This window comes from Amblyomma mixtum, chromosome 4 (genome assembly GCF_055824585.1).
Source record: "Amblyomma mixtum isolate Tamu chromosome 4, ASM5582458v1, whole genome shotgun sequence".
NCBI classification, from domain to species: domain Eukaryota; kingdom Metazoa; phylum Arthropoda; class Arachnida; order Ixodida; family Ixodidae; genus Amblyomma; species Amblyomma mixtum.
This window is the reverse complement of record NC_143015.1, coordinates 22560270-22683737: the sequence shown is the minus strand read 5'-3', so window position 1 is coordinate 22683737 and position 123468 is coordinate 22560270. Positions and strand designations below refer to the sequence as shown.

Sequence of the window (123468 nt, the reverse complement as noted above, 5' to 3'; positions counted from 1 at the left end):
GCACTACTGACCGATAGATGTGCAATAGGCACATCCTATCAGAACCCCAGCGTTTTCGTGACAGCACTTTAAGTATATTCAGGGATTGGGTTGCTTTCTTTTTTAGGGTGTTTATGTGCGGTAGGAACGTGAGCTTTTTGTCGAAAGTTAGGCCTAAAAATTTGTGTTCTTGTTTTACTGGAAGTACGGCTCCATTTAAGCGGAGGGTGGGATCAATCTGCAGTCCTCTTTGGAGTGAGAAAAGAACGGCAACTGTTTTTTGCGGGGAAAACCTAAAACCATTTCTGTCAGCCCAGATTGCTAATTTGTTTATGGTAAGCTGTATTTGTCTTTCACAAGTTGATAAACTAGATGATGTGCACGAAATCTGGAGGTCATCGACGTAGACTGAGTACATAATGGACTGTGGAATTATTTTGGATAAAGAATTCATCTTTACTATGAACAATGTAGTACTTAAAATGCATCCCTGAGGCACTCCATTCTCCTGGATGAAATTCTTCGAGAGGGTAGAACCGAGACGAACTTGGAATGAACGGTTCGACACAAAGTCGCTTAAACATTTTAGCATTCTCCCGCGGATGCCAAGCTCTGCCAAGTCACGAAGAATCCCGAACCTCCATGTTGTGTCATATGCCTTCTCCATATCGAAGAAGACAGCAAGGCAGTGTTGTCTGTGTATAAACGCCTCTCGGACCGTGTTTTCAAGGCGGACGAGATGATCAACTGTGGAGCAAGCTTTTCTAAAACCGCACTGGTGGACATCAAGAAGCTCACGAGATTCTAAAATAAACATTAACCTAATATTGAGAACACTTTCAAAAGATTTGGCTAGACAGCTTGTAAGAGTTATAGGCCTGTAGCTGCCAGGGGAGGTTGGTGGTTTTCCTGATTTTAGGAATGGAACAACAATTGCTTTTTTCCAAGCTGCTGGTATTTTTCCTTCCACCCATATTTTGTTAAAAAATTGTAGCAGAACTTCTACAGAGGGTCCAGATAGATGAGACAGCATTTCATAATGAATTTCATCGGGACCTGGTGCAGTTTGTTTACCTATAGACAGTACTCTCTGAATTTCGTGAAGTGTAATAAAATTATTGTAGGGTTCCTTTGTGCTGCCTGCCGTAGGGAGCCTTTGTTTTTCGATTGCGTTTTTGTATGCTAAGAATGACTGTGTGTAATGTGACGAACTAGAAACTGTTGAAAAATGTTGGCCCATAATGTCTGCTTGTTCTTTAATGCTCGTCTGTACAGAGGGGTCTGTTAGAAGAGGAACTGTGAATGGGGAGTAGGTGCCATTTATTTTTCTAACCTGCTCCCACATTTTTTTAGATGTTATTGTGCTGTTTATGGAGGACACGTAACTTTGCCAAGAAGTTTTTTCAGCGTTACGACGTATGTATCGGGCTTTAGCTTTTGCCTTTTTGAAACTGACGAGATTCTCGTGACTTGGATACCTTCGAAAAACACCCCAGGCTTTATTTTGATGTTTTTTCGCTATCCTACATTCTTGTGTCCACCAAGCCTTGTGGTTCTGGCGCACCATTCCTGTGGACTGGGGAATAGCTAGGCGTGCAGCATCGATGATACACTTCGTGAGAATTTCATTCAGTTCGTCTACGCTAAGTGTCTCTGCGAAAATGCTTTGTAAACTGGCTTTTTCGCTGAATAATGCCCAGTCAGCTAAATGGAGCTTCCATCGTCGTGGTTTAGATGGGAGGATGGCAGGTGAGGATGATAGGCTAATAAAAACTGGTAGGTGATCACTCCCATACGGGTTGTCTAAAACATCCCATTTAAAATCGTTAAAAACAGATGGTGAACTAAAAGACAAGTCTAAACAGCTCATTCTTCCAGACGTTGGGGAATAGTACGTAGCCTTTTCTGTATTTAAAAGACATATATTATTTGTGAGAATAAAATCTTCGATCATCTGACCCCTAGCGTCACAGCGTTCGCTGCCCCAAAAAGGGGAGTGAGCGTTAAAATCCCCGACTACAAGATATGGTTCTGGCAGTTCATTGATGAGTTCCTGTAGGTCACGGACTGTTAATGTTATATGTGGAGGAAGATATACAGAACAGATAGTTATAGTTTTGTAGCTGACAATGCTGACCGCAACTGCCTCCAGTTTTGTTTTGAGTCTGATCTCTTGAGCAGGGACGCCGCGTTGAACGACAATCGCGACGCCTCCTGAGAGTCTATTTGCCAGCTCGCGATCTCGTCTAAATGTTTTATAATGTTTCAGGATATTCATGTGTTGTGGACCAAGATTTGTTTCCTGTAGACATAGAGCTACCGGCAACATTGAAGCTAAAATATCTGTTATATCATTGTAATTCTTCAACAGTCCTCTACAGTTCCATTGAACTAGAAAAGCCATGTTTATGTTTGGGGTTTACTTATTTTCTGGACCCGTTATAAGGGCCCTGTCTTTTTTTCGCTCAAGAGAGCTGTTCCGCCGCTGTAAAGCAGGCGGGCTGGGGGTTAAATCCATCACCTCGTCAGAGGCGCTGGAAGACCGCGGTGAAGCCGCGGGCGTGTGGGTTTCAGGCCTCCCCCGACGGGGGGAAGTCCTGCGGGATGCTGGCCCATGGGCCGGCATTCCCTGCTTTGGGGTTGGCAGAACAGCCTTCGCTGTCCCTGCCTGGGGCGTGGATGGCCCTGCCACAGGCGCGGTGGAAGTGGCCGCGGCAGGTGCCGGAGTGCTGCGTGGTGCACCGCCCCTGCGCACCACATCAGCGAAGTTGGATTTTGCTGTGAAAGAGAAAGTGTTCGTGAGTGCGAACCGCTTTCTTGCTTCTCGAAATGATATATTTTCCTTTGTCTTTATGGTGATTATTTCTTTTTCCTTCTTCCAGGACGGACACGCCCTGGAGTATGCAGCGTGGTCTCCTTCACAATTAGCGCAGCGTAGAGCTGCATCGCATTCCTCAGAATGGTGGTCCTTTGAAGCGCATTTCGCGCAAGTTTTGCGGCCGCGGCAACTCTGTGATCCGTGGCCAAATCGTTGACAATTAAAGCACCTTCGGGGGTTAGGGATGTAGTGTCTTACATTTACTTTGAGGTATCCAACGTCGATGGTTTCGGGCAATGTGCATGTGTTAAAAGTCAGGACTAGGTGTTTGGTTTCTATTTCTTTGTTGTCCTTGCGGATTTTGATGCGGTACACATCTATGACACTTTGATCAGAGAGTCCTTCCAGCATTTCTTTTTCTGTGAGATGTAGAAAATCATTTTCTGAGATGACGCCACGGACAGTGTTGAGGGATCGGTGTGCAGTGATGGAGACAGGTGTGTCCCCAATAGACACTATGTTACAGAGTTTGGTGGTTTGGACATTGTCTCGTAGTTCCAGTAATAAATCGCCACTGGTCATTTTTGATACTTTGTAGCCGGGGCCCAAAGCTTCTGTTAAGCATTTCGATACCATGAATGGAGAAAGAATTCTGGCCTGTTTATCTTGAACTTCACTGTGGATGACATGGAATTTGGCAAATGTTGCTTTCTTTTTCGAAAAAAAGTTCTCTGCTTCGTTCCGCACTCTTTTTAGAGAGCGATCAGGTTTTGAAAGGGGGGGAGCCATAAAAAATTCAGGTTTTTCGGTCATGGTGCCAGCCACCCACCATGGAGCCCAACAAGGGGACGGGACAGGAACTTGCAAGCAAGTCCTGCCCACGCCAGCTGTACACCTTAACTATAACCAAATATGACTCAACTCAGGGTAGTTGGTCACACAAGGTTAACCCTAGCCGCCTATGAAAAGTAAAGAAAAACGAAGAAAAGAGGAGGAGACAGGAGAGTGGTGAGAAAGAGATAGGAAAGTGAAAGATGGAGAGGAGAACAGGAAAAGGCGACTGCCGATTTCCCCCGGTCGGGTCAGGCCGGAGGTGCCGTCTACAGGAAGCTGGGGCCAAAGTGGTGTGTTGCCTCCGCCGAGGGGCCTTAAGGGTCCAAACGCTCGGCATTGGCTCAACCACCAGGATCCCCTTTTCCCCGGACACGGCGATGCCACGCACGACTAAGCGCGGGTGCTCGGGTCCGTGGTGGCACACTGCTCACCATCATCCCCCTGCGGGGATGTCCCTGCGGATGCTCAGGTACCCGTGGTGTCGCAACTCACCATCGTCTGCATGAATCAGACGCCCCTGCGGGGCGTACGTTCAAACTTGATTCTTCTCTACTCAGGAAAGGGATGTAAGACATAATGTCTGTCAGTATTGTCACATTTTTGGTCGCAAAAAGACTACAAAGGAAAAGGAACACAAGTGAATGAAAGTCAATGAGAATCAAGCTAGGGGCGACAGTTTTTACTTCACCTAAAAGTATCCCGCAAATGAGTACTGCTGTTCAAACTGCCAATACTGAGAAGGCAGCGAAGAAAAACCGTCCAATGGAAACCATAGCCGCAAATGTGACGGAAGGAGAGGGGGAGCTTTTCATAAATACGTCAAAGGATGCCGACATTTGGTCAATGGATTGCTCACAGAACAGGAAACAGTTGAGGATTAAAGCTCATCCACGCTCTCCCCCAGAGTACAAAATAATTTTTTTTAGGGTCATGAAAAGGCTCCTGCCTGCACCATGTACGCACTCTCAAGAAAAATGCGTACAAGCCTTCTCTGCAAGTGTGCAAGACGTGTTTTTGATTGGTGGGGCCAAATATTCGGCACTGGGCAAGTAAATTGGGAATGTGAAATGAGATTCTGTTTTATCTCGGAGTTTTCAATATTGTAAGTTGAATAACTTCTGTTTGCGCGCTCCAATGTCAGCAATTCTACCCCCACTGATATCTTGACAGCATGGGGAATCCTTTGAACCAGATGGTATACGATTTCCTTCAAAAACTTCTGGACATGGTTTTTTTTTATTGGTAACATCTATTTCAGAAAGGCATGCACTGCAATATGGCTCACAAGTTAGCTGCATAGGTATTCTTCCATGAACGACATTTCCTCGACCAACAACGCAGCGCACTACAGGAGAATAATTTGGTGAAGTGTTAGTGCACTCCTGTGCCTATGCAGATGCACTCGTGGTCTCTGCATGCACCGTCCTCAAGCAAGGACACTGCACTGATTTCTCAAGCCTCCTTCAGACGGGGATTATGTGCATCACAGACAACATACCGCAATGCAGGTGTGTCCACATATTGATCATGCATACATGCTCTGGCCAGACGAAGCCAGCCCTGCTCTCGACTCTGACACAAAGTAAGCTCAAGATGCTGTCGTAGAGGGATTAAAAACAGCCGCTCCCCTCTGGATCCTTCTTCTGCAGAGCAAATATACATTTGGGGCCCATTCCAGCCATCTTCCTTTGCGTGAGGAACTTGCTCGACGTTTTCAAAAACACTCAATTTCCCATGCTTCGAAAAGTATGCATAGTCGCCACTTGCCTCCAAGGTTTTCATGCATCCTCATGGACACGTCATCATCGAGGCAAACTTATTATTGTTGCTTAGACACAGTTCAAGCACGTGTCTAAGCATATGAGCTGACGCTCAACAGGCACTTATCGTCTCAGCAATTGGCCGAAGAAACCAACTGAGCACCGGGGGCTCACTACATCTGTGCGACCCAGGCTATGCTAGAGGTGAGTGAACGTTAGTCTAGTGAGCGGACATGACGAGTGGACATGAGTGAATGTGAGTCAGTGGCTGTGAGTGCAAATGGTCATGAGACTGAGTGTGAGTGGTTGTGAGAGGACAAGAGTACAAGCGTGAGCGAGTAGTTGTGAGTGTGAGTGGAGGTGAGTGCGAGTGGCCACGAGTGTGAGTGCAATTCAGCCACCCCTCATGGCACCGAGGTATGCCGCAGCAGAAGTCTGAAATGTTCAGTGTGACAACGACAAGGCATGACTGCATGCTATACAGCATGGTGCAATAAAATCTAATTTCAAGAGATACTCTGTTATAAGAGACATCTGAAAATGGTTTGGTTGGTTTTCATGTCTGCCGTGTTGACAACTTTGCACACAAGACACATAATTACAAGAGACACCCGGTTACTAAGGATAAGGTTCTAAGGAGCTCAAGTATGGTTTGCCGCTGCGGTGGCTCAGTGGTTATGGTGCTCGGCTGCTGACCCGAAAGACGCGGGTTCGATCCCGGCCGCGGCGGCTGGAATTTCTTTGGAGGAGAACTTCTAGAGGCCCGTGTACTGTGCAATGTCAGTGCACGTTAAAAAACCCCAGGCGGTCGAAATTTCCGGAGCCCTCCACTACGGCGTCTCTCATAGCCTTAGTCGCTTTGGGACGTTAAACACCATAAACCAAACCAAACCATCAAGTATGGTTTGTCAAGTTATGTGTTGTTCGAAATGTGTATTTAAGAATCACTTAGTCAATGCCAGTTCATTGCCATGCACAACTTTACCTTGTAGTTGTAGAACTTGCTCCCGGAGTTGGGAGGGCAGACGATGGCCACATGCTTGCCATCGACTGCCCCCAGGCAGTTTGGAAACTGCCATCGCAGGGCAAAATCCCTGGCAATTTCTTCCCATTGGGCCTTTGTAGGTGCCTGGAAGCAGTAAGCAGCACTTCAGTGAGGTAGACAGTGGCAATCTTGCAAAGTGCTACATCACTGAAAGCCAACATCAAATGAGACATGTGGAATGCGATTTTTTTCGTAATATTTCCCCCGTTAAATTTCTTTCAGTGCAAGGGCACTAACTACTTCACAAGGAATCCTGACATTACCGAGGGGACTATAAAGCCTGTTGAAAAGCCGCTATGAAGCTGAGAACATCAAAAACTGCAACATGAAAGGGTACATCTCTGAGAGGCAACAAGCACTGACTCTCATAGCAGAGTGGAAGCACATTGCAAAGGCCTACCTCACCTGCATGAAATGATCTTTCAGTCGTTCCCAAATGGCCCGACACGTTTCATGGATGCACCGCCGTGCAGTCTCGAAGCCCACGCAGTATGCGAGTGCGATGCTGCATATATCTTGCCCTGAAGCCAGGTAGCTAGAAGACAGAGCAAGAGGATCAACACATGACGTAACCTGGCTTTGGACCTCTGTTTTCATATCTTTTTTACTATTCTGTCAGTGTCTCAGTTTTATATGCAGCTTTTGTAGAGATATGAGAGGCCAAGGAATTTCATGATGTGAGGCTCCAACATTCTGGCAATGCTAGATTACAGGTTTAGCACTTCCATGCACTCAAATTTTGCCCATGTCTCATTTTTTTTTGCTGCACTGCTTCTGTTACCCTACTGTTTAGGTGTAGTAACGCTCTTTACTAGCTTTATTTTGTTTCCTTCGTCACTATACTTTCTTTGCTTTCATCATATTCAGAATGTTCTTGGCTGCGTTTGCTTTTCTTTTCTCCTCAAGTCCTTGGTTGCTACGTCCCAGCCTTCCTGTGTCATGTACCTACGTTGCTAGGGGTTCCCTGCTCCTTTTGCCGTGTCTTAACCATTTCCCTTCTGTTCTAGTTTCTACAATTGTGACTTATCGCTTTCGTCCGACTTCACTTTTTTTTTCTTCAAATTTTTCAGAATGTCTTTTTGAGCATTTAGCACTGTTTTGTTTGTCTTAATTAATTTCAGCTTTGCAAGCAACAGCTGGTCTTCATGTTTTTATTCTTTGAGGGTAGCATATCCATTTAGCCAAACTATCACACCACTATGTACCATAATGCTTCTTACAATGTAGAACTCAAGCTTTACAAACCTCAATCCAATTGCCAGCCGCTCGCCTGGCTCCAGGGGCTCTCTCACAACATGCTGCCGTGTGAGGTCTGGCAAAACAAAACTGAGCACTTCGTCGAACAGTTGTGGGGTCATCCGAAAAAACTTTAGGAAAAGTTCATGGTCTCCTTCACGCATGCGACGCATCTGTTGAGGAAAAATATGTGGTTTGTAATGGCAACAAGCAAAAAAACGGGCAGCATGATTGCAATACTCTGTGATGCGCTATTACAGCACAACTATTGTGGGTGGTTTCTGTGACTGAACGAAGCAATCTTGTTGTGTACAGCATCTGTGAAAAGTCTTCAGGGTCAAGAATTTTCGTTTGAGCCGCACAATGGAGTTATCACGGTGCCATTAATGTCCAAAGGGCCTTGAAATGCTGGAAAGTTTATTCTCATGGGAAAGAAGCTTCCTGCTTGATGTGCGTTTGGAAAGCTTCACTACACACAGCATTCAAGGGACACTGATTGCACAACAAGTGAACGCTGTGGCCTGACGATTTGACGGGGTTTACATATATATGCCAGCCGATGTATCGAAGCGGTTTTCAGAGCTGCATTTTGTCAATGTCAATTCTGTGCTTCTGCTTCACTACCTTCATTATTTCACAATTGCATCTCTGCAATGCAGGCACTGCACTTCTGCACCAGCAGTGCAGAACCACTTAATTTTTCACGCCCTTGATTCTCCTTACACTGTTCCACAATAATGATGTGCCCCTGAGCCCACAGGGTAAGCCCCAACTTTGAAGACTATGCTTATTCGGCAGTTGCGAATGATGGAATATTGTGAAGCGATATTCCTTTGCCTTTTACGTGATCTTTGTTGGCACTGGAGAAATTTGGAGTGTACTTCATCCGTGTTGCTTCACATTGCCAAGAGCAAAACAAGTGAATGATATTTGACATGCAGTGGAACTCTAGGCTTTCAAGGTATTACACACACACACACACACACACACACACGCACACACACACACACAATGAGTGTCTAGCATTCTGTTCAGATGGAACATGACTGCTGCTCGAGTTCCATCAAACACAGCAATTGCCGGCAGCGCAGTTACACCTATACTAAAGTCCCCATTCCTTTTTGGCACCAGCTCCCCCTCCCACCCACTCCTGAGCTGAATGTCACTTCATGTGCTAATGTTATGTGCAGACAACACTACATAACATTAAAGCATGTATGATGGTGTTATTGCTATGTGGCTTTGTTTTCATGACCATTACACCTCAAATCTCAAACGGTTATATTTGTTTCATTGCGGGTTCGTTGTCACAGAGTGGCACTTCCTGTTCATTTTGGACATAGCTACAACAGCGGCGAACTTGTCACAGTGTGCAGCGTTGCGTACACACCCGACAATGTACTACCTGCTGCTACAATTCCGCCCTCACGTACCACTGCACGTACCACTGCACGCATCACAAAATGCACTATTCGCTGTTGCGTAAACTTACTTTGTCAGCTAGATTACGTCCACTGTTGTTAGGGAACCTACAAGAGTGTACCGTGTACACGCAACTCAACCATTGGCGGAATAGCCCCATGGGACAAAGCGCTTTTCTTTGCACAAGGTGCAGTCAAAGGCACATTTTCAAAGCATATTAATGCAGAGAAGCAGACCACCAGGCCAGAGGGAAAGCACCTCTCTAGGCATCGTATTAGTAGTGGGTACCCGGCGACACTGACGACCGAACCCCGCGCCTACGGCACACGGATCGGATGTTGTAATCAATAGGCCCCCGCTGCGGTCAGAACACGGAAGAAGACTTGCGCTAAATGTCTTTCCAATACTCTAAACTGACATTTTACGATGTCAGGAAACGAAGACACTCACCGCTGTGTGATAGAGACCTTCTTGCTTGCGCGCCGCAAACACGGGCCGAACCCACCAGCGGGGCTGTCTCCGCTGGCGACGCTCCTGCTTCCTCTTCATAATGAGCAGAAGCGCTCTTCTTATCATGAGCAGTAAAACTCGTCTTCGTGCGGACACTGCTAGCATGATTGCTAATAATGATGCACGGGGACGAGCAACACCGACGTGCGAAAGGAAACCTATTATAGGATACAAGCGATGTTATGTCAATGGTGCTGCAGGTTACAATAAACACAAAAAAAAATGCAAGAAGATGCGTGTTGGGCATAAACACGTATTGCACAAATTACTATTCAGTTTATAAATAAATTTAATTGTCTTACCGCTTTCAAAAGCAAAACGCTTCAAGTGGCACTCGAACAGTTTCGGCCGGTTTCATCCTATGCAGTCTAGCAACGTAACTTCAGCGCGAGCAATGCGCGAGCACGAGCGCGGGCCAGCAACTGGCCATCGAGGAGCGCACCTCTTTCGACGTCCGTCGCAGCGCGGCGCTAGGTGCGTGGGCGCTTGGCGTGTACGCCTGGGAAGTGTCCATCGAGGTGGGGCTTAAGAGTAGCATGGGGTGTAATGGGATGCTTTCCCTGTAAAATGTTGTGAAATATTTCTTTCTTAGTTCTTCTAGTTTTATGCATGAAATTAAAATATGGTTCACTGTGAGTTCAGCACCACATATTTCACAGAGAGGTTTGTTTTGTTTGGCTAGCAGAAAGTTGTGCGTGAGGTGGGTGTGTCCAATGCGGAGCCGACATAAAATAACTTCGGCAAAACGTTCTTGATGCCTACATGATTGCCATTCCCCTAAAATTGGTTTCACAGAATGTAGTTTGTTGTTTACGTGCTCTTGCCATGCAGCCTGCCACTTATTTTTGAGTTTACTGTATATAAACTTTAAACAATTCCTGTGCGGTATGTTCACTTGCTTTATTTGGCCATTCCGGGCTTGTGCAGCGCACACATCTGCTTTCTCATTACCTACAATTCCAACATGGCTAGGAACCCAGCAGAATTTAATGTTATGCTTTTCTTTTGTGATTTTAACTATGTTATATATGATGTTTCCTATTATGGGTTCAGTAGCATTCCTGGACTGCAGTGCTTTGAGCATACTGAGGGAATCGGTGTAAATGATGCTATTTTTGATGTTCTCTCTTACTATTTTTTCCACAGCTACAAAGATGGCATAACACTCAGCAGTAAAAACCGATGCGCATTCTGGTAGTCGCATTATCTGTTTGTTTTTTCCTTGGATTACTGCACTTCCAACGTGACTTTGTTTTTGAGCCATCGGTATAAAATTCAACGTAAGTGTCATACTTTTCCTGTAGTGCAAAGAATTCCTGTAATATGTACTCATTTGGCGTTTGCTTTTTATCTAAATGTGTCATTGTGAGGTCACATACTGAAGGCAGGCTGTACCATGGTGGTAAATATTCATTCCTTTGTGCAATATTCGGTAGGGCATCTAGTACTGTTAGCTCTTCACATTTATCTTCAAAGCGCAGCAGTAATGGTCTGATAGAATGTGGTTTGTTGATGAATAATCTTTTAGATGGGCACTTGGTTACAACTGGATGGCAGAGATGTTTCGGAAGAGAACGGATTTTTAAGACATATGAGCATGTAAGGGCAATTCTTCGATCCTCAAGAGCGGCTTCATTAGTTTCAACATAAAGGCTAACTACTGGTGATGTTCTGTATGCTCCGGATGATAGGCGCAGACCAAGATTATGAATGGGGTCTAATCTTTTTAAGTAGGATGCTCTTGCCGAACCATATACTATGCACCCGTAGTCCAGCTTGGAGCGCACCAGAGAGCGATATATTTGTAAAAGGCTTGCTCTATCGGACCCCCACCGCTTCCGTGAGAGAACTTTTAAGATATTGAGGGCTTGAGAAGCTTTCTTTTTAAGGTTGTTAATATGTGGTAGAAATGTGAGTTTCTTGTCGAAAGTTACGCCTAAAAATTTGTGTTCTAGTTTAATTGGTAGCGCAGTGTGATTCAAGTATAGATTGGGATCGACCTGTAGGCCTCGTCGCAATGAAAAAAGAACAGCTACTGTTTTTTGAGGAGAAAATTTAAACCCATTTATGTCTGCCCAAGCACCTAGTTTATTTAGTGTGATTTGTATTTGTCTCTCACGCGTTGATATGCTGGAGGATGTGCATGCTATTTGTAGGTCATCTACATAGACTGAATACATTATGGACTTGGGTATTACTTTAGCTAAGGAATTCATTTTTACTATGAAGAGTGTCGTGCTTAGAATGCACCCCTGGGGTACGCCGTTCTCTTGGGTGAAAGTCATGACGAGAGTTGCTCCTAGGCGGACTCGGAATGTGCGGTTAGCCAGGAAGTCGTTCAAGCAGTTCAACATCCTGCCGCGGATACCTAGCTCTGCTAGGTCACGGAGGATGCCGAACTTCCACGTAGTATCGTAGGCCTTCTCCAAGTCGAAGAAGACCCCAATACAGTGCTGCTTGTGGATGAACGCCTCCCGGATGGTGTTTTCTAGACGGACAAGGTGATCTGTGGTCGAGCATGCTTTTTTGAACCCACATTGGTGTGTATCTAATAGTTGCCGAGATTCAAGTATGAAGGTCAATCTAATGTTTATTACACTTTCGAAAGATTTAGCAATGCAGCTGGTGAGGGCTATTGGTCTGTAACTGCTAGGACTTGTTGGTGGTTTTCCGGGTTTGAGAAAAGGTATTATGACTGCTTTTTTCCACTCGTCAGGTATATTTCCAGTTATCCAGATTTTATTAAAGAATTTTAACAGTGCCTGTACAGCAGCCTCGGAGAGATGTGCAAGCATAGCGTAATGCACGTTGTCTGGTCCCTGTGCTGTCTTTTTGCCAGAAGATAGTACCTTATTTAATTCTTGTAGTGTGAGAGGCTGGTTATAATCCTCAAGAACACCTGCTCCAGATGGAAATTTTTGTTTTTCAGCTATTGCTTTGTGTTTCTGAAATGTGTTTGTGTAGTTGGATGAGCTTGAGATCTCAGCAAAATGCTCGCCCAGTATGCTGGCCTGTTCTTCTAAGGATGTTTGTGTCCCGGGTGCTGTCAAGAGAGGAAGTGTGAATGGGGTATGGTCACCAGTAAATTTACGAACTTTTTCCCACATTTTCTTTGATGTTATTGAACTATTTATTGAGGAGACATATTTCTGCCAAGTGGTTTTCTCTGCATTTGTTCGCACATACCGCGCTCTGGCTTTTGCCTTCTTAAAGGTGAGTAGGTTCTCTGCAGTGGGATATCGACGCAGAGCGCTCCAGGCTTTTTTTTGTTGTTTTTTTGCTAATGTGCATTCTTTTGTCCACCACACTTTGTGTTTCTTTTGTGCAAGTCCTGTTGTTTGTGGTATAACGAGTGTTGCGGCCGATATTATGTATTCAGTAAACTTCTCATTAATTTCATCTGTGCTAAGGTCGTCACAAAATTCCTTTTCCAGAGTGGCACTTTTTGTAAAAAGTGACCAGTCGGCGAGCTGAATTTTCCAGCGCCGTGGCCTTGTGGGGATGATTGGAGTGGACGATGAGAGCCTGATGACGGTAGGTAAGTGATCGCTGCCCATGGGGTCATTTAAAACATCCCATTTAAAATCGTTAAAAAGTAATGGTGATGCGAAAGCTAAATCGAGAGAGCTTATTTTGGCTGAGCTTGGACAGCAATATGCGGCTTTTCCCGTATTTAAAAGACAGACATTATTCGAAAGTATAAAATCTTCGATTGTTTGGCCTCTAGAGTCACAGCGTTCGCTTCCCCAAAACGGAGAGTGAGCGTTAAAATCGCCAACTACCAGAAATGGCTCCGGCAGTTCATCGATCAGGCCTTCTAGATCTTGGCATGTTAATGTGATGTGTGGGGGAAGATATACAGAACATATTGTTATGGTTTTGTAGCTGATGACGCTAACCGCAACCGCCTCAAGTTTTGTTTTCAGTTTGATTTCTTGAGCCGGGACGCCGCTTTGGATGATGATTGCGACGCCTCCCGAGAGTCTACTTGCATGTTCGCGATCACGCCTAAAAGTTGTATAATGTGTTGTGTTGTGTTGGGTTTATTGGCGCATAAGCAGCTAAGGCTATCATGCGCCAAGAACAAGGTATGGAAAAAATATGTTTGAGCAGAGTTTGAAAACAAAGTGGATAAAAACGGTGGTGTAAAGGGCCTAAAAGTTATTTTTACTAAGTAGCTGATGAAAGACAAGAATTAAAAAAAAATGTCTGATAGCAGAAACCTTTAAAGGTTGGGTTACCTCCGCAGACATCCTTGGCTCGGCAAGGATTTCGAGGCTCCCAACAGCTCAGATAAAGACCTCAGCCTCCTTCTCGTGATTGAGAAAGTGGCTTAGGTGTATAATTGTATGTAGCGAAGCACAGGGTGAGTAGATTAGAGTTGATGAAGAATACTGGCTTCCCTTAAAAAGCTAAAAACACACGGTATACTGACAAGTGCATCTTTGCCTAAAATCAATGCTGGATGAAAAGGAATGTGTTCTTTGTAAAAGGTAGTAAAATGTTTTTTCCTTAGTGATTCAAGTTCTGTACATGAGAATATTATGTGGTTTACTGTTAGTTCATCTCCGCACTTTTCACAAACAGGTTTGTCTTCTTTTGTAAGTAGGAAGTTGTGTGTGAGATATGTGTGTCCAATACGGAGACGGCATAAAATAACTTCGATGAAACGTTCTTGGTGGGAGCATGACTTCCATTCTTCTATAAATGGTTTTACTAAGTGGAGCTTATTATTTCGTTCAATATTCCATTGCGACTGCCATTTATTTCTTAGCTTGCACTGTACCAACTTCATACAGTCATTGTAGGGGATGTTCACTTTCTTTATTTCTTTGTTGCGAGCTGTATAATGTTTTAAGATATTTGAATGTTGTGGACCAAGATTGGTCTCCTGGAGACATAGGGCTAGAGGCATCACTGACCCTAGAATATGAGTTATATCACTGTAGTTCAACATTCCTCTACAGTTCCATTGTATTATGAATGCCATCTTAGTTTTGTGTTTGTACTGATTGAAAAGCTAGATCAAGTTGTTTATGGCCCCGTGACTTGGGGCCTGTCTTTTTTTGACCGATCCAGGGAGCTCCGCCGACCATCCGACGTGGACGGTGAGGGGCTGCCCGGGGTCGTGTCCATCGCCTCTGCAGAGGCACTGGACGACCGTGCAGGAGGCACATTGATTTTTGAGTTAGACCTCGACCTGTGGGAAGAGGTCTTTGGGCCCGCCGACCCGGGGGTCTGCGTCCCCTCCTTTGGGGTAGGCGGAGTAGCGTGAGCTACTCCACCAGACGGCGCGGATGGCCCCGCCCCAGGCTCACTACGTGTGACCTGGACAGGTGCCGAAGCCTGGTGTGGTGCGTCGCGCCCACGCACCACATCGGCGAAGTTTCTTTTTGCAGTGAAGGCGAATTTGTTTGTCTGAGCGTATTGCCTTCGTGCTTCTTTGCAAGAAATGTTTTGTGTTGTCTTGAGAGTAATAATTTCTTTTTCTTTTTTCCATGAAGGACAAGCTCTGGAGTAGGCAGCATGGTCTCCTTCACAGTTTGCACACCGTGGGTTAGCAACACATTCTTCGGATTGGTGGTCCTTCGAAGAGCATTTTGCGCAAGTTTTGCGGCCGCGACAACTCTGTGAGCCGTGGCCAAATCTCTGGCAGTTGAAACATCTGCGTGGGTTGGGAATATACGGTCTTACATTTATTTTCAGGTAGCCTACTTCAATGGATTCGGGCAATGTGCTCATGTTGAATGTCAAGATCAGGTGTTTGGTGTCCACTTCTTTGCCATCCTTCCGGATCTTGATCCGGAAATTCTAAAGCTAACAACCCTCATTGAAGGACTGCAAGAGGCCATAATAAACATGAAAAGTGAAGTTAAGGTACCAATCAGGTGCACTTCCAGGGGGAAATTTTTTTCCAATGCTTGGGTGAAATGCACTTTTTAATCATTCTCAGTGGGGACTGTTGTCCTAAATGATGAGTGGACAACAGCCTTTTGAACCTCAAGCATGTGAACAGAATGCGTGTTCTAGAAAAACAACTATGTCTCGAATTGGTGCGTTGTGTTGTGTTGTGTTGGGTTTTATGGCACATAGGCAGCTAAGGCCATCATGCGCCAAGCTCAAGGTATAGAATGAGTTTTATGTATAATTTTCAAAAATGTTAAAAATCATCGCTGGTGTAGATGGCCTAATAATACTGTACTACCTAGTAATAATGGAAGAAACGAAATTTAGACATGGCTAATGTTAAAAACATCAAGGTCAGGTAGTCTCAGCGCCTATCCTTGCCTGGGCAAGGATCCCGAGGCTCCCAACCAGACAAATAAAAACCTCAGCCTTCTTCTCATGAATGAGAAAGTAGCTGAAGTGTATCACCTAATAAAGTGAACTACCGGATCGAAATTTACAGTTTTTCAAGCACGCCTGCTTCTTTTAAAAAGCTAAAAAGAGAAGGTATGTTAACAATGGCATTATCATCTAAAAGCAGTGCTGGGTGAAAAGGAATGCATTCATTATAAAATTCAGTGAAGTATTTTTTCCTTAGTTTTTCCAGTTTCGCACAAGAGAATAAAATGTGGTTAACGGTAAGTTCATCTCCGCATTCTTCGCAAACAGGTTTGTTTTGTTTTGTTAGCAGGAAGTTATGTGTAAGGTGAGTGTGGCCTATTCGGAGACGGCAGAGAATCCCTTCCTTGAAGCGTTCCTGGTGGTCACACGACCTCCATTCCCCTAAAACCGGCTTTACTAAGTGTAGTTTATTATTGACTTCACTGTTCCAAGCCGACTGCCATTTCTTCCTTAATTTCCGTTGTACTAATTTTATGCAATCGTTAAAAGGTATGTTTACTTTTTTTGTTTCCATCCTACGAGCAGTGATGGAAGTGCTGCGCCAATTGCGCCAAACTGCGCCAAAAGAAAAATGCTGCTACATGTTGCGCCAAACAGGCATTTTTATTAGTAATTGCGCCGCATCTGCGCCGAAACGGCGCTGCGAAAACGAAGGCAAAAAAACGTCAAGCGTCAAGCCACACAGAAACCGAAAACATGTCTAATATCATCATTATTGAAAATCCAGGGAAGCCTGTTGTAGCCTTGGCCGTAGCCGGGTCAAGCCGCGCCCGCCTCCATGTTTACACGGCGCACGTTGGCAAGCTGTTCGTCGTGTTTCCAGTGTTAGAACACTGTAGTCGTGTTCTTTGTGGGCTGCCTTCAGGTTCGCTACCGGGTACATGGCGCTTTCAACGATCAGAGGTAAGTTTCGAATATTTTTCAGGGTGATTTATGTACCCTTTTGTAAGATCGACACCGCGTTTAAACGTTCTTGAGTTCCTGGCGCAAGTCAGATGGCGATATGACTGAAATTGCGTCACCTTTTCCCGGGCGCGCGTCTCGCCAGTTCTTTCAGTCACGGTAGCGGTGTTTATCGTTATGCGGCTGGAGTCGGCACTGTGCACGCGGAAACGTCCTCAGTCACAACGTTGTTGCGCGACGTCGAAGGCTCGGTACTTCGCTGTTGTTGTCCATCGCGTACTGTGGCAACGCGGTGTTGGCAGCATGAACAGCATAACGAGCACGCTTTGCACCCTGACTCATTTTCCGTTTCTGACCGAAATAACGCAGAGACCTAGACTTTTTCGCACCAGTGGGCACGGAGAACTACTCGACGACATTAGGGTTAGCACGCTTCAGGTGGCAGGCGCGGGCCTTTATTTTAGCCGATCGAAAACAACCGCATTGGTCACTTGGTTTAAATCGCAATAGAATCGCACGTTGCGTATAATTTTTGTACAATTTTTCATGTTGCGTGTTGCTCGCGGTTGCTTAAAAGAATGTAAAAATAAAAGCGCGGGCTTTCAAACGAGGCCAAATAGGCGCTGACGGAGCGCGTAGTTCGCTAGTAGCAGGCGGCCGAAACAGTGTGACTTCAGATTCAGACATCAGTTTAAAGGTCTTTGGCGCGTATTGGATTGACATGAAGTATGCTTATATGTGTATATCTATTTGTATTTTACAATCCGAGCCAGCAGTTGTCAATTGTCAGTAGTCTGAAAAAAAAAATTTCAGGGCGGAAAAGCAAGTTTAAGGCCCAGGTGCTAAATGAAGAGGATGCCAATGGTGACTGTATTGCTGTGTGGTGCAGAGCAGGACCAAAAGAGGAGGAGGCCACTTGCATTATCTGCAACAAAGTTATAAACTGCTCACAACATGGCGTAAATGCTGTGAAACGGCATGCTTCTAATAAGCAACACGTTGAAGCTTGCAAGCAACACAGAAATGAGCTGGGAGTTTTGAAGAAGCCTGCTGCTGCTCAAGCTCTGTTGACATCATGCCTTCTCGCAAGACCGGATGTATCTGAAGCAGATCGTGTCACATTGGCAGAGACTTACTTTGTTCTTGGTGTGGCTGTTTCTGGGATACCATATTCATGGGGGGACACCGCAACCTCGCTCTTCCCTCTGATGTTTCCAGATTCAAAGGTTGCAAAAGAATTTCAGTGTGGCAGAAAAAAAGTCTCGTATATAGTGTCGGATGGCCTTGGGCCATATTTTAAGAGAGCAGTTGTTGATGAACTTAACAAGGCGGGTGTGTACTACACCATCCAAATCGACGAAACTCCTCTTCCGGAACAACGGTGCCAACAGCTGGACATTGTAGTTAGGTACTTTTCTGAAGTTTGCAAGCAGGTTGTGGTGGAGCACTTGTGTTCATTTCACTTAGGGAGTGCAACCTCAGATGTTTTACTTGCACACGTGAAGGAAGGCATCCAAGACCTTCCTCAAAGGAATATGTTGAGCTTCTACAGTGATGGCCCAAATGTTATGAAGAGTTTGAAAAGAAAGCTTAAGGAAGATGTAAATCCTGCACTGCTAGACACAGGAGAGTGTAGTTTGCACAAAGTTCACAACAGTTTTGCAAAAGGAATTGAAGCGTTTGGCAGTGAAGTGGAATCAACTTTGTTAGATGTGTACTACTACCTGAAAAACTCTGCTGTTCAAAGTGCTGTGCTCAAAACACACCAAAAGTGTCTTGGCCTGCCAGAAAGTGTCTTCCTTCGGCATGTAAATTCACGTTGGCTCACCCTAGGTCCTGCCCTTGAGCGCTTCATTGAGCAGTATCCGGCACTTAAGTCCATGCTATTAGACGTGAAGCAAACGGCTCACTCTTCTGGCACAATGTACAAGCACCTCCGACAAAGTCTCAGCAGGAAAGACCTCTTCCCAAAGGCAGTTTTTCTGAGGAATGTCGCAGATCTTTTTGTTGGATTCTTGAAACTTTTCCAGCGCTCTGAACCTCTACTCCACATTCTGTACGAAGAAATGGTACAGCTGACCAAGAAAGTTCTCAGCCGTTTTGTGCGAAGTGATGCGTACCGTGACCTGACAGGGGAACAGCTGAAATCTCTTGACGTTGAATGTCCAGGAAACTGGAAGGAAGTTGTTGAGATAGGTGTGGACACAGAGGGCTCCATCACGAACTGGTCAGCAGAAGAAAAAAAATTGTTTAGGCTGGGGGCACGTACTTTCTTTATGAAGTCTGCGGGTTACCTACTTTCAAGGTTGCCCTTTGACAATGGTGTGTTAAAAGATCTTAGGTGTCTTGACCTAAGCAGTGCACAAGAAGAAAGCTCAGCTGTGGCATTTCGAAACTTGGCCCAGCAAGTTCCAGAGGTGATTGCTCCCAAGGAAGTCTCAGCCCTGATGGATGAATTTTCACTGATTTCATCTGAAGCGCTGTGCGTTGATTCATGTGAACGACTTGACAGCACATGGCAACATGTCTTCAGCCTACAGAACAAAAATGGTGGCATTAAATATCCTCTGGTAGGAAAGCTTGTAAAAGCCCTGCTTTCTCTTTCACATGGCAACGCTGATGTGGAGAGGGGTTCTAGTGAAAATCGCCGGATCCTACAGGAGCGCAGCAAACTGTCTATTGAAAGCGTGAATGGATTGCGAGCCATACAGTCATTTGCGAAAAGGTATGACAAGAACGTCTCTACCATTCCAGTCAAACGTGACATGCTCACTGCTGTGAAACAGTCATATAAACGCTACCAAGAAAGACTGACTGCTGAGTGTGAGCCAGCTGCCAAAAGAAGCAAACTTGACCATGGCCAAAATTCAACAAAAGGATGTCAAAAGCAGGACCTGCAAATGGAGATTCAGTCAGCAAAAAAGATGCTTTGCAATGCAGAAGCATTGATTGCAAAAGGAATGAAGGCAAAAACTTTTGATGACATTGAAAGTGGCCAGGAACTACTTAAGAAAGGACAGGAAAGGCTTGCGGGTGCTCTCTGCAAGCTTGAAGCTTCAAAAGAAAAAGTGCGGGCTCGTAGAGTGTAACGTGCAGACTATTGTGAAATGTGTTGAGTGACTGACTACTTCAGGCTCGGATTGATTCTGAACTTCTACTTCTTTTGTGGCAAGTGTCATTAGTGACTGTGGTTTCTTCTAGTTCACATCATGTTGCTCCCCTTTTTTGGCTTTGATCTATTTCTGCCACAAGAACTGGTGCTTTAAATATTTAACTTGTTTTATCACACCATCTGTAACTATTCACATTCTTAATTGTCGATTTCTTGTCATTCGTGTTGACTGTTGTGTGAAATGTACAGTGTTTCATAATAAATAGCTGTAATTGTCAGTCGCTTCAGTGATGCTTTCAACACGGGAGGTACACTGGCGTAATTTATTCGCCATCTGCTCCAAAAACAACAATGGTTGCTCCAAACTGGTATTTTTTCTGCTCCGAAAACACCAATGGCTGCTCCAAACTGGTATTTTTTCTGCTCCGAAAACACCAATGGCTGCTCCAAACTGGCATTTTTACTGCTCCGAAATCTGCTCCAAAAAGTAAAATGCTGCTTCCATCACTGTACGAGCTTGAGGAGCGCACAAGTCTGCTTTCTCGTTCCCTTTTATTCCGATAAGACTCGGGACCCAGCAGAGTTTTATATTTTGTCTTTTAGCTGCGGCTGTTACTATGCTGTGTATAATGTCACCAAGAATAGGAGTGGTAGCGTTTCTAGCGTGGAGAGCTGTAAGCACACTTAAGGAATCTGTGTAGATTATACTGTTTGTGAGGTGCTCCTTTAATATTTTGTCGATGGCCAGCCAGACTGCGTAACATTCTGCAGTGAAGATGGATGCGCAATTTGGAAGTCTTACTGTTTTCTCCGAATTACCTCGCACCACTGCACTTCCTACGTAAAAATCTGTTTTTGAGCCATCTGTATAAAAATCTGTGAACTTACTGTATTTTTGCTCGAGTGCAAGAAATTCTTGTAGTATATGTTGTCGTGGAGTTTGTTTTTTATGAAATTGAGTAAGGGTGAAATCATAGATTTTAGGAAAATTGTACCATGGAGGCAGTGGGTCTTGTCTTCGAGCAATGTCGGGTAATGCATCTTGTAGGCCGAGGTTTTGGCACATCTCTTCAAAACGCAGGAGGAGTGGTCTGATAGCTAGTGGTTTGCTATTAACAGTGTTCTCGATGGGCAATTTGTAACAATAGGGTAACAGATATGTTTTGGTAGGGAACGGATTTTTAGAACGTATGAGCATGTAAGTATGCTTCTTCTATCTGTAAGAGATGGTTCATTTGTTTCAACGTAAAGACTATTTATGGGTGATGTCCTGTAAGCACCAGTTGCAAGACGTAAACCTAAATTGTGCACTGGGTCCAGTCGTTTCAGGTAGGATGGCCTTGCTGAACCATATACTATACTACCATAGTCTAATGAGGATCGTACCACAGAGCGATAAATTTTTAGAAGGCCTGCCCTGTCAGAACCCCAGTGTTTATGTGAAAGGACTTTGAGTATGTTCAGTGATCGGGAAGTTTTCTTTTTTAACGTGTTAATATGAGGCAGGAAAGTGAGTTTTCTGTCAAATGTTATGCCTAGAAATTTATGTTCATTTTCTACTGGTAAATCTATTTCGTTAAGGTGTAGGGTGGGGTCTGCCTGTAAGCCTCGTTTGAGTGAAAACAGAATGGCCACTGTTTTCTGTGGGGAAAATCGGAAACCATTTTTGTCTGCCCATGTTGTCAGTTTATTTATTGTTAGCTATATTTGTCTTTCACATGTTGATATGTTCGAGGATGTGTAAGCTATCTGGAGGTCGTCTACATAAAGTGAATACATAACAGACTGTTTCCTTGTCTGGGGCTCTACTACTCAAACTAACCTGCACAAGATGTACATGCTGCAAAAGAAAGCAGTACGTCATATAGCAAATGTTGACTACCTCGCACATACCGAAGAACTGTTTAAGAGATTCAAAATCATACCCGTTCATAAGCTATACGAATTTTCCTTAGCCATAAGATATAAAAAATCCATTTCTCACTGTGACAACTTCTTGACAGCATTGTCATCCCTCGAAACAAACTCAACGCCATACTCGTTTCGAAAACATGAACGTTGGACCATTCCCTTTTGCCGTACAGAACACGGTCGACAGATGATGCGTCATGCAGTTCCAAGGTTACTAAACAAATTCATCTTTGAACGTTTTTCTCTTGAAACATCTAGTACACAAACTCTAAGAAATCATTTTTTGTAAGCCGCTGTATTTCCTTTGTGTGAAAAGTGTGACACGAATGACTTTTGCATCTATGTTAACGCCAATGTATTGCGTATTAATGAGCATGTACCAAGAGTTTATATCGATTGTTTTGAAATTCCTGTATTATATTCTGTTAGGTAGCGTGTGTGGATTTTGTACTTTTTTTTAATTTTTTGCCCTTGCTGTACGCCATGTAGGGGGGCTCGGGCGCCCTCAAGCGAAAATCGTTCGCTTTTTGCCTGAGCCTGCCCACATCATAATGATGTAAATAAAACTGACTTGACTTGACTTGGTATTATTTTGTTAAGAGAATTCATTTTTACAATAAAAAGAGTTGTGCTTAAAATACACCCTTGAGGTACTCCATTTTCCTGAATAAAATCCCTCGAAAGGGTTGAGCCTAGACGGACATTAAATGAACGGTTAGATAAAAAGTATTTAATGGAGTTCAGTATTCTTCCACAGATGCCAAGATCAGCTAAGTCCTGGAGAATCCCGAACCTCCAGGTAGTATCATATGCTTTTTCTACACCAAAAAAGACGCTAAGACAGTGTTGCTTGTGTATAAAAGCTTCTCTGACAGTATTTTCAAGGCGGACTAGGTGGTCTGTAGTGCAGCATCCCTTTTTAAATCCACAGTGATGGATATCAAGAAGTTCACAAGATTGAAGAACAAAGGTTAGTCTTATATTTAGGACACTTTCGAAGGATTTGGCGAGGCAACTGGTCAGGGCTATGGGTCTATAACTGCTAGGAGAGGTTGGGGGTTTACTAGCTTTAAGAAGCGGTACAATAATAGCTGTTTTCCAGGCTTCCGGTATTTTCCCAGATATGAAAATTGTGTTGAAGAATCTTAAAAGTGCGTCCACGGCTGGCTCGGAAAGATGTGCAAGCATTTCATAATGTATTTCGTCGGGTCCTGGAGCAGTTTTTTTGCCGGCAGATAGTACTTTATTGATTTCTTGGAGGGTAATTAGACTATTGTATTTTTCATTTGCGCCTCCACTTGTTGGGAGCCTCTGTTTTTCAGCTGTGTTTTTGTATTTTAAAAAAGACTGTGTATAGTGAGATGAACTTGAAACTGCAGCGAAATGTTCCCCCAATATGTCTGCCTGTTCCTCTATGCTTGTTTGTGTGCCGGGTGTTGTTAAAAAAGGAATTGTGAATGGTGAAAGGGTGCCATTTATTTTTCGAACCTGCTCCCACATTTTTTTAGATGGGATCTGACTGTTGATAGATGAAACATAATTCTGCCATGAAGCTTTCTCGGCACTGCGACGGACGTACCGAGCTTTAGCTTTTGCCTTTTTAAAATTCAAGAGATTCTCATAGGTCGGATACCTACGGAATTTACCCTAGCTCTATTTTGTTGTTTTTTAGCCTCCTTACAGTCTTTTGTCCACCATACCTTATGGTTTTGTCGCGCTACTCCTGACGACTGAGGAATAGCTGTGAGTGCGGCAGTTATGATACAATTAGTGAACTTTTCGTTTATCTGGTCGATGGTGAGATTATCTAAAAGAATATTTTCTAAATTTGCCTTTGCTCTAAAAAGTGACCAGTCAGCGAGGTGAAGCTTCCAGCGCCGTGGCCTTGTGGGGATTATTTCCGGTGGGGATGTTAAAGTGATTAGTATAGGGAGGTGATCGCTGCCATATGGGTTGTCAATGACGTCCTAGTTAAAATCGTTAAAAACAGAAGGTGAACTAAAAGACAAATCTAAACAGGTCATTTTCCCTGAGGCAGGGGAGCAGTATGTGGCTTTTTCTGTATTTAAAAGCCGTACACTATTTGTGAGGATAAAATCTTCGATTATTTGACCCCTAGAGTCACAGCGCTCACTTCCCCAAAAAAGGGAGTGAGCGTTAAAATCCCCGACTACTACATATGGTTCTGGAAGTTCATCAATGAGGCCTTGTAGATCGTGGACTGTTAGTGTGAGATGTAGAGGAATATATACAGAGAAGATTGTAATTGTTTTGCAGCTGACAATGCTGACTGCAACTGCCTCAAGTTTTGTTTTGAGTCGGATCTCTTGAGCAGGGACGCCGCTTTGTACGACAATGAAAACAGCGGCGGGGATTGGGTATGTAGTGCCTGACGTTGACTTTCAAGTATCCAACATCCATTGTTTCGGGCAAGCTGCTGGTGTTAAATGTGAGCACCATGTGCTTGGTGTCTATTTCCTTGTTATCTTTGCGGATTTTGATCCTGTGGACATCAGTTACATTTTGTTCGGATAGTCCTTGAAGCATTTCAGTTTCTGTTAGGTGGATAAAGTCAGCCTCTGAGATCACGCCTTTGACTGTGTTGAGGGATCGGTGGGGAGTTACGGAGACAGAGATGTCCCCTATGGAATCGATGTTTGAGAGTTTTGAGCACTGGATGCTCTCGCATAGTTCAAGAAGTAGGTCGCCGCTGGCCATTTTTGATACCTTGTAGCCAGGCCCTAAGGTATCTGTTAAACATTTGGTTACAAGAAATTGAGATATTATTCGAGCTTGCTTTTCGTCACTGTTGCTATGTATCATATGAAACTTTGTGAATGTATGTTTCTTTTTCGCGAAGAAGTCTGTTGCCTCGTTCCGCCCTCTTTTGAGAGAGCGATCAGGTTTGGAAAGGGGGGAGCCATAAAAAATGTAGTTTCTTCGGTCATGGCGCCAGCCACCCACCATGGAGTCCAACAAGGGGACGCGACAGGAACTTGAAAGAAAGTCCTGCCCACGCCAGCTGTACACCTTCACTATAACCTAATATGACTCAACTCAGGGTAGTTGGTCACACACGGTTAACCCTCGCCGCCTGGAAAAAGAGGAAAAAAACGAAGAAAAGAGGAGGAGACAGGAGAGTTATAAGAAAGAGATAGGAAAGTGAAAGATAGAGGGGAGGACAGGAAAAGGCGACTGCCGATTTCCCCCGGTTGGGCCAGGCCGGAGGTGCTGTATACAGGAAGCTGGGGCCAAAGTGGTGTGTTGCCTCCGCCGAGGGGCCTTAAGGGTCCAAACGCTCGGCATCGGCTCAACCACCAGGATCCCCTTTTCCCCGGACACGGCGATGCCACGCACGGCTAGGCGCGGATGATCGGGTCCGTGGTGACGGATTGTTCACCATCATCCCCCTGCGGGGATGTCCCTGCGGATGCTCGGGTTAACCCCGTGGTGTCGCCACTCACCAACGTCTGCATGCTGCAGACGCCCCCCTGCGGGGAGCACGGGTAAGTGTGGTTCAGACCTTGCCGTATGAGGCGAGGCCTTGGGGCTCGCTGACCTGGAAATCCGCGCAGCCTGTTTCATGGGTAGTGGCGCGGCACTAGCTGCTGCCACCTGGGGCATGGGTGGCCCTGCTTCAGGCTCACTGTGTGTGCCCTGAGCAGAAGCCAGAAGCTGCTGTGATGCCGTGCCCTGTTGCACCACATCGGGGTGTTGAACCATAAAGAAACACTTTCGCGCTTCTCAGAAAATGATGTTTTCTGTAACTTTGAGTGTGATTATTTCCGCTCTTGTTTCCAAGTTGGACAAGCATGCGAGTAGGCAGGGTGACTGCCCTCACAATTTACACAAAGATGCGCTTCAACTTTGCACTTGTGACTTGGCCATGGCAGCTCTGGGAGCTGTGGCCGTACCTTTGGCATTTGAAGCAACGTCTTGGGTTTGGGATGTACGGTCATAGTTTGATTTTAGAGCACCCTACCTCCACAGAGTCGGGTGAAACCCGCTGGCGGTAATAGTGCATTGTTTTATATGCCACGAATCGACACGAGCGTACGCTACGTAGACTGCTTACGTGAAGGTTCTATGTACGTAAAACTAAAACTGTCTATTGTCACTTGCCTGTGACGTGTTGTGCAATTTTTTAATTCTCCTTTTTCTTTTAGTCTGATGGCTCAATAGCCGTTGTGTACTTTTGTAAGTTGTCCTTTGAAGTTACGCGCTAGCTCATCCAGGTTCACAAAATGTCCTGCCTTCTGCTTTTCACACTGAGCAAGTCATGTGCAATTTGTAGTTTCACAAAGCAAAGTGCTGCGCCGGCTGTTCTCCTCGAGCAGCTCGGAAAAATAGGGTGAGGCCAAAGAAGAAAAGAGCACCGAACAAATGCACCAACAATTTCGCCCACCCGGCCCTCAATGGGCTGTACCCTTTCTCTGCACATGCTCGAAGATTATTTTTCCTTCCAATATGTTAAGTGTCCGTTGAAAAGGGCTGCGGGAAAAGAGCTGCCGTTAATCTATATAACCTCATTGTAAGAAACGCACAGCAGTAAAAGTTTACTGTACTTGCTGACGATTATTTTAGTTTACCACAGTGCCACCAAAACTATTCATTATATTTATTTTGAGTTATTGCAAGGCCTCCTCCAAAGGACCGCAGCTTCCTTTTCAGTGTTCTTCATATTAATGTTTTCTCGTTTGAAGCACTAACGCTGCTTAACCATACACCTTACAACCTATCGCCACGGTGCGGATTACAGCTTCGGTATGGGGGCTAAGGGTGGCGCCAAGCACCATCACCTTGAGACTCAAGGTGCCCTTGTGGGGAAAGCGAAGTTTCGTCCGACCTAAGCGATGACAGCTCAGCCAGTGACACTCCCAGAGGACTGCAACTTGTTTGATGGATGGCAAGCAGCTTGAAAAAGGACACTTCCCAATTCTACTCTTACAGTCGCTGAAGCATTGCTGGGAATCTTGAGCTACAGCATCCCATCGGGTCTGAACTGGGTGCAAATAGAAGGCCATGCCAGGCTGGTAACTGGCCATGCCAGGCTGGTGGTAACTTCCTGCTTGGCAGCCATGTCATTCCAAGCTCACAGTATGCACTTCGAAAGCTGTGGGCAAGCTCAGTCACGGACACAGTGCGACGCCATTTTTTTTTTTCCCATCCTGTAACACAGCCGATCAGCTTGCCTCCTGCACCAAACGCAGCTGCAGCGTCTCCACATCCAGCTTTAAGCATAGAAATTTTTTTTTCTACCTTGGACATCAAGCTGCAACTTGAAGAACTTCTCCAAGATAATGCTGTGGCAGACGCCTTGTTTCAAAATCTGCAGAACTGAACACATCTGAGAGCATTGAGGATATCAGTGATGGCTCACTTATCAGGAAGATCAGAGAGAATTCCAGCTGGTGTGATATCACACTCACATTGAACAGGGATGGCGCAAGGGTGTTCAACTGCAGCAAAGACTCCTTATGGCCGATCCAACTGGTGGTTAACGAACTGCCCATTTTCATGAGATGGACCTATGTGCTCCTGGGTGGCTTGTGGCTTGGCAGTGGCCACCATGACATGCCAATGTTTTTGGGAACATTTCTGAATGAACTCACAAGTGCAACTTCTGTTATATGGAAGCACAGTGGCAGGACATTCAAGTCTACACTAGGGTGGTAAGTGTCTGCGTGGATGCACCTGCCCGGGCGATGGTGCTTCACATGAAGAACTTCAATGGCCATCATGGTTGTGGCATCTGCCTGCTGCGTGGAAAATTTGCTCATGGCGAGTTCCATTATCCCAACTCTCACTATGCGCATAGTTTCATGTGGCGTCTTGCAGCCCTTATAAAGTACAAATGGTGTTATAGACGGTAATGTGTTGGTGTTATTTCTTCTTGTTTTTTTACTCAGGGGCTCAGAGGTACATTCTTTCTGATCACGGGGGAGCTGCCACGGAAAGGACCTCCAGCAGAATGAAAGAAGACGGGAAAAAAGCACAACGCACAAATGTTGTTGTGAATGGCATAAAGCGCAGAACAGTGCTGTCAAAACTGCTCGGTCACGATTTAATTTGGGGAACAAGTCCAGACTATATCCATGTTGTTCTTGAAGGCGTGGCTAAGCAGTTTTGTTCCTTGTGTCTACATTCACGAGGTGCCGATTATTACATTGGATCTCCACAAGCTGTAGCCTCTTTAAACAGGAGGCTATCGGCAATTAAGCCGCCTAATTGGTTCATAGGTACAACATGCAAATTATCAGACTTCACAATCTGGAAAGCTAGTGAATGGAAGTGGTGGGCTCTTCATTATTCGTTACCGTGCCTTCATGGCTCTTTGCCGGATAAGTATGTCAAATATTTCAGTTTGCTTGTGGAAGGAATCTACCTACTTCTACAGGACACCATTACTTCAGATGACATTCTCAGATCTGCTCTCAGTTTGTTGTACTCATACAGTCCTTGTATGGATTAGGTGCAATGACTTTCAATGTGCACCAAATTCTGCACCTTCCTAAAAGTGTGGCTAAACAAGGAGCTCTTTGGTCACATTCTTCATTTGCATTTCAAGGTGGAAATGGACTTCTTGTGAGACTAGTCAGTGGAGCTAATGGCGTTCCTTTGCAAATACTAGAACTTTGTGTACTTGCTCGAAAGTTGCAGGCAGCTAAAGCTAGTTTAAACCTTTCATCAGAAGCAGTAAATTCTCTGGATGTACAGAGGAGAGGTGGTCAGCAAGCAGTTTAGTTAGGCACTGGAAAGTGTAGAGGGCGCTGGTTCAGCTCTATAAATAGAGACGCCGGCGTCAATAAAGGGTCTTTGGCTTCCGGTCTTGAGAGCGTTCACTGCTGCGGCTCCGTCCGCTAGCATGGGTCCAGGCTAGGCCTAGTAGCCGGCCCAACTCTGCAACCCTGCCATCTCGGCAATCTCTACATGGTGTCAGAAGTGTTTAGATTCTGATTTTTCTTTTTTTTTTTTTAAATCTTTAGGCTATCTCAAGACCATCTCAAGACCAAGACCATCTGCAGCGCCATGGACGCGTCGTCTTCGACTGAGACGCAACCTCGATTCGCGGGTTTGTCTGGCCTAGCGCCGCCACCAGCGTTCGACTTCGATGACCCGGCCTCCTGGTCATCGTGGGTGGAGCAATTTGAAGATTTTGCTGTCGCCACGGGTGCGTCTTCAGCAACGGACGAAGTAAGGATTCGCACACTTCTTTATTGCATGGGTGTTCAAGCGCGCCGCATCCTCTCTTCTCTTGGGCTCACCGAGCTGGAAAGCGCATCGTATGCGTGTCGAGACACGCTGTCTCGCACTCCAGTAGCTTCACCTCCCCAACAAGTGGATATGGTCGAAAAATTCTTACAGCTGCATATTTCAACAATCACTGAGACTCGTCTAATCAGTCCTGATGATGTTCGCAGCCATCAACAGCAGGATGGAGAATGTACCCTTTTAACTCAATACTGTACTCAGGGTTGGCCGCGTAAGGAAAGGCTTCCACAATATATGAAAAAGTATTGGCAGTATAGAGGTGATTTGTCCCTCATAGATAATATTCTCTTTGGACTATAGACTTGTCATCCCTGCTTCGCTCCAAAAGGTGACATTAGAACTTCTCCACGAGGGCCACCAGGGTATCAATAGAACACGTCAACGGGCGCAAGAAGCTGTTTGGTGGTTTGGCATGTCTCAACAGATCCGTGACAAGGTACTCATGTGCCGACAATGTGCTTCAACACGAATCCCTCGTCAGGAGCCACTTATGGTTACAAAAACTCCATTGATGCCATGGGAGGAGGTTGACATAGATTTGTTCAAACACATGGGTCATGATTATCTGTTGGTAGTCGACTATTACTCGAGATATCCAGATGTCATTCACCTGAAGAATACAACTTCTTTTGATGTTATAAATGCCATCAAAAGCATCTTTGCTCGATTTGGCATACCAAAGCTAGTAAGAAGCGACAATGGACCTCAGTTCTCTTCAAAGCTCTTTTCCTCCTTTGCGGGTCAGTATGGTTTCGAACATAGAACGTCAAGCCCTAATTACCCGCAATCGAACGGTGAAGTTGAGCGAATGGTTCGCACCATCAAAGACATCTTCACCAAGTCTTCAGATCCATTTCTGGGATTGTTGGCCTATCGTAATACTCCGGGTGTCACTGGTTACAGCTCAGCGCAGCTATTGTTAGGTAGAAGATTGAGAACAAGGTTGCCAATGGCTAAATGCCAGTTGAGACTCAAATGGCCGTCATCTACGACTTTCCACTCCAGGGATCGGCAGGCTCGCCAGCTTCAGAAGAAGCATTACGACAAAAGGCATGCAGCCAGTCGTCAGAGACATCTCGAAGCTGGGGATCGTGTTTGGGTCCGAGACGTAAAAACTCCTGCGGTGGTACTTAGTCCAGCAGCCCGACCGCGCTGCTATGTGGTGGAGACGCCGACTAAGGTTCTAGTCCGCAACAGGATTCATTTGATGCCTTTTGTCAATGACATTTCTGTTCCGCAGTCGACAGAGCTTGTGTGGAATGAGAACGGGCACTCGACCTTGCCTACTCAAACTCAAGCAGCATCAGAGGAGTCCTCGGGCGCAAGCACTGAACCTCAGGGTTCAAGCACGCTGTCGTCTCCGACAAATGCACTTGACAGCAGCCCTATTTCTACACCACCTCGAGGGTTGCACGGTCCCTCACCTCATCGTGAGATGCTTGTCTTCGCCAGAAGAAGTCCTGGACGCTCTCCCCTCTTCGTCACCACCTGGGCGCACTACAAGATCCGGCCGACGTGTGAGGACACCGAGCAGACAACCTGTGTGACTGAACCTCGCAGACTGTGTGTGACAGTGAGCTGTGTCGTGTGCGTGATGGGGGTCAATGTGTCGGGAAGGGGAGATGTAGAGGGCGCTGGTTCAGCTCTATAAATAGAGACGCTGGCGTCAATAAAGGGTCTTTGGCTTCCGGTCTTGTAAGCGTTCACTGCTGCAGCTCTGTCCACTAGCATGGGTCCAGGCTAGGCCTAGTAGCCGGCCCAACTCTGCAACCCTGCCATCTCGGCAATCTCTACAGAAAGCTCTGCCTGAACTTAGATTCGAGTGAAAAACAGGCTATGCTGACGACCTTGGCTGCGACTCTACAAGTATTATTGAATATAACTGAATGATCATCAGTCAAAAAACATTTCACTCTCTTCAGTACACAAGGCCTACAAAGAATAACAACAGTGCATTTGTCAGCTTCCCAAATGACAGCCGAGCAAAAGTGATTTGTCGGGCAAGATGCCCCTGAAGGATTAAGAATTAAGAGAGACGAAATGAAAATGAAACATGGAGGGGTCCAGCGTGCCCAGATTCTTCAGACAGGCTCGCAGGCAGCCAGGAGGAGGGAAGGTGCGGGGATCTGTAGGAAGGAACAAGAGACAGGAAAGGAAAGCAAGGAGAAAAGAAAAAAAACCAGGAGACAATAAGCTAAAGAAAGCAGAAGGGGTACATAAACAGGGTAAATAGAAAAGTGAATCAAGATAAATGACAGAACGGCAGGTAAAGAAGCAAAGAAAAAGAACGAGCAAAATTAAAAATAACAAAACAAGTAAAAATCAAAATTTAGCATCTAAAGAAAGAAAAAAATGTAAAAAGACAAATTGGAAACAAACGAAAAATAATATGAAGAGGTAAAAAACTAAAACCAAACAAAACAAAACAAAGACTGCATGTGCACGCAAGGCGAGCAAATAGCAAGATCCACATGCCATCCACATGCCTGTGCGGCAGGGGCAGGGCCACGGCCCACCAAAATTGGCCATATGGTGCCCCCGACCACATGAGACATGGCGAAGCGCAGAAATAGCAGGGAGGTCTACGAGCCATCCGGGAGGGAATAAACACAGGACAGGTGAAAGAAAATAAGAAACGCGAACGGCGACGCGAATAAGCAACGCACGAGACCGAGGGCAACCTAACAAAGAGGGGAAGTCATGAGGGGAAAAAAGTGCGGATAGCCGGGAAGCCGTGCTGCTATGTCCGCGGTGAGAGGGCAGGCACATAGGTAGTGGACAACATCCCCCACAGCTGCCCCGCATGGACTAGCCCCAGTTGTCACATTGTTAGCTTGGATATCTCCTCGGGCGTCAAAGGCATCACCATGTGTGATGTATGCGCACAAAAAATAAAACCCGCATTCTTGATCTGCGACCCTGGGCACCTTCAAGTACATGATAGAAACAAGAATCCCCTGGCATTACCGAAAAGCGCACTTGGTTTCTGTGTCGTTTCGGGGCTTGAGTCGGGGTGCAGTTCAAGAGCTGGGCCAAGTAGGCCAGGTTTTCGCATGGGTCTGGCTCAATCAACAAATTATGGCCAGAGCAGTGCTCTGCAATGCGCACACCTGGGCACAGAAAAAAACCTGTCCACTGCAGCACTCAAGATCCCATCTTACGGTAGTTATTGCCGAGAAGCGGACAGTCATTTCAGCGATAAGCATTGTAACTCTTGTGTACACGAGATCAAGCGGGGAGTGTGGCAAGAGACATTTATCTATATTTTCAGGACTAGCAATGTGAAATTCGATAAAGGATCTCACAAAACTCATAGCGGCTCATTGCATCCGCGAAGGGCCTGTGCCCGTGCCAATGGTGAACTACAAAAGCAACGAATGATTGCCGTTCCCGTGCCAGTGGAACCCTCTGTTTCGGTTGTCCAAAGACACCAGCATGATGCCTTATGCTGCCTCGAGCGCCCTCAGTAATGAACAGTTGCTCCCCTCAGCTGTCGACAACATAAAAATACGCGACCGACTTCGCTGTCGCGTCTATCTGCCACTCACATCCACTCATTGCCACTCACATCCCCTCGCAACCACTCATGTCCCCTCACCTCTACTCATGCTCACATTCACTCACTCGCACTCATCTCCACTTACACTCCCATCCACTCACTTGCACTCACACTCATGACCACCCACACTCGTAACCACTCACTCGCACTCACACCACTCATGACCATCGACACTCCAATCCACTCATTCACACTCATGACTACCCACACTCACATCCACTCACTTGCACTCATACTTGCGACCACTCACTCAAACTCACAGACGTGAGTGTGAGTGAGGTGATATGAGTGCACTCATGAGTGAGTGTGCAGACCTATGTGGGAACACTGGCTGTTATGTTTCAGTAAAAGTTTATTGACGTTACATACGACAAGCCAGAGCGGCCATGGTGTGCTCCCGCGCTTTTGTCTCTGCCCGGTTTCCCCAGAGTCCAAGCCCTGGACACCCACACAGACACTACACAGCACACGTAGGGGGCGCTAGCTGCTGGTATAAAAATGTTATACATAACAACTAGCAACATCGCAGTATCACATGATGGCGCTTGGATGACATGCGGCCATACATCAAACATAGGTGTGGGCACCGTCATCGAACTGCTTACCGTGTTATGATGCACTATGTTGAATTGTGCAACTTCTGTGCAGGCTGTAAGCAAGGCCCGAAAGAAGGTGACCCATCTGAGCAATCTTGAAGGGCCGGGTACCTGTTCTAAACAAAGCTTCGAAGAACAGGCTGGAGCCTTTATTCTTTTTGAAAGGTCATTGAAGAAGTATGGCCTTCGCTAAACCACAATGCTTTATGATGGTAATAGTCAGGCTTTTCTAGCTGTGCAAGAGGCAGATATTTATGGATACATGAAAGTAAAAAAGAAAGACTGTATAAATCATATACAGAAACGAATGGGAACAGCTGTGCGGACTTTGTAGTCCAAACACAAAAGTACTTAAAACCTTGGAGCAAGGGCAAACTGACAGGCAATCTGATAACAAAATTAAGCTCGTGTTACGCCTGGGCTTTAAAATTCCATAATGGGGATGTGGAGGCAACCCAGAAAGCAGTGATGGCCATCTATCATCACATTAATCGTAGTAATGAGGTATCAAATCACAGCCTCTGCCCACTGGGACGAGACTCTTGGTGCCGGAAAAACGCGGCAGCAGCCCGAGGGGGAATCTCCTCCAAAGCAGTGAATCAATATTCCATCCCGTCTCTAAAGCGCTGCTTCCTGTGTATGGCGGCTGTCAGAAAGGAAGCTCTTGAAACAGTTCCATAGGGGTAAAACCCAAAACAGCAATGACAGTCTGCACTCTTTGATATGGGCCTTGACTCCCAAGGAGCACCACACATCATTTTTTACTGTTAAAGTTGCCGTGGCTGAAGCTGTGATGCAGTTCAATGCAGGTAGCAAAAGAACATCCGCAGCAATATTAAAAGAACTAGAACTGCAACAATATTAAAGGAGCAAAGAGTCGGTCCCCAACACAAGCCACCCCTCCTGCAGCCCAAGGTGCACATGCTCCCCCAGCATGGCCTGCGACCCGAGTTTTTTCCTGTGCTATCTCCGCCTGCGGGTAGGGGCCCTAATGGAGGAGTTCAACAAGGGCCAGCGCGTCCTCGAAACGCCGGACGTCCCGGGCCCCTTCAAGGCGCCTCTTCCCTCTCCAGCAACATTGTACTGCGTCCACCAGCACCAGTGCTGCCACCCCACCAGAGCTCTACCATGAGGATTCTCCTCTCCTCTTCTGGCCATGGCTCTGCAGAGCTAAGTAATGAGCCTTCTCATTCTCCCCCCCCCCCTTTCCTGACGCAGGCAGCCGGGACCACCGTGGTACGTGAAGCTGGATCCAGGTTCTGCACAAAGCCAGGTGCCCAGCGGCTCGCAGACGCTCCCAGCTCACCACGGTCCTATTCCGGCCCCTCTTGAGGCCCCTCTCTCTCCAGGACGTCATGAAGGAGGACTACAGCTCCTTCCTCTACGCCCAGCCTAGAGTCATGGAGGTCTGCATCAACTGGAAGCAGATCATCGCCATAGATGTCTCCAGCGAGGAGTCCCGGGCTGCTTTCCTGGGTTTCGACTGCCTGCTGTCCACCCCAGTTCGGGCTTTCGAGGCTTCCCGTCCTGAGGGCTGCATCGAGACCATCTTTGGCGTTAACCCAGAGGTGTCTGACAGGAACATCGCAGCCACCATTGAGGCCACGGTCGACATCGTGAGCATTCGGCGCCGAGGCCATGCTGTCACTGTTCGCTTTGCGGCAGCCCCCCGGACCAAGTCCAGATTGTAGGCATGCAGTTCTGGGTTCGCCCCCTCATGGCCCGGCCCCTGCTGTGTCCCAGTGTGGAGGCTACAACCATGTAGCGGCCTCCTGTATGAGGCCTCAGCACAGCACTTTCTGCAGCGGTCCTCACCACTGCAGAGACTGCAAGGCTGAAGTCCCTAGATGCCTCCACTGTGGAGGGCGCCACTATGTTGCAGATCATACTTGTCCCCGCTGGAAGGAGCAGAGACAGATTACCACTGTTCTTCGCAGGACTGCCAACCCTGGAGCCCGATGTGCAGTTATGGCCCAGCTCCGCCAACAGCAGCCCACCAGGGAAGCAGGGTCTGGGCAGCAAGGGTCTCTGGAGGGCTCAGCTACGCTAAGGCCCTTCAGTCAAGGAGCTCCAAGACCTTTCGCCCTGCTGTCAAGGTACCAGCCCGGATGCCTGCCCAGGACACTAAACACAGGGTGACTGCTGCCTTGTGGCTCGCCGTCCAATCCCTCCTGGCACAGCTCCCCCCTACTTCAGGTCACCAGCCGAGGGACAGCATATAATGTTGGGTCAAGTTGCTTCAGTGTGATGGAGAAGTGATAAGCGGCAATTGCTCATGTATTCCTGGGAAAGGTGGAGTATGTAAAACGTGTGCTGTTTTGTATGGGCTGATGCACATTGCACAGCATGATCTTGCTAATGTACCAGATGCCGCGGCATGTACTGAAGGCGAGCGTCAGTGGTACAATCCATGAGACCCTAAGAAAGTAACTGAGAAATTCCAGCACATTGTTTTTTCTAAGGACACCACTGAAAAACTCAGTGGTGCACCAAGGCATCACAAAAGAAGAGCAGTGTACTCATCACTGCAAAGTGAGGACATGGATTTGCCCACATAGCACCTTACAAACCTGCATGGCAAGTTGAGAGCAAGCAACCTGGACTGCTTTGCAGATGTCCTGGAAACCAATGACTTCATGCCAGCAAAGCGAAAGAAAGCTGAAAGTTCAGACTCTGAAGATGTGCCTGGACTACCTGCAAGGTGGCTGGAGCGAGCTAAACAGGGGGACGCTTTGATAAAAAAATGGTTGCCTCCTTTGGCATAGATACAGGGAGGGCATCATTACAGTATCACTCGCACATAGAGTGTACACTTGGGTCAAAAAACGCCAAACAAAAATGGGATCACATGATCCCCGAAGTCTCACTGCTGCAGCAATGGGAGGGAAAAAAGCTAGCTATGAAGCAGGGATTATTGTGCGAGCCCAAAGCCCGACAAGCCTTTCAGGACTAAAATGACGGACATGTGGAGCTGGAAGTTGGTGAGACTGGTCTCTTTCTCTCTAGGGAGCACAGCTTCCTAGGAGCAGGCCTAGATGGTCTTGTGAAGTGCAAATACTACGCACTGCAGCTACTAGAAATCAAAATTCCTGTCAAAGTTGAAGACTTTGCCAAAATGCAGTTGCGTGATGGACAACTAAAGAAAAGCAGCAAATGACTGTCTACTAACTTATGTGCTTGAAAGCTGAACTTAGTCTACATATACTTCCAAGTCAAAGTATGATACCCACTGTGCTCGAGCATTGTCAACATGCTGATGACAAATAGCTACCTTTTTCCACAGTTTTATGAGGGCATTGGATTGCAGAACATGTTGAAACAGACTGACTGTGATAGTAACAATTATGCAGGCCTGTGCATACATCAGTAATTTTCTTTTTTATCCGGTGGCACTATCAAAGTTGAGTCTATTGAAAGGAAATGAAGACAATGCGCTAGGAAAGCTTGTCACGCTCTGTACGCAATGGATGACAACCTCGAACATGCTGGAATCTTTGGGCAATGCTAGCACCGTAAAAGATGGGGATGTAAACACCTTGAAGAATTGGACTGTTCAACTTACTGTCTGTTCTGTATACAACATGTATAAATGACTATCACCAACGTACTTGGAGTAACCAAAGGATCAGGCTGGCTTCCAGAAAGCCTACTTTGCAATGGACCATTCTCACATCAATGAGTTGATAAAAAAAGAGCACATAATGTAACCAACTTCTGTGTACAGCCTTCATAAATTATAAAACTTTTGACTCGGTTAAAAAGACATTCTGCAACAAGTGTGTAGAAGAGGCACCTAATAATGTAGTGAAAAATATCTTATACCTGTGCTACATGGATATGTTGGAATGGCATTCGAGTTGAACGACATTCGAAACTTCGAATGGCATTCGGAATGGATGGACCCGCGCAGTGCTACACGACTGTTTCGAAACGCATTCGAAAGCTTCAGTATTCTGTTGCCATGCTTCAGGGGCGCTGCTACCAGCATGTTTTGTTTTGAAAAGTATAGCAGCAACATTTAATTTGTATAGTTCCAATCCGTTAGAAAGCTGCACCTTTCAGCAATAACACGTCTTTTCCAAGAAAATTTTGTATTTATCTATTACTAAACACCTCTGGGTTAGAAAAGAGGCAAGGGCCCACAGGCGTGACGTCGTATATATATAATTTTTTTTGCGGTCTGTTGGCTACACTGGTCCTCAACTACTGCGTTGCTCGAGCGGGTCGCTGTGTTCTGCAACCTTGTGAAAATGAGTGACAACGAAGATTTTCAGATAGCTTTAGGGGTGGTTAACATCATGCAGCTGGGCTTTGAAACAGAAGTGGCAAAAGCGGAAGTTGACGAAACTGAGGAGCGGCTACATTTCCTTAACGGCATGATCATTGGAGCTGCCATGGCATGTGCATGAGTGGAAAGGAGAGTGTGGATGCTCCCTCGCAACGAAGGATGGTTCGAGCGAATTGTGCCCCGCTTAGCGAACTGGAGTTTAAAAGGCACTTCCATGTTACATGCGCTACGTTTCGATATATAGTTGACAAGTGCCGACGGATGCTGCAGCGCACGGACACTAATATGCGCAAGGCTATATCTGCCGAGAAGCGGGTTGCCATCAAACATTTCAAGTTATGCTCCTCGGCGGAAGACAGGACTGTCGCCCTCGTTTTTGGTGTCGGACAGTCGTTGAAGAATTCAGTGTTCCACGAGTTTTGTTTGGTCGTCGTTAAAAGTTCTGGATGCCGACTGGACCCAGACGCCGACTGAGCAAGGCATGGAGGAGCACATGCAAGTTTTTAGCTGTGTCTGCATTCCCGCACGCAGTGGGCGCCTCGAACGGGTGTCACTTCCCTGTGTCACCACCGGAAGAACACACTAGCGACTACATGAACTACAAGGTAAGCCGTTTCCATAATTTCATCAATGTTAAAATGTGTGACATTTGTGAGGCTGTGATTGGATATGAAGAGGCTGTGATTGGATATGTAGCAGAGGAAAACTTCTACGCAGCGTGGCTTCCTACTGAGTACCTGAATTAAAAGTTGTGTTTTATCCGCTAATTTGTGTGGTGCCGTATGTGAGCAGCCCTGTTGAGTGCTCTTCCGCAGGGGAAGGTGTGGTCAGTGCTCGTGAAGCAACTGCGCCAAAGGTTGTCTGCAATTCTCGCAAGTGGGTGGGTGGTTGTCATCTCCAGGAAGAAGTGGAAGGCTGCGGCACAGTGTGGGCAAGGAAATGTATCAGCCGAGCCACTAGCAGGGGTGCCGAGTACTTGCCAAGACAGCTGCCAAGCCCTTGAAGCAATCCACACCTTTGTCTGTAGCAGCAAGGCAGGTGCAGAATTATTTACACAGGAGTGCTTGTCAGCCTCTTTCTGTTGCAGCCATTGGTGTGGACGACGAAGGGCAAGCTAGCGACCTGCGCAGCACTGCTCGTTATAGTTGTGTGGACAACCAGCACCAGAACAGTGGTGAGCTGGTCGGCAAAACAGACTTTGCAGCTGTCTTCTGTGGCATTGTTCTAGAGGTCACAGGCTGCAAAAGCTGCACACCATCGACAGCTAGAGAAGGCCAGGGAGCATGCAAACTAACCAAACATCAGTTGGGTGCTGCCAAGCGGCTAAGGCATCGTTTGGCTGCTTTGATGCCGTGCAGAGAGGCTGGCAACTTTGATGACCCAATCAACTTTCAGGTTCGAACTTGTGTGTGTACAAGGGTGGCACAGCAGGTTGTGCCTTGAGCACTGCATGACCCACTGCTACCAGGCGACACAGACATTATCAGGTAGCATCAGCTTCGGGCTACAAGTATAACTAAAGTGACGTTCTAGGCAATCAAAATGTCCAAAAAGTGGTGTCTTATACAGAGAGGGGAGACAAGAGTTGATAGCCCCGCTGACGCCCGGTGAAACAATACTCAGTGAGGGCATCATGAACACTTTCAGTGCTAGGCTGTAGTGGCAACATCTTTAAAGCTGGTAATTTGGCCATGTGCATGCAAATGAGGCTGCAAACACATTATCTGGTGGGGGTGGCAGCAAGATTTGTCTGAATGGAACATTTGATAATTTTACTACTTTTAAGGAATGCATATATGCCTGGTGTAAGGAAGGAAAACATGTCCTTTAAGTTAGGTCTAACAAAAACCCATTCGATGCAGAATCTAAAGAGTACGAGTTGTTGAGAATTACTTATCACTGCACTCATGGTGGTACTGCTATGATACGCGGCACTGGAAAGCGCCCGAAGCAGCCATGCAATGGTAGGGGATGTGAAATGTTTCTTTCATTAGCTTTGTGCAAGACACCATCTCTACTCTAAAAATTACTCAGCTGAAAACTGAGCACAATCATGACCTTGGTCATTAGAATCTTTATCCAAGCCAAAGACTTCTGAACAGTACTGAAAAAGTAGAACCCGTTGATTTAATTAAATGTAAAATTTCTCCAAAAGAGTTCAAGAAAATGGTACAACAGAAAACAGGCGAAACTGTAATTACAAAAGATGTGTACAATTTCAAAATATGTATTGCACCACTTCAGAACCAGGAGGCTTACGGGCAAATAGACAGAAAACTTAACTGAGAGAAATCCACATTGGGTCATTAGTTATGAAAAAGATCAGAACCACGAATTGCAGTTCATCTTCCAAATAAATGAGATGCATGAAATGCTTGAAAAATATCCTAAAATTATATTTGTAGATGGGACATATAAAGTTAATAATGAAGGTTACGTTCTGCACTCAGTCCTCATTGAAGATGGCCGTGGGCGGTGTGTCCGCTATACATTTGCACAAAATGAAACTGCTCGAATCATCCAGGGCTTGTTCGAAAAGTTTGCAGATTTTAATCCAGCAGCCTGTTAGGTGGTGATGATAGATAAAGACCTGAATGAGTAGTGTATCCTTAGCAGCCTTCTCCCAAAGAATAAAATTTTACTGTGCACATGGCACATGCTTAATTGCTTCCATAGAAACATTGATGAGAATGCAAAGGGGCAAAGAAAATTACTAATTCCACTTGTAAAAACATTAGTTCATTCTCAAACTGATCAGGAGTACTCCGACAGGCTGAATTCTCTGTATAATGCCGCTCCTGCTGGATTCCTTTTCTATAACATGCAGCAGTGAAACACGTGGAGAGAGATGTGGGTGCACGCTTGCAGCAAAAATCTTCCAACCCTAGAAAATAATACCACCAACCGAATTGAGATCCATAATCAAAAGCTGAAAAGTTTCCTTTGTCCTGATGTGCATTTAGTGTAGACAGTGGAAAGATGTTCATAGAGTATATTAATAGTGACACGACCTCTCTGCAGTTCACTAAGCTGAGAGAAATGAAGATGAACGTCAATGTAAATTAATACTTGAACAGTATGAAAAATTTAAAGCTGCAAGTTACCTGGTCAACTCACTGCTTACCTCATATTCTGTGACTTCAGGAAGTAAGGACTACAATGTAAGCCAAAAACTTTGCAGTTGTAAGTGTACTTTCTACAACCAGTATGGCTTGCCATGTGCACATATTATGGCAGCCCACTCATTTGCAGGACAAGGACTGCTCGATGTAGCATGGCTTCAAACATTAGCTCGGTAGTTAACGAACAGCATTCAGGCACCTCCTTGTGCTAAGCTAGACACCCCGCAAAAGACATTCTGTTGGGTGTATGAAGAACTTGAAACTATGGCTAAGACTGTTGCAAATATTGCATCTATGGGTAGCAAGAAAGAGGCATGGGAAAACGTTTCAACCATTAAGGGAACTAAAATGGTTACTGAATTGAAAGGACGCTCGCTCATTAAAATAATCTTCTGGACAATATGAGCTTTTTGTGACAATGTATGCTGTCTGCGTAATGTTTCTCGGCCCCAATCGTGGATAATCAGTTGTCGGAAATGAAATCGGCTCTGGCCATGGCTTGAAACAATCTTCTCCTTCCTTCTGGACAATATGTAACCCTGGAATTCTTCCCGCGATGCAATTCTAGATTAAATATTGGCCGTTGCCCTGCCCCTGCACGTGACACCGGCGGGAGGAGCAAGGACAAAGAAAAAAAAGAAGCGAAGCGGAAACGATGTCAACTTCTGTATGCAGGGCCCACTTTTCACTTCCGTTCAATCATTTTGCCGTGTTTCACTGCTGCTGTGATCCTTTTCGCTGTTTGTTTCCACGTTTTTGTGCACACTTTTTCAGCTATAACTGCACAGAAGCTGCAGAGTAGTTTTTGTACATGCTTTGAGTATCTTGCAGTCCTTCTGTTCGGCGTACGCAATGATGTTATTTTCCATCGGTTCCCCAAAGAGAGGAAGCTTGCAGCTCAGTGGGTGGCTGCTGTGAAGCGAAAAGACTTCAAGTTGTCGAGCAGCAGTATGGTCTGTTCAGACCACTTTCGCAACACGGACTATTTCCAGAGTTTATCACTCATGCGCAACATGGGCATATCAGTGAAGTCCGCACAGCTCAAGCCTGGCGCAGTCCCTTCTGTCTTTGCACACAAACCCAACAAAACACCCCCACCACGACATGCTTACGCCAAAAGAAGAAGACTAGAGGTAGGTGTCTAAATACACGTAAACATGCGAAAAGGGGGGGGGGATTGTTGCGTCCACATGCCCATGCGAAGTGAGAAAACGTGCAAGGGTGTGCGCGCTGTGCGGAGCCCACAAATGCGAGTGGTGATCCTATGTGCTGGGCAGTTGCTGTGGGATACCCGAGTTGCTTTCGGTGGAATTCAAAGGGACAGAGAAAAGTACAGAGAGAAGCGTTAGTAAGAAAGGAAACGAGAGAGCTATGCGAGTAGGAAAAGTAAACAAGTATGCGCTGCTCGAGCGCGAGTGACCAGGCACTATTGGAAATATAACTGCGCGCATGCAATAACTGCGCATATATACACAGAATAAGAATACAGCGTGCAAGTAGTGTCCTGTCACTAATTAATCGTGTACACGGCATGCTGCACAAACGGCCGAGTTATTGAGGGGGATGCTGGTGTTACCGTTACATTTTCTTTGTAGCGCTGACTGATAATGACGCGGCACTATAAGATTCAACTTCGGCGGCCACCACTGCTCATCCATACGCGGTGTAGGGTGCAATCTCTACTGAATTGTGCTTTCAGCCGCAAGCTTAACTGGAACACAAAAGCTGCTTGCGTGAAATCATGACTGCCCTAGCCTAGCTCACGTACCATTTTCACTCTGCACCGTTAGGCTGTTCTAAAAAAAAAAAATCCTCCTTGTTATGAGCACCATTGCTCCTGGCTCACCGCTGCGTTAATTCTTTAGAGGCAAAATGCTGATATTCACAACTTATGTCTGTACCAATCGCTTTGACAGCAGGACTAGGATCAGTTTTGTGGAGTCGTGTGAAAAGACACGGAATGAAATCTCAACCCGTTCTTATCTCTTGCGCTACAATTCAAGTCATGAACCCTGTGTCATGTTCCTGCAGACATCGGCTGAGCTGCTAAATGACAGTGCTGAAATGCCAACTGAAGCAGCACTAGAAGAGGACAACCAAGGGCCTAATCCAGGGCCTTTCATCTTCGGCGACTCGCCACCACCAGCGGCATGTGAAGACGGTTCTCTGGTTGATGCTGTACAGCCAGACATACCGGACACAGAGATGGTTATTGTACAAGCTGCAGAGGCCCACAGCAAGGCAATAGAAACAGCCACACAAACCCCGTTATGAGCAGAAACATGCAGCCAATCTTCACAGACTCATTTGAAAAACACTGATGTCAACGAAGAAAATCCAGGGTCTCGTGGTGTTTCTGTTGGTGAGTTACGATTGCTGCATACTCATTCCACAGTTCTTCAAACAGGATGCCTACCAAAGATTTAAATACAGTGTGCTGCAAAGCATGTGCTTTTGTGCCCATTAAAAATAGCTAATTGCAGTGAGAGCTGCGTTTATGCACACTATTCCGCTTATATCTTTTGTACACCTTCTTTCAAGTATCCAGAAAATACTTGCATCCAGAAACACTTGGCAGCTGTACTGCTGACGTGGGAACGCAAGTAACCATGCCACCGCCCCCCGTGTTGAAGCTCAAGCTGATGATTAAATTGATGAGCCTGTGCCCGATGAGAACAGCTCCAACGATTACAGCCCTTTGCACGAGCTGGAATCAGAATACATAAATTTTTCACAGCATTGATTCCCGATGAACTGTCTCTCGAGAGCCAAAACAACTTAGCTGTGCAGAAATGCACAAACTGGTGAGCTTCTCAAGTGCTGACTGCCAGTGAAGATTAAAAATTTGCATTCATGTTGCATGGACGTCCGCTGTTACTTCAATTTTATATTGGGCTTTTTTGCAGGTTCGAAGCTGGTCGTGTGTCACAGGAGCAAAGTCCCAAACAACAGACGAAAAGCCGCATCTTTTTAGTAAAAGAATTCTTGAAGCAGCTTTACACAATCTGCAATGTTTGCCTTGCACCTTGTGGTGTGTATTTATGAATTGTGAGGGGACTCTGCTGCAGGTGCAGAGTCAATGTGGGGCTGACCACTATTTTTCATGGACAAACCAAGAAATGGTGCGCCAGCAACCTGTTCTCAACCTCCAGCTGTGTGCAGCTACCACTTTGCAGCTACCACTTTAAAGATGCTGTCCTCATTTAATGTGTGAGTGGTCAGCAACCAGACGTTTTTTTTTTTAATATTCAGCGTTGTTACGTGTGGCCTGCAGTCAAAAAAGTAAGTAGACAATGTGGAATGCTACAAGATACTGCACTTTGAAGTTGTGCAGGTATGTTGAAATTTCTGCTGTCATTTTACTTGCTGCCAGTGCTTGGCACTATTCCTTACCATTAATTGTGTTAATAATGCTACCCTTCTATGACGTGCCCTGAAACCCAGCACAACACTTTTGTTATATGTAACATTGCAGTAACATAATCGTACCTTTCAGTCCAATGAAACTGGTGGAAGTTGCCAAACGGAACGAAGGGGCCTTGAACTGGCTTTGACATATCTTGAAAGTCATGGCATCACAGATCCTGCCACCACAGACATGACATCACTATTCCTCCTCACCATTAATTGTATTGCAAGATGGGCACTGGGATGGTCAGAGGTGCTGGGCGCCGGCGGTAGACACAGAGACACAGGCCTCGTAGACACAGAGGTCGAGCACCGAGAGCACACTCACAAAGCGATGGCAATGCCGCTCAACACAACGGTCAGAAGTTCGTTGTCGTCTTCGCCTGAACAGGAACTTCTCCGTCGTTACAGTATTAATAATGCTACCCTTCCATGACGTGACATGAAACCCACCACAATACTTTTGTTACATGTAACAATGCAGTAACATAATCGTACCTTTCAGTCCAATGAAACTGGTGGAAGTTGCTGAACTGGCTTTGACATATCTCGAAAGTCATGGCATTGCAAACATGGCATCACTATTCTTCACCATTAATTGTTAATAATGATACCCTTCCATGATGTGCCACGAAACCATGAAGTACCATGAAAATTTTGGAATGCAGGACATACTTCTGTGCTGTGAGAGTAATTAGAAGTTTTCTGTGCCAACAGATAAAAAACAAACTGGCTTTTTTTCTTATTTCAGATGGTACAAACAGATATCACCAGCTGTAAAGCGGAAGTAGGATTGCCAACAACTCGCAAAGCAAAGGTAAAGGCATACTGCACCATTTTGTTCATATTTTCTTGAGTCTTATAATGGTAGTTCAGCATTCATGGCCGAAATACATTTTCAGGCTACACAGACAGTGGGTGCTGCTGACTTCAATGTCACAAAAAGACCTCAAGTACAGTGTACAAGTAGTGTGGGTGAAACATCACTTCCCACATTTATCTGGCATCAACAAGAAAATATAGTGCCTTCACATCCGTTTGCTATTACACTTTAACACTTTTTTAACAGTAGTGTGGTGCGCAACAGCACGTACAACTTTTGCCAAAAGTTGCTGTAACATTAGCGCACCATTTTTATTTGCGCTTAGCAATGAGTTGAAAATTTGCAAGTTGTGGGATTGACTGCTTAAAAAGATTGAAGAGGAGAAACAAACCAAAATACACCACATGTGTTCAGCCATTTCAACAATCGATTTACTCCGGGTCATAGTATGAGCTACCACATAAAGTGTAAACATCAGCTGGCTTGGTGCACAAGTGCATGTGTTTCAAAAAAGCAACAATTTGATATCTAGAAAAATGCTAATCACTTGGACCCAGCTGTTCAGAGCATGGTTCAGCTGCAGCTCAAAACACCAAGCTTGGTGGCTTGGTGCCTTGATTCTGACATCCTGCCTTTTTTTTTTCAGGTTCTAAAACACAGCAAGTCGACACAGTGGGAGAATGTGAGCTATGAGGACCATTGCTATGCAAAACTACCCATGATTGGGTTTCACAGGCCATCATTTGTGCAGAGGCTTTCTGCTGAAGACATTTTTGTTTTATACAGGACTTTCACACACAGCATTCAACAACCTTGTGAAAGCAGTGTCGGCATTGGCAAAGACGAGCACATTGCCACGTGCTGACCAGCTTATGAGGCTTCGTCTCGGCTTCCTGTATGGGCACTTGGGACGAATCTTCCAGACCTCAGTTTCTGCTTTGGGGAACAATGCCCCCTACATGCTTCAAGTGCTGTGCAGAGTGATGAAGTGGATTGTCACCTGGTTGCCAAAAGATGATATCACGGATAGCATGCCAGCATCCTTTGTGGAGAGTGGATATGGTTCCACAACATGCATTCTTGATTGCACTTAAGTCATGTTGCAGCGCCCAAAGAAATTAATGGCCAGAGCACAGACATTCAGTAGCTATAAAGCACAAAACACTATAAAGTTCCTCGTGGCTATTGCCCCTAATGGGCACATAATGTTTGTTTCAAAGGCTTATGGCAGACGTGCTTCGGACAAGCTAATCAAAAGGGAGAGTGGCATTGGAGATTACTTCATGAAAGGAGATGAAATCATGGAGGACAGAGGTTTCTCCCTTGATGACGAGCTACTTGTGCAAGGAGTCCAGCTAAACACGCCAGCCTTCACAAAAGGTACGTACGTGTTCATGCAACTGGTAGAGTTTTCAGCAAATACAATGCCACATTTTGTTTGTTTTGCAGGAAAAAAACAGGTGAGCAAAAAGGAAGTCACTGCCACAAGACGCATTGCATCTGTCCACATTCATGTGGAGCGCGCAATCAACAAGATCAAGACCTACAGAATCTTCAAACAGGCGCTCAATCACATAAAAAAAAACGATTACTGATATGGTTTTTGTTTGTGCAGGGCTGTGCAATCTTGAGCCTGCTCTCATTAAACAGGGTGTCTAGCGACCTGTAGACCTAAAACTGACACGGATTTGGTGGACACCCTCTGATAATTATGTGTTTGTAAGTGTGAGTATGCTTGATTTCACCTTTCACCCTTTATTTTTTTTCCATTTTCCTCTCTTTTTCACCCTCACCTGGAGTAGCATACTAGACTAACAACCAAGCAGACCTCTCCTGTATTGATTAGTCTCTCTTCCGCAAAACAAGGGCCCCATGCAGCACATAAAATACTGTGTCATTTCTAATGGATCAGTAGGTATTTGATTTCAGAGAAAAAGAAGTAAATATTATTTAATGTGATGAGGCTGGTCATGACATTTCTACAAGCATAATCTCACAGTTCCTTTTGTGATAGAGCAGTGCTAGGAGTTGTGGATGAAGAGCACAAGTAGTGATTGGTGGGACAACATTGCTTGCTCAAATTTTGATGATGGTGACTGGAAAGAAAACTTCAGAATGTCACGGGCAAATTTCTGCGAATTGGTTGCGGCCCTTGCTCCGTTTGTGCCACTGGAATGCAATTATGAGCCAGTGCCAGTTGACAAAAGAATTGTTATTGCACTGTACAAACTGGCTAGCTGCTGCAAGTACAGAGTAGTACCAAACCAGTTTGGCATCCACAAAAGCACTGTGCAGAAATATGTGGTGTACCTTTTCTGCAATACTGTAAGGAAGCACCTTGCAACCAAATTTATCTACCTGCCATCAACTGAAGAGGCCACATTGATTGCCAGGAAGTTCTGCAAGAAGTGCCACATCCCACAGATATGTGGTGCCATTGATGGCACCCATATTCCCATCACTGCACCAAAAAAAGGGTACAGAGATTTCATCAATCGTAAAATGTGGGCATCCTACAACATGCAGGCAGTTGTGGACGACCGTGGACTGTAACTGCATTTGTTTATTCATTACTGAAACAAAGCTGTTTTGCTGTTTGTATGCAACAATAATTCAAGACTTCTGGAAAACAGTAATGAAGCATGCTGATTAAGTGCTCCACACAAATAACTCTTAGATTGGAAGCTAGATAATTATTTTGGCGGTTGTGTTCATGTGCAAGGACAGGCATGACAAATTTTCAAACTTGACATTCTTATGTGCTAGGACCTCTCCCAAGACATGTTTGTCATGATCAACTAGCATGGCATCCATTTGCTGGTACTGTAGTGCATGTATCTTATTCTGTTTAGACTGTGCAACATCCATAAGTAATCTATTTCCCTTTAAAATCTCGAAACAGACTTTTAGCACACTTCCTACCTGGCAGTCTAGCAGAGTTATATAGTTTGCTTGTGAACTATAATGTTTAAACAAGTACTAGTTTTTTCGCACCAAAATAGAAACAAGCTACATGAATGCAACACATGTATAATTTGCAGTTAGCATTATAGCCGTAGCAAAAAAATATATATAAACATGGCAGAAAGGAGCTCAGCACAGCTTCTGTGGATGTTCCCAGTGACACTTTTCATGGCAGTGATGTGGCAAAGTTTATAGAATGCAAATCAGCATGGCTTGTAGTTTTCGCTTTTTTCAAGATATTTTGTAATTGCATCTATTTCCTTTTTTTATATTGTTCTGCCAGATAATTTTGCTTCCCTCTGGTGCAATTAACATACGAACTTATTTCTGTTATTTTGCAGCAGTGCTCCAGCACCTAATTCGCACTTTTCAGCGCCTATAGGTGGCGCGGCGGCACCGGCGTCATGGAGAACGGAGCGGTGATGGAGGTGCCACGGAAGCGCTCGCGTATGAAGGAGCATGCAGCTCTCGGCCTTGTTGTGTTTGTCGGAACGGTTATGTCGCTCGCTAAACCAACGCAGAGGTGCGTCGTAGAGGATGAGACACCTTTTAATGCCAGCCATATGATCCACTAACCGCTTGAAACCATAAAACGCAAAGAAAGGCAGGAGACGAAATAAGCACTTCAAGCGCCTCTTTTCGGTCCTCTGTTGCATTACTTTGCGCTGCAACTTTTTAGCATGAAACGCTAAGTAATTGGCTTCAATGTACCGTAATTTCAGGTATGCAATCCACGGGCTGTAATGCCCAAAAGCTGAAATTTCGCACTTTGCGCACTAACTATAGGCGCGGACAGTACAGCATCTTTCAATATCGGCGGATATGCAATGACATTCCGTACGCTTACTTTATTACAATGTTATCGTTCTGGAGTGTGTGCAGATAAATTTTATGCGCCTGTCGCACACGTTGCTCCTCTGGGCTACATGTATTGGACGCAGACAATTTAGTGAACAAATTTTTTTTCTGAAGAAATTGAGCCTGCTGACAGGTGTGGACTGCATATTGTAAATTACAGTAATCCGCCAATTCCGCCACTAATGTATTGCTTTAACCTCGCCCTAACTACAGAACCCGTGAACACAACAACGAGCGGAAAATACAGAACGTTTCGCAAAACATTACTGTGCACAGGGGTCCGCTACATTTAGATGTTTCATGAGCACCACGGTCAAAACATTAACAGTCAACATTCAAACCACACCTTCAAAACACGTATATGCAAACTCTCTAACCGGCTTGTGCTTTTTTTTTTATTCTTGACGCCATGTCGCGAGAGTACTCTGTAATCTGTAGCGGCGACACGATGCCGGCTTTCAGCCGTGGTCGCAGAGGGTCAAGATCCTTGATTGAAGTCATAAAACTTCGGACCGAGGAGCGCCGTAACCAGTCACGCTGTGGCGCCCAACTCACCGAGATAACGCAAGAACAAATCTTTCTAGACGGGCTCACAGTACACGACCATTGAATTTGAATCAGTCACTTTATTCCCGATCCACAGCAGGAAGCTACAAAGTGCTTTCAATTTTTTGTACCTAGAGGAACTGTGCAGGCTCAATTCATGTCACGCTGCACGATTTATGCCCTGGGGGACACTGGACAAACGATTGCATCGCACTTTTCGCGTCGGCACATCCACTGCGCGAAGCGTAGCTGCTTGCACTGCGAACGCTGATCACCGGGCGAGCGCTTCGGAAAATAACCGCGTGGGGGCGCCACCGTTGCTGAAAAGTGCGAATACATGGTGTAAACGATAGCATGCAAAATATTCATCTCGAAGTGTATCCCATTTTTTATGCATTCAGGTTTTGCAGCATTCCCTGCCTTGCGCCGGGCAGTACACATGACTCTACAGCATTGAAGACGTCAAAGCTGTACAAAAACAGTGACCAGTTGTTGCCAAAGGGGAGCTGTCTCTTTGAGAGGAAGATTCTTCCCTTCGTGCTTCTCGCCGACCCTGCGTATTCGACCCTGCGTATTCCCCCCCTGCCCTGTACCTTAAGGGGACAGGGTAAGCAAAAAATCTGAAAAATGTCAATTTTTAGTTTTTTGCTAAATATGAAATTACATTCTTTTCTGCATGGTTTGATGTATCACACTTCCTCCTGGGTAATTTATGTCAACCTGGAAAAGCTATCTGAAAGCAAAGCGGTCAGCGACACACCCCTTTACCAGCGACGTGTTTTTTCCGTTTTAGTAAAAACTAAAAAAAAACTCGAAATGTTACGGAATTTAGCTGCAAGAGACAGCTCTCTGGCAACCATCCAAGCTCTCTGGCTACCATTCAAGCTCTCTGGCAACCATCCAGAACCCGAACGAGTCCTTCAACAACGTCGTATGGGAGTGTGCTAAAAAAAATGTCTTTGCGGGCCTACAGACAATGAAGATTGCTACATTAGATGCTGTTCTGACCTTCAATGATGGCGCCATCACAAGAACTAAAGTTCTTGAGGCATGTGGACTAAGTCCGGGCAGCAACACTGTCCGCTGGCTGAAGCAAATCGATCGGCGTCGAGTTTACTTTGCTGATCGAGCTACGCAGCAAGTGACAAAACAGGCACGAGAAGCTAAACGGCAGGAAAAGAAGCACCAAGCTGACCTAGATGATAACTATGCAGCTTGTGCCTACTGAATAAGATGGTCAAAATGCGTTGGCTAAGTCGAAATCTTGGGATTGAAGGTTTAGTTTACTTGAAACTGAGTTTTCTCAAAACAAGATTTTTTGTTACGTCGGTACCATTATTTTCTGAATGACAATAGATATCAAGCGGATTTTTTCTGTGTATACAGCAAATATATGTGGAAATTTACTGTACCAAAATTATCAGCGTGCAAATAATATTGTTTGTTTTAAAAATAAATATATATACAAAATTTGGTCAAAATTAGGGTGTAGAAAGTAAAAAAATCACTAATAATTTTATTTCTTGTATACTAAAATAATTTTGGTACAGCGACTAGAACATAAAACTCTGAACAAAATGACATAAATATCTTGCTGCTATCTTTGTTAGTTGCTGAGAAAAGTGTTCCACAATATGCCCCAAAATACATGGGAAAGATGGGGCTTACCCTGTCCCCTTAAAAGGCTACACGGGGAGGCTATCAAAAGAAGCAGAGTCCTTCAACATCGACCACAGCACTGGGAGGAAAGTTGTGGAACAGGCATTTGGCAGGTTGAAGGGGCGTTGCAGCATTTCATTGAAGCGCACAGACATAAACTACAAGTCTGTGCCTACCGTTGCCTTCACAGCATGCGTGCTGCACAACTTTTGCGAGCAGCATTCAGAACTGTATAAGGACTCCTGGGGTGCCATTGTTTCAGTTACTGAATCAGAAGACTTTCTGCAGCCCGTCAGCAGGCCTTATGAAAGCACCCAACAGTCGGACATAATGGACTGCCTGAGCAATTATTTAGGCCACAACTTCCCGATTCGCACAAGCAGCTTTCGATATAGTGCATTTTGCACAACATTTTTAGCTCAGAAGACATGAATGCTGAGCACAGCAACAGAGGATAGGCATGGGGTATCAATGGAATGGTAGTGAGGTACTGGAAGTAGTAAGGGAATATGAATACTTAGGGCAGGCAGTGACCGCTGATCTGGATCATGAAAGGGAAATAACTAGAAAAATAAGAATGGGGTGGAGCGCATATGGCAGGTTTTCTCAGATCATGAATGGCAATTTACCAATATCCCTCAAGAGAAAAGTATAACAACTGTATCTTACCGGTACTCACCTATGGGGTAGAAACGTGGAGGCTAACGAAGAGGGTTCACCTAAAGGGTGTACAATAATAACTGCTTTCTTGGTCTTGATGACAAGGCTACAGTGGCTGTGGACCGAATGGGCTTGAGATATGCTCTGCTTCGGACAGGCAGACTTTCATGATAGTCTTCATATATGCAACTGTGCATGCCACATGGTTGCTTCTGATACGCCATGTGGGATCTTGTGTACTTCGTAGTTCCTTAAGCCATAGATTGTATCTGGCAATGTTTGGTTGTCACAAAGAGCATGGCTCGACCATAATCTTCACTTCGCGGTTCGTGTCTGACCTGTGTTGTGTGTTCTCTGTCATCTTTTGTACTGAAAACAACTTTGCTTTTGTAGCATGCATCACCCACTTGAAACCAAAGTGTTATGGCAGTTTGCACTTTGTGCAGAGATACTAGTACTGCCAGCATCTTTTCCACTCGTGTATTGAACAGCCTTACTATGCATGCATACACTGAGGAATACATTACACAGCCAAGTTTGGAATGTAGGTCTTCTTTTTCATTTGTCTCAAAAACCCCATACAAGAAATTTAAATGCGTTTTAGAACAACAAGAAGTGCTGTCCAGAAGTCAAAAACTGTGAGGACGACCTCTGATTATTAATGCAATTGCTATTGTCTTCATACCAGATAAACACACCAAAGTTTGTACCTCTCCGGTCAAGCAAAATTAATGCCGTTTGCAAGTAATGGAACGAAAGCAAGCATAATTACAGCTTATTAAAAGACACCAACAAAAAGCAGGTGTCATTAAAACTTGGGATTATCACATATCAGAAAATCAAATTAGGAAATCAGAAACACACCACACAGTTTGTACTATCACGCTCAGTATGACCTACACCGTGCGAGCGCATGGCCAAGCGCTTGGCATGGTTGTACAGTGCCGCCAATCGGGCCGTGTTTTCAAACTATCTGGAGAGGGTGTAGCTGTTCCAGCAAGCTCACATCACCTCGACTTGGTCACTTTCCCCTTCAACGTCGTTTAGTCTTGTTTTGATATCGGTTTCAAAAATGATAACTGTAGCCATACGTCGACGCCGAAACTTCGTGATCGGGCCCGTCTTGGTCCACCCAGTCGCTCTTATCTGGCACGCTAATTTGCGCTTCATCATTTCATTGAACAGGGAATGGTGGACGGAAGCGCCGCAGACTAATATGCGGGAAAACGGCTGTTTGTAGAGCCGAGAATAAACAGCAAGACTTTCTTCAGCTCGCATGATGTCCCGGGTGCCCAACAGTGAGCGATTGCAGATAGTTGAATTGTTGCTAAAACAGTATACCCAACGCGAAATAGCTGAAATTACTGGGAGGTCAAATAAGACTGTGAACCGCATCATCCAGGCATACAGGGATGAAGGCCGCATCGGCGATGCTCCCCAGAAACGGCACCCACGAACAACGACTGCAGCTCAGGACACGAGTATTCTTGAAGCCATGCGGGTGAGCCCCTTCAGCACCACCAAGGAGATAGGTGCTGCAGCTGGTGTGTCTGCGGATGTGTCCAAAGTCAAACGCAGGCTGGCGGAAGGAGGTCCAAAGAGCCATGTGGCAGCTCAGAACCCGCTCCTGACAGACGTGAACAAGACGGCCCGACTTAAATTCACAAGTGAACACACCGACTGGACCACCGACAACTAGAAAATAGTAATATATTTTCTGATGAGTCAATGTTCACAACGTGCTGGGATCAAAAACAAAGAGTTTGGCGCCTTGTCAATACCCGCCATGACCCCCATTACGTGCAGGAAGTGGCATCAAGTGGCCGCACTGCCGTCAGTGTGTGGGGAGCTGTGTCCCGAGATGGAATTGAGGTCTTGTATTGTACTGACGGACACCTGACATTGGCAAGCTATTCTGACATACTTGATTATGTCACGATTCCCTACATGTTAAACGGCCCTTTTCCTGAAGGAGATTTCCTCTTCCAGCATGATCTCTCCCCTGTGCACAGCACAAAAATTGTTGAGAAACTCCTTGACGAGCGAGGAGTGCAATGTCTACAGTGGGTGCCCAAAGGAGCCGACCTCAACATCATTGAAAACGTATGGGGAAGGCAGAAAGTCGGGCTCTGCAAAAGAGGACTGCACCGATTATCTGCTGACTGCACCAATTATCCACTGGGGCAGGGGAGATACTCCACGGCCGGGCAGGATGAGATGCCGGAGAACATTCCTCCCCACAAGGCTTTGCCCCGCCGGTGAAGAGCGGAGCCTCGCGCCGAACAGTCCGTATGCGCTGAACTTCCGAGCCGAAGGGACCAGTCTCCCCCGCCTGCACGAGGAGCAGCAATCACGCCATCTGTGCCGTCCCTGTCGCTGCGATGCCAGCGCCCTCAATTGTTAGCTAAGGTAACTAAGCTCGGGAGAGTCCATCATGGGGAAGTCAACCACAGGGTATGAAGAGAGGCTCGTTCCCACATACTTCAGAAGAAACTATGCTCGCCTCCTGGATACGTGGGCATACAGTTTTTGAACTGGGCTTGGCATCAACACAAACATGCATCTTGAAAGGATGCACAGGACATTAAAGCATTGTTTACTGGGATGTAAGAACTATCATGTTGATTGGCTCATCTTTGCACTGATGGACATGACATATGCCTCTTTAATGAAGAGGGTAGGCCACGTGAAAGGGAAGAGAACAAGCAAGATGAGCCAGATTGAGAAGAACCATCGACCTGCCATGGCAATGACTGTGTCTGCCAAAAGGAATTAAGACGAAACATAGACCGTGCAATCCCAGTCCAGAAATGGCCTCGTATACAGGCTCTCAAAAGTGATAGGTGGTGCCTGCTGCCCTCTGAAGTGGAGTGAGTGCATGTTGTGTGTGCATGGCTATTTACGCACTTGCCAAGAGCATCGAATCTGCTTGATGGTCTGCAAACGCATACGCGGTGTGGTCATCGCTGGCACACCTGGAAGAAGAAATTAGAAGACCCTGGAAACTGCTTGATCAGTGTCATCAAATTCAAAGACAAGCAATGCTTCCCGCACCTTGGAAAGTGTTCAAACAGCAGAAGCCTAGACAAGCATGACACACTTGGACTTGGTCTTGGGAAAGACGGGAAGTGCTCAAGGAGTATGTCGAAGAAATGAAATTGCTCAAGAAGTGCACAACAAGGCCAGCAAGTTTTCGGAACCTGTACTGAAGATTTATGAAGGCACTAAGAAAGAAAGAAATACCGATCGTGTGCGGCGTCAGATCGAAAAATTGGCAAAGCTGCCACTGATACACATGGCATATCCAGAGGCTCAGAGGCAAACGTGTACAAGAGATAACTCGTTGGAGCCAACCGGATAGAGGGAAGCCAAAGTTTATGGCACAAAAGCAATACCAGTGCTACGGGATCTATCGCCACAAGACTGCAACATGTTGGTCGAACACACACCAATATTTAAAATGCAGACAATACGGTTATCTCGCAAGGATGTGTTCATCCTCTGAAAGCGGTAACAGAACCTTAACGATTGAAGCACAAAATGAGCAAGAAACAGACAACAGTGACAGGAGTACACCGCAGATTTGGTCTTCGCATGCAACGCAGTCAGTGGTATTGTCCATTCAGAAAACCTTCACACGGAAAAGTGTTGATTTAAGAATGGACACTGATACCGGATCCCCCGTCTGCATCAATGCAACCTGATAGCATTAAACTATGTGATTTATTGCAGAGACTGGACACAGGGATGACTGTGCTGCACATGAAAGCACAACGCAACGTGGCCGACACTGTTCCGCCAGCTGCCCTTCAACCTGCGTTGGCACAACTGAACAGCAACAAAGAACTTTTCACCGAGGGCGCCGGACTCGTCAAAGGTCCGCAAGCATGAATTCACCTCAAGAGCGGAGCAACAGCCAAGTTTCGCAAAGCAAGGCAAGTTCCTTTAGCGTTTAAGGAAAAAGTGTCGCAGGAATTGGATAGACAACAAGGAATCAGAAATTCCGGTCTTAAAGAACGTCTCAAGGCGCATTCGCATAGATTTTAAAGCTACACTAAATTCAGTAAAAGAGACTGAGCAATACCCACTACCAGTCATTGACAACATGTTTGCCAATTTAGCGAAGGGGGAGCTGTTTGGCACTTTAGGCCTTCAGAACACCCATAACCAAGCCATGCTGAACGAGGATTCCAAAAACTGACAGTCATTAACGTGCAAAAGCGACCCGTATGCTATAGTCAGATACCACACTGTAATGGGTCTTGTGAAGAATTCATCTTATTTTTTTCGCTTGGCCTTGAAACTCAGATTGCCAACATTCTGAAAGCAACAACCACCAGAAAAGTAGAGCATTACAGATATTACAGATAGCATTGTGTAGAAAACTGCCGATGGAACAAGATGGCATAAGCATGACTTTCAACACAGATGGTGTGCCTCTCTTTGAAAGTAGTAGTTTCAGAATTTGGCTGCTCCTTACGCAAATTAATGAACTGCCATTCAAAGACAGAATCAAAAAACTACGCCTAGCCAGATTGTGGTTTGGCCCGAGGAAGCCCATGTGAACACATTTTTGCTCCCGTTTGTTGAAACACTCAACAGACTTTCTACAACAGGTGCTGTGTGAGAAGGCCGTCAAGGGCAGCAAATAACGACATCGAAACTCTGGGCAGTGCATGCTTTGTAATAATAGAGAGCCATCTGCAAATGAGGATAGCTACAGCACTACTATTTTACGGGAAAACAGAAAATCTGAGCCAGTAATGGACCCATTCAAGGTCGTCCTTGTAGTGATCGCAGCTCTGGCCACGAGGGCCGGAGCAAGCGACAACTGAGAACTGTCAACAAAGCCGACAACTTCACGACAGCTGAAGACCTGGTGCCATTTGTCTTGAAAAAAAAAAGAAAGGGTTCCCTCTATCGCACCTGCTGGCCACATGACAGGGCGCTGGAAGACTGAGCCCTGCGCGACTGCAGCGGACTCTCCCACGGACTTCCAAGGAGTACCGGGATGCGCTGCAGGGTTCAGTCATCATATTTTGACATCGGCAATCGTCTCCAAAGGGGACGCTGACACGACACACCCTACTGCATAGCCTCGCTGCATCGATGAGAAACACGTGCGACCAGCTGCACATCATGGGAGCGTCACTCGTGGAGATTCCTGTGTCTGCACGACAAAAATGGCACCCTCCTCACAAGCTCAACACGTGACAGGGGTGTGTTCCCTGAGGAGAGAGTGCATGATGATCTGCCAAAGTGAACTTGGACACGCCTTCCTCGGCAAACACGGCCTCCATCTTGAAATTTTAGGGAAGAAAACCCCATAAAACTCGGCACAGAAGACAGTCAGGAGGCCCACCACATCCAGTGGCTTCCTCCCAATGAGTCTCTTCAACTGAGGAGCACTCTCAGTTGCTGTACGTGTACATAATGTAAATAGTTGTAAGAAGTTTTCCTTGCCGTCCTTGTAACCCAGACTCCGTTCATCTTCATCCCATCACCGGTCCGGCCATGCTACCCGAGTTGCAACAATTGGTTGGCAGCGGTGAGGTCGTCTGTGTGGGGTCCTGGCTCCGGTTTTGGCAAGTGCATCGCCTTCTCTCCTTGCGTATTACCAGAATTAGCATTTGTGCTGCTCTTCCTGGTGGTGTACGTTGGTTGTAGTAGCCTGTTCGGATTTGAACCTTGCTTTGCACCAACATCCTTGAGAGACTAGCGATCACATTACTAGCGAGCACTTAAAGGGGCCCTGCAATGCTTTTTCGATATGCTTTAGATGAATTCTTCATGCCCCGCAGATACCAAAACAAAAAGAATTACTGGAATCGATGCACTAGAACGGGAGTTATTAAGGAATGAATTTTAAAAATATAAGCAAACAAAAAATTGCCGTTCACTCAATTTTCCCTGTCTTCGCTTTACTGTTTCACTCGCACAATGACGACACACAGCGGGACCAATCGAAACAGCCTACACGAGTACGTCACTACAACGCCGTGGAAGATACACAGCGGGACCAATCGAAACAGCCTACACGAGTACGTCACTACAACGCCGTGGAAGATAGCTTCTCATGGTTTCCTGGTCGCTGCAACACGTTTTCGCTGATGTTGACGGCATCGTTTCCATGGTTACAAGCACATGGGCGCTCGACTTTTGTCGACAAACAACAGCAACACGGAACAAGTTGTGACGCGCCGAAGAATGGTCCTTTCTCGATTTGTCAGAGTTGGAGCGTGCAATACTGAGACGGAGCAAAGGTTTGCGCCTTACGAGGATGCACCCAGAAACAACCTAGACTACTCTAGCCCACCTTCGAGCCCTCCGTGTAACAGCGGCGATCGTCCGACCACGTTGCCACCGCCGCCGCCCGGGGATCCTTCGCAAGCTGACGATGTTCACTAATAAAAGTGAAACTGCTGCTTTTGCATTCTTCCTTTGCCACGAAATGAACGCTTGGTGAATACATAATCGCTTTATTATATCGATTTCATATCGGACCACAGTACAGACGGATGGAATTAGCGCTTGAAACGGTGCTGTATGCCTTGCTGGACATGCCAGTTCCCGCACCCAGAAATGTACCGATGGAACCATTGCACCTATATGAAGTTTGTTCTTAAATCTGAACATTAACATGAGTGGAGGAATATTGCATACAGGTGTCTGTGCGGACACTGTCGACCCATGCCAACGGTAACGGAGCGGCTCTGCTGTCGGGACCTTTGTGCAGTGCGTAGCCCGGATGAATGACTGCATCTGTGAAGACGATAATTTTTTTCTCCTCTGCTTGGATGCTGAGGCATTGTGTGTTGCATACGCTGACCTCACTGAGAGGGAACAAGAGCCAGATATGGAAATCCACGTTATCTGTCCTATTGACACTAGTGGTGCTTCACGAGTTGCGTTCAGCATATTTCGAATTTTTTAGTTCATAATGACGCCTCGTAACGGTGAAAGTATGCCGTTATCTCATTCGCTAAAAACGAGTCTCGCGGTGCGCACCACAAGCAGACATGTTTTGCTGTATACCTTTCCAATACCTAGTTGTTGCTAGGACAAACATCATTTTCCCTTAGCTAGCTTTTTGGAGCGCGCATCAAGCTGTATAGTTAAAGAAAGTTTTGGCAATTTCTGCAACTTCCTGGGACAACAACGAATGCATGGTGCATTAGTTTTATTGCTTCCACTAATGCAGTTATTTATATATGTGCAAAGAGTAATATCAATATTTAATGATGAATTTCATAGTCTAGAACATTCCAACATTTTAACAGGCTCTGCAGAATTCAGAGAATTTACGGTGGCACATTTGTGAATAGATTGCATGCTGGCCGTTTTATTAAAACTCTATGCAATGGAATTGAGGAAATCCAGAGATCACTATGTGGCCCATGTCTTTTCGTTCCAGGCAATATTGTTATATGGCCTACCGCCAATTTATAAGGTGGATGGGGGGGTGGCTAGGGATTAGCCAATGAAAAGTGATCCCCTCTGAAACATAAACAGGATTTATATACCCTGAACTGTAGGTTCTGAATCTGGAAACACACACAGTTGCAATAAATGCACAGTAAGCAGTGGTCAAGCTTTAGTCACTGTGCAAAACGGTCATCTGGATTACAGTGCATGGTAGAGTGAGACAAGAAGTAATCAGTATGCTAGGCACAGGCAGAACATAATGAATATAAGTATAGGGAGCTCCAACGTGAAGGAAACAAAGTTTACCAGTCAATTATTTCAGCAAACTTTTTCCAGCTTTGAGCTTTTGTGGTGAAATGACAAAACATTTGGCTTTTGTTCAAAATCTCTGTTGTAATAAGGGAGTAATTACTCATTGACATCCACCCAAGTGCAGCCATGCGGCTACAAAGGAAAGCTCTACAGCTTTCTCAGAAAGTTCGAAGTTAAAGAAAAATTTGCTCTGGTAATTGGTAGAGCGACTGCTCCGGTGTAGCAGTGGTCCCGGGTTCGAACCCCAGACCAGGACGAATTTTTCTTTAACTGCGAAGTTCCTGAGAAAGCCGTGTAGCTTTCCTTTGTATCCGTATGGCTGCGCTCGGGTGGATGCCAATGAGTAATTACTCCCTTATTACAAATCTACTCCACCTTGGGGGATTCCCCTAAACATTTTACCAAAATCCCTGTTGCAAGGTGGGATTATGCTAATGGCTGTACTGTCAGGCCAGAGTGGCCCAAGTAAGGAGAGCCAAGAGAAACTTATAGACTAAATGGACGCGAGCTAGTATGGCGATGACGACAGGAGAGATAGCCAGGCAACCGGAGCTCTGGCAAGTCTCCTCTGCTCTCGGGGTGGTTCTCTGTTCCTGCTGCTCCAAGATGCTGCCCTCATCCGAAACGCACAGTGGCACCATGGTCAGTGCGACCACAAAATTTTTGCGATTATTATCCTAACTATTACTTCAGGACTCGGTGAGAAATGCCTGCGTGACATGACATTGCGAGGCGTTAGTTATATCTGGCAAACATTTATTTTTTTTCCCGGATAGGCAGCTATGACAGTGGACCATCGGGTGACTATTCTCCCATCTGAGAACTTACCTAAGCAAGAACGATATTCGTAATTCCAGCGTGATTCCTTGCTTATTTTCTTTGCACTGTGGCAAAAAACACGTCACATATTTCAATTTCTGCCCTAAACATTGTCTATAGCAGAGGAAGGTTGCTGGCGGTATTGAATAAATAAATAAAAAAATAATAAAACAGGCACACAACTCCGTCTCTGTAAAGCCCCTCAAACTTCATAAAGTAATGCCGACCCTTGAAGAATGTCGCACCTCAATCCCCCTTCCACTTTGCCTTCTCCCAGACACGGCCGGGCACACTCCAGTGCGTCCCCATTGGGCGATCAGCGCGTCACGTGGGGTAAACTGGTCAGCGCGCGCTTTTTCCTTTCTTGCATTTTGCTGCTCCCAAAAAGCCCGCCAAAACTTGCGACCTCAACGCTCTCTAAAATGTTGCAAAAAGAAGCTGCAACTACGACTAACATACACGCCTTTCTAGGGTTGGCTGGCTATTATCAGCACTATATTCTAGGCTACTCGGAGATGGCAAGTCCGCTCACGGACAACTTGAGGAAGACAGAGCCGATTAAGGTGGACTGGAACAAGAAGGAACAAGCTTTTCTCGCGTTAAAGAGAGCGCTGACCAGCCGGCCCATACTGAAGGCTCCACCCTACGACCGCACCTTCATTATTCAGTGCGACAAGAGTGAACGGGGTATGGGGGTGGTTCTGAGCCAGCACGCTGAGAACGGAGAGGAACACCCCTTGCTGTTTGCGAGAAGGAAACTCACGACCCGTGAAGAAGCGTACAGCGCCTCGGAGAAGGAATGCGCATGTTTAGTGTGGGCTACCCAAACACTGCAGTGCTACTTGGCAGACTCACGATTCATGATTGAGACCGATTACTGTTTACTGACATGGCTCCGCAACATGTCTCCAAAAAATGGACATTTGCTGCGCCGGAGTCTCGCCCTACAGGAGCATAATTTTGAAGTGTGCGATCGAATGGAAAAGGAAAGTGGGAATGCTGATGGTCTCAGCAGGGGTTTTGTCCACTAGATAGCGTGAATATTTGGGACACTCTCTAGGCGTAACTCTCTCGAGGCAGTTAATTCTCTGTGAACAAACTTTTTTTAATGACAGCATTTGAGCGTTTCAGGTTTTGTAATGTATAGTTGCAGTATGTGGGTTATGTATGTTGTGCTATGTATAGTTTAGCGTTTGAGATTATATAATCTATAGCAGTTGTACTCTACTAAGCTCGCTCCTCATCTATCGGCCGTCTGTCTGTGGATCGCAATGGCACCTGTAGTTTCTTCCAACCTCAAACCTGATTCAAAATCGAAAGATTGCCACGCCCTCTCAAGCTGAGCTGAGCAGTAGGGCAGCACTTGGTTTTCCAGTTCTCCTGCCACAAGCCACACCAGACAAGGACAGTGTTAAGACGAGATGAGACGGTCCCTCTGTATAAGCGCCACAACTAGCATCCACAGCGCCGAGGCTCTGAGGCACTCCGAGAGCGCCCCCGTTGTTGGGTTACCAGTCCAGAGACCTCGCGCTTGGATGCAGCACAGGCCTTAACCAGAGGCAAGGAAACCATGAATGAATGGAACTAGCGTTAATTATTTGTGCATTTCAGTCGAGAGCCACTGGTTAGCAATGCAATCTGCTTACTTTTCATACACCCCCCTTCAGAGTGTGGCTTCTGATGTGCAGTTGCACGTCCTAGGATGAGGAGTTTTTATAGCAATAGTACAACCTCTTTGGGTGATGGCTATGGAGCTGGAAATGACTGCAGTGCGGCAAACTTGCAGAAGTGACCGTCTGTCAGAACAGACAGTTTGAATACATTTAAATGTTTGAAATTGCTCAAGGAAAGTCAGCGGCACTGCATTTTTCTTAATTCCAAGCATCGTGACTGAGTTTGGTGGCTGCCATCCTGCAACATCTCCGTTCTGGCAAACCTGCGAGAAGGCGACCACTCTGTTCTCAAATTTCAGAAGACACTGCCCTATATTTGTAATGAACAAACATGTTTGCAGAAATGTATGTTGAATGTGATTAAGATGATTCTCTGCACAAGATGGAGTTCTGATGATTTGGTTAGTGCCAGATATAGTGGAAGCCGCCACGCTGGCTCAGTGGTTCTTGACTCCTGACACGAAAGACATGGTCCGAGCCAGGCTTTGGCGGTTGCATTTCGTTAGAGGTGAAATGTTAAAGGCCCGCGCACCGTGCGATGTCAGTGCACTTAAAGAGCCCCACGTGGTTGAAATTATCCGGAGCCATCTGCTACTGCATCCCGCATAGCTGGAGTCAGTTTGGGACGCTGAAACCCCATGAACCGAACCATAACTAAACAGTTTTTCGGAACAAAAATAGCTGTCCACTCAAAGAGAATAGCTGTCCACTCAGAACCGCTACCTTCTTTTAGTGCATTAAAATGTCAAACAAAAAGCTACACTAGCATAGCCCAGTGTGGCTCACACGTTTCAGTAGCTTATAGCGCAATTACAAACAAAATGCTTAAAGCACATGCACATTTATACTCAGTGCATACGTGACAATTTTTTTCTTATTTGCAATTGGTGCAGAATAAGCAATCCAGTGAAGACTTCGGGGATACTGAAAAAACTGCACAGAAACACGAGGACAAAGCAGGCATAAGAGCCTGCATATCAATAAACTAGCCGTACTTTTTGTTCTTCTGGGACTTGATGAGCTTAATGCGTCTGCTCACTGCATAGATAGAGTGGCAAGCTTTACCTGGGTCAACAGACAACAAAAGATAGATGGCCTCGATGTCATCTTACCACCTTAACTAGGTGGGCCTAGATAACAGAAAAACCACTATTAAGGGAGATAAGGCCGTGCACTTTCAGTGACCATAGGGCCATTGACGGCAGTCAGAAGAGCAGAACATTGGACCCTTTCTGGCATGAAAGATGGGCCATCCCTGAAAAATGTAGCAATTTGCCCAAATGACAATGAAGTACCGATTTTGGCACCAATTTTTGGCACAAAAATGCCTTAAAAAGAGCACAACTGTTCCTTCGGAACAGCTGCCCTTCTTTCGGTCGCCAACCGTTACGCATCTCAGGCACAGTGCTGCTCATCGTAGCTGCAGCGGATGCTTCTTTCGTGGGGCTAGATGGCGGACCAGCAAGCTGACAACGGCACTCCTGAGGAGCGACGAATGGTTATCAGCCGGCACGGATGCCTGGTGCAGCTGCCGGGTGGCGTGCACCTGCTCCTGTGGCACGGCTGGAGCTGCAGCCTTCCGGGCAGCAGCTGCGCACCGCTGCGGTGGGCGAGCGCTCCGTGCTGCTGGCCACGGAGTCGAGGGTGTTCTGCGTGCCCGCCGGATGGAGCGTCAACTTGCAGGCCAACGAGACGGTCGAGGGCGTTGCGGTGGGCGCCGAATGGGCGGCCGTGCTGACCTCCAGCCAGATGCTGCACCTCTTCAGCGAGGGCGGCGCCCAGCAGGCAGTGCTGTGCGCACCCGGGGCTCCGGCAGCGTTGACAGGCGCGGCTGGCCAGCTGGCACTCTTCTTTCGTGCTGCAGCAGAGCGCTCACAGGAGACGCTGAGTGCCAAAGCATTCCGTGTCCAGTCTGGTGGTGCCACTGTTCGAGCGATCCTGACTACACCCGTGCCCCTACGTCGCCATCGCCGCTTCCAGTGCTCTGGGTTCACCAACAATGGCAACCTGCCCTATGCGGACTAAGCCGCAGCTGTGTTCATGCTAAGTAGCGGACCCTACTGGGTACAGGTGGCCGCTAGTGATAGATGGTGCCTGCTGCCCTCTGAAGTGCAGCGAGTGCATGTTGTGTGTGCATGGTTATTCATGCACTTGCGAAGCTCTGCGGGATGCAAAGAATATGCGACAGTCTGCAGACACACTATCATTGTGTGGTCATCGCTAGCAGACCTGAAAGAAGAAATCAGAAGATCATGGAAACTACTCGAGCAGTGTCATCAAACTGAATGACAAGCGAGGCTTTCCACATCTTGGAAAGAGTTCAAACAGCAGAAGCCTCTACAAGCATGACAAACTCGGACTTGGCCTTGGGGAAGACGGGAAGTGCTCAAGGAGTATGTCGCAGAAATGAAATTGCTCAAGAACTGCACAACAAGGCCAGGAAGTTTTTGGAACCTGTACTGAAGATTTATGAAGGCACTAAGAAGCAAAAAATGCCCCACATATCAAGGGAGCCAGAAAACGTATCACCGGGCTTAGCATTTGTGCTGCTCTTCCTGCTGGTGTACGTTGGTTGTAGTAGCCTGTTCGGATTTGAACCTTGCTTTGCACCAACATCCTTGAGAGACTAGCGATCACATTACTAGCGAGCACTTGAAGAGACCCAGCAACGCTTTTTTGATATGCTTTAGATGAATCCCTCATGCCACGCAGATACCAAATCAAAAAGAATTACTGGAATCGATGCACTAAAACGGGAGTTATTAAGGAATGAATTTTCAAAATATAAGCAAACAAAAAATTGCCCTTAACTCGTTTTCCCTGTCTTCGCTTTACTGTTTCACTCGCACAATGACGACACACAGCGGGACCAATCGAAACAGCCTACACGAGTATGTCAATACAACGCCGTGGAAGATAGCATCCCATGGTTTCCTGGTCGCTGCAACACATTTTCGCTGATGATGACGGCCTCGTTTCCACGGTTACAAGCATGTGGGTGCTCGACTCGCGTAAACAAACAACAGCAACACGGAAGAAGTTGTGAAGCGCCGAAGAATGACCTTCTCCAATTTTTCAGAGATGCAGCGTGCAATATTGAGACGGAGCGAAAGTCTCAGCCTTACTCCTTACGAGGATACACCCAGAAACAACCGAGACCGCTGCAGCCCACCTTTGAGGCCTCCGTGTGACAGCGGCGATCGTCCAACCACGTTGCTGCCACCGCCCGGGGTTCCTTCGCAAGACGATGATTTGAAACGATCTGCTGCTTATGCCTCCTTCCTTTGCAATGAAATGAACGCTTGGTGAATATGTAATAGGTTTATCATTTCGATTCCGTATCCAGGGTTCGTACAAGCTATACAGAAAAAAATTCAAGGATATTCAAGGACTTTCAAGGCCCTTCTAGGAGGTTTTCAAGGACTTGCTACGAAGCTGTATTTCGTAGTTTCGAAACACAAAAGTATTTTCAAAAAATAAATATCTTTATTGCACTCAATGTAAAATAACATATCTGTCAAGACACACCAAGGAAAGTTCAAGAGACCTCCTGAAGCTTTGTCTCAATCTCTTTGTTCAGGTTTAACAATTGCTCAGCCTTAGCCTTTGCTGCTTTTCTCATAGAATTTGATTTGATTATGTAAGTGAGGTCATTGGCTGCTACCGCCTTTTCAGCATAGTCGTCTGCTGATGCAGTCAGATCGCTAATAGGTGCTTCCAGTATCTTCCTTTTTTTATTGAGGCTGTCAAGCTGGTCCTCAGCACAGCACTTTTTTGACTGCTTGACACGTTCTTGTTCCAGCCTTTTCTGGGCTTCCAAGTAAGCACTATAATGATGCCTTGCAGCTGATACCGCCTTCCTCAAATCTTTTGTGATGACAATGTTAAAGATACCACCTGCTTTTTCCACTGCATCGCACACAATTCGTTGCGAGATGTAAGAGAGGCCTTTCAAGTTCTCTACAGAGATCTGTCGGTTTATGCTAAAGCCTCTCTCAACAGTTGCCTGACCATGGCTTAGCACAAGCGAAGATTTTACAACTTTCCACAGCTCTGCATAAGAAGCATTGAACTGCAGAAGTTCACTAAAAAAGGTGTCCAGACTGGTGGCTTTCTCGAAAAGTCGCAGTTGATGTTTTTCTTGCAACAGCTCCGTGTACTCTGCAAGTACAGAGTCTCGATGCTGATCTGTCAGCCTCCCTGCCGCAATGAGTGCTTCCAACTCTTTCTTGAGGCCTGCCAGGCACTCATTAGGACTGCAGCACATTTGTCGAGGGTCAAGCGAGGAAAGGCCTCTAACCACTGGGAACCTCAAGGGGCTCTTCTCAAGGACCTTCTTCGTCACTGCGACTAGGAACTGCTTACACTCCATCTTGAACTGAAATATATCCTTTGCACTTGCATTGCTCTTCTTCAGGATTTGTTCGACTGTGTGACCAACATCCACTTTTTCCAATGGTGTATGATTCTTTGGGTCCTCTATATCAATTTGCAGCATGCCAGTGATCCCCGTTGCTGAAGACAATGTAGAACACTTGATAATGAATTAACTTTCTGACTATCGTCTCCAAGTCTCTTGCCAGAAGAAATAACATCGGTTTGTCAGTTTGGAATTCCATTAGGAATGGCTTCAGTGTGGCAGCAACACTAAGAGCAAAATTCAGCTTTGCCACTACTAATGTGTCCTGAATGAATTCAACAATGTTCTGAAAAGACACACACTTTGGCAGACTCACTTGCTTCTTCCTTGCGGATTCCACAAACTTCTTCACATCACTCCAGAGTTCCAGAGCTCTTTCGATGACAGCCACATTCTCAACCCATCGATGGGCAACATATTTCAGAGGAAATACTGCCTTCCCAGTGAGTGCTGAAAAATCATGCCTCCTTGCAGGGGCATCCTCAAACAGTGCACTCAGACTGGACAAAAGGGTGTCGAGTCCCCACTTGCTCGCTATGACGCCTGCCTTGTAAGCATTGTGCACAGTGCGGAGGCTGCAAGTACCCAAGTCAAGACAGTGGACTTGAAAGTTCTCCTGCAGGTGAGATTGCAGCATCTTGAAGAACTTCAGGTTCACGTTGGGTCCGTCCATTGAGATTTGAAGAATCTTCGCCAGTGGCAACGGTTCTAGTGCACTCAAAAGTTGGTCTTTAATATCCTCAGCCGTTGCGTGCCCCATGAAAACAGATGTGTAGTACTTCGTTACCACCTTTCTGGACGCGTCCCAAAATCTTATGTGCACATCCATTTGCTTCTCTTGAAGGCATTCGTTAGCAGACTCATCAAAAAGTACGACATAGTTCTCGCACCGCTCTATATCTCGTTGCAGCGATGACAGAAAAAAAGGTCTGAGGCCGTGGCAGGTTATGTAAGCACATTTCTTCTCGCCACATGAGAAGCCTTTAGCGATCTCGCTATCAGGAAACATGCGTTTAAACAACTCGCCTATTTCCGATGACGATCTGTAGGAACAGTGGGATGTGACTAACTTCAGCGTCCATAAAATCCGCATCTGTCACCAGCTCGTTTACCTTGCACGCGATATTGACGTCAGACGACTGCGATGGAGTATCTACGGGTCGCGCGCTCGCGCTAGCGGAAAAATACTCGCGCACCGAACCTGCCGCTGCTCTCTTCATACAGGCGCTGTGCTTTGCACTCTTCATGTGGCTTTTCAGTGCGGACTCGCCCATAGTAACCAGGTCGAAGCACTTCCCGCAAGGCTTGCATTTTGCTCGATGTGGATTCGTAGCATCTGGTGCCACCCAATCCTTGTAGGCGCTGTTACTGAGCCACGCGCTCTGAAATTTGCACTTTCCGGGCATTTCTGCGGATCGCGGGATTGCTGCAGTCACACGCAGAGAACTGTCTGAACGCACGGCTGCACAGAGTAAACATCGGCGTACGCACGTGCAACGCAAAACCACGAGACGCCGTACCAACGGCCGGTGATGTCGATGGCGATACGGCCGTTCACTTTTGAACGGGCGATCACGCCACCTCAATGTGGCCAGCTGTCTAACGGGCTCCACCAAACTTGTTAAAATTTCAAGAAATTTCGTGTAACGGTCAGTAGAAAACTATGCGCTGAGAAAATAATCATTTTCCCACTTTATGCACGGGTTTCGCACCGTTTTTTCTTTGTGTATATCGCGATTTCCATCTCGCACAGGAAATTTCAAGGACTTTCAAGGGTTAAAAAAAAATTAAGCACTTTCAAGGGCCTTGAAAACGCAATTTTGAAATTCAAGGGTTTTCAAGGGTTTCAAGGACCTGTGCGCACCCTGCGTATCGGACCATAGTATGGACGGATGGAAGTAGCGCTTGAAACTATGCTGTATGCTTTGCTGGACATGCCAGTTCTCGTACTCAGAAATGTTCCAATAGAACCATTGTGCCTATATTATGTTTGTTCTTAAATCTGACCATTAACATGAGTGGAGGAATATTGCTTACAGGTGTCGGTGCGGACACTGACGGCCTATGCCTTCGGTAACGGAGCGGCTCTGCTGTCGGGACCTCGTGCAGTGCGGAGCTCGGACGAATGACTGCTCTGACTCTGACAGTCATCTTAACAATGAACTACTGAAAAAGATTCTGAAAGAACAAGCAAAAACAAACAAAACTTTGCAGGAGTTAGTTACAAACCTAAAACATGTCGAGAGAACGGTTGATAATATGAGGTTGAGAATTGAAACAATTGAAAACGACTTAGGTAGGTTGAAGAAATGCGAAGAAAGACTTGATGAAAGTGAAAGACTAACCAGAAGTACGAACAAACACATTCACGGTATAGCAGCAAAAATAGATGACTTGGAAAACCGAAGTCGACGCAACAACTTATTGATTTATGGTGTGACCGAGAAACCGGAGGAAGACGCTAAATCACTTGAGGAACACGTTAAGCAAGAAATCTTCAGAGACAAACTGGGCATGGAAGTGAAATCGGCCGAAAGAATTCACAGGATAGGTAATCCTAAAGGCAAAACACCACGTCCAGTCATAGTTCGGTTCTTCAATTCCGCAGAGAAAACAGATATTATGTCAAGCTGTTTCAAACTAAAGGGCTCTAACATTTCCATATCTGAAGATTTTTCAAAAAGGGTACGAGACTTACGCACTAAGCTATGGCGCTCATCGGAGCGAGAGAGGGCGGCTGGGGCAAAGGTGTCGCTTTCCTTTGATAAGCTAAAGGTCAATGGCAAGGTTTTCATTTGGGATGAAACACAACAAACCAGGGTCGAAATAACAAGAAGGGCCGATGATGCAAGGCACACCCAGCCTAACTCAACTCCAGGAGCAGCAAGCTCGAACAGTAATCATATCTGACCGGCCAAAACCAAAACACTAAGAATCCTGTCATTCAATGCTAGAAGTATAGTAAACAAGTTAGGTCACCTCGAGCAGCTAATTCTGGGACACCATCCTCACATCATAATTATAACAGAAACATGGTTACAAGCAGGGGTACGTGATTCGGAAGTTGTTCCATCAACATATAAGTTGCTACGTAAAGACAGGGGTTCGCGAGGGGGTGGTGTAGCTATAGCTATTAAAAACAACATAAAATATTCAGTCCTGAAGGGTATTGATGACCACGAAAGTGTGTGGTGCAAAATAACATATTCCGGTAAATGTATATTACTGGGAGGCGTGTATCGACCCCCAAACGCCCCGCCAGATTATCTTGAAAAAATGAACGATTATCTGTCCCAGCACACTAACTCAAGATCTAAGTTGATTTTATCGGGGGACTTTAACTTGCCAGGGATAAATTGGGCGGACTTTTCACACGACGGAAAAGATGCCCAAAGCGCGGAAACGCTTTTATTTACAGCATTTAGTTTTTCCTTAGATCAGCTGGTTACCGATAACACCCGAGTTCTGTCGTCTTCCTCTTCACTTCTTGATTTAATTTTTGTTAGCAGTACACTTCCAGGGTGTTCAGTGCGCATCGAAGACGGCATATCTGACCACAAACTGCTAGTATTGTCATGCCCCATAGTAGTCACTTGCAAAAAGAAGAAAACACTGCCAACCTTTGTCAAGGACTATGAGCGTGCAGATGACCCTGCAATTCTAAATGCACTTGAGAACAGCTTTGCCGAATTCAGCGCACTGACCGATGTTCGTGAACTATGGTCCTGTTTCAAAAACATTGTAAATACTTGCGAAAAGAGATACGTTCCGCTTCGAAAAAAACGCATAAACAGGGAGTACCCGTGGATAACGCGCGAGATAATTCAACTTAAAAGAAAAATAAAACGACGGCGTAAAAAAGGAAACAAGAATGACATTGCAAGTCTTGTTAACTGCTTACAGAGCAAAATCCGAGACGCAAAAACTCGCTTCTTTGATTTGACGCTGCCTTCCTTCATGGCTCACAACCCTCATAAGTTTTGGCGCTACTTATCTGAAGAACAGTCAACTGGTTCCATCATTACAGATTTCAGCGACACCATAAGTAAACCTGATGACATTGCAAATGAATTCAATAAGTTTTTCCAGTCCGTTTTCACCAGAACAGCCTCTCACGCTTCTCTACCCGCATACACAATCAAGAAACCCATGACAGAACTAATCATTAGTGAAGATGGAATCCTTTCTCTTTTACAAACACTTGACACAAAAAAATCTCCGGGTCCTGATTCCATCTCGAACACATTTTTGGTCCGATACGCTGACTGGGTGTCTAAATACCTGCATAAAATTTACACAACATCTTTACAAACACTCGTAATTCCAGATGACTGGCGCTGTGCCAAAATAATTCCTATACACAAATCGGGTCCTAAAACTGAACTGAATAATTATCGTCCGATATCGTTAACAAGCACTAGTTGTAAAATGATGGAACACATTATTTTTAAAGCCATAATCTCATATCTAGAAAATAATAATCTCATTTATGAAAAACAACATGGTTTTCAGAACAGGGCTTTCAACAGTAACGCAGCTTGCTGAAATTACTCACGACATCGCTAACACAATTAATGAAGGCTACCAGATAGATGCTATATTCTTAGACTTCTCTAAAGCGTTTGATGTTGTTCCTCACGATGACCTTGTAACAAAATTACTATCTTTTGGCATTGATCGCAACATTGTGTCATGGATTTCCTGCTATTTGCAGAACAGAAAACAATGCGTTAAAATAGGTGAATACGTTTCGCAAAACCTGGATGTGTATTCGGGTGTACCCCAGGGATCAGTACTTGCGCCTCTTTTGTTCCTCATTTATATAAATGATATTCATTCCTGTGTTAGTTCATCGATCCAGCTTCGCCTTTTTGCAGACGATTGTGTCGTATATAAAGCTGTAAAAAAATCTGACGATCAAATTCTCCTTAACAATTCCCTAGAATCAATCCACGCTTGGTGTATGACCTGGGGAATGAAACTTAACGCAGATAAAACCAAAAGTATCACATTCACTAATAAGAAGCATCCTCTAAGTTTTACATACACACTTGGTGACACACAGGTTAAAAAATATGATCAGGTGAAGTATCTGGGGCTCATCCTAACATCTAACCTGCGTTGGGAGCCCTACATCAAATCCATTTGCTCTAAAGCTGAAGGTAAATTACATTATTTAAGGAGAAAGCTCCGTAACACGCCGGCCCATATTAAACTCAGTGCCTATAAAACTCTTATAAGACCTACCCTAGAATATGCGGATATAGTCTGGAGCCCCCATCAAAAAAGCTTAATCAACAAATTAGAGCGCATCCAAAAACTAGCAGTGAGGTTCGTCTATTCAAAGTATTCACGTCAAACTAGCGCTACCAGTCTAATAGTTCAGTCAAATTTACAAAGCCTGTCACAGAGAAGAATCATTTCCAGATTAAAGTTTTTGTTCCAACTTCTTCACGGTCACTTCAAAATAGCCAATTCACAATACTTACACCCGCCATTCAAACACTCGTCTAGAACAAACCATAGTAAAACACTTCGCCAACCAGTCAGCCGTGTAAATATCCACAGGTACTCCCTGTTTCCAGATGCTATATCATATTGGAATAAATTGCCTGAAGATGCGGTGAAGTGTACGTCCGTGGAACTATTTCTTAATTATATCGAAAAAATTGACTTTTCTGTTTAATTCTCTCCTAATCTTTTTGTGTTTGGGTAAGAGAACATCTCTGTATTTTTGAATTTTTGTTTTTACTCTGTTTGATCAATGATGCATTGTAAACACTCCTGCATGGGCCCGAAAAGGGCCTGCAGTATGTTCAAATAAAAATAAATAAATCTGTGAAGACGATTATTTTTTTACCCTCTGCTTGGATGCTGAGGTATTGCGTGTTGCATACGCTGACCTCACTGAGAGGGAACAAGAGCCAGATATGGAAATCCAAAAGTAAGTATCTTCTTTGCCACATTATCTGTCGCATCGACACTAGCGGTGGTTCGCGAGTTGTGTTCAGTACATTTCGAATTTTCTAGTTTGTAATGAGGCCTCGTAACGGTCAAAGTATGCCGTTATCCTAAGGAGCGACAAAAGGTTGTCAACCGGCACGGATGCCTGGTGCAGCTGCCGGGCGGCGTGCACCTGCTCCTGTGGCACGGCTGGAGCTGCAGCCTTCCGGGCAGCAGCTGCGCACCGCTGCGCCGGGCGAGCGCTCCGTGCTGCTGGCCACGGAGTCGAGCGTGTTCTGCGTGCCCGCCGGATGGAGCGCCGACTTGCAGGGCGACGAGACGGTCGAGGGCTTTGCGCTGGGCGCCAACTGAGCGGCCGTGCTGACCTCCGGCCAGATGCTACACCTCTTCAGCGAGGGCGGCGCGCAGCAGGCAGTGCTGTGCGCACCCGGGGCTCCGGCAGCGTTGACAGGCGCGGCTGACCAGCTGGCACTCTTCTTTCGTGCTGCACCAGATCGCTCACAGGAGACGCTGAGTGCCCAAGCATTCCGTGTCCAGTCTGGCGGTGCCACTGTTAGAGCGATCCTGACTACACCGTGCCCCTACGTCGCCATCGCCGCTTCCAGTGCTCTGGGTTCACCGACAATGGCAACCTGGCCTATGCGGACTCAGCCGGAGCTGTGTTCATTCTAAGGAGCGGACCCTACTGGGTACAGGTGGCCGCTAGTGATAGATGGTGCCTGCTGCCCTCTGAAGTGCGGCGAGTGCATGTTGTGTGTGCATGGTTATTCATGCACTTGCGAAGCTCTGCGGGATGCAAAGAATATGCGACAGTCTGCAGCCATACTATCATTGTGTGGTCATCGCTAGCAGACCTGTAAGAAGAAATCACAAGATCATGGAAACTACTCGAGCAGTGTCATCAAACTGAATGACAAGCGAAGCTTTCCACATCTTGGAAAGAGTTCAAACAGCAGAAGCCTCTACAAGCATAACAAACTTGGACTTGGTCTTGGGGAAGACGGGAAGTGCTCAAGGAGTATGTCGCAGAAATGAAATTGCTCAAGAACCGCACAAGGCCAGCAAGTTTTTGGAACCTGTACTGAAGATTTATGAAGGCACTAAGAAGCAAAAAATGCCCCACATATCAAGGGAGCCAGAAAACGTAACACCGGGCTTAGCATTTATGCTGCTCTTCCTGGTGGTGTACGTTGGTTGTAGTAGCCTGTTCGGATTCGAACCTTGCTTTGCACCAACAACCTTGAGAGACTAGCGATCACATTACTAGCGAGCACTTGAAGGGACCCAGCAACACTTTTCTGATGCTTTAGATGAATTCTTCATGCCACGCAGATACCAAATCAAAAAGAATTACTGGAATCGATGCACTAGAACGGGAGTTATTAAGGAATGAATTTTCAAAATATAAGCAAACAAAAAATTACCCTTAACTCAATTTTCCCTGCCTTCGCTTTACTGTTTCACTCGCACAATCACGACACACAGCGGGACCAATCGAAACAGCCTACACGAGTACGTCACTACAACGCCGTGGAAGATAGCGTCCCATGGTTTCCTGGTCGCTGCAACACATTTTCGCTGAAGATGACGGCCTCGTTTCCACGGTTACAAGCATGTGGGTGCTCGACTCGCGTAAACAAACAACAGCAACATGGAAGAAGTTGTTAAGCGCCGAAGAATGACCTTCTCCGATTTGTCAGAGTTGGAGCGTGCAATACTGAGATGGAGCAAAGGTCTGAGCCTTACTCCTTACGAGGATACACCCAGAAACAACCGAGACCGCTGCAGCCCACGTTCGAGCCTTCCGTGTGACAGCGGCGATCGTCCAACCACGTTGCCGCCGCCGCCACCGCCCGGGGATCCTTCGCAAGACGATGATGTGAAACGATCTGCTGCTTATGCCTCCTTCCTTTGCAATGAAATGAACGCTTGGTGAATATGTAATAGGTTTATTATTTCGATTCCGTATCGGACCATAGTACGGACGGATGGAAGTAGCGCTTGAAACTGTGCTGTATGCTTTGCTGGACATGCTAGTTCTCGTACTCAGAAATGTTCCAATAGAACCATTGTGCCTATATTATGTTTGTTCTTAAATCTGACCATTAACATGAGTGGAGGAATATTGCTTACAGGTGTCGGTGCGGACACTGACGGCCTATGCCATCGGTAACGGAGCGGCTCTGCTGTCGGGACCTCGTGCAGTGCGGAGCTCGGACGAATGACTGCATCTGTGAAGACGATTATTTTTTTACCTTCTGCTTGGATGCTGAGGTATTGCGTGTTGCATACGCTGAACTCACTGAGAGGGAACAAGAGCCAGATATGGAAATCCACAAGTAAGTATCTTCTGTGCCACATTATCTGTCGTATCGACACTAGCGGTGGTTCGCAAGTTGTGTTCAGCACATTTCAAATTTTCTAGTTTGTAATGAGGCCTTGTAACGGTGAAAGTATGCCGTTATCCTGAGGAGCGACAAATGGTTGTCAACCGGCACGGATGCCTGGTGCAGCTGCCGGGCGGCGTGCACCTGCTCCTGTGGCACGGCTGGAGCTGCAGCCTTCCGGGCAGCAGCTAAGCTGGGCAAGCGCTCTGTGCTGCTGGCCACGGAGTCGAGCGTGTTCTGCGTGCCCGCCGGATGGAGCGCCGACTTGCATGGCGACGAGACGGTCGAGGGCTTTGCGCTGGGCGCCAACTGGGCGGCCGTGCTGACCTCCGGCCAGATGCTACACCTCTTCAGCGAGGGCGGCGCGCAGCAGGCAGTGCTGTGCGCACCCGGGGCTCCGGCAGCGTTGACAGGCGCGGCTGACCAGCTGGCACTCTTCTTTCGTGCTGCAGCCGAGCGCTCACAGGAGACGCTGAGTGCCCAAGCATTCCGTGTCCAGTCTGGCGGTGCCACTGTTCGAGCGATCCTGACTACACCCGTGCCCCTACGTCGCGATAGCCGCTTCCAGTGCTCTGGGTTCACCAACAATGGCAACCTGCCCTATGCGGACTAAGCCGCAGCTGTGTTCATGCTAAGTAGCGGACCCTACTGGGTACAGGTGGCCGCTAGTGATAGATGGTGCCTGCTGCCCTCTGAAGTGCAGCGAGTGCATGTTGTGTGTGCATGGTTATTCATGCACTTGCGAAGCTCTGCGGGATGCAAAGAATATGCGACAGTCTGCAGACACACTATCATTGTGTGGTCATCGCTAGCAGACCTGAAAGAAGAAATCAGAAGATCATGGAAACTACTCGAGCAGTGTCATCAAACTGAATGACAAACGAGGCTTTCCACATCTTGGAAAGAGTTCAAACAGCAGAAGCCTCTACAAGCATGACAAATTCGGACTTGGCCTTGGGGAAGACGGGAAGTGCTCAAGGAGTATGTCGCAGAAATGAAATTGCTCAAGAACTGCACAACAAGGCCAGGAAGTTTTTGGAACCTGTACTGAAGATTTATGAAGGCACTAAGAAGCAAAAAATGCCCCACATATCAAGGGAGCCAGAAAACGTATCACCGGGCTTAGCATTTGTGCTGCTCTTCCTGCTGGTGTACGTTGGTTGTAGTAGCCTGTTCGGATTTGAACCTTGCTTTGCACCAACATCCTTGAGAGACTAGCGATCACATTACTAGCGAGCACTTGAAGGGACCCAGCAACGCTTTTTTGATATGCTTTAGATGAATCCTTCATGCCACGCAGATACCAAATCAAAAAGAATTACTGGAATCGATGCACTAGAACGGGAGTTATTAAGGAATGAATTTTCAAAATATAAGCAAACAAAAAATTACCCTTAACTCAATTTTCCCTGCCTTCGCTTTAGTGTTTCACTCGCACAATCACGACACACAGCGGGACCAATCGAAACAGCCTACACGAGTACGTCACTACAACGCCGTGGAAGATAGCGTCCCATGGTTTCCTGGTCGCTGCAACACATTTTCGCTGAAGATGACGGCCTCGTTTCCACGGTTACAAGCATGTGGGTGCTCGACTCGTGTAAACAAACAATAGCAACACGGAAGAAGATGCGAAGCGCCGAAGAATGAACTTCTCCGATTTTTCAGAGATGCAGCGTGCAATTATTTATTTCCTCTATGGCTCCTTTGCATCAGTCCGATTCACCATATCCGCATCGCCACAAACCACAATGGGTTTTACCATTCACAAGAACTAGCTACGGTCGTCAAAGACTTAATTACCAACTACCGTATTTACAAAACCAGTTAATTGAAGCAGGCGTAAACCTCCGTGAAATCACCATCTCCTCTCTGCGTAGCATGATTGTTCATTTGGTTAAGTGCTAATACATCAACTCCTGTTTTATGAATTACTCTCCACCCTTTTTGTTATTTGATGACTGGTCGTCTACTGTGCTGATACCCCTTTTTCGTTGCTGATACCCCCTTTTGATTTCTGTGTGTTCTGTTCGGTTACAGACATTGCTTATATTGATGTTTTTGTTCATCTATGACGATGTTCAATTTAGTTCTTCGTTTTATGTTCTTAATGACTTGATGACTTGATGTTCAATTTAGTTCCTCGTTTTCTGTCACTGCCGTCTCAACAGGAGAGGAGAACTCCGTCAAGCGGATAGCCGCTTTTTTTCTCCCCTCCTCCATCAAATTGTATTTGATTCGGTGGAAATAAAGCATTATTATTATTATTATACTGAGACGGAGCAAAGGTCTGAGCCTTACTCCTTACGAGGATACACCCAGAAACAACCGAGACCGCTGCAGCCCACCTTCGAGCCCTCCGTGTGACAGCGGCGATCATCCAACCACGTTGCCGCTGCCACCGCCCGGGGATCCTTCGCAAGACGATGACGTCAAACGATCTGCTGCTTTTGCCTCCTTCCTTTGCAATGAAATGAACGCTTAGTGAATATGTAATAGGTTTATTATTTCGATTCCGTATCGGACCATAGTACGGACGGATGGAAGTAGCGCTTGAAACTGCGCTGTATGCCTTGCTGGACATGCCAGTTCTCGTACTCAGAAATGTTCCAATAGAACCATTGTGCCTATATTATGTTTGTTCTTAAATCTGACCATTAACATAAGTGGAAGAATATTGCTTACAGGTGTCGGTGCGGACACTGACGGCCTATGCCATCGGTAACGGAGCGGCTCTGCTGTCAGGACCTCGTGCAGTGCGGAGCTCGGACGAATGACTGCATCTGTGAAGACGATTATTTTTTTACCCTCTGCTTGGATGCTGAGGTATTGCGTGTTGCATACGCTGACCTCACTGAGAGGGAACAAGAGCCAGATATGGAAATCCACAAGTAAGTATCTTCTGTGCCACATTACCTGTCGTATCGACACTAGCGGTGGTTCGCGAGTTGTGTTCAGCACATTTCGAATTTTCTAGTTTGTAATGAGGCCTCGTAACGGTGAAAGTTTGCCGTTATCCTGAGGAGCGACAAATGGTTGTCAACCGGCACGGATGCCTGGTGCAGCTGCCGGGCAGCAGCTGCGCTGGGCGAGCGCTCTGTGCTGCTGACCACAGAGTCGAGCGTGTTCTGCGTGCCCACCGGATGGAGCGCCGACTTGCAGGGCGACTAGACGGTCGAGGGTTTTGCGCTGGGCGCCAACTGGGCGGCCGTGCTGACCTCCGGCCAGATGCTACACCTCTTTAGCGAGGGCGGCGCACAGCAGGCAGTGCTGTGCGCACCCGGGGCTCCGGCAGCGTTGACAGGCGCGGCTGACCAGCTGGCACTCTTCTTTCGTGCTGCAACAGAGCGCTCACAGGAGACGCTGAGTGCCCAAGCATTCCGTGTCCAGTCTGGCGGTGCCACTGTTTGAGCGATCCTGACTACACCCGTGCCCCTACGTCGCCATCACCGCTTCCAGTGCTCTGGGTTCACCAACAATGGCAACCTGCCCTATGCGGACTAAGCCGCAGCTGTGTTCATGCTAAGTAGCGGACCCTACTGGGTACAGGTGGCCGCTAGTGATAGATGGTGCCTGCTGCCCTCTGAAGTGCAGCGAGTGCATGTTGTGTGTGCATGGTTATTCATGCACTTGCGAAGCTCTGCGGGATGCAAAGAATATGCGACAGTCTGCAGACACACTATCATTGTGTGGTCATCGCTAGCAGACCTGAAAGAAGAAATCAGAAGATCATGGAAACTACTCGAGCAGTGTCATCAAACTGAATGACAAGCGAGGCTTTCCACATCTTGGAAAGAGTTCAAACAGCAGAAGCCTCTACAAGCATGACAAACTCGGACTTGGCCTTGGGGAAGACGGGAAGTGCTCAAGGAGTATGTCGCAGAAATGAAATTGCTCAAGAACTGCACAACAAGGCCAGCAAGTTTTTGGAACCTGTACTGAAGATTTATGAAGGCACTAGGAAACAAAAAATGCCCCACATATCAAGGGAGCCAGAAAACGTATCACCGGGCTTAGCATTTGTGCTGCTCTTCCTGCTGGTGTACGTTGGTTGTAGTAGCCTGTTCGGATTTGAACCTTGCTTTGCACCAACATCCTTGAGAGACTAGCGATCACATTACTAGCGAGCACTTGAAGGGACCCAGAAACGCTTTTTTGATATGCTTTAGATGAATCCTTCATGCCACGCATATACCAAGTCAAAAAGAATTACTGGAATCGATGCACTAGAACGGGAGTTATTAAGGAATGAATTTTCAAAATATAAGCAAACAAAAAATTGCCCTTAACTCAATTTTCCCTGCCTTCGCTTTACTGTTTCACTCGCACAATGACGACACACAGCGGGACCAATCGAAACAGCCTACACGAGTACGTCACTACAACGCCGTGGAAGATAGCGTCTCATGGTTTCCTGGTCGCTGCAACACATTTTCGCTGATGATGACGGCCTCGTTTCCACGGTTACAAGCATGTGGGTGCTCGACTCGTGTAAACAAACAACAGCAACACGGAAGAAGTTGTGAAGCGCCGAAGAATGACCTTCTCCGATTTGTCAGAGATGGAGCGTGCAATACTGAGACGGAGCAAAGGTCTGAGCCTTACTCCTTACGAGGATACACCCAGAAACAACCGAGACCGCTGCAGCCCACCTTCGAGCCCTCCGTGTGACACCGGCGATCGTCCAACCACGTTGCCGCCGCCGCCGCCGCCGCCCGGGGATCCTTCGCAAGACGATGATGTGAAACGATCTGCTGCTTATGCCTCCTTCCTTTGCAATGAAATGAACGCTTGGTGAATATGTAATAGGTTTATTATTTCGATTCCGTATCGGACCATAGTACGGACGGATGGAAGTAGCGCTTGAAACTGTGCTGTATGCTTTGCTGGACATGCCAGTTCTCGTACTCAGAAATGTTCCAATAGAACCATTGTGCCTATATTATGTTTGTTCTTAAATCTGACCATTAACATAAGTGGAAGAATATTGCTTACAGGTGTCGGTGCGGACACTGACGGCCTATGCCATCGGTAACGGAGCGGCTCTGCTGTCAGGACCTCGTGCAGTGCGGAGCTCGGACGAATGACTGCATCTGTGAAGACGATTATTTTTTTACCCTCTGCTTGGATGCTGAGGTATTGCGTGTTGCATACGCTGACCTCACTGAGAGGGAACAAGAGCCAGATATGGAAATCCACAAGTAAGTATCTTCTGTGCCACATTATCTGTCGTATCGACACTAGCGGTGGTTCGCGAGTTGTGTTCGGCACATTTCTAATTTCCTAGTTTGTAATGAGGCCTCGTAACAGTGAAAGTATGCCGTTATCCTGAGGAGCGACAAATGGTTGTCAACCGGCACGGATGCCTGGTGCAGCTGCCGGACAGCAGCTGCGCTGGGCGAGCGCTCTGTGCTGCTGACCACAGAGTCGAGCGTGTTCTGCGTGCCCACCGGATGGAGCGCCGACTTGCAGGGCGACTAGACGGTCGAGGGTTTTGCGCTGGGCGCCAACTGGGCGGCCGTGCTGACCTCCGGCCAGATGCTACACCTCTTCAGCGAGGGCGGCGCGCAGCAGGCAGTGCTGTGCGCACCCGGGGCTCCGGCAGCGTTGACAGGCGCGGCTGACCAGCTGGCACTCTTCTTTCGTGCTGCAGCAGAGCGCTCACAGGAGACGCTGAGTGCCAAAGCGTTCCGTGTCCAGTCTGGCGGTGCCACTGTTCGAGCGATCCTGACTACACCCGTGCCCCTACGTCGCCATCGCCGCTTCCAGTGCTCTGGGTTCACCAACAATGGCAACCTGCCCTATGCGGACTAAGCCGCAGCTGTGTTCATGCTAAGTAGCGGACCCTACTGGGTACAGGTGGCCGCTAGTGATAGATGGTGCCTGCTGCCCTCTGAAGTGCAGCGAGTGCATGTTGTGTGTGCATGGTTATTCATGCACTTGCGAAGCTCTGCGGGATGCAAAGAATATGCGACAGTCTGCAGACACACTATCATTGTGTGGTCATCGCTAGCAGACCTGAAAGAAGAAATCAGAAGATCATGGAAACTACTCGAGCAGTGTCATCAAACTGAATGACAAGCGAGGCTTTCCACATCTTGGAAAGAGTTCAAACAGCAGAAGCCTCTACAAGCATGACAAACTCGGACTTGGCCTTGGGGAAGACGGGAAGTGCTCAAGGAGTATGTCGCAGAAATGAAATTGCTCAAGAACCGCACAACAAGGCCAGCAAGTTTTTGGAACCTGTACTGAAGATTTATGAAGGCACTAAGAAGCAAAAAATGCCCCACATATCAAGGGAGCCAGAAAACGTAACACCGGGCGTAGCATTTATGCTGCTCTTCCTGGTGGTGTACGTTGGTTGTAGTAGCCTGTTCGGATTTGAACCTTGCTTTGCACCAACAACCTTGAGAGACTAGCGATCACATTACTAGCGAGCACTTGAAGGGACCCAGCAACGCTTTTCTGATATGCTTTAGATGAATTCTTCATGCCACGCAGATACCAAATCAAAAAGAGTTACTGGAATCGATGCACTAGAACGGGAGTTATTAAGGAATGAATTTTCAAAATATAAGCAAACAAAAAATTACCCTTAACTCAAATTTCCCTGCCTTCGCTTTACTGTTTCACTCGCACAATGACGACACACAGCGGGACCAATCGAAACAGCCTACACGAGTACGTCACTACAACGCCGTGGAAGATAGCGTCCCATGGTTTCCTGGTCGCTGCAACACATTTTCGCTGAAGATGACGGCCTCGTTTCCACGGTTACAAGCATGTGGGTGCTCGACTCGTGTAAACAAACAACAGCAACACGGAAGAAGATGCGAAGCGCCGAAGAATGAACTTCTCCAATTTTTCAGAGATGCAGCGTGCAATATTGAGACGGAGCGAAAGTCTCAGCCTTACTCCTTACGAGGATACACCCAGAAACAACCGAGACCGCTGCAGCCCACCTTCGAGGCCTCCGTGTGACAGCGGCGATCGTCCAACCACGTTGCCGCCACCGCCCGGGGATCCTTCGCAAGACGATGATGTGAAACGATCTGCTGCTTATGCCTCCTTCCTTTGCAATGAAATGAACGCTTGGTGAATATGTAATAGGTTTATCATTTCGATTCCGTATCGGACCATAGTACGGACGGATGGAAGTAGCGCTTGAAACTATGCTGTATGCTTTGCTGGACATGCCAGTTCTCGTACTCAGAAATGTTCCAATAGAACCATTGTGCCTATATTATGTTTGTTCTTAAATCTGACCATTAACATGAGTGGAGGAATATTGCTCACAGGTGTCGGTGCGGACACTGACGGCCTATGCCTTCGGTAACGGAGCGGCTCTGCTGTCGGGACCTCGTGCAGTGCGGAGCTCGGACGAATGACTGCATCTGTGAAGACGATTATTTTTTTACCCTCTGCTTGGATGCTGAGGTATTGCGTGTTGCATACGCTGACCTCACTGAGAGGGAACAAGAGCCAGATATGGAAATCCAAAAGTAAGTATCTTCTTTGCCACATTATCTGTCGCATCGACACTAGGGGTGGTTCGCGAGTTGTGTTCAGTACATTTCGAATTTTCTAGTTTGTAATGAGGCCTCGTAACGGTGAAAGTATGCCGTTATCCTAAGGAGCGACAAATGGTTGTCAACCGGCACGGATGCCTGGTGCAGCTGCCGGGCGGCGTGCACCTGCTCCTGTGGCACGGCTGGAGCTGCAGCCTTCCGGGCAGCAGCTGCGCACCGCTGCGCCGGGCGAGCGCTCCGTGCTGCTGGCCACGGAGTCGAGCGTGTTCTGCGTGCCCGCCGGATGGAGCGCCGACTTGCAGGGCGACGAGACGGTCGAGGGCTTTGCGCTGGGCGCCAACTGGGCGGCCGTGGTGACCTCCGGCCAGATGCTACACCTCTTCAGCGAGGGCGGCGCGTAGCAGGCAGTGCTGTGCGCACCCGGGGCTCCGGCAGCGTTGACAGGCGCGGCTGACCAGCTGGCACTCTTCTTTCGTGCTGCAGCAGATCGCTCACAGGAGACGCTGAGTGCCCAAGCATTCCGTGTCCAGTCTGGCGGTGCCACTGTTTGAGCGATCCTGACTACACCGTGCCCCTACGTCGCCATCGCCGCTTGCAGTGCTCTGGGTTCACCGACAATGGCAACCTGGCCTATGCGGACTCAGCCGGAGCTGTGTTCATTCTAAGGAGCGGACCCTACTGGGTACAGGTGGCCGCTAGTGATAGATGGTGCCTGCTGCCCTCTGAAGTGCGGCGAGTGCATGTTGTGTGTGCATGGTTATTCATGCACTTGAGAAGCTCTGCGGGATGCAAAGAATATGCGACAGTCTGCAGACATACTATCATTGTGTGGTCATCGCTAGCAGACCTGTAAGAAGAAATCACAAGATCATGGAAACTACTCGAGCAGTGTCATCAAACTGAATGACAAGCGAAGCTTTCCACATCTTGGAAAGAGTTCAAACAGCAGAAGCCTCTACAAGCATAACAAACTTGGACTTGGTCTTGGGGAAGACGGGAAGTGCTCAAGGAGTATGTCGCAGAAATGAAATTGCTCAAGAACCGCACAACAAGGCCAGCAAGTTTTTGGAACCTGTACTGAAGATTTATGAAGGCACTAAGAAGCAAAAAATGCCCCACATATTAAGGGAGCCAGAAAACGTAACACAGGGCTTAGCATTTATGCTGCTCTTCCTGGTGGTGTACGTTGGTTGTAGTAGCCTGTTCGGATTTGAACCTTGCTTTGCACCAACAACCTTGAGAGACTAGCGATCACATTACTAGCGAGCACTTGAAGGGACCCAGCCACGCTTTTCTGATATGCTTTAGATGAATTCTTCATGCCACGCAGATACCAAATCAAAAAGAATTACTGGAATCGATGCACTAGAACGGGAGTTATTAAGGAATGAATTTTCAAAATATAAGCAAACAAAAAATTACCCTTAACTCAATTTTCCCTGCCTTCGCTTTACTGTTTCACTCGCACAATGACGACACACAGCGGGACCAATCGAAACAGCCTACACGAGTACGTCACTACAACGCCGTGGAAGATAGCGTCCCATGGTTTCCTGGTCGCTGCAACACATTTTCGCTGAAGATGACGGCCTCGTTTCCACGGTTACAAGCATGTGGGTGCTCGACTCGTGTAAACAAACAATAGCAACACGGAAGAAGATGCGAAGCGCCGAAGAATGAACTTCTCCGATTTTTCAGAGATGCAGCGTGCAATTATTTATTTCCTCTATGGCTCCTTTGCATCAGTCCGATTCACCATATCCGCATCGCCACAAACCACAATGGGTTTTACCATTCACAAGAACTAGCTACGGTCGTCAAAGACTTAATTACCAACTACCGTATTTACAAAACCAGTTAATTGAAGCAGGCGTAAACCTCCGTGAAATCACCATCTCCTCTCTGCGTAGCATGATTGTTCATTTGGTTAAGTGCTAATACATCAACTCCTGTTTTATGAATTACTCTCCACCCTTTTTGTTATTTGATGACTCGTCTACTGTGCTGATACCCCTTTTTCGTTGCTGATACCCCCTTTTGATATCTGTGTGTTCTGTTCGGTTACAGACATTGCTTATATTGATGTTTTTGTTCATCTATGACGATGTTCAATTTAGTTCTTCGTTTTATGTTCTTAATGACTTGATGACTTGATGTTCAATTTAGTTCCTCGTTTTCTGTCACTGCCGTCTCAACAGGAGAGGAGAACTCCGTCAAGCGGATAGCCGCTTTTTTTCTCCCCTCCTCCATCAAATTGTATTTGATTCGGTGGAAATAAAGCATTATTATTATTATTATACTGAGACGGAGCAAAGGTCTGAGCCTTACTCGTTACGAGGATACACCCAGAAACAACCGAGACCGCTGCAGCCCACCTTCGAGCCCTCCGTGTGACAGCGGCGATCATCCAACCACGTTGCCGCTGCCACCGCCCGGGGATCCTTCGCAAGACGATGACGTCAAACGATCTGCTGCTTTTGCCTCCTTCCTTTGCAATGAAATGAACGCTTGGTGAATATGTAATAGGTTTATTATTTCGATTCCGTATCGGAGCATAGTACGGACGGATGGAAGTAGCGCTTGAAACTGCGCTGTATGCCTTGCTGGACATGCCAGTTCTCGTACCCAGAAATGTTCCAATAGAACCATTGTGCCTATATTATGTTTGTTCTTAAATCTGACCATTAACATAAGTGGAAGAATATTGCTTACAGGTGTCGGTGCGGACACTGACGGCCTATGCCATCAGTAACGGAGCGGCTCTGCTGTCAGGACCTCGTGCAGTGCGGAGCTCGGACGAATGACTGCATCTGTGAAGACGATTATTTTTTTACCCTCTGCTTGGATGCTGAGGTATTGCGTGTTGCATACGCTGACCTCACTGAGAGGGAACAAGAGCCAGATATGGAAATCCACAAGTAAGTATCTTCTGTGCCACATTACCTGTCGTATCGACACTAGCGGTGGTTCGCGAGTTGTGTTCAGCACATTTCGAATTTTCTAGTTTGTAATGAGGCCTCGTAACGGTGAAAGTTTGCCGTTATCCTGAGGAGCGACAAATGGTTGTCAACCGGCACAGATGCCTGGTGCAGCTGCCGGGCAGCAGCTGCGCTGGGCGAGCGCTCTGTGCTGCTGACCACAGAGTCGAGCGTGTTCTGCGTGCCCGCCGGATGGAGCGCCGACTTGCAGGGCGACGAGACGGTCGAGGGTTTTGCGCTGGGCGCCAACTGGGCGGCCGTGCTGACCTCCGGCCAGATGCTACACCTCTTTAGCGAGGGCGGCGCACAGCAGGCAGTGCTGTGCGCACCCGGGGCTCCGGCAGCGTTGACAGGCGCGGCTGACCAGCTGGCACTCTTCTTTCGTGCTGCAACAGAGCGCTCACAGGAGACGCTGAGTGCCCAAGCATTCCGTGTCCAGTCTGGCGGTGCCACTGTTTGAGCGATCCTGACTACACCCGTGCCCCTACGTCGCCATCACCGCTTCCAGTGCTCTGGGTTCACCAACAATGGCAACCTGCCCTATGCGGACTAAGCCGCAGCTGTGTTCATGCTAAGTAGCGGACCCTACTGGGTACAGGTGGCCGCTAGTGATAGATGGTGCCTGCTGCCCTCTGAAGTGCAGCGAGTGCATGTTGTGTGTGCATGGTTATTCATGCACTTGCGAAGCTCTGCGGGATGCAAAGAATATGCGACAGTCTGCAGACACACTATCATTGTGTGGTCATCGCTAGCAGACCTGAAAGAAGAAATCAGAAGATCATGGAAACTACTCGAGCAGTGTCATCAAACTGAATGACAAGCGAGGCTTTCCACATCTTGGAAAGAGTTCAAACAGCAGAAGCCTCTACAAGCATGACAAACTCGGACTTGGCCTTGGGGAAGACGGGAAGTGCTCAAGGAGTATGTCGCAGAAATGAAATTGCTCAAGAACTGCACAACAAGGCCAGCAAGTTTTTGGAACCTGTACTGAAGATTTATGAAGGCACTAGGAAACAAAAAATGCCCCACATATCAAGGGAGCCAGAAAACGTATCACCGGGCTTAGCATTTGTGCTGCTCTTCCTGCTGGTGTACGTTGGTTGTAGTAGCCTGTTCGGATTTGAACCTTGCTTTGCACCAACATCCTTGAGAGACTAGCGATCACATTACTAGCGAGCACTTGAAGGGACCCAGAAACGCTTTTTTGATATGCTTTAGATGAATCCTTCATGCCACGCATATACCAAGTCAAAAAGAATTACTGGAATCGATGCACTAGAACGGGAGTTATTAAGGAATGAATTTTCAAAATATAAGCAAACAAAAAATTGCCCTTAACTCAATTTTCCCTGCCTTCGCTTTACTGTTTCACTCGCACAATGACGACACACAGCGGGACCAATCGAAACAGCCTACACGAGTACGTCACTACAACGCCGTGGAAGATAGCGTCTCATGGTTTCCTGGTCGCTGCAACACATTTTCGCTGATGATGACGGCCTCGTTTCCACGGTTACAAGCATGTGGGTGCTCGACTCGTGTAAACAAACAACAGCAACACGGAAGAAGTTGTGAAGCGCCGAAGAATGACCTTCTCCGATTTGTCAGAGATGGAGCGTGCAATACTGAGACGGAGCAAAGGTCTGAGCCTTACTCCTTACGAGGATACACCCAGAAACAACCGAGACCGCTGCAGCCCACCTTCGAGCCCTCCGTGTGACACCGGCGATCGTCCAACCACGTTGCCGCCGCCGCCGCCGCCGCCCGGGGATCCTTCGCAAGACGATGATGTGAAACGATCTGCTGCTTATGCCTCCTTCCTTTGCAATGAAATGAACGCTTGGTGAATATGTAATAGGTTTATTATTTCGATTCCGTATCGGACCATAGTACGGACGGATGGAAGTAGCGCTTGAAACTGTGCTGTATGCTTTGCTGGACATGCCAGTTCTCGTACTCAGAAATGTTCCAATAGAACCATTGTGCCTATATTATGTTTGTTCTTAAATCTGACCATTAACATAAGTGGAAGAATATTGCTTACAGGTGTCGGTGCGGACACTGACGGCCTATGCCATCGGTAACGGAGCGGCTCTGCTGTCAGGACCTCGTGCAGTGCGGAGCTCGGACGAATGACTGCATCTGTGAAGACGATTATTTTTTTACCCTCTGCTTGGATGCTGAGGTATTGCGTGTTGCATACGCTGACCTCACTGAGAGGGAACAAGAGCCAGATATGGAAATCCACAAGTAAGTATCTTCTGTGCCACATTATCTGTCGTATCGACACTAGCGGTGGTTCGCGAGTTGTGTTCGGCACATTTCTAATTTCCTAGTTTGTAATGAGGCCTCGTAACAGTGAAAGTATGCCGTTATCCTGAGGAGCGACAAATGGTTGTCAACCGGCACGGATGCCTGGTGCAGCTGCCGGACAGCAGCTGCGCTGGGCGAGCGCTCTGTGCTGCTGACCACAGAGTCGAGCGTGTTCTGCGTGCCCACCGGATGGAGCGCCGACTTGCAGGGCGACTAGACGGTCGAGGGTTTTGCGCTGGGCGCCAACTGGGCGGCCGTGCTGACCTCCGGCCAGATGCTACACCTCTTCAGCGAGGGCGGCGCGCAGCAGGCAGTGCTGTGCGCACCCGGGGCTCCGGCAGCGTTGACAGGCGCGGCTGACCAGCTGGCACTCTTCTTTCGTGCTGCAGCAGAGCGCTCACAGGAGACGCTGAGTGCCAAAGCGTTCCGTGTCCAGTCTGGCGGTGCCACTGTTCGAGCGATCCTGACTACACCCGTGCCCCTACGTCGCCATCGCCGCTTCCAGTGCTCTGGGTTCACCAACAATGGCAACCTGCCCTATGCGGACTAAGCCGCAGCTGTGTTCATGCTAAGTAGCGGACCCTACTGGGTACAGGTGGCCGCTAGTGATAGATGGTGCCTGCTGCCCTCTGAAGTGCAGCGAGTGCATGTTGTGTGTGCATGGTTATTCATGCACTTGCGAAGCTCTGCGGGATGCAAAGAATATGCGACAGTCTGCAGACACACTATCATTGTGTGGTCATCGCTAGCAGACCTGAAAGAAGAAATCAGAAGATCATGGAAACTACTCGAGCAGTGTCATCAAACTGAATGACAAGCGAGGCTTTCCACATCTTGGAAAGAGTTCAAACAGCAGAAGCCTCTACAAGCATGACAAACTCGGACTTGGCCTTGGGGAAGACGGGAAGTGCTCAAGGAGTATGTCGCAGAAATGAAATTGCTCAAGAACCGCACAACAAGGCCAGCAAGTTTTTGGAACCTGTACTGAAGATTTATGAAGGCACTAAGAAGCAAAAAATGCCCCACATATCAAGGGAGCCAGAAAACGTAACACCGGGCGTAGCATTTATGCTGCTCTTCCTGGTGGTGTACGTTGGTTGTAGTAGCCTGTTCGGATTTGAACCTTGCTTTGCACCAACAACCTTGAGAGACTAGCGATCACATTACTAGCGAGCACTTGAAGGGACCCAGCAACGCTTTTCTGATATGCTTTAGATGAATTCTTCATGCCACGCAGATACCAAATCAAAAAGAGTTACTGGAATCGATGCACTAGAACGGGAGTTATTAAGGAATGAATTTTCAAAATATAAGCAAACAAAAAATTACCCTTAACTCAATTTTCCCTGCCTTCGCTTTACTGTTTCACTCGCACAATGACGACACACAGCGGGACCAATCGAAACAGCCTACACGAGTACGTCACTACAACGCCATGGAAGATAGCGTCCCATGGTTTCCTGGTCGCTGCAACACATTTTCGCTGAAGATGACGGCCTCGTTTCCACGGTTACAAGCATGTGGGTGCTCGACTCGTGTAAACAAACAATAGCAACACGGAAGAAGATGCGAAGCGCCGAAGAATGAACTTCTCCGATTTTTCAGAGATGCAGCATGCAATTATTTATTTCCTCTATGGCTCCTTTGCATCAGTCCGATTGACCATATCCACATCGCCACAAACCACAATGGGTTTTACCATTCACAAGAACTAGCTACGGTCGTCAAAGACTTAATTACCAACTACCGTATTTACAAAACCAGTTAATTGAAGCAGGCGTAAACCTCCGTGAAATCACCATCTCCTCTCTGCGTAGCATGATTGTTCATTTGGTTAAGTGCTAATACATCAACTCCTGTTTTATGAATTACTCTCCACCCTTTTTGTTATTTGATGACTGGTCGTCTACTGTGCTGATACCCCTTTTTCGTTGCTGATACCCCCTTTTGATTTCTGTGTATTCTGTTCGGTTACAGACATTGCTTATATTGATGTTTTTGTTCATCTATGACTTGATGTTCAATTTAGTTCTTCGTTTTATGTTCTTAATGACTTGATGACTTGATGTTCAATTTAGTTCCTCGTTTTCTGTCACTGCCGTCTCAACAGGAGAGGAGAACTCCGTCAAGCGGATAGCCGCTTTTTTCCTCCCCTCCTCCATCAAATTGTATTTGATTTGGTGGAAATAAAGCATTATTATTATTATTATTATACTGAGACGGAGCAAAGGTCTGAGCCTTACTCCTTACGAGGATACACCCAGAAACAACCGAGACCGCTGCAGCCCACCTTCGAGCCCTCCGTGTGACAGCAGCGATCATCCAACCACGTTGCCGCTGCCACCGCCCGGGGATCCTTCGCAAGACGATGACGTCAAACGATCTGCTGCTTTTGCCTCCTTCCTTTGCAATGAAATGAACGCTTGGTGAATATGTAATATGTTTATTATTTCGATTCCGTATCGGACCATAGTACGGACGGATGGAAGTAGCGCTTGAAACGCTGCTGTATGCCTTGCTGGACATGCCAGTTCTCGTACTCAGAAATGTTCCAATAGAACCATTGTGCCTATATTATGTTTGTTCTTAAATCTGACCATTAACATAAGTGGAAGAATATTGCTTACAGGTGTCGGTGCGGACACTGACGGCCTATGCCATCGGTAACGGAGCGGCTCTGCTGTCGGGACCTCGTGCAGTGCGGAGCTCGGACGAATGACTGCATCTGTGAAGACGATTATTTTTTTACCCTCTGCTTGGATGCTGAGGTATTGCGTGTTGCATACGCTGACCTCACTGAGAGGGAACAAGAGCCAGATATGGAAATCCACAAGTAAGTATCTTCTGTGCCACATTACCTGTCGTATCGACACTAGCGGTGGTTCGCGAGTTGTGTTCAGCACATTTCGAATTTTCTAGTTTGTAATGAGGCCTCGTAACGGTGAAAGTTTGCCGTTATCCTGAGGAGCGACAAATGGTTGTCAACCGGCACGGATGCCTGGTGCAGCTGCCGGGCAGCAGCTGCGCTGGGCGAGCGCTCTGTGCTGCTGACCACAGAGTCGAGCGTGTTCTGCGTGCCCGCCGGATGGAGCGCCGACTTGCAGGGCGACGAGACGGTCGAGGGTTTTGCGCTGGGCGCCAACTGGGCGGCCGTGCTGACCTCCGGCCAGATGCTACACCTCTTTAGCGAGGGCGGCGCGCAGCAGGCAGTGCTGTGCGCACCCGGGGCTCCGGCAGCGTTGACAGGCGCGGCTGACCAGCTGGCACTCTTTATTCGTGCTGCAGCAGATCGCTCACAGGAGACGCTGAGTGCCCAAGCATTCCGTGTCCAGTCTGGCGGTGCCACTGTTCGAGCGATCCTGACTACACCGTGCCCCTACGTCGCCATCGCCGCTTCCAGTGCTCTGGGTTCACCGACAATGGCAACCTGGCCTATGCGGACTCAGCCGGAGCTGTGTTCATTCTAAGGAGCGGACCCTACTGGGTACAGGTGGCCGCTAGTGATAGATGGTGCCTGCTGCCCTCTGAAGTGCAGCGAGTGCATGTTGTGTGTGCATGGTTATTCATGCACTTGCGAAGCTCTGCGGGATGCAAAGAATATGCGACAGTCTGCAGACAGACTATCATTGTGTGGTCATCGCTAGCAGACCTGTAAGAAGAAATCACAAGATCATGGAAACTACTCGAGCAGTGTCATCAAACTGAATGACAAGCGAAGCTTTCCACATCTTGGAAAGAGTTCAAACAGCAGAAGCCTCTACAAGCATGACAAACTCGGACTTGGCCTTGGGGAAGACGGGAAGTGCTCAAGGAGTATGTCGCAGAAATGAAATTGCTCAAGAACCGCACAACAAGGCCAGCAAGTTTTTGGAACCTGTACTGAAGATTTATGAAGGCACTAAGAAGCAAAAAATGCCCCACATATCAAGGGAGCCAGAAAACGTAACACCGGGCGCAGCATTTATGCTGCTCTTCCTGGTGGTGTACGTTGGTTGTAGTAGCCTGTTCGGATTTGAACCTTGCTTTGCACCAACAACCTTGAGAGACTAGCGATCACATTACTAGCGAGCACTTGAAGGGACCCAGCAACGCTTTTCTGATATGCTTTAGATGAATCCTTCATGCCACGCATATACCAAGTCAAAAAGAATTACTGGAATCGATGCACTAGAACGGGAGTTATTAAGGAATGAATTTTCAAAATATAAGCAAACAAAAAATTGCCCTTAACTCGTTTTCCCTGTCTTCGCTTTACTGTTTCACTCGCACAATGACGACACACAGCGGACCAATCGAAACAGCCTACACGAGTACGTCAATACAACGCCGTGGAAGATAGCGTCCCATGGTTTCCTGGTCGCTGCAACACATTTTAGCTGATGATGACGGCCTCGTTTCCACGGTTACAAGCATGTGGGTGCTCGACTCGCGTAAACAAACAACAGCCACACGGAAGAAGTTGTGAAGCGCCGAAAAATGACCTTCTCCAATTTTTCAGAGATGCAGCGTGCAATATTGAGACGGAGCGAAAGTCTCAGCCTTACTCCTTACGAGGATACACCCAGAAACAACCGAGACCGCTGCAGCCCACCTTCGAGGCCTCCGTGTGACAGCGGCGATCGTCCAACCACGTTGCCGCCACCGCCCGGGGATCCTTCGCAAGACGATGATGTGAAACTATCTGCTGCTTATGCCTCCTTCCTTTGCAATGAAATGAACGCTTGGTGAATATGTAATAGGTTTATTATTTCGATTCCGTATCGGACCATAGTACGGACGGATGGAAGTAGCGCTTGAAACTATGCTGTATGCTTTGCTGGACATGCCAGTTCTCGTACTCAGAAATGTTCCAATAGAACCATTGTGCCTATATTATGTTTGTTCTTAAATCTGGCCATTAACATGAGTGGAGGAATATTGCTTACAGGTGTCGGTGCGGACACTGACGGCCTATGCCTTCGGTAACGGAGCGGCTCTGCTGTCGGGACCTCGTGCAGTGCGGAGCTCGGACGAATGACTGCATCTGTGAAGATGATTATTTTTTTACCCTCTGCTTGGATGCTGAGGTATTGCGTGTTGCATACGCTTACCTCACTGAGAGGGAACAAGAGCCAGATATGGAAATCCAAAAGTAAGTATCTTCTTTGCCACATTATCTGTCGCATCGACACTAGCGGTGGTTCGCGAGTTGTGTTCAGTACATTTCGAATTTTCTAGTTTGTAATGAGGCCTCGTAACGGTGGAAGTATGCCGTTATCCTAAGGAGCGACAAATGGTTGTCAACCGGCACGGATGCCTGGTGCAGCTGCCGGGCGGCGTGCACCTGCTCCTGTGGCACGGCTGGAGCTGCAGCTTTCCGGGCAGCAGCTGCGCACCGCTGCGCCGGGCGAGCGCTCCGTGCTGCTGGCCACGGAGTCGAGCGTGTTCTGCGTGCCCGCCGGATGGAGCGCCGACTTGCAGGGCGATGAGACGGTCAAGGGCTTTGCGCTGGGCGCCAACTGAGCGGCCGTGCTGACCTCCGGCCAGATGCTACACCTCTTCAGCGAGGGCGGCGCGCAGCAGGCAGTGCTGTGCGCACCCGGGGCTCCGGCAGCGTTGACAGGCGCGGCTGACCAGCTGGCACTCTTTATTCGTGCTGCAGCAGATCGCTCACAGGAGACGCTGAGTGCCCAAGCATTCCGTGTCCAGTCTGGCGGTGCCACTGTTCGAGCGATCCTGACTACACCGTGCCCCTACGTCGCCATCGCCGCTTCCAGTGCTCTGGGTTCACCGACAATGGCAACCTGGCCTATGCGGACTCAGCCGGAGCTGTGTTCATTCTAAGGAGCGGACCCTACTGGGTACAGGTGGCCGCTAGTGATAGATGGTGCCTGCTGCCCTCTGAAGTGCAGCGAGCGCATGTTGTGTGTGCATGGTTATTCATGCACTTGCGAAGCTCTGCGGGATGCAAAGAATATGCGACAGTCTGCAGACAGACTATCATTGTGTGGTCATCGCTAGCAGACCTGTAAGAAGAAATCACAAGATCATGGAAACTACTCGAGCAGTGTCATCAAACTGAATGACAAGCGAAGCTTTCCACATCTTGGAAAGAGTTCAAACAGCAGAAGCCTCTACAAGCATGACAAACTCGGACTTTGTCTTGGGGAAGACGGGAAGTGCTAAAGGAGTATGTCGCAGAAATGAAATTGCTCAAGAACCGCACAACAAGGCCAGCAAGTTTTTGGAACCTGTACTGAAGATTTATGAAGGCACTAAGAAGCAAAAAATGCCCCACATATCAAGGGAGCCAGAAAACGTAACACCGGGCTTAGCATTTATGCTGCTCTTCCTGGTGGTGTACGTTGGTTGTAGTAGCCTGTTCGGATTTGAACCTTGCATTGCACCAACAACCTTGAGAGAGTAGCGATCACATTACTAGCGAGCACTTGAAGGGACCCAGCAACGCTTTTCTGATATGCTTTAGATGAATTCTTCATGCCACGCAGATACCAAATCAAAAAGAATTACAGGAATCGATGCACTAGAACGGGAGTTATTAAGGAATGAATTTTCAAAATATAAGCAAACAAAAAATTACCCTTAACTCAATTTTCCCTGCCTTCGCTTTACTGTTTCACTCGCACAATGACGACACACAGCGGGACCAATCGAAACAGCCTACACGACTACGTCACTACAACGCCGTGGAAGATTGCGTCTCATGGTTTCCTGGTCGCTGCAACACATTTTCGCTGATGATCACGGCCTCGTTTCCACGGTTACAAGCATGTGGGTGCTCGACTCGCGTAAACAAACAACAGCAACACGGAAGAATTTGTTAAGCGCCGAAGAATGACCTTCTCCGATTTGTCAGAGTTGGAGCTTGCAATACTGAGACGGAGCAAAGGTCTGAGCCTTACTCCTTACGAGGATACACCCAGAAACAACCGAGACCGCTGCAGCCCACCTTCGAGCCCTCCGTGTGACACCGGCGATCGTCCAACCACGTTGCCGCCGCCGCCGCCCGGGGATCCTTCGCAAGACGATGATGTGAAACGATCTGCTGCTTATGCCTCCTTCCTTTGCAATGAAATGAACGCTTGGTGAATATGTAATATGTTTATTATTTCGATTCCGTATCGGACCATAGTACGGTTGGATGGAAGTAGCGCTTGAAACTGTGCTGTATGCTTTGCTGGACATGCCAGTTCTCGTACTCAGAAATGTTCCAATAGAACTATTGTGCCTATATTATGTTTGTTCTTAAATCTGACCATTAACATGAGTGGAGAAATATTGCTTACAGGTGTCGGTGCGGACACTGACGGCCTATGCCATCGGTAACGGAGCGGCTCTGCTGTCGGGACCTCGTGCAGTGCGGAGCTCGGACGAATGACTGCATCTGTGAAGACGATTATTTTTTTACCTTCTGCTTGGATGCTGAGGTATTGCGTGTTGCATACGCTGACCTGACTGAGAGGGAACAAGAGCCAGATATGGAAATCCACAAGTAAGTATCTTCTGTGCCACATTATCTGTCGTATCGACACTAGCGGTGGTTCGCAAGTTGTGTTCAGCACATTTCAAATTTTCTAGTTTGTAATGAGGCCTTGTAACGGTGAAAGTATGCCGTTATCCTGAGGAGCGACAAATGGTTGTCAACCAGCACGGATGCCTGGTGCAGCTGCCGGGCGGCGTGCACCTGCTCCTGTGGCACAGCTGGAGCTGCAGCCTTCCGGGCAGCAGCTGCGCTGGGCGAGCGCTCTGTGCTGCTGGCCACGGAGTCGAGCGTGTTCTGCGTGCCCGCCGGATGGAGCGCCGACTTGCATGGCGACGAGACGGTCGAGGGTTTTGCGCTGGGCGCCAACTGGGCGGCCGTGCTGACCCCCGGCCAGATGCTACACCTCTTCAGCGAGGGCGGCGCGCAGCAGGCAGTGCTGTGCGCACCCGGGGCTCCGGAAGCGTTGACAGGCACGGCTGACCAGCTGGCACTCTTCTTTCGTGCTGCAGCCGAGCGCTCACAGGAGACGCTGAGTGCCCAAGCATTCCGTGTCCAGTCTGGCGGTGCCACTGTTCGAGCGATCCTGACTACACCCGTGCCCCTCGGTCGCCATCGCCGCTTCCAGTGCTCTGGGTTCACCAACAATGGCAACCTGCCCTATGCGGACTAAGCCGCAGCTGTGTTCATTCTAAGTAGCGGACCCTACTGGGTACAGGTGGCCGCTAGTGATAGATGGTGCCTGCTGCCCTCTGAAGTGCAGCGAGTGCATGTTGTATGTGCATGGTTATTCATGCACTTGCAAAGCTCTGCGGGATGCAAAGAATATGCGACAGTCTGCAGACACACTATCATTGTGTGGTCATCGCTAGCAGACCTGAAAGAAGAAATCAGAAGATCATGGAAACTACTCGAGCAGTGTCATCAAACTGAATGACAAGCGAGGCTTTCCACATCTTGGAAAGAGTTCAAACAGCAGAAGCCTCTACAAGCATGACAAACTCGGACTTGGCCTTGGGGAAGACGGGAAGTGCTCAAGGAGTATGTCGCAGAAATGAAATTGCTCAAGAACCGCACAACAAGGCCAGCAAGTTTTTGGAACCTGTACTGAAGATTTACGAAGGCACTAAGAAGCAAAAAATGCCCCACATATCAAGGGAGCCAGAAAACGTAACACCGGGCGTAGCATTTATGCTGCTCTTCCTGGTGGTGTACGTTGGTTGTAGTAGCCTGTTCGGATTTGAACCTTGCTTTGCACCAACAACCTTGAGAGACTAGCGATCACATTACTACCGAGCACTTGAAGGGACCCAGCAACGCTTTTCTGATATGCTTTAGATGAATTCTTCATGCCACGCAGATACCAAATCAAAAAGAGTTACTGGAATCGATGCACTAGAACGGGAGTTATTAAGGAATGAATTTTCAAAATATAAGCAAACAAAAAATTACCCTTAACTCAATTTTCCCTGCCTTCGCTTTACTGTTTCACTCGCACAATGACGACACACAGCGGGACCAATCGAAACAGCCTACACGAGTACGTCACTACAACGCCATGGAAGATAGCGTCCCATGGTTTCCTGGTCGCTGCAACACATTTTCACTGAAGATGACGGCCTCGTTTCCACGGTTACAAGCATGTGGGTGCTCGACTCGTGTAAACAAACAATAGCAACACGGAAGAAGATGCGAAGCGCCGAAGAATGAACTTCTCCGATTTTTCAGAGATGCAGCATGCAATTATTTATTTCCTCTATGGCTCCTTTGCATCAGTCCGATTGACCATATCCACATCGCCACAAACCACAATGGGTTTACCATTCACAAGAACTAGCTACGGTCGTCAAAGACTTAATTACCAACTACCGTATTTACAAAACCAGTTAATTGAAGCAGGCGTAAACCTCCGTGAAATCACCATCTCCTCTCTGCGTAGCATGATTGTTCATTTGGTTAAGTGCTAATACATCAACTCCTGTTTTATGAATTACTCTCCACCCTTTTTGTTATTTGATGACTGGTCGTCTACTGTGCTGATACCCCTTTTTCGTTGCTGATACCCCCTTTTGATTTCTGTGTATTCTGTTCGGTTACAGACATTGCTTATATTGATGTTTTTGTTCATCTATGACTTGATGTTCAATTTAGTTCTTCGTTTTATGTTCTTAATGACTTGATGACTTGATGTTCAATTTAGTTCCTCGTTTTCTGTCACTGCCGTCTCAACAGGAGAGGAGAACTCCGTCAAGCGGATAGCCGCTTTTTTCCTCCCCTCCTCCATCAAATTGTATTTGATTTGGTGGAAATAAAGCATTATTATTATTATTATTATACTGAGACGGAGCAAAGGTCTGAGCCTTACTCCTTACGAGGATACACCCAGAAACAACCGAGACCGCTGCAGCCCACCTTCGAGCCCTCCGTGTGACAGCGGCGATCATCCAACCACGTTGCCGCTGCCACCGCCCGGGGATCCTTCGCAAGACGATGACGTCAAACGATCTGCTGCTTTTGCCTCCTTCCTTTGCAATGAAATGAACGCTTGGTGAATATGTAATAGGTTTATTATTTCGATTCCATATCGGACCATAGTACGGACGGATGGAAGTAGCGCTTGAAACGCTGCTGTATGCCTTGCTGGACATGCCAGTTCTCGTACTCAGAAATGTTCCAATAGAACCATTGTGCCTATATTATGTTTGTTCTTAAATCTGACCATTAACATAAGTGGAAGAATATTGCTTACAGGTGTCGGTGCGGACACTGACGGCCTATGCCATCGGTAACGGAGCGGCTCTGCTGTCAGGACCTCGTGCAGTGCGGAGCTCGGACGAATGACTGCATCTGTGAAGACGATTATTTTTTTACCCTCTGCTTGGATGCTGAGGTATTGCGTGTTGCATACGCTGACCTCACTGAGAGGGAACAAGAGCCAGATATGGAAATCCACAAGTAAGTATCTTCTGTGCCACATTACCTGTCGTATCGACACTAGCGGTGGTTCGCGAATTGTGTTCAGCACATTTCGAATTTTCTAGTTTGTAATGAGGCCTCGTAACGGTGAAAGTTTGCCGTTATCCTGAGGAGCGACAAATGGTTGTCAACCGGCACGGATGCCTGGTGCAGCTGCCGGGCAGCAGCTGAGCTGGGCGAGCGCTCTGTGCTGCTGACCACAGAGTCGAGCGTGTTCTGCGTGCCCACCGGATGGAGCGCCGACTTGCAGGGCGACTAGACGGTCGAGGGTTTTGCGCTGGGCGCCAACTGGGCGGCCGTGCTGACCTCCGGCCAGATGCTACACCTCTTCACCGAGGGCGGCGCGCAGCAGGCAGTGCTGTGCGCACCCGGGGCTCCGGCAGCGTTGACAGGCGCGGCTGACCAGCTGGCACTCTTCTTTCGTGCTGCAGCAGAGCGCTCACAGGAGACGCTGAGTGCCAAAGCATTCCGTGTCCAGTCTGGCGGTGCCACTGTTCGAGCGATCCTGACTACACCCGTGCCCCTACGTCGCCATCGCCGCTTCCAGTGCTCTGGGTTCACCAACAATGGCAACCTGCCCTATGCGGACTAAGCCGCAGCTGTGTTCATGCTAAGTAGCGGACCCTACTGGGTACAGGTGGCCGCTAGTGATAGATGGTGCCTGCTGCCCTCTGAAGTGCAGCGAGTGCATGTTGTGTGTGCATGGTTATTCATGCACTTGCGAAGCTCTGCGGGATGCAAAGAATATGCGACAGTCTGCAGACACACTATCATTGTGTGGTCATCGCTAGCAGACCTGAAAGAAGAAATCAGAAGATCATGGAAACTACTCGAGCAGTGTCATCAAACTGAATGACAAGCGAGGCTTTCCACATCTTGGAAAGAGTTCAAACAGCAGAAGCCTCTACAAGCATGACAAACTCGGACTTGGCCTTGGGGAAGACGGGAAGTGCTCAAGGAGTATGTCGCAGAAATGAAATTGCTCAAGAACCGCACAACAAGGCCAGCAAGTTTTTGGAACCTGTACTGAAGATTTATGAAGGCACTAAGAAGCAAAAAATGCCCCACATATCAAGGGAGCCAGAAAACGTAACACCGGGCGTAGCATTTATGCTGCTCTTCCTGGTGGTGTACGTTGGTTGTAGTAGCCTGTTCGGATTTGAACCTTGCTTTGCACCAACAACCTTGAGAGACTAGCGATCACATTACTAGCGAGCACTTGAAGGGACCCAGCAACGCTTTTCTGATATGCTTTAGATGAATTCTTCATGCCACGCAGATACCAAATCAAAAAGAGTTACTGGAATCGATGCACTAGAACGGGAGTTATTAAGGAATGAATTTTCAAAATATAAGCAAACAAAAAATTACCCTTAACTCAATTTTCCCTGCCTTCGCTTTACTGTTTCACTCGCACAATGACGACACACAGCGGGACCAATCGAAACAGCCTACACGAGTACGTCACTACAACGCCATGGAAGATAGCGTCCCATGGTTTCCTGGTCGCTGCAACACATTTTCGCTGAAGATGACGGCCTCGTTTCCACGGTTACAAGCATGTGGGTGCTCGACTCGTGTAAACAAACAATAGCAACACGGAAGAAGATGCGAAGCGCCGAAGAATGAACTTCTCCGATTTTTCAGAGATGCAGCATGCAATTATTTATTTCCTCTATGGCTCCTTTGCATCAGTCCGATTGACCATATCCACATCGCCACAAACCACAATGGGTTTACCATTCACAAGAACTAGCTACGGTCGTCAAAGACTTAATTACCAACTACCGTATTTACAAAACCAGTTAATTGAAGCAGGCGTAAACCTCCGTGAAATCACCATCTCCTCTCTGCGTAGCATGATTGTTCATTTGGTTAAGTGCTAATACATCAACTCCTGTTTTATGAATTACTCTCCACCCTTTTTGTTATTTGATGACTGGTCGTCTACTGTGCTGATACCCCTTTTTCGTTGCTGATACCCCCTTTTGATTTCTGTGTATTCTGTTCGGTTACAGACATTGCTTATATTGATGTTTTTGTTCATCTATGACTTGATGTTCAATTTAGTTCTTCGTTTTATGTTCTTAATGACTTGATGACTTGATGTTCAATTTAGTTCCTCGTTTTCTGTCACTGCCGTCTCAACAGGAGAGGAGAACTCCGTCAAGCGGATAGCCGCTTTTTTCCTCCCCTCCTCCATCAAATTGTATTTGATTTGGTGGAAATAAAGCATTATTATTATTATTATTATACTGAGACGGAGCAAAGGTCTGAGCCTTACTCCTTACGAGGATACACCCAGAAACAACCGAGACCGCTGCAGCCCACCTTCGAGCCCTCCGTGTGACAGCGGCGATCATCCAACCACGTTGCCGCTGCCACCGCCCGGGGATCCTTCGCAAGACGATGACGTCAAACGATCTGCTGCTTTTGCCTCCTTCCTTTGCAATGAAATGAACGCTTGGTGAATATGTAATAGGTTTATTATTTCGATTCCGTATCGGACCATAGTACGGACGGATGGAAGTAGCGCTTGAAACGCTGCTGTATGCCTTGCTGGACATGCCAGTTCTCGTACTCAGAAATGTTCCAATAGAACCATTGTGCCTATATTATGTTTGTTCTTAAATCTGACCATTAACATAAGTGGAAGAATATTGCTTACAGGTGTCGGTGCGGACACTGACGGCCTATGCCATCGGTAACGGAGCGGCTCTGCTGTCAGGACCTCGTGCAGTGCGGAGCTCGGACGAATGACTGCATCTGTGAAGACGATTATTTTTTTACCCTCTGCTTGGATGCTGAGGTATTGCGTGTTGCATATGCTGACCTCACTGAGAGGGAACAAGAGCCAGATATGGAAATCCACAAGTAAGTATCTTCTGTGCCACATTACCTGTCGTATCGACACTAGCGGTGGTTCGCGAATTGTGTTCAGCACATTTCGAATTTTCTAGTTTGTAATGAGGCCTCGTAACGGTGAAAGTTTGCCGTTATCCTGAGGAGCGACAAATGGTTGTCAACCGGCACGGATGCCTGGTGCAGCTGCCGGGCAGCAGCTGCGCTGGGCGAGCGCTCTGTGCTGCTGACCACAGAGTCGAGCGTGTTCTGCGTGCCCGCCGGATGGAGCGCCGACTTGCAGGGCGACGAGACGGTCGAGGGTTTTGCGCTGGGCGCCAACTGGGCGGCCGTGCTGACCTCCGGCCAGATGCTACACCTCTTTAGCGAGGGCGGCGCGCAGCAGGCAGTGCTGTGCGCACCCGGGGCTCCGGCAGCGTTGACAGGCGCGGCTGACCAGCTGGCACTCTTCTTTCGTGCTGCAACAGAGCGCTCACAGGAGACGCTGAGTGCCCAAGCATTCCGTGTCCAGTCTGGCGGTGCCACTGTTTGAGCGATCCTGACTACACCCGTGCCCCTACGTCGCCATCAGCTACTGGCCTGTGGCCAGGAGCTCGGAGGTGACGCGGCTCGCAAAAGCTGAGGCCGAGCCAGCTCTCGGAGGGGAGTGGATGCGTTGCCCAGTGGTCGTCGTTACCACTTGCCATAAGTAGTCTTATTGCAGACATATTGATGGTAGCTTCATCAGCGATTGTAAAGGCCTCTTTGCTAGATTCTGTGAGTCTGCACCTCTGCATGGCTAAATTACGACTAAGAAGTCATGTTGATAGCCACCGCTTAGCCAGCTGTCAAAAAGAGGAGCAGAATGAACTGTTAGCTATTGCACTTGTAAGCTGATGAACTACTTCTGAAACTCATTAGTGCCTTGTTTTTGAAGACCTGTAGTTCCCAGAATTAGTGCTGCACTCAGTATGCTTAATAATATTTAGTACAGAAAGGTTTAGTATGGTAATTTTTTTTTTTGCATTATGAAACATTTTTTGGCACACAAAAAGCACAGACAAGGAAAGAGCACACAATACAAATGCCAGACATCAATTGATGCTTTGCGTTGTGTGCTCTTTCCTCATCCATGTTTGTTGTGCACTGAGACAGTGTTTCATAATGCAAATTCAGAACCAACTCATCCAGCTGTTTACATTTAGTTCAGTTTGAATTGTTAGCCTGTCGCAGTGGCTGAGTGGTCCATGCTGCTGAGCCGAGGGCCCAGGTTACATCCTGTCTGTGGTGAAATGGAGCAGTGCAGAATGCGCTTGTGCTGTGTAATATCAGTGCATGTTAAACAACCCCATGTGGTCTAAATTAATCTGGAGTCTTCCGCTACATCATTCTTCATAGCTTAAAGCTGTTAAATCCTAGAAACCAGAATCACACTTTTAATTGTAAATAAAACAATGCCTCTGCCACATGAGTGTTTCACAGGCTTTCAAACTGATAGTCTGTTGGCCTGAGTGTTGCTATACAGGCAGCTGAACGGGCATCAAGTCAGCAAAGCAGCCCTCGGACATATTTTGTAGTGACAATTCTGTTAAGTATGGATACGTGTTTAATTATGAGGAATTATGTGAGTTAGTTTTTGAAACCCATAGTTTGTACGAGATTTTGGTGCATGGTATTGAGGGTGCCTAAGACTGTATGCTGTTTGGGCAATTAAATATGTGCTCTCGAAAGTCTGCCAGTTTCCTTTCATAAGGTTTCTGATATAAACAGCAAGCTTCTTGTGGTAAGCGGCCGTGATGGTTAGCAGTCTATGGTTGAGGAAGGAAGGACCCGTGCTCTCACTGTAATGTAAGTTATCAATCGCTCGTACAGCTCTTTTTTGTAAAGTAAGTACTTTCACAAAATTGGTTGAGGTAGTCGTTCCCCAGATCAACAAACAATATTGTACATGCGAAAAGACTAGAGAGAAATAAATTTGTAGTTTGAATTTTCGAGGCAGTATTGTGCGAAATTTATTTAGGATACCAACAGAGCGAGCCATTTTAGTGCAAATGTAGTTTACACGATCTGTCCAGAGTAAATGTTCTTCAAAAATGACTCCAAGGAACATTGTAGAGCTGACACGAGTTATAGGAGCTTGCTCGAAGTGAATTTGGAAGTTGTTCGGAACTTCCTTATTTTTGGCTCTAAACAGTATGTACTTTGTTTTCCTGACATTAAGTTCTAACCTATTTGATTTTAACCAAACAGACAATTGGGATAACCAACTATTGGAGGCTGCTTGCAAAATATTACTATCTTGCCCTGAAAAAAATACGTTAGTATCGTCTGCATAGATTATAATGTTGTCTGCTGGATGAAGGTTGACGATATCATTAATATATAATAAGAACAACGTTGGTCCTAGAACGGAGCCCTGTGGCACACCAGACACAATCTGACCGATCCCAGATGAAATACCGTTAATGATAGTTGTTTGAGATCGGTTGTCAAGGTAGCTAGCAAATAAGGTTAAAGGAACGCCGCGTATTCCATAACACTGCATTTTTTCAAGCAATATCTTATGGTTAACCGAGTCAAACGCTTTCCTCATATCAAGGAATATGCCAACTGTTAGCAGTTTATTTTCTATGTTTTCAATTAGCTTTTCTTTGATTTCCAGTAAGGCGGCCTCAGTTGTTTTGTTTTTTTTTTAAATCCGTACTGTTGCTTGGAGATGACATGGTTTTTGTCGAGATATTGAGAATGTTTGCAGGATCCTACAAGAGCGCCGAAAAAAAGGTGCGGCGCTACGAGTTCACTTCAGCCCTAGAAAGCTCGGCAGTTTCTGGTAATTGAAATTCTCATATTTCTTTATTGATGAGAAATTATTTTGCATACTCAACAAGACGTTCATGTGCAATTCTTTTTTAGGAAATGAGGGCCACAACGATGTTGTACAGCTGCCGTCACCACGTAAGACATGAATTCTCATTTGTTAAGCCGCCGCGGTGGCTCAGTGGTTACGGCGCTCGGCTGCTGACCCGAAAGACGCGGGTTTGATCCCGGCCAAGGCGGTCGAATTTTGATGGAGGCGAAATTCTAGAGGCCCGTGTGCTGTGCGATGTCAGTGCACGTTGAAGAACCCCAGGTGGTCGAAATTTCCGGAGCCCTTCACTACGGCGTCCCTCATAGCCTGAGTCGCCTTTGGATGTTAACCGCCTTAAAACTAAAACACCATTTCTCATTTCTATTTAATGTAAGGTCGACATTGTGTTCGTTTTGATTGGGGATTTATGGTAGTATGCTTGCAAAATCTGGGAAAAAAACTCCACCGTAGCTAATTGCACTTGCAGAGAAATGGAACGTGCTCAGACTTGGCATCAGCTTTTTACATTTGCCATGCTCTCAGATCAGCAGTGAATCTGCCAGTAACCATTTCGTGGCAAACTCTCTTACCCACGTTAACAGTACTGCGAACAGGTTTCTATTCACATGACATATATTCCGCTCTCTGTTTTTGGTTTCGCCATGACAGTTTCTTTTGTGTCCTTAAATGAACCGCATTTTCCAGTGTATAAGACGCACCCGCCATATATGCAGGCTGTAATTGAAAAAGTTGCTATATAAGACGCACCCTTATATAAGACGCACCCCAGTTTTCCCAGTTGGGCTAGTGAGGATCAATTAAACACGCTTGCGCGACCATCACGAAATTCACCGTACTTGTGAGAAATTCTTAAGCAACGCTAAGTGGTCGAAAAAGGCAACACTCACGTCATTCCTGCCCACGTTTTGGAAAAAAAAGAAAGAAAAACGAAAAAACTCTCCCACATGTCCATAAGAACATTTTATTTCTACTTAAAACCTTCGAAGTCTTCACCTTCGGATGCGCTATCAAAAAGTTCGTCCATTTCTGGTGGCAACGCGACTGAAATATTCTCTTCGCACTACGTACATGGAGCAAACAAAGTGGCAAAGGGTGGCTGAAAAAAGAACGCCGGCTTGTCCTGGCTTGTCTTGACAATGGCGAGAAGCGTGATTGTCGTCATCTTTTGGCATTTCACATTACTTTTGCTTGGGGCCTCCGAAACGGTGGTGTGTTTGTGATCCTGGAAGTCGTCATCCCCGTCGTTTCATGATAAAGTTCACCTAAAAAAAGTTGCGCACGGTGGTCCCCGTATTGAAGTATTAACCGTGTTACAACCGCTTCATTGCTAGTGATATTTTTTCGGTAAAAAAGGCTTGAACATGAACCTGAGTAATTTCTGAACTCTCTAAAAAAAACGAAAAATTCGCATATAAGACGCACCCTTGTATAGGACGCACCAGCAAGATTTTTTAAAAAAGCCGCGTCTTATACACCGGAAAATACGGTACCAATGCACCATGCTGGTGCATGAGAAATGTAATTATTGAAGTACTATAGACACATATTTAAAAAATTGAAAACTGATTTTTCAGGAAAGAAAGTGGTGCAGTAATTCTCTCGCATTTCGGTGGACATTCATAAGAGAAGGGATAAAGGAGGGAGTGTGAGAAGAAAGGAAGAAGGAGGTGCCATAGCGCCCTGGGATAATTTCAGCCGACTGGGGATCTTCAACGTGCACTGACATCGCACAGCACACGGGCACCTCTTGCGTTTCGCCTCCATCGAAACGCGCCGCCGCAGTCGGATCACAACGTTCTTTTATGTGTCATAGGTATCTGCATGATGTGACATTGATTGTCACGTCAACTACTTGTCATGGAGGTGTCGGTTTTGATGGGTTTTGAATTATGAAGTCTTTGTACAGCCTGTGATTGAAACCAAATTAAAATATCTTTTCGGCCAAAGGAAGTGTTACTATTGCCTGGGGGGCATCTCTATATAACCAGGAATTTGTTTCTGAACTTCGTAATTTTGTGTCTATTGTGTTTTAAAAAGATCACCTGTATGCAAAACAGCCTGGCCATGCAACTGTTCTGTCCCTTCTCCAAAAATATCCTGAAGTAGCATTTCTGCATTCAATTAGGATAGAAATGTGACATTGTGGTTGTACACAGTAGTGTGTTCTGTACTTCCTGGATTGCCATCAATGACGCATGTTCATCTCCAGCCCCACTGAATCACGCTGGGGAGAGCGTGAACGAAAACAGTGCGCCACCCAGCAAGCTGGAGGGGTCGACAGCTGGGACTGTTGATGGTGAGATTTTCACTTTGTTTACTTTTGTGCAAAAAGAGAAATGCAAGCCAAACATGGGGACACAGTGAGAGGACAGAACAAATGCTGCTTGTCCCGTCTTTTCACTGTGTTCCTTTCTTTTAAATACACTCCTATTTTGTCTAGTATCAAGTGACACAACAAAATATAGAAGCTAGATCTGCTTTGCCTTAAAGAAAAACAGCAAATTTTAAATTTCTCATTGTACCTGCTGCTGCCGAGCAGCAGTCAACGGGCCCAGAAAGACCTAGAGAATATACTTATTCAGGAAGATATTTGCACGGAGTTCTCCTCAGTGGCTCTTGAAACGGTGCTAGGAGCACATTTCTAGTTTCAAACTATGTGCTTTGAAAGGGGTCACTCTGAAAATCATCACATGTATTTCTCAAAACCGATTGTATTGAACTGAAGTGGTACTGGAATTTACAACCTAGTACTTCCATTGCTTTCTCCTCTTGTGATTCATAGTGGAGTGGTTGTTGTGTGCCCTTCCCAAGAGCTGTATGTTGTGCTTTTGTTGGGTTCTTTTGGATCCTGGCATTTCTGTTGCCTCTCTCGGCCTACATCACCACCAGGAAGCCACTCCTACGAATTGCACTCTACACAGTAGTCCCATGTTCTGTGCATTTGTTTCCTTACCAGCATAATTTGGTCGCTTGGTTGCGGTTGGTCAGCAAGGCCCATATTGTAATTTTTCATTGTCTTTCAAAGTATTTTAAAAGTTTACTGGTTGGAAGTCAATGCAGTGCCTTGGATGCAGCGAAATGTGCTGAAAAAAAATTAATTGCGCTATCACAAAGCTCCCATAAAGGGTGCTGAAGGAGATAAGCAGCCAATAATAGTGGCATGCTCTGAAGGAGGACCTCTTGCTTAGGAAAGAACTGAACAGCCTAACTGCCTTGTGGAGCACATCAGCTGGCTCCTAGTCTTGTCTTGCCTGCAGCAAAATGGATGCGTGGTAAGAGATAAATGTGACCTTGTTTTATGTCTCAACGGTTTGGCACCTCCTGTGCCTAGCAAGAAACATTTGGTCCATCTCTTTGTTGCATTTCGCCTGTCAGCTAAGGGCTATAATTCCATAAGGGCTATCTTTGTTGCAGTTTTAATGCATTGATCCCTGCCAGCACTTGCAGTTAGAACAGATGTCTACCTCCAGCATTTTGGCCAATGTGGGTTTTGCCGTGAGCAATACTTTCCAAATGGTGCAATGCTATATTAAGGGCACAGGCCTGCTCTGCTTTCTCGCTTCTATTAGCACATGCTTCTCATGACACTGGAAGAATCCATTTGCGACTAACTGCTGCCATCTCTGCCATGGTGCAATAGCAGTGGAAATGCCCATGAAGCAATGTAAAAATTGGCGAAGCTCATAGACTGAGAAGTCCTTTACACAACAAGGCTGCAGGTTCTGTGCTAGCTATCACACATAGAGCAGCTCCATTTCACCTAGGGGTTTGTCAGTTCATGGTGACATTTATGGCATTTAAATTAGGCTAGCAAGGAATAGAACATGAATTAGAAGTGTCCTGGAGGATAAAAACTGGTGGAAGTTTAGGAGCATAGTACAGAGTGTGTTGCTGCCTACTGTTAGCCTCATACTGTTCTTTATTGTACCTCAGTGCGCAAATGATATTATTGCGCCCAGGTTAACCCTGCTCTCACTGAAATTGTTGATTGCTTCAGTTTCAGCTACCCTGCTGAAGCTGATGTGCCTGGTGCTGGAGGTCCGACAGCAGCAGCGCGACTTAATGCAGCGGTTACAAAGGCTGGAGGATCATGTGCTGCTGCGGTCGGACCGGCAGCTGGAGCAGAGGACTCGGCCAGTGTCCCCCTCGCCACCGCCTCCCACCCTTGCACTGCCCGCATTCTCCCCCGAGGAGTTGGACACTGTGGAAGCTGCCGTCCAGGACGACAGCGTGGCTGCTGGACTGGTGATTTAATGTTTCTGATAATTCGTGTCTGGAAAAAATGAATGCCTACTAACGATTTGCATGCATAATGTAATTGCGAGGTTTGTGAAGAAATCTTGAGCTCCAAGAGTGTTTGCATGCCGTGCTCTGTGAATAACATGCTCTTCATAGATATAATTCCTACTGTTGTGCTGGAGTGTGCTGTCACAGTGTGTTTTGTTAATGTTAATGTTCATGAAAGTTGCTTGCTGATATACACACTGGCTGTTTCAGTGAACATTTTCAGGAATTCCTAAGAATAGGGAGTTCAAAATAGAAGAAATATTTGCAGGTACACACGCACAGTTATGCAGTAAATTATGTCCACCACTGCTGAGAGATCGTTCCTCCAAAAAAAAAAATTGTTTTCCCATATCGAACTTGCGCTTCTTTAGGAATTTTTGAGAGTGTTCACTGGAACGCCCTGTCGATTCCTTGTGTGGTGAGATTTACTGTTGGAAGCAAAAGTGGTACGCAATGCCCAGCCGGTAGCAGAGCTTGCAAAAACTGCATCACGTGTCGGGACAGCTGTTAGGGGACTCTCTTTATCTGCTCTTTGGCTCCTATCAATTTGTTGGGCTCAGTAGCAGTGCTGAACATGTGGCGCTCGCAATATTGCTTACGGCAAGTGCCAGTTGTCACATCATGTTTCAGCCACGCAATGCAAAGAAAATGCCACCTGCGAGACTGCTGTCGCATCAGAGCGTTTAGGCGAGAAGGAGCGCTAAACAGCAAACCAAGCTACTGATGCTGGTTCTGTGCGAAGCATTGCACCTGTCACATCTTGTAGTAGCTTGGTATTTGGCGGTGCAGTCACAGGCTTTTTTGGGGCAGTTGCTCTCAGATGGTGTCACTCAATGTCATTCGATGTAGTTTTCCAGAGCTCTGCCAGTGGCCGGTCGTTGCATAACAGACTTGGTTCCAACAAATTTTTTTTCTCAGTCAAATATTTCTGTGATTACATTATTGTTTTACATCGATCAACAGCAAAAAAAAATCCCCTATGCTTTTGTTGCCTGTGGCTGCCTTTCTTCGTAGGTGTCTCATAACGAGCCCCTCATTTTCCTTACATTTGTCATTTATTGTTGTGCTGTTTTAATTTAGTTCAGCAGTGGACTTTGTAGCTAACATTAAGGATGTTGTAAGGTCTGTTTTACAGGAAGCTGAGCTTTCGGTTAATATACTGTTGCATGAACTGCTGTGAACACAGCTGGAAGTTGGTCCTCTCTCAGCGCGTCTTTAATTTTGGCTAGGTTTCCCAAATAATGGGGCAGCTTTAACCCACCTCTTCCCTGTCTTTTGCTCACATTATGCACATTTCATTACTTAATCTGCTGCCAAAAACAAGCAACATCGTTTAATTAAATGTGGTTGCTAAGCACGCAGCTTTACTCAGGTGCTTGGGGATTTAAATAAGCGCCCTTTGTATAGCATTAATTAGACTGCTCAATTTCAGGGTAGTGAGCCCCGCCATTGTGGCTCAGTGGTTAGGGCACTCGACTGCTGAACCCAAAGACTCAGGTTCAAACCCAGCCGTGATGGCCAGTTTTCCATGGAGGCGAAAAGCAAGGCGCCCGTGTGCAGTGTGATGTCAGTGGCGCATGTTAAAGACCCCACGTGGTCGAAACTTCCGGAGCCCTCCACTATGGTGTCCCTCATCATAGCCTGAGTCACTTTGGAACTTTAAGTTCTACAAACCAAATCAATTTTAGCGTAACGGCTGTGCAGAGAAAACACATCCAGTACATAGATATCTGCAAAAAGCATTATAGTTATAATATAATAATGTCCAAGATGCAAAGCATAATGGGTAGGAGTTGGCCACCTTTGCTTAATCGCTAAAGTTTCCCTGCTCTTAGTAAACTGGGAAAAAAAAGAATGTCCATATTGGTGGTGGTGCTTTCTGCTGGTAGCAACTAGTCAAGCTATTGTATCATACAGAAATTATGCATTATGATTGTAGGTACTCGCATGGGCTGTTGACATGTAGTCACACAATTGTCTTAGCTATTCGATTCTGCTAAACTAAATGAAATTATAATTGATGTTTGTGCCTAATAGCTTGTGCACCTGTGGTGTTTCTTTCCAGTGAAAGCAGCTGTCCGCCTGGGGGGCAAGGGCCTGAGGGAGGTGGGCACCAACATAATGACCACCATCATGGGGGTGGCTGTACAGAGGATGTACAGCCTCCATGGCCGCAAGGGCAAGTGGTCATTTATTGCCCTGAAGTTATGCAAGGTGGCAACAGGTATGTTGTTGCAGTAGCTTTTAAATGAATTTTAAAAGATGAGTGGAAGAACATGCACCAGGTTCTGCTGCGCTTTGTTTTCTTTTCTTCTTTTCAGTTGATACTTTACCAGTTTTCTTTTTCATTACAGGTGAATATTTTGTTACTGTTTTTATGGGGGTAGTCATCTGCAGTTTTCTTCCATGTGCATCTGAAGATATATGAGTCAGCAGATGCCTTTCAAAGAAAGCCCTCCCACCAGTCACATCCATCTCTTGTCATGGATCGTAGTCGTGCCTTGTATCTGCCAGCCATTTGTGCTCCCATATGTTAGTAGTGCAAAGTGGTCGTCCGTGATGTCGCAGCAGCTTTATACAGTTGGTTAGAAGAGCTTTCAGGTGGATTTTCTCCTCAAGTTGTATTTGGATACTGTAGGCCTTTCATTTTGGCACGCACTTTGAGTTAACATGTACTTGTGGCCTTTTCTGTTTTCTCTGTTGCTGAAATAATCTTGATTTCTGTTAACGAGCAAAGTTTTTCTGCTGGCCTAAAATGAACGCTTATCTTATGCAGATGCCATCTGTGAGAAGACGGGGGCGGATGTGGTGGAAGCGCAGGGGTTTATTAGGAAGTGGTTGCCAGGTTCGGTGGACCGTGGCGGCGGACGCAAAAGGCGTTTTGCCGAAGCGTTTCTGCCAAGTACCGCTGCCGGCCTGGCAACCACTGCGAGCCCCTGTGCTTCAGCCCCCAGCACAGTGCCCTCCCTTCCCCAAGCGGCCCCCACCTCCCAGAAATCCTCCTCCCGCGCGGCCCTGGCTCCTTCCCAAGGTCCCGCCTCCTGCGCGGCCCTCGCTGCCTCGCAGGACTCGCGCAACCGCGCGTCCCCAGCCACGGTGCCTAATTATTTAATAAATTGTTTCTCAGTTGGATTCTTTCGTTGCCTCATTTTGTTGTGCATGTGTATAGAAGAGATGATTGCAGCTTTGCAATGCCAAAACCCATGGCTTTCCCAATGCGAACATTAACTGGAATGTGAATATTCGCTGAACTGGAAATGCAATGGCATAAACTTCGGGCAAGCGTTAGCAGAAAGGCTGAACAGTGGCCTAATTGTGGTATGTCAAGCCGGTGTTGGTAGAGCGGCTGAAAGTGGGTACAATAGCGGCATGAATGTCGGTTCAGTGTTGGTAGAGCGGCTGAACAGTGGTCTGATAGTGGCATGAATGTCGGTTCAGTGTTGGTAGAGCGGCTGAACAGTGGTCTGAGAGTGGCATGAATGTCGGTTCAGTGTTGGTAGAGCGGCTGAACAGTGGTCTGAGAGTGGCATGAATGTCGGTTCAGTGTTGGTAGAGCGGCTGAACAGTGGTCTGAGAGTGGCATGAATGTCGGTTCAGTGTTGGTAGAGCGGCTGAACAGTGGTCTGATAGTGGCATGAATGTCGGTTCAGTGTTGGTCCGAACATCAGGCCAAGGTTGGAAAAAGTAACTTTTTGCCCCAATGCCGACGTCGGTACGACTTTCGAGCCGGTTTTGACCAGCATTATGCCAGCGTCGGTCCATTGTTGGTGTGCTGCTTGGGTTAGTCCAACGTTGTTCAATCTCGTGCTCATTGGCCTTTTCAAACAACTGCCGAAGACTGTTTCGATATCCGCCTACGCAGACGATATTTGCATATGGACATCAAGTGTCACGCGTCCCCAAGTGCAAGCAAGATTGCAGCGTTCGGTTTCCATTACGTCTGCGTACTTGCGCCGTCAGAGGCTTGAACTTTCGCCAACTAAAAGCGTAGCATTGGCTTTCACACGCAAGTTAATGGCGTGGTATCCGGTCACAATCGACGGGCAAATTGTTCCATACGTAACACATCACAAATTCTTAGGTGTTACGATAGACCGTGACCTGTCCTGGACGAAGCACATTTCTGTGCTCAAGAAAAAGCTCGACAGCTTTGCAAGCATTGTGCGGTGTATGGCAGGAAAATGTTGGGGTCCCTCTGAGCGATCTTTACTACATGTGTACCAGGCGCTGGTAGTCGGTCTTCTCAGATACAGTGCACCCGTTCTCTCGGGAGTCAGACTATCAGGCCTGCATGTGCTTGAAAGCGCGCAGGCTCGTGCTTTAAGAGTATGCTTGGGTTTGCCATGTAAAACTTCTACATGGGGCACATTTTATGAGGCCCGAGCCTGCCCAGCACGAATTTATTTTCAACAGGAGCCACTTCGTGTGCATTTGCGGCATCTGACCAGGCATCGTCATCACCCCCTGACCAACATTAGCGCGGCGCGTCCAGATGCAGCCTTTTCCAGAGCCCTTAGGATGCAGCGCAATGCGGTGCCTTCGAACTACGCGCCACACCAGATTGCGGAGGTGCCACTTTGGGCAGTACCAAAACCATCTATACGGACAACAATCCCAGGGATAACAAAGAAGACGCACATTCCAACAGTCGGACTGAAACAGCTGGCGCTGTCATACATTACATCTATGTATACTAACACCCAGCATGTTTTCGTGGACGGATCCGTGACGACCACTTCTTCAGCTGCAGCGGTGATAGTGCCAGGAAATGCCTCATGTCACCGTTTCAGGCTCATGCACAAAACGTCCTCTACGGCAACCGAATTGGCAGCCATACGAGAAGCCGTCCTTTATATTGGTCACCAGCCAGCGCAGCAATGGACTATATTCTGCGACTCGAGATCGGCATTGCAGGTCGTACAAACTTATCTAAAACCAAGGGCATGCGAGCAGCTGGTTCAACAAATTGTGGTTTTGTTAGCCGAAGCTTTCCACCGCGGCCATATCATAAAGTTTCAATGGATACCGAGCCATTGCGGCATAGCGGGAAACGAGCGTGCTGACGCCGAGGCTCGGATGGCACATAGTGATGGTGCTTTCATTGAGATAGCCTTTTCTAGATCAGACATTGGAGCCTTGTTGGCGCATTTAATGCAAGCGGCAATGCAGTCGCACTGGCATGATTCGAGTCATCAACAGGACCGCGTCTGTAAGCTTGACGCTGGCTCACGATTACATTTGCCATCTATGGTGGTGCGACGTCATGGGACTTTACTCCACCGGCTACGGCTTGGCGTTGCCTACACCAAACACTATCTTCACAAGATCGGCATCGAAAGTAACCCAAATTGCGCACAGTGCCACACTCCAGAGACTATTGGACACCTTCTTTGCGAGTGCCCGAACTATACTGCTCAAAGAACAACATTGGAGGCGACCGTGAAACAACTGGACTCTCGCCCTCTCTCTGAGGAAACTCTTCTGGGCGCCAGGACGAGACGTTCTGACTGGTGCCGTGTGACAAAGGCCCTGCTCAACTTTTTGTGTGAAACAGGCCTGGATACTCGTCTGTGACCGCCTGTGCACAACCTACATGGTTAATGACATGTGTCGGTGTTTGTATTGCTGACACCAGTTTTATGAGTTATATGTGCGTCTACTCACCGCGATGCGAGTGCCAGCCAGTGTGGTGTGTGTGTGTGTAGACATCACCCGAGAAACTCATTGTATTATGCCATAATCAGCCTTCATTCGCACTTTCCTTTTCCTCCTCTTCCCTTTCCCCTGTGTGGAGTAGCAGGCCAGGGCCATGTTACCACCGGCCGACCTCTCCAGCTTTCCCTCATTAAAATTCCTTTCTCTCTCTATGCTTAAAACGGCATGGCTGTCGCCGACGAGCGCATCCGGGACGAACGCCATAGCTGGGGCGCGATTACGAGTCGCTCGAAATCGTCTCAATCGGAAAGTGTCTCAAAAAGTGTCTCATTTGCCCCGTTCCTATTGGTCGGTCGTGACCAGCGGCCATATTGTTTTTTTGCGTCACCGGCCGACGTCATAAAACGGGCAGAAGTGTTGACGTTGCTTACCTAATTATGCGAGCCGATTGAGACGATTTTTCGGGATTGGAACGAGTGGTCTCAAACCGCTTGAGACAGAAAATGGCGGTTGCATGGCCGGTGACCGCGCGAACAACGGTGTAAGAGGGTGCATGAAGACGGTTTTGACGTGCCGGACGAGTTGTTTCGACGTTTTGACATAGGAAGGAGCATAATGGCTGTGCGACGAACTCGCCGTTGAACTTGGAGGTGTGCGGGTGAGTGCGCGGTCAGTGGTATATGAGCTGCAAGTGCTGTGCGCGCCTTCGCCGCCGGTGGGTTTCAAGACACCGTCGGAAATGAAGTAAACGTCGGCGTAGCCCAACCGACTGTGAGTTGCGGAGGCCACTGTCAAAGTTAAGTCGCAGAAGGTGCGCGCTTTCCGGCGAGACCCCCAAGACAAGGCGGCGGCGAAGGAGGACTTCCTTCGCATAAACTTACGCCGCCGCAGTATCCCCGGCGGCGTCATCCGAGCATCATCCGAACGGAACGGCAACAACACCGACACGAATGTCAAGTGCTTAACCCGAAGCGGGCGGCATGAGTTGGTTACGAGGCGTCGTGAGTGATTGTTGGCGCAGTGACCGGGCGCGTGCCGGCTCTTAATTCCCGCAGTGAGATTGCAAGCTCCCAGCAGCTGCACCGGTCTGCTCCAGTGTGTCGGCAGTTTGCTTCAGTGTGATTATTCATGGTCGCCTGGTATTTTGTGAACAAAAATAAATAGAACCACGCATCGCCCTTAGAGCTCATTTGCCGTCGATAGCAGGCTGGGTGAGTTCACACTGGCGAGTCGCGGAGTGCGCGTAATAAATCGATTTATTACGCTCCCTCCCCGCTTTACATGTACTTCGGAAACCGTAACTAATTGACCGAAATCGGTCGCCTAGAATACTAGCGCGACGTTTGCAACTCGCCAGTGTGAACTTGCCATGAAGCTGCCTTCGCCGCTTTTCGAGCCAAGCGCTCCTTCCAAATTGATCTCGGCAGACTCGTAGCAATCACTGCCTTTAAACAGATTTTTCCGCGCACTTAATACGTCTGCGCAGTACTTTGATTCTAGGTAATGTGTAAAAAAAGAGCGCAGCCGTCGAATGAGCTGATTTTTTTTCCTGGCTGCCATGTTTACGTTTACGATGGGTGAATATGTGGGTGGAGGGATAAGGCTGAATGTAGCTGAATCCTTTGAATCAGGCGGCAGCTCACGCCACCTAGCCGACGCTTTTCCAGCGTCAGTGCGCTTTCGCGGCAGCAAAAGTGACTGAAGAGCAAACTTAATTGCAGAACTGAGGACGCTTCTTGTTTTGCTTAATGATGTTAGGTTTGAAACATAGTTTGTTGGGAAAATAAAACATTGTTCATTTTATTAACGGCTTGTTTACAGCAAAACGTTTGCATACGGTCCCCTATTGGCCAACTAAATGCTTCCTGGGTGGAGCCTTGCTACTAGCCGCTAAAGCCCCTAGCTAAGGACTTCACTGGCCACCGCTGATTGGTTGACTTCGCGTTCGCATCTCGCGGTGTCGTCATTTTGACGTCAGAGTCTCAAAATTGAGACAAAAACTCGTAATCGCGCCCCTGTACACGCCTCGAAACGGCCGCGCCGAGGATCACGAAACGAATGCCCGTTCACCACGCACGCGAGGCGCGGCGGGTGCACCTAGCGATTCCCCAGGCGAAAGTTCTAGTTCACTATACTCTAGGGACCGGCCGAGAAAGGCGCGGTGACGCCACGTCCGGTTGAGAACGAGGGCCCAAAGCGTTACATTTTTGACGAAACTTCTGGGGCGCGATTACGAGTTTTTGTCTCAATTTTGAGACTCTGACGTCAAAATGACGACACCGCGAGATGCGAACGCGAAGTCAACCAATCAGCGGTGGCCAGTGAAGTCCCTAGCTAGGGGCTTAAGCGGCTAGTAGCAAGGCTCCACCTAGGAAGCATTTAGTTGCGCAATAGGGGACCGTATGCAAACGTTTTGCTGTAAACAAGCCGTTAATAAAATGAACAATGTTTTATTTTCCTAACAAACTATGTTTCAAACCTAACAACATTAAGCAAAACAAGAAGCGTCCTCAGTTCTGCAATTAAGTTTGCTCTTCAGTCACTTTTGCTGCCGCGAGAGTGCACTGACGCTGGAAAAGCGTCGGCTAGGTGGCGTGAGCTGCCGCCTGATTCAAAGGATTCAGCTACATTCAGCCTTATCCCTCCACCCACATAGTCACCCATCGTAAACATGGCAGCCAGAAAAAACATCAGCTGATTCGACGGCTGTCCTCTTTTTTTACACATTACGTAGAATAAAAGTACTGCGCAGACGTCTTAAGTGCGCGGAAAAATCTGCTTAAAGGCAGTGATTGCTACGAGTCTGCCGAGATCAATTTGGAAGGAACGCTTGGCTCGAAAACCGGCGAAGGCAGCTTCAAGGCAAGTTCACACTGGCGAGTTGCAAACGCCGCGCTAGTATTCTAGGCGACCGATTTCGGTCAATTAGTTACGGTTCCTGAAGTACATGTAAAGCGGGGAGGGAGCGTAATAAATCGATTTAAGCCTGTCGCGCGACCTCCGCGACTCGCCAATGTGAACTCACCTAGCCTGCTATCGACGGCAAATGAGCTCTAAGGGCGATGCGTGGTTCTATTTATTTTTGTTCACAAAATACCAGGCGACCATGAATAATCACACTGAAGCAAACTGCCGACACACGGGAGCAGACCGGTGCAGCTGCTGGGAGCTTGCAATCTCACTGCGGGAATTAAGAGCCGGCACGCGCCCGGTCACTGCGCCAACAATCACTCACTACGCCTCGTAACCAACTCATGCCGCCCGCTTCGGGTTAAGCACTTGACATTCGTGTTGGTGGTGCTGCCGTTCCGTTCGGATGATGCTCGGATGACGCCGCCGGGGATACTGCGGTGGCAAAAGTTTATGCGAAGGAAGTCCTCCTTCGCCGCCGCCTTGTCTTGGGGGTCTCACCGGAAAGCGCGCACCTTCTGCGACTTAACTTTGACAGTGGTCTCCGCAACTCACCGCAAACACTTGCAGTCGGTTGGGCTACGCCGACGTTTACTTCATTTCCGACGGTGTCTTGAAACCCACCGGCGGCGAAGGCGCGCACAGACTTGACGCTCCACTGACCGCGCACTCACCCGCACACCTCCAAGTTCAACGGCGAGTTCGTCGCATATCCATTGTGCTCCTTCCTATGTCAAAACGTCGAAACAACTCGTCCGGCATGTCAAAACCGTCTTCATGCACCCTCTTACACCGTTGCTCGCGCGGCCACCGGCCATGTAAACAACCCGCCATTTTCTGTCTCGAGCGGTTTGAGACCAATCGTTCCTGTCGCAAAAAATCGTCTCAATCGGCTCGCATAATTAGGTAAGCAACGTCAACACTTCTGCCCATTTTATGACGTCGGCCGGTGACGCAAAAAAACAATATGGCCGCTGGTCACGACCGACCAATAGGAACGGGGCAAATGAGACACTTTTTGAGACACTTTCCGATTGAGACGATTTTGAGCGACTCGTAATCGCGCCCCTGAAACTGTTAAAGAAATATCTTAACAATCAACTCACCCCTGCCGGCCCCCGCATTATTCCCCACCTACTCCTCGTGCCAACTTTTCCCTATCGGTTATCTTTACTAACATCCGCAGCTTCTTGCCGAAACGCGATATCGTGTCAAACCTTATTTCATCATCAGGCAGCGATCTACTTGTATTAACCGAAACGTGGTTGAACAGCGACATAAATGACTCAGAGATCCTGTTTGAATTGCCAAATTTTCGTCTTTTTCGCGCCGATATGAAAGAAGCCCGCGGAGGGGGAGTTCTAATTGCCGTCAACGAACAGTTATCATGCTCCGTCATCAATGTCTGCTCGGACTTGGAAATACTATGGCTCGTGTGCCGTGCTTCACCCCTGACACTTCTAATTGGGGTGTGCTATAGACCACCTCGAAGTAGTCCCGACTTCCCTCGCAAGCTTCACAACATCCTGAATCAACTGGTTTCAAAGCACCCTAACGCACATATCCTCCTATTTGGGGATTTCAACTACCCCAATATCGACTGGAATAGTCAACTTCAGCCCATGGTCAGTCAGGAAGAGTCGAGAGAATTCCTTGATGTCTGTCTTAATTTTAATTTGACCCAATTAGTATCTGAACCAACACGTGTCGCAGGAGAAGCAGCTAACACTCTAGACCTCATTCTGACCACTCATCGAATCCCTTACGTACCTTTGCGAAATCAGCGACCATAAAGTAATTCATGCCACTTTCAGCTTTACACCTATGTTAAAAGAACCTTCCCGGAAAACTATTATGCTCTACGACAAGGGAAACTACGAAGCAATCAGCAATGAATTAAATAACTTCTTGTCAATGTTTGAAACCTCCTTTCATAGCAGAAGTGTAAATGAAAACTGGACACTCTTCAAACATAAAATAGCTGACGTAACCATTAAATATATCCCGACGTGCAGTTTTAGGAAGCGTAATCAGAAGCCGTGGTTCACCAAAACACTAAAAAGACTCGAAAATAAGAAAAAACGCGCATTTCGTACAGCGAAGCGACAAGGGAGCCCAAATGCGTGGGTAAAATACCATGAAGTTGAACACTTGTACTTGGCCGCGATTGTAAAAGCTAAGCGCTCCTTCTATGAAGTCGACCTACCAAAAATGATAGTCGATAACCCAAAAAAATTCTGGAAAGTGATAAACCCAAAAGAAACACGCACTATCACCCTCACTAACAATGCCGGTGTTACAATGACTGATACCGAATGTGCAAACGCATTTAACACTGCTTTTTCGTCCGTTTTTACTGACGAATCCGAATTGCCCTGTTCTACATTACCACTTGTTATCACCACAGCCATGGAGCCCATAACTTTCAACAGTAGCGGAATTTCATGCATAATTGATAAAATAAAGAACTCATCCGCTACCGGCATAGATGATATAAACTCAGAAATTTTAAAGAACGCTAAACTAGCTTGCTCCAGTATTTTTTGTGCACTTTTTACGCAATCATTGTCAGAAGGAACCATACCTGACGACTGGAAAGTGGGGAAGGTCGTTCCTGTCCACAAAACAGGTACTACTGATTCACCTCTTAATTATCGCCCTATTTCATTAACAAGTGCACCCTGCAAATTAATGGAACATGTCATTTACAGCCAAATCATACAATTCCTAGATTCCAATCACTTCTTCCATCCGTCCCAGCATGGATTTCGAAAAGGATTTTCCTGCGAAACTCAACTAACTATTTTTCTTCATGACATTCACGCCAACCTTGACACTAACCTACAAACTGATGCCATATTCCTAGACTTTGCTAAGGCTTTCGACAAAGTACCTCATCAACGCTTGCTTCTCAAACTCTCTCAGCTGAACCTAGATCCAAACATCATCGCGTGGATTAAAGAATTCCTCACGCATCGTTCTCAGTCTGTCTTCATTAATAATCAGCCCTCCCACCCGCTTCCAGTAACCTCCGGCGTCCCGCAGGGCTCCGTCCTCGGTCCTTTGTTATTCCTTATTTACATTAACGACCTACCCCAGCATGTATCTTGTCATATACGTCTGTTTGCTGATGACTGCGTTATTTATCGTTCAGTAACTAACCCTTCTGACCAAGAATCCCTACAGGCTGACCTAAACCATGTGCAAAATTGGTGTTTGCAGTGGCTGATGACACTCAACCCTAACAAATGTAAGTATATGTCTTTTCACCGCCGCCGAAATCCTTTTGTTTTCCAGTACACAATTTCTAACTCCTCTGTCGGCCTCGTCCAGTCGTACAAATACTTAGGTATCACCATTTCTAATGATTTATCCTGGCGTCTGCATGTGACTAACCTGATATCATCAGCTAATAAAACACTTGGCTTCTTGAAACGTCACCTGCGGGATGCCCCTCAACATGTAAGACTACAAGCATACATTTCACTCATCAGAACTAAACTGGAATTCGCATCGGCCATCTGGAACCCTCACCAAGCATATCTAACAAACGCCCTCGAAGCTGTGCAGAACAGGGCCAAAAGATTCATTCATTCCTCGTATTCATACGACGTTATAGCATATCATCTCTAAAATTGCAATCAGGTCTATCTAATCTTTCTGCTCGCCGTCGCTCTGCCAGTCTCGTCTTATTCCACAAGTTTTTTTATTCGCCACTCAGACAAGAACCCTACATCTGCGCCCCCCCGCCGCGTAGATCCCATCGGATCAGTCATCCTCTTCAAGTTTTGCGCCCACGTGCCCGTACTACTGTTTTCTCTAATTCATTTTTTTGCCGAGTAGCAGCTGACTGGAACGGCCTTCCCCACGATATCGCTGCCATCACCTGCCCTGGAACATTCATGACTGCATTGAACACCTGTACTTCTTAAAAACCCACCCCTTATGTAACACCCCGCAAGGGGTCTTTAAGGAAAATAAAGTGATGTGATGTGAAGTCAAAAACCGTCACGGAGAAGCGCATCCCATCGACCAATCAGCGTTTCCAGCCTACCTACCCCCAAATGCTTCTGACACCCTACCGCCGTCCAGCATGCCGTCCAGTCATAGAGTTTCTTACTATTACCTAGAGGGAAAGCTGGCAAGCCGTCTATGGGAGTTTGCATGGAGACCCCACGTGACCACCTCAGCCACCATGGGCGCTCAAAGCATCATGGGGCGGTGAGCTACTTGTTGCGGAACTGCAACTTTTGGCCAAAACATAATAAAAAATAAAGCTGTTTGATAGCTACAAACGTCCTAACATTCAATATCTTGTCTAATGATTGCAACAAACGAGCAGAAAAGCATTTAAGTGCAAAGTTTACCTAAAATAAGACATGACTAGCTTTCCTATTGGCCAAGTGATGAACACTAAAAAAACTAATATTTCGTAATTAACAGGCGCACTTTTAAAAGTAAATATGTTTTCAAAAAAAATGTTGTTGTTTAGATACTTTAAGAGGTTTTTTAATGGCATTTCGGAAGAGTAAAACCTTTTATTGGCGTCGTGTGTCGTCGCGTCTTCACTACTATGGCTTTTGCACACTGCGTTCGTGCGAAAGTCGTCTGCGCACACACGAACTACGTTTTCGGAATGAAACGCCTTAGTACTGCCACTCTGTGTTCCCGAAAAACTACGACTGTGCCGCAACAAGTAGCTCACCGCCCCATGATGCTTTGAGCGTCCATGTTGGCTGAAGTGCAGCGCCGCCAGCTTTCCCTCTAGGTAGTAGTAAGAAACTCTATGCGTCCAGTGACGCCCACGGTGCGGAGGGCGTAATCAGAGGAAGGTGATCCTCGTTGCGATTGGACAACCGAGAACAGACGTCACTGCTCTACTCTACGTCACTCTGTGGGGACTTTTGGGGAACACTGCGCTTCAACCGACAGGGAAAATATCAACTCTTCGTGAAAATCCTTGCTCAATATCCCAAGGTATCCCAAGGTGCATTTCTTGCTCGCTTGTTTTTTCTTTTTTTGCCTCGAGCATGGAGACGGACACGTGCGATGGCGTTGCTTCAGCGGTTTGGGACAAGGCGTTCTTCAATACTAGTAACTTAAAAACACCCATCAAGGATATTCATGGGGAAGGACGCGGTTGTTGCTGCGACGCGTCTTTTCTTTTTCTCTTTCCTCTGATCTCCTCTATCTGCACGCGGCAGCGGTGGTGGCTCGGCTCCAGCCAGTAGGCAGGCCCATGCAATTTCCTTTTCATCCTTCTCCCAGTCACAACAACAACATGTAGTAAGGCACGGCCGTTCTTCACAACTTCGAGGAAGAGGTGGAGAATCTAGTCTTCGACTCTAATAAAGGTAAGAAACGAAGTCTATACTATTGCATGCACGCACGCAGTGATCAAAGCAATAAAGGGCCAAAGCGTGATGCAGTCGCGCGCTTAGATTACCGATTGAAAAGTTGCAGTTTATTGACTTTTCGAGTGCGCGCATTTTAAGTTTGTAAACACAAAGCGCGTTCTTTTTTTATTTACGGGCTTACACTCACCTGGGGAAACTTGCACGTGGTTTTGTGCACAAAAACTTAACGATGACATGCACGTTTTTTAAAGGAACCATGAAGATTTCAATGGGCTTAGTCTAGTGCAACAGATCTGCAGACGTAGCCTTTGCGGGCATTCGAGTGAAATGTGAAACGTAACGCACTATAACCTGTGAAAGCCATGACTTGTCATAGTCATTTTGCACTTATTTGTAATGTAAGGCGTATAGACCTTTCCAAAAAGGGCTCCCTGGGCGCTGCCATATTGTTCCCTGGACTGCAGTGGGCACCTCGCGCTAGCACGGTGGAAGCGGCGAAACGCCTCCTCTCTGGACTGCTGGAAACCGGTTCCGCCGCCGGAAACAATATGGCAGCGCCCAGGTTGGAAAGGTGTACAAAGTTTAGGTAGTCATAGTTTTGACTCCTAATCATTCTGAAGTGTAGCATGACTCAGCACTTTACTAGTAACATAAGGCGTGCAGAGTTTGTACAAAGTTGCGTAGTCATGCCTTGCACTCATGACTCGTCATTCTGCAACATAACATGACTGTGCACTGTCATGCTTTGGCATTCTCTCTGGTAAGCAGTCTTAAGTGTGTCTGCAGAATTTGTTTTGGTGTCCTAGCTCCTCCATAAGCAAAGTGACAAGCAGTGCACTCTCTTTCATATTTAAAGTGGCCACTGCAGGAAAAAAACTGGTCCTTGCAGCAGACTCGCTGCTACAGGCCTTGCTTATGCTTTGTTGCAGGCACCTGCAATGTCTCGACAGGACACACAACATTGTCGCGGCATGCACTGGCTTAGCAGCGCTGAAGCCATGGCAATCGCAACACGCAGAAGTGTGTAGGAAGAATGCCCAGCATTGTTCTGCCTTTAGAAGTCAACAGCGCTGACCTGAATTTGTGGTCAAAGGACAGGGCCATGTAAAAGGTTGCTGTGCAGGAATGAGTTTTTGCAGAGTGTAGTAAAATTGAAATACTTCCGTGAACTCCGTGAACTTAACCTGAACTTAATTTTCTCCAAAAATTGTTCCCCATGCGCTGTAGCAGGAAAAAACAGTAAGCGAATGACTGATAAATTTTTAACGATAAAAAATCTGGGAAATGCAGTTCTGCACTGCAGGCGAAAGGCTAAAAATTTGAAGCTAAATCTGTGATTGTCATGCGCACTTGGCAGAGGCAGAGCGCCAGTAGTAGTGCGAGAGTACTGCATATGTGCCCACTCCATAGCACATGCATTTTTCATTAGTGTATGTAAAAAGTACAAACTTTAATTTGGCCTTGCTTTTAAAAAAATGAAAGTAGTGTGATACACAAAAAATTGACAAAGTTTTGCCGAAATTTTATAAACGTGCAAAAGCAGAATTTCATGAACATTGCCTTGTCTTGTTACTTTACTGTTGGCTTTCTAAGGATGCCTTATGCCGTTATTCATGTGCTATCATTGTGTACACGTTTTT

The 123468-nt window shown here is 46.9% G+C and overlaps 2 protein-coding genes, 1 long non-coding RNA gene and 2 pseudogenes across 3 annotated transcripts; 4 read left to right on the top strand and 1 right to left on the bottom strand.

Moving 5' to 3' along the window:
- The first annotated feature begins 16479 nt into the window (after positions 1-16479).
- LOC149345859 (uncharacterized) lies at positions 16480-107606 on the top strand. Its single transcript, XM_089586259.1, has 3 exons — positions 16480-16855; positions 17669-20476; positions 107090-107606. The coding sequence occupies exons 1-2, from the start codon at positions 16834-16836 to the stop codon at positions 19942-19944; spliced, it is 2298 nt and encodes a 765-aa protein (XP_089442385.1). The 5' UTR covers positions 16480-16833; the 3' UTR covers positions 19945-20476; positions 107090-107606.
- On the bottom strand, positions 65208-67501 carry LOC149345861 (uncharacterized; annotated as a pseudogene).
- LOC149345860 (uncharacterized) lies at positions 80768-85600 on the top strand (annotated as a pseudogene).
- LOC149345858 (uncharacterized) lies at positions 101348-108000 on the top strand. Its single transcript, XM_089586263.1, has 4 exons — positions 101348-103580; positions 103664-103705; positions 105829-105915; positions 107617-108000. Exons 1-4 carry the CDS (start codon positions 103472-103474, stop codon positions 107871-107873), a joined length of 495 nt encoding a protein of 164 aa, XP_089442389.1. The 5' UTR covers positions 101348-103471; the 3' UTR covers positions 107874-108000.
- Positions 108001-109998: 1998 nt separating this feature from the next.
- LOC149345857 (uncharacterized) lies at positions 109999-111038 on the top strand. Its single transcript, XR_016292038.1, has 2 exons — positions 109999-110130; positions 110683-111038. It is a non-coding gene; the product is annotated as an uncharacterized LOC149345857 (long non-coding RNA).
- The last annotated feature ends 12430 nt before the right edge of the window (positions 111039-123468 follow it).

Excerpts from the sequence above, each read along its gene's own strand:
- LOC149345858 (XM_089586263.1), top strand. The coding sequence starts at position 103,472 with ATGGTTTTTGTCGAGATATTGAGAATGTTTGCAGGATCCTACAAGAGC. Across the intron at positions 103,706-105,828 it reads TGTACAGCTGCCGTCACCAC|CCCCACTGAATCACGCTGGG; the intron begins GTAAGACATGAA and ends GTTCATCTCCAG. Across the intron at positions 105,916-107,616 it reads GACAGCTGGGACTGTTGATG|TTTCAGCTACCCTGCTGAAG; the intron begins GTGAGATTTTCA and ends TGATTGCTTCAG.
- LOC149345859 (XM_089586259.1), top strand. The coding sequence starts at position 16,834 with ATGGCGCTTTCAACGATCAGAG. Across the intron at positions 16,856-17,668 it reads GGCGCTTTCAACGATCAGAG|GGCGGAAAAGCAAGTTTAAG; the intron begins GTAAGTTTCGAA and ends AAAAAATTTCAG.